Here is a 141446-nt window from a genome sequence, read left to right on the forward strand (position 1 = left end):
CGGGCGGACCAGTTGAAGTGGACGGCGATCAAATCAACACATTACCGAGAACAGTCAACGTCAGGCCATGCAGGAGACAGCTGACATGGTCAAAACATCCAAGTCAATAAAGTTATTGATGAAAATGAAAAAGTGTCTTTTATTGTACGTAAAAAGCGCACAAAGTTTTCGGCCGACCCTGTAACGGTGTCTCAGAAGTGCAGGTTGCGTTTGGCCCTGCCCGTGAAAGGAGGGCGTGGGCGGTCAGCAGGCAGGGACAAACCCACACGGCTCCGTAAAGCGCGAGGAGGCTCGGTCAGGTGAGATGACCGTGGAGCCTGAGGAGCTTGGGCTCCGGTCACACACTCAGCCGTGGAGACGTGCGGGTGACTCCGGGGTCCCCTGGTCAAGGCGGCTTAGGGATTCCCCCCGACCGCCCTCCATGTCGGCCTTCTGTGGGAGAACCAGACGCCTTAGCACAGCCCCAGGACGGCCGTGGGACCGGCCATGGGCTGTCACCACAAGGGCCGCATCAGGTCTCAGAGAGGAGAATTCCACGGCCGGTTTCAGCAGCTCACGGAGGCAAGGCCGTCTCTCTGCACTTCCCGTCGATGAGGAAAGCTCACCCTGGGGCCCTCGGGGCGACGGCTTTCAGGATGTCCGCCTGCAACGAGACTGNCAGACGCCTTAGCACAGCCCCAGGACGGCCATGGGACTGGCCATGGGCTGTCACCACAAGGGCCGCATCAGGTCTCAGAGAGGAGAATTCCACGGCCGGTTTCAGCAGCTCACGGAGGCAAGGCCGTCTCTCTGCACTTCCTGTCGATGAGGAAAGCTCACCCTGGAGCCCTCGGGGCGACGACTTTCGGGATGTCCGCCTGCAACGAGACTGTCCCCAAACAGCCGGAAGACTGCTGCCCCTGTGTCGGAACTCTGACGTCAGGAGGGGAAGGGATCCCAGACTCCTCCACGACTGACCCTGTAAGTTTGCCCACCGATGTTTTTGTTGTTTTTTATCAACCTTTTACACAGGCACATGGGTCTCGGTATTATTTTTATTTCCTGCACTGCTTGCAAATCTGCAACCATCTCAGGACGTGACAGAGGAGAAGGCGAAGCAAGCCCAGGGGACAGGGACCCTCATGGGACATCTCTCAGGGTCCTTGCCCGCGGGAGAGACCTCCACCTTCTCTCCACTGGGCGGGGCCAGCCATGAGCATGGGACTCAGCCTGAGCCCCATGGCTCTGAACAGGCCTCAGCTCGGGGCCCCCGGGTGGGGACGCTCGCAGAGGCCACTGTGGGGCAAAGAGCAGACCTCAGAGCAGAGGCCAGCATGCCCTCCCCACTGCACCCAGCTCCCCAGGCCTCAGGGAACACACCTGAGGGTCAGAGGCACCAGCACAGACACCGTCGTTTGCTGCCGGAACCGCGACTGGTTTTACACTAGGGCTGGTGTGGCCTGGGAATCGCAGGTTCCAGCCGATCGTGCTGTGCTCTGCAGGGACTAGCCAGCGTGTCCCCCTCTGCACCCCTCCCTGAAGCCTGGGGTTGCTGGGAGGAGACAAGGCCAGGTCAGGCTCCTTGAGGAAGGCAGGCGTTAGCGCAGTTTGGGGGTTAGCCCAGGGGGTGAGATGGGGAAGTGAAGTGGCCGCAGGCATCCACACGGCTTTACCTTTTGGGTCCCCTGCTCCTCTGGAGGAACCCCAGATGAAGCCCCATCAAACAGAATGACACACTCACAGAGCTGGCCGGCCGTGGGCTTGGTGTCTCCTGCCCCTCTATCCACACAGAGCCACCCGCAGCCACCAGGCAGGCTGTCCCAGAGACTCAGCAAGTCCCCGGGTTTCCGAGCGATCCTCGGAGAGGACATCCTCGGGGCCCAGCCCCATCTCACCCACCAAACTCCTGCACCACTGTTCTCACCCTGCTTCTCTTTTCTCAATTCAGTGTTCGTAGGGCTTGTTTTCCAAAACCTCTTATTATTACGGGAGAGCTCTGAGAGATGGTCTGAGCCATGAGAGGGGTTTCTCAGGTGACACTCAGTACCACCTCCCCAGGTGTCACACAGTGTCCCTGGTCCCTTCACACAGGCAGAGTGACACTATTCTCTTGCCCCACGGAAGCAGCCTTAGGAAATCGGCGTTTGATCCCTCTCTGCACACGTGGCTCCTGGGTGCGCACTCTCCAAACGGCGGACCCAGACGCGTGAATGCGCACACCTGTGAGAGGTCATTCACAGAACACCCTCTGTTCTTTCTGGGGTCGGGGCCCAGAGGGAGGGGCGTTCACTTCCTAGCGTTTATACAGAGCCAAGCCTGTCCTGGCCGAAGGCGCTCGACTTGCCACCTGCAGTTCACACAATAACCTCACAAGTGAGTCCATTTTGATCCCATTTTACAGAGAAACTGAGGATGGGGACCTGCTCAAGGTCCCACAACTCATACTTCTTTCTTCCCCTGACCCTGGGCCTGGGTGGCACCGTATCCTTTGATTGACAGGCAAATACACCAATAAGGCCCAGCGAGGACCACACATGGATAATAGTGTGGATTACTGTGTTGAAATCTGAAATTTTTAACATTATTTCAGATATGAGGCATCTCCTTCCACTTTGTGACCTTGATCTTTTCTAGAGAAACTGTGTGTGTGTCTTATTTTCTAAAATTGCTCTAAGTGAATGTTTGTTTGAGACCAGAAAACCAAGGAAGTAGGGGCTAAGCTGCTATTAGTTTTTAATCTTATATCTCTTAGTTTGGATTCCCAAACCAGCTGTATATTAGAATCACTTAAAGATGCCCCCCAAAATACCTGTCCTGGCAGCACCCCCAGACATGTTGATGCAGTAAAAAAAACAATGCAGTCATACATGAAATGCAAAGCCAAAGTCCTACTTAACACCCCCACTCACCGTGTCCCGTTACAATCAAAACAAAAGACACGCCCCCATGGCCCCCAGTTCGGTAGATCTTCCCAATCCATGTAGTGAAGCAGGAAAAGGAGATGCAGGTAAAAGAAGACTAACATTCGGCTGCCTTGCTCATACACCCACAGTGATAAACCAAACTGAGCCACCGGCTACGTGAGAGCACACGAGTTCGCATATCCAGCAAAGTGAAGACAGGAGAGGCAGGAATAAATGACCAACAATACAAGTGCCGAGGAATGGTGCTGATAGTAAATGCGCAACAGCTATAGTAAAGACATGTGAATTTTACTGACAGACATAAAATACAGACAAACGGAGCATTATGTTACAAGATGGCTCGATGCGGGTACACGCTCTTTTCCCCACCTGGATGAAAGTATTCCATAAAATCCCAATTGACACCCCAAGAGAGTTTAAAATAAATTAGTCGATTCCAAATTACAGCTACCAGAGGAAATTCATGAGGCAGCTCTTGGACCTGGAGGGGCCAAATACCAATTCTGCCCTGATCCTTGTCTGGCCGATTGGCGTGTGCACAGGAAAGCTCCAGGAAAGACCAGAGTTCAGAGGGGAGATTCTGGGTCTGGATTCGAGTCCATCCAGGTTAGCTGACCGCCGTAACGCTCTTCAAAGGAATATGGGAAAATGTTATGAGCTGCCCATCCACTCAAGTACCCCACCCAGAGTTCGCAGACAAGGGAGGGGGAACGTTAAAATGTGACCGTGGTCAAGGGCACACGCAGTCACTGAACGTCAGCGCCAAGGTGACCTGGACGTCTGCGCTAGCAAAAAACAATTTTAAATCAGATATTACAAATATGTTCACAGTCTGGAAGGAAAAATGGCCACCACGCGTGGGTCAAAAGGAGGAAACACAGCGGAGAAAGAGAAACCGTTCAAACAACCAAACGGAAATCACGGAACAAAAACCACAGTAACTGAAGCAAACATTGACCGAATATGGTTACAGAGCAGAGCGAGGTTTGGCTGAAAACGGTTGACGCAATGTCGAGACCTGAGTGACAGAAGGTGGGGGAGAGAGAGAGATCACCTCAAGGATGCGAAGGGGGACTTCACCTGGTCTAACACGCATGCAATTGGGGTCTCAGAAATAAAAAGCAAACAAACAAATAAATAAATAAGAAATAATGGGTGAAAAACTCCCAATTCAGTGAAAAATAACAACTTCATGACCCAAGAGTCTCTACTGCCTGCTGGTCCCGGTTTCTCGAGATCACCAACAGGACTAGTGTAAACACAAAAGGAAATTATGAAATATTTTCAAGTGAATGATAATAAAAGACACATATCACACCAAAAATGGTTAAATGAATGCAAACCAGTGCTTAGAGGAAAATTTCTGGATTTAACAGTTTTCCTTAGAAAAGAACAGAGGTTTAAAAATAAACGACCCGAGTTTCCACCTTAAGAAGCTATGAAAGGAGGAGTGAATTAGACATGAGAAGGATTCCATCCTGCTGTGAGCCTACAGCGGCTGTAAAAATAGTCTATTAAAAAAAGATCTCAAAGAGAAGAAAACCTTTATGCCAGGGGATCAGACACCCGCGATGGACAGAACGAGGCCCTGGACCAGCACATACGGCACACGCCACACACGCCACACACACCGCACACGCCACACATGCCGCACATGCAAACTGGCAGGGGTGGGACCGGGTACCTGGGAGACTGGCGGGTATGGGAGAGATGCAATTCATCACCAAACAGGAAGATCCCGCGCCCCTCTGGGGTCCTCCTCCTCCTCCTCTCCCCGTCACCAGGCCTCCGACACCCGGGCCGGGCGCCCTCAGCGAGCAGTTCCGTGACAGCAGCGGCGTGTGCTGTGTAGTAGTAACCCAGGTCGGCCGCCTCCCCCCACCCATTACATTAAAAATATATCCATTCCAGAAATAGACCCACAACTCATGTGATCGAGTAATTTTGAAAAAGACATTAGAGCAATTAAAGGGAGGAAAAAAGGCTTATTTTTAATGGTTCTGCAGGAATTGAATATACAGATGGAAAAAATTAGGACCCTCAACCTCTAGTCCCATGGCACAGAAATTATTTGCATGGCATGTGCCAAATCACGAAGGCCGGTCTATACCGTCTCAGAGAGCGGAGGGATCTGGGAGAGGGACACAATTTTCACACCGACCGCAGCCGTGTGAGCTCACGAATTCCCCGTCCCGAGATGACAGGGCACACTGATCACGCAGCACAGTTACCGGCGAAACGGACTTCTGTTGAAGCTAATGGTAAAGCCGGCTTATATTTTTCCAAAAAGAAGACCCCGGGTTCGCCGGAAGACAAAACCTTAAGCCGGAGTCAGTGCTCCATGGAGCGTCCCTGAACGCGCCCCACGTGCCCACGGGGGATTCAAGTGCAACCTGCTTCCTCAGACCACACAGTCTCCCGCTGAAAATCTCCTCGAGTCTCAGTATGTGAGTTCCGAATGTTACACATCGCGATGTTCTACCAATAAATGCTAGCAATTTGTTTTTAATTTGAACAAAGAGAAACCAAAGATTTATTCACCCTGAAAGACTGAGGTTACATAAAAGTGTAAACATTTTCTTAGCATGATTTTGGCTTTTGTCCTCCACCCAAAGTATCAGGAACCAGTGACCCGGCTTCCCCGAGCCCAAGACGCCGATTCCTCACCCACCTCGTGACGGCCAGTGTGGAGGCAGCGGGCTCCAGCCCCTCCGTGACTGCCCAGGAATCGAAATGCATGCAGACAGGGCAGCCGCGCCCACCCTGCAGACCACGGGTTGGCTCTCTCTCCCCGAGGACACGGGTCACTGGGGACGCACGCTGCCGTGGCCACTGCGTTTTTATCCGGACGTGTGGCTGAGGCCCGTCTCTGACAGCAGGAAGCAACGACACAAAGCTGCTTCTGTCCCTCTGAGCGTGACCACAGGCGGCACCTGACCCCCTTCCTTGCCTTCGCTGCAGCCCACCGGACCAAGAGGGAAGCGCAAGGTTGGACACGGGCCCCACAAGGAGTCCCGCTAACGTAAGTACCGTGCAGCGTGGTCTCGTTCTGTGTGCACTGACACGATAACAGAGCCAGTGAGCCCCGGGTTTGCTCTGATACCTGCTGTCTGCTCGACCGGCGTATGCTGGGACAGTTTTCAGCGGTCTCAGACCCAAACACTAAACGTCAAATAGATGGACGGGGAGAGGGTTTGTTTTATTCACATTTGGAAGGTTGTTTCTCATCTGGTTGATGAGAAACACAGGCAGCGAGAAAACCCCCTACATGCGCTCTGAAAGGCGGAGGCACTACAAGCCCTCTCCCAGGCGTGACGATGTCCCCACGACCCCAGAGCTGGGCAGCAGTGCCATCAGGTGGCCAGTCCCAGGGAGGGAACAGAGACCTTCAGGCCTGGCACCCACGCCTCTCTCTTGCTCCCACGGAAATCTGTGCTTCTCCGGGGATGGGGGACGCTGCTGCTTCAGGACACAGCCGGGCGGCCCGGCTCTGGTCACATACTGACAGGAAGGGCTGCACCTGCGACTCTTCCCTCCCGGCCCTTCCTGCCCTCCCGCAGGCCTCAGTCCACCACTGACCCCTAGAGGCCCGGAGGCCTGGCGTCATTGCCCATCACCGCCCCCAGCTCTGTCAGGGGCAGACCTGTGCCGAGGGAGACGGGCTTCAGGCCAGGAAACCATGGACGCGTCTCTAAACACAATAAAGGGGGCCGTTTGATCTCCAGAACGTTCTAACAAGCGCAGGCAGCTTACGGGGAACAGGGGGCTGGCCTGCAAAAGCATGCAGAGGTGTCACCTGCAGCAGGGCACACCCAGGGAAACTGAGGCAGGCAGCACAGGGGGTGTCCCAGAGAGAGGGAGGGACACCGCAGAGCTGGAAACACTGAAGCAGGGCCCTGGTGGAATTTGGAGAGGACTCCCAAAGTAGCATTCAAGGGGATGTAACTGGTAGAAGTCTGATTTAAAGTTTATTTAAAAAAAAAAACAAAACCTCCTGGCCAACTACCACGAGATCCTTTGTCAGAAACCTCCTCCCACGACCAGGCCCCGGGAGAGTCTCGGCCTTCAGTCCGGCGTGTGAGACCAAAGCAAGTTGCGGTCGGACGCTCTGAGCAGCAGCAAGCAAGCGGACCTTCCCTAACACGAGTTGAGATTACTGTGAGATTTAAAAAAAAAAAAAAGAATATGAAAAGCCCTGACTGGTGTGGCTCAGTTGGTTGGAACGTTGTCCTATAAAACAAAAGGTCATGGGTTCGATTCCCAGCCCGGGCATGTACAGGAGGCAACCAGTTGATATTCCTCTCTCCCAGCTGTGTTCTCCTCCCTCTCTCTCTCTCTAGCCCCACCCCCCAACCCACACCCCCTGCCCTAACTCCCCTTCCTCTCTCTCTAGAGGCGATGAAAAAAAATGCCCTCCGGTGAAGATTAAAAAAAAAAACAAAGAAAACATGAAAAGACACTTGCCCCTGGTGGGGAGGGGAGGGAGGCCTCCATTATTTACGCTGCTCTTTGATCCAGCTGAAATCTGGGAAAACACCAGAACTTTCTGTGCATGGAAAACAGTGTCTTGGCAGGGATTCTAAGCTGCTGAAACATCCGTCCTGTGAAGAGACACAGACCCGCCCGGCGAAAGGTCGTGGGCTGAGCCTGGGAGGTTTTATCAGCATTCCGAGAGATGCCGCCCCCGCCCCTGAGGAGAGCGGGCAGATTCCTGAGGAAATGAAACACTAACCCCACTGCGCTGCACGTGTGTGCTTCTCTCTCACTCGCCCCTGTGAGGGAGCCCCCCAAAATGAAAGGGGAGGAGTGTTTCCTGTGATGAATCCTCTCCTGGGAGCGAGCGGACACCAGGGAGACCTCCGTAGGGGAAGGTGTAACTAGCACTGGGGGGTGGGCTCCCCCCCCCCACTCATTACTGTCACCCATTTGAAAAGGGAAAAGGCAGAGGTCATTTATGAGGCTATTTTCCATGCAAAACACCCCGTGTTCACTGTCATTCACGAGGAGTCCGCCCACGTCCTCGCGCGTGTATTAACAGGGCCGCGGGTCATAACCTTTCGGGGCGTTTGGAATCCCAGAACCTCTGATTAGTGCAATATTTACATATCCTTCACAGAAGAGGCTCCCCGGCGCAATGCATGGAGTGGTGTTAATTTGTCTGGCCTTTAGTCTAGAGGCCACATGAAAGCGGAATTCAAAGCAGGGCCCTGCATTAAACTGTTATTTTCTCTCTCAAAGCAGGGCCCTGCCTTGTCTCCTGGCTGCTGCTTAACCCTTTACGATGGGCTGTCCCATCAGGGCCACCAGTCGAGGGAGGTCCTTCCAATAACATTAATGGCTGCCATTTCCCTGGCCCGTTGACCATCCAATCCCACTTTGCAAATCAGCCTCGATTTAATGGCCGCAGAAGGATTTGAAGCGGTGGAAATGTCCAGAAAGACACGGTGGAATCCCTGTGTCTTCACCTTCCGGGGAGGGGCCACCTGCCACGGGCTTTGACACCTCCCTCTTGCAGGAGAGCATCGCCGTTTTGCACTCCAGGCCGAGTATCTGCTCTCTCTTCCCCACTTGCTGCGTCCTGTTGTTCTGCTTCCTGAGGCGTCAGCAGGGGCCTCCCCGGGCCTGTTGCTTCAGCTGCTGGGCGGATGGTTCCAGACTGCCACACTTCAGCATCATTCCACGGGGCCCCACGGGTCGACCGGCCCGATGCCCGTGTGCAGAGTGTTTGCCAAGCACCATGAAGCTGGAAAGGGCCCCCGCAGCGATGGCTGGGATCTGCGGGAGAAGGGGCACGGGCCCCTCCCTGCCACTGCACCAGCACAGAGCCCGAGGGCACACTGTCGGCTCTCAGAGTCACGCTCTGCAATGTCCCCGAGGCCGGGGCCTGGGTGGCCCTGTGGCCCTGAAAACACAGGTGTCACCATCATCTTCTTGCACAGACGGCCTCCCCTGGGGAGCCGCACCTTTGACCGCTTTCAAAAGGGATTTCCCTCACACCTTCTCCTTCCCATGGGAAACTTCGGAGCGCCGTTTGAAACGGTTGCTGGAGAGGGGCTCACCAGAGAAACCACTGTTAACTTGATGGCCTTCGGCGATCCCTCGGCCTGAATCGTGGGCGTGGGGTCCGCCTTCCCCACAGCAAACAGGCACTCCCAAAGCAGACGCCAGTGGCCTGGGCATCGCCGGCCTCTGGGAATCACCCACCGAGTGTGCACCTTTATCACTGTGGGGGGTCCCTTCGTGGAGCGTTTTTCTGCAAGAAGAACAATAAGCATCCCATGGAGAAAGCTGACCAAGACCTGCCAACAGGCTGCTGCTCTCAGCGCCCGCTGCAGGCCTCGCCACACACAGTCCCGGCCCTGGATCCCCCTACCAGAGGCTCAGGAAAGCTCACAGGGTCTGCGAGCAGACCGAGAGAGAACCAGGGCCCCATGGTCCTCAAGGACCGCATGGCTCCCTGGAGACCAGCGAGCCCGCCGCACGTCGGAGCTGGGGACCGTCCACTGCCTGCACCATCACGAGTTGGGACCAGAGACCAGACCCAGGACTGGCCACCTAGAAAGGCAGGCGGAGACTCTGTCTGGCCCAGGCTCGTTCAGGGTGGCCGAGGGTCGGGTGTGACAGAGTGGGACGCACACTCGATGCGATGAACTAGGCAATGGCTGTGCTCTGCATGGTGTCTACGAGGCCAAGAGGGCGCCTGGCTGACTTAAACCAGGCCTTCTTAAAGACGTCATTATCTGGTGGTCCTCAGCTCGGAGCCCATCTCAACCACTATGGAAAGACCGCCCCCTTCGATTAGAAAAACGGCGACTTCCATTGCCTGAGAAACCTGAGTAAGCGCACCCCAACACTGTCAGGCACCCCCAGGGAACGGTTTCGGCCACGACGGTGCTCAGGGGAGGGTGAGGGGGCAGACAGGTCATCTGCTGTGCTCTGCCCTGTGAACAGGCTCCCCAAAACAGCTCCCAGTTGACTGGCTACTCTCTGCCTTCAAAACACCATGTTCAGAGACTTCACGAAAACCACTCGAGAGACGAAAACCTCCGAGGGGAATTCCTCTGCCGCTTCCGGTGTGGTTCAAGCCTTTTTCCTACCCTCTGCACTGAGTCCAAAGTGCTTGCGGGCATGGGCCCTGTGATGGCCGGGCCGTCCACACCAACCCAGGCTGATGTCACGTAGTGACACGTGGTGACATACGAGGGGTTTGCATGACACATTCGTCATCACTCCGCGTGCAACCGCTCTGCCTCTCGCTGCCAGGGGATTGTGAGCAAAAGCCTGCTGCTTCAAGCTCGTTCGGTTACACTAAAAACACAAAATTAAAGGAAAACGAGGAAAGTTTAATATTGCCAGGTTATGTGATTGATTGATTGTGTCCCATTACGAGGTTTAATATGGTGAACTGAGTTTTACGCAACTCTCTTCTCATAGCAGCACATTGAACACTTTAAGACTGGGTGTAATAATTTTATGGGGTGAAATGGATACTATTAGGTGATTATACTGTAGTACTTTGTCGAATTCCTGTTTATTAAATACGACCCCCCCCAACCTTACAATAGAAATAAGGGGAAACTCCGCCTCCAGCCACGGGAAGAAGGCGTCCTCGGCCGAGTCTGCTGGGGGCGGCCCGGGTCCTGCTCAGGGTCACAGCCATGGGGGTCGCTGCTGCGTCGGGCAGAATTGCAGCAAATTGCGTGCAAGGCTGTTCGACTGGGAAAGCGCTCGGAAGGGTGGGCCTGTGTGTGTCATCCTGTATCGTCCACACGGAGTCCCCTCCCTCACCTGTGTGGGATAAAGGTAAGGACCAGCCTCGGGGTCGCTGTGCTAACCCCAGTGTGCGACCAAGGCACCAAGACCCATTTGGGCTTAAACAGGAGTTTATTCGCGGCTGTTTTTTCAATAGATTAATTTTTTAAACTATTTTATTTATTTTATTTTTAAAAGGAGGGAGAAAGAAAGGGAGAGAAACATCAAAGTGCGGTTGCCTCTTTGCCGCCCCCTACTGGGGACCTGGCCTGCAACCCAGGCGTGTGCCCTGACTGGGAATCGAACAGGCAAGTCTTTGGTGCACAGGCCAGTGCTCAATCCACTGAGCCACACCCACCAGGGCCCACAGCTGTTCTTAAAGAAAACCCATCAACCTACCAAACAAAGGGGAAAAAAGTCTTGGAAGTCAGAGCCCTCCTCCTCCAGCATCTGCCCCTCCCTGCTCCCCAGCCTCCTCTTTGGAGGACACCATTTCAGACTGGACTGTGTCCCCTTAAATCAGTAGCTTGAGGCCGTAAGCCCTCCCAGTGTGACTGTTTGGAGGTGGGGCCCCCCACCTGAGCCCACCAAGCCGGCTCCGAGCCGCCGTGCTCTGTACGGGCGCGTCCCCTCCAGCCCCGGGCCCTCTGTGCTCCCGGCTCTCTGCCCTCAGCCTCCTGGTCAGGGGAGACAGCACACCAAGGCCCTGACCACAACAGGAAGTTCTCCCCTTCTCTGCTCACTACAGGTACTGCACCCTGAGGTTTCTGCATGCGTTTGTTCACCGGGGCCCCCCGTGCACCCCCAGGAGGACGTAACACCCTGAGAGACAGGAGGTCGCATCACACAGCATTTCTGTACCTGGAATCCAGGGGACACGGCAGGCAGGCATTCATTTTGAGGGAGGGGGATGCCGTAGCCCACCCCGTCCCCAGGGCTGCACGCCCTGCACCCCCACACGTCTTCACCTTGGTAGCCCCTGAGTAGGCAGCCAGCCCACATGACCCGGCACACAGTGGGTGCTCCATGCACGTTTGCTGAGCAAAGTAACGAAGGAAGCGAATGAACTCAAAATTGGCGACACTGTGCATTCATGTCTGACCACCATCCGCCATCTAGTGGTGGAAGAGGGCACATTCAGGGTGAGCAGGTTCTGGAGAAGGAGCCTGGGACCAGGGACCAGCTTACCAGGTGCTGGAAGGAGGGACAGCTGGCCCAGTTCCCTCTGAGGATGGCCGCTTCCTGAGGACGCTGCCACCCTGTGGCCAGACCTTGCCCTTCACTTGGGTGTAAAAGGTGGGGGCACAGGAAGAGGAAGCGCAGTGTGAAGTGTGAGGCCGCACTTTCGATGGGACGGTGAGCGCTCCGGGTCGCCTGCCAGCGGCCAGGGGACGGTCCTCACTGACCTCAACTCAAGGCACTTCAGTGAAGCAGGGGTGGCTGTCGAAGCTAGGCTGGGGGGGTGGCATGTGGCGGTGGCCACACTTTTTAGGAAGATTCACTGGGACACAGACAGGACACACAGGGGACAGGGGGACAGGCTTGTGCATGGTGGTGTTTGGGGCGGGGAGGTCTGCAGGGTGAAAGGAAGAGCCAGTCGGGAAGGAAAGGCTGAACCTGGAGAGGCAGGCTGAGGGCCGGAGAGCCCGAGAACCCTGGGAACTCACGCCAGGTGCTCGGGGGGCCCCCAGCCCCGTTTTCTCCCACAGATGCTGGTTCTTCGAGTGCAGAAGGTCACTGAGAGCCACGTGGGTCCCAGGAAACAAGAGCTTCAGGCTCCAAACCGTCTCGTTCTGGTGCACAGGTGGCTGCATCTGTCTCTCCAGTGAGGGGGGCGGCGGCACCAGTCTGCGCGCCCCTCCCCTTGCAGGTCACTGCCAGGGTCCTCGGGGTCATGGTGTCTAAGCGTTTTGGAAGCAGTGACACGCAGCACAGAGATGGCTGTCACGGCTGCCCAGTGGGCCCCTGTCCCCAAGCAAAGCAGGGGCATGGGAGCCAGCCGGCCTCCCCTCCTGCCTGTGCACACAGGCCTTGCAGGGGGCTGTCCAGCCCACCTCTCCCACCCCACCCCCGTCCCCCTGCCTCTGCCTATACAGGAGCCCGTGGCCTGCCCGGGGAGGGGGGTCGGGCTGTCCTTAGCTTCCTGTGCTTGTTCAGAACCCACCTTTCAGGCCCGGAAGCTGTGTCCTCTGCATGTGGAAGAAGCCAGCTCACTGCACAAGCTGCCCTCAGAGCCAACCTTCCCAGCCTTGGTCTCTCAGCCCAAAAGTTTGCCTCTTTGTGTCTCACATCCAAGCGTCCCCTCGAGCATTGGACTGTCCCCTCTGACTTGTCTCTGGCCCTCTAACTGGGGACAGAGGCTCCCTGCGGCTCAGGGAGGTGCCCGCCCCTCTGCACAAGGCAGCCCCTGGCCACCACGGGCTCATCACAGGCTCATGGCCTCGCTGCCCGAAGCCTCACTTTGAGTTAATGTCACCAAAGAATTAATTGACAATGACCTCAGTCCCTTTCCTCGGTCAGATCTGATGACTTGAAATCCATGCTAAGTGTCCCGTGGGGCTTTCCCAAAGCACATGGCCTCAGGCTTCTCCTGGCCGAGACCCACAGCTCACTCTGCCCTCCCCACTCACGGTCTCCTCACAGACTCTCCAGGTCGGCCAGGGTCGGACGCCAGGTGCCAGCTTCATTTCAAGTCCAAGTTAGTGCCCAGATCGTGCTATAAAACTGTCTCAGAAGTTTCAGGCAGGTGGCGCCTGGCCCCAGGGACATGGGGCACCTGGGGGATGTGGTTAGACCCCCCACCCCTGCCCAGCCATGTCCATCTGAATCAGAACTGGGTCTGACATCTGCCCTTATCGCCAGGGGTGCGCCAAACACAGGTCCCGGGGTGTCTGTCCCTTTCCTGTCCCAGTGCCCAGGGCTGTACTGAGCAGTGGTGGGCACCCCATGTTTGTTGAGTGAATTCATGTCAAAAACTTTCTGTACATTTCCCACAATTCCGGAGAAGCCTGAGACCTCTGATCAGACGAGACCTGCCTGTCCCTCTGGGTCCGCAGACCTCCGTCCGTCCACAGGGCATGGACACTCGTTTCCTCAAAAAACCAACTTGACCTCCTTGGGGTCAGGGGTCAGTGCACCTGGGCCTGGGACTCGGGTTGGCCACGCCGCCCACCCGCGAGCCAACGAACGTTCCGCGAGGTCTCTGCAGTTCTGACGTGCTCCTTTGGACAGGAGCTGGCCTGCAAATGCCGCGCCACCACCCGCTGTCCTGGGCGGAGCCTCTCTCCCCAGAACGGGTCCCCTTCCCACCCCTGGGTCCTTGTTCCGGGAACATTCTCATCTGTTCTCGTCCCTCGTCAAATGCAGTCCCAGGATGTGACCAGACGGTGAGACACCTAGTTGTGGCCTCAACAGCAATAAACCTGGTGCCAAAGCACAGGGTCCCCCACCCCCCCGGGCGGGGGCTCATCCGCACGCCCGACTGCCAGAAGAGCCCTGCCCTCGGAGCACACGCTCGGGTCGGGCTCCCCACTGTGTCGTCCTCCGTGGCAAAGGGACAGGCCCGAGAGTCTGGCTTCACCCCAACCTGCACTTCACTGTGTCTCCTCTTCCCTGAGGGACAGTGTGCGGAACTCCCGTCCCTGCAGGGGTCCCCCAGCCTCAGGGGCTCTCCGGTCTGGGTGTCTGTGGACCGTGAGCCACCCAAGAGGACCAGGGGGCCCACAGAGGAGAACGGCTTCATTGGGGGCTGGGGCGCAGGGACCCCAGACAGGAAAGGGGTCTGTCCGGGACCTGAACTTGTGACCGTCACAGGCCCACGCTGACAGGAACCCCCCACATCAGGTGACACTCAGAGATCCAAGCCGGGGACTCACCCCCAAGTGCTACCAGCATTTCTACCAAAGGGCTTGGTGTCTCCCCTCACTCGCCAGGATCAGCCCCACCCGAGACTAGGTTCTCACTGCATGGGTCGCAGCTCCACCACCACCACCACCACCACCCCACCCCCTGCCCATGACATCAGGATAGGAGGCCCACACAGCGACCAGCCTTCAAATGACGCCTCTGTGGAGGCTTGGGGACCCCGTGGGCCTGTTAGCCGTGAGCAGACCAGCTGCGTGCCCAGCTTGCAGGCCTCCTCCCTGAAGCTGCTGGAAGGCCCCGTTCCAGGACTCTCCTCGTCCCCTTTTCCCTGCCAGTTGAGACAGGGCGATAACTTTGCACCACACTTTATCTGTTCAAGATAAAACCGTGAGCTCCTCTGAGGCCTCCAGGCCTGTTTCTGTCTGCCGGCTGGTCGGTGAGCTGTGGCAACCACAGCCCCTTCCCCTCAGCGTCCCCAGGCTGGGGTGCGGTTTGTCGCCGGATGTCGTGTGTGGATGTGCTGTGGGAAATGCAAGATGGGCTGGGGGGGGTGGCAGAGTCACCCTCCGAAATAACTTTCTCTGAGGGTGTGCCTATCCCGGATTCCAAAAAACACCTGGGAAAAAGGCTCCGGCCCCTTGCCATCCTTCTAGATGGACCGTCCTGTGAATCACCCTAAAAACGCTCCTGCTTCACCAAATACAGACCCTTCCCGTGGGTTTGTGTTGTCGCAGAAATAAGGAACCTGGACCAGAACGGGCTGTCCGAGCATTTAAAGCGCCTCCAGAAACAGGGAAAAGGTCTCACGAAAATCTCAAGAACTCCAAGATGTTTTTATTGATTTCAAATTCCAATAGAGTGATTATGTTTATCTAAATATTTTATCACACAACTGAACCATTGAATTATTTTTTCAGAAATAGAGTTAAATACATCAATCTAGTTACAAATTCTAATATAAAGAGTACAAAATATAATGTTATAAATTGTATTTTAAAAAAGAAATACAAATTCTATGGTTTTTGCATTTTCCTGCCTTAAAGTGGAATTAGCAAAACTGACGAAGACAGAACATCCTCCCGCGTCCCCGCACGTGGCAGGCAGGCGTGGCCTGCCGGGAGCCGCCCCCGGAGCCCTGGCCTGTCCCCTCCCTCCCTCTGCTCAGTGGAGCTGAAAGCAGCCACGCGCCCCGTGTGCTCCCGACTGGTGGGCACTTCCGGAGTGGACGCTGAAGTGGCAGAGATGGGGCTCCTCCCTGCATGTGTTCCTGACACCTCTCGGGGGGTGGGGACGGAGATCTGTTTTCAAGAAGGAATGTCAGTCACAAAGCAGCCCTGAGGGTGTGGGATGTCACTTCCTGTGACGCAGAGAAGACACTTGTCCCCTGAGCTGCACTCCAGAGCCAGCTGCCCGGAGAGACGAACCCCACCCCCTGCCGCACCCAGCAGCCAGCCCCAAGGAGGGCCGAGTCCCGGGGTCCAGGCGTGTGTGCGCCTGTGCGTACTGCTCGAGTGTCGGGGACGCCGCGGCAGGGAGGCCACGCTGCGCAAAATGAGCGTCAGCCCCCTTTCTCACACCAGGTGGCCACAGGTGAGGCCTCCATGCAGGGTCCAGGTGCCCGTCTCTCAGGAGCCCAGTGTGCCTCCTGGTCTCAAATGTAACTAACTATGGGAGCACCCCTTAAAGCATCTAATACTTTTCAAAACCAAAAAGGCAAAACCCACTTGGCTTTAAAATCCATCTTGTGTTTGCAGCAAGCTGCACTCTCTCCACCGAAGCCCGCCCACGCCCTCCCAGGAAGCAGGGTCCACTCCCCAGGGAAGACGCCCAACAGCCGGCTTTCCGGAAAGTGTCACTTCATCCTTCACATCAGGAGGAGGCGCGGGGACCCGAAAGCCCGCTGGGAGCGTGGCGTTCTGTGTCATCTGACTCGCACAGTGAAGAGGAGGCGTGAGCGGAACAGCGGGCACGGCCAGCAGCACAGCCTCGCCGGGCGTGGCAGCGGGGCCGGGACACACACGGAGAAGCTGCATGAGGACAACAAACCCTTTATTGTCTGAGTTACAGGAGACCGCAGCACCGTGAAGGCCCCGGGAAGCAGGAGGAAACAGCAGATGGCAGAGGTAGTAGCGAGTCTGGGAGAGGGAGAGGCGGCTGACGGGAGACCACACGGCAGTCATCAGAAAAGAGCGATCGAACACGTCGGCTAAATAAATAAGAAGACACAAACCATATTAAATACGAGGCAGAACGGACAGAAAGGCATCGCGGTCCAGTCCAACACTGGTGGTCCCAGAGAGAAGGGGACCACGGGCTGGCTCGGAGGCTGCGCGTCCTGCAGGGGGGCGTCCTGGAGGCCCCGCCTGTCCCTTCAGTGACGTGGGAGCCCAGTGTCTGCTCTCCACGCTGCTCCCCACCACTCGCACTGGCTCAGGGTGCGCGTTCCGCCCAGGGGCCTGGGCGCCGCCCCTCCATCCACCAGGCTCCCCGGGCAGGAGTCTCGGAAGGCCCACAGGTGCCTGCGTGCTGCTCCGGAACAGTGAGGACGGACGTGACACCCCGTGTCACTTGGAGTGCAGAGTTCCTTTCAATGACCGACACACAGAGAGACGGACAGGATGGCGTCGCCAGCCCCTGGGCCTTCCTCAGCTGCCGCCGAGAGACGAAGAGCCAGAGAAGGCAGGTATTCGGTGTTGGGGGAGCATCGCAACGACCGAACGTGAGTCAGCAGAGGCGCTGAGACTGCTGAGGTGAGCAGAGTGGTGTCTGCAACTCCGCTCCAGGTGACTCTGCAGGAACAGCTGCATGTCACCCGCCCCGTCTGCGGGGACACTCCCGATCATGCCAGCGAGACGGGCCGTCTGGTGCACATTGGGCATGAGGGTGTCGGGAAAACACGTGAAGACCTGGGCGTGCACACACACACACACACGTGTGTGTGGATGCTCGAGCCAGTCCAGTCCCACTGTCTCTGAGTGTTACCGAGCTGAACTGTCAAGTAACTTCAGCTCAGGGACAAGAAGCGCCCAGAACCAAACACTAGCTAACAACAACAGTAATAACATAATAACTCAACAAACCATTAGAACAAGAAAACCACACTTGGGAGGGGTGGGTGTGTGTGTGTTTAAATACGTCTTTGTATCAGAAGCCCATTTTCTACAAAAACTGCACCAACCCATTGCGGTATGAAGTAAACTGTCGCTCTTACCAGCATCAAAGGTTAAGGATAATTTCTGTACATGTAAAATTATTGCTTTTTTGAAAAATATATTCAGCATGCCCGTTTTAACCCATTTCCTGCCTTTACAAAATTTCACAATTAAAAAAAAACTAGTAAAGCTTTTGCAAAAAATTTCACAGAACATTTCCATTCAAGGCAGCAGTAACTTTTGATAATGCATAAAATCCCATGTGCAAAACTCTGAGACGTTCAGAAATATTGCCATCACACAGAGGGTCGCGGTCCCAGGAAAAGCAACTGTTTCTATCTGTGGGATACAATTCTCGCTGCGGTGCCGCAAGGTCTAAGATCCTTTGCTCCGGGCCGTAACCCCACCACAGAAACTTGCGTCTACGTGACCCGGGAAGAGGTATATAGAGCCAGGGCCTCCATGCCAGGGCCTGGGGCCTCCCCCTCCAGAGGGAAGGTGCCCCTCCTGTGGAGAGCGCCCGGCCCACAAGGAACACACACCAACTCGCAGGGAGCAGGGGGGGGGGGAGGGGGGGGCTGGGAGAGGGAGAGGGCAGGAGGCCCCGCAGCACCAGCGCCCTGGCGATCAGGCCCCCGAGCCCGCCCAGGAGTCGCCCCTTGGGATGCAAAGGGCCTGGCCCGCGGGGCACAGTGGCCAGCCCACGGGTCAGGACGGGCAGCCTTCCTGTGTGAGCGGTGTGCCGAACGCAGCCCTGCTACAAAAGGCCCTGAGAAGAAACAAAGGATCCCGCTTCGCCTAGTGTCCGACTAGCTTTGCTGCTGAGGCTGGACGGCCCCCCGGCCTTGCCCCCGCAGCCCAGAGACCTGGGGAGAGCCTCCGGGGTGCATGGCCGAGCCGGGGAACAGCCAGAACCCCTCATCTGCACGCCCCCCAAGCCCAGCTGCGGGCCACCTCCGTCTCACTCAAGCACGACTTAAATACCCACGGAGGTGAGGGGCTGCAGTGGTCCCAGGGTGTCAAGCTCACACCCCCCCCTCCCTCCCAACAGCCCCGCCTGTAAGCCTTCGGTTGGTCCGACACGGGTCCAAAGCCCATTTCCAGTGGCTCCGACGTGGCTCCGACGTGGCTCCGACTGCACTGGAGCCTGCGCCCTCCCTGGGCCCACTGACGCCCCAACCGGCAAAGGAAGCCTGGGCGAAGTGCAGGTGCATGTGGGCGGAGTGGCTGGTGGGACTTCCAGGGTGGCGTCTGGGCTGCGGCCCCGCGTCCCTGCAGGGCAGCCTCGGCCCTGGGCTTCCACGCCAGCACAGGGGTCCAGGGCGGAGGTGTCCAACGGAGGCAAGGGCTCCGCCCCTCTTCCTCGAAAGGGTGAGCCAGGGTCACTGCAGGGAGGCTGTTGGGACGTCGGGGTGCCGCTGATGGCTGTCACAGGGCCCGCGGGTCCGCTGGCAGCGCGTCTTTAGGTTCCCTTTCGGAGAGGCACTGTCGGAGCGGCGTCTGGGCTCGAAGGGTCTCTCCCCTGCACAAGAAAAGGAGACAGCAGAAACGCTCACTTCCGCCTCGGGCCTCTGAGCACATCTGCTGCGGCGTTTCTCACCCACACCCAGGAACACAGACCACGGCCAGCAAGGAGCCGCCCTGGGCCAAGACCGAGCCGCCTCGGCTCCCCGCCCAGGTGCAGGACAGGCGGTGAGTGCCCCTGCCACCTCCAGCAGCGGCCGAGATGGTCAGTCCTGGGACCAAGGGGATGGCCAGGACACTCTCTCGGGGCCACGATGAGAACGGCAAAGGAGGCCTCTGAGCAGCTCTGCAGGAAAGGCCGAGGGCAGCGAGGACGGCGGGGAGGGGCCAGAAAAGCAGGCCTCTGGGTGCACAGTGGGTGCACAGTGGGTGCGCGCGCAGACGGCAGTCCCAGATGAGCCTGGGTCCAGGGGCTGAACTGGAGAAGCCTACAGCTCCCACCCAGCCCAAAAAAAACCATGCAATGCACCCAATTTCTGCCACCAGCCGCCACATCGCAGAAATGGAAGGGGTCCCTTCCCGAGTCAAGTCAACCACAGGAAAAGAGAATAGAGGCCAGCCCATAGCACCTGCAGGAGGCTCACAGACCGCACGGGACACACGCGGCTGGAACGCCAGCGTTTACGACCCAAGGACGGGACAGCAGGTGTGACCCACCAACCAGCACAGTGCTCACCCTCAGCTAAGGCTGGGAGCACTACGCCGACCACTCAAAACACGCTTGCACACCAAACAGCACCCTCATGGAAAGTTCTAGCCGGGTTCAACTCTGTCTGTGGGGGCCCCAAAATGGAGGGACGACGTCTGGTGGATGTAACAGATTGAGTGCTTCTCTCCAGTCAGCAGTGTCAGAAAACGCCTCTTTCCAAGGGCCCTGCATTCATGGCAGGTACAGAACGTCCACGTGGACGGGTAGCAGCCGCCAGCATGCCGGCCCGCTGCGCAGAGGGGGCTGCAGGGGCACGGTGCGCAGAGCAGTGTGTGGGGGGCGCAGGAGGCAGGGACCAGAGGAGGCGTGAGGGCACTTCTGCAGAGGGACGTCACACCTTGGGGAAACGGATCAGAGACGAGGCCCACTGAGGACTGGTCTGGATTCATTCGGGGACAGGGAGACAGCCTTCGTGTTTTCTCAGAAAAATACAGAAACAGAAACAAAACCAGGAGCTCCCGCTGGCTGTCAGATGAGCAACCTGGAACACCCCTGAGAAGTAACCACCGGGCAGAGGAAAGCGGGTGTGCAGCCACCACCGTTCACAGTCAGCAGCACAAGAGTGAACGATGTGTGTTGCGTGCCTGCAACTGCACACCTGCTCTTGCCCCACCGTGCATGCGTGACGCTAAGAGGTGGGCACGGGACACAGGTGAACACACGGGTTGTGTGTGTGTCGATTCTGTGTGCACAGATCACCCCCAGCCACCCACTGGGGTCCCCTTCACTAGGCTGAGAGAGATCGTGCGCACGCACGCAGGCCCCTCCCCATGGAGAGCAGACGCTGTGCACCACAGGGCTCGGGGAGGGTGCACACGTTTGCTTTAAGGGGGGGAGGGACACCTGGCGACCGAGCAGGCGGGCTGTCAATCAATCCCCAGACCTGGGTGCGCAGGTTCTGTCTCTCTTTAGAATTGAGAATTGCATTCAAATAGCATCGTGTGTGTTCAGAGTCACTTTCACAGGTCAGTCCACTGCAACCAACAATTTTACTGCTGAACACGGGCCCTGGGCATTTAAGAAACGGATGGTATTCACCGGAGAAACCCGGGACAAGGAAGGGACAATGCAGGCCGGAGGTGAAGGGGCCTCGGACACAGGGCACTCTCAGCACGCATGGTGTTGTTTTCCTGGTCCTCTGTGGTCCCCAGACAACTCAGAGAGCACTTTCACAGTCTGGCTTCTCTTTTTCTCAGCTGCGCAACTGGCGGGCTTTGCAGCATTGCTGAGAGAAACCATCCCTTCCTCCAAGGCACTTCCACGGTCCAGGACGGCCCAAGCCCTTCCATGAGAAAAGCAAAGGAAAGAGGCGCCCAGGGAGAGAGCGTGTGACCACCGAGTCCCCCCAGGAACCCTGCTTCTCACCCCTCAGCCTGCACCTGCGTCTCAGAGACCTCTTTGCGCGGCCCGTCACAGGGGAGCGTGGTGAAGATGCGGGGACACCTGGGAGCCCCGTGGTGGACGGGCTGGACCAGGGCACACATGCACAGAGACCACCAGCACCAGTGCATCAGAGAAAGTCACTTCACAGCTCCTCAGGGCTCGGGCCCAGGCCGACCTGGCCTCCTATGCGGGTGTCCCCCATTTGCCAGGACCGCACGCCTGCGAGCCACTTCCCTGAGGTGCACAGTGTGACCACCAGTGACAATCACCCAACACAACGGCTCCAACGTGAATACGGCGAGGCAAGGGTGGGGGTCCACCCGCCCACGGGAGGTCTGCGTGCACAGACTGGGGCGTGAGGCTGCGGCCGTGAGGCCGACAGCACTGTTCCCAAACAGGCATTTCCCCGAGTGCTCCCTGGAAGAGCAAGCAGCCGGCCAACCGACAGTTGCACAGGACGAGGCCCCACGAGCGTCTGCGACCGAGCACACCGCCTCCGGCCGTGGCATCTGAGGGGGACTCCGGCAGAATGGACCTGCCAAGGACGAACGGGGTGTGTTCCCGGAGGCTCCGGGACGCTGGAGCTGCCTGCCGGTGCCGCCTCTGCAAATGCTCCCAGAAACGCCGTATCTCAGGTGGACATAAAGGGTCACCTGGGTGCAGGGGACCCTGGCACTGACTCGTAGCAGCGTCTCAGTATATAAATTCTCCAGAGACGGCACAGCCTGGCAGGTCCCACAGACAGGGGGTCACCCCTGTCACAGGGTGACCCCCACCACAGAGGAGAGGGCTGTTTACCTCGAGGGGGGCCGCTGGTGCCCGGGGGCTGTCGGTGCAGTCCTACACATCTGATGAGCTGTGCAGAACGACCCCACCTTCTAAAACTTGGGTTTTCCGACCAAGAGAGGGCACTACCCACGAAAAACCAGTTATGCCCAGCAAGGCGTGTGACCAATGACATATGAGGCTCTGAACAATAAAGGAATTCTAAAAGTTCAACACACACAAAAAGGAGACCCCTGACCAGGCACTGTCCATGCAAGTGGAGGGTCGGCCGCAAATTGGCAGGAGGCCCTCTGCGTGGCCGCTGTCTCCCAGCGTGCGCGCTCTGGGAGGCCCCTGACCTCCCGGGCACCCTCGTCCCCTCATCGTCAACCACCACGACCCCTCCCAGGGGCTAAGTGCACGGGGACAGGCACCCTTGCTGCATCTCAGCCCCCATGGGGCATGGTGACACCCCTCTGTTCACAACAAGGGTGTCTTTGGTCACATAGAAAACGTGTGGGATGAGAGGGTAGCCAAGACAGACAAAAAGGAAGGCACTCTACACCGAGGCTGTCGGCCGGGACCAGCGAGGACAGTGTGCGCGTGCCGGCTGCAGAACGGTGCCCCTGGGCCCACCGCCCCCCACCGCCCCCCACCGCCCCGCACTGGCCCCAGGGGCCTGCCACGCTGCCCCGGGGAGAGTTGTCTGCATACGAAGGCCACACACACACACAGGTGTCCAGACATGCATGGATGTACAGTGGAGTATGTGACGTGCAGGACACAGACACGCAACACGGCACTCGGCGGGCATTTCCTACACTGTAACACGAGAACCGGGACTGAAGGAGACTGAGGGCGGTTTCTTCCGGAGCAGAGATTTACACGCAAAACCACCTTCGATGGGAGCACCTGAAAGTCCGGGTTCCCATCCCCACAGCCCCCACCGGCGCAGAGGTGGCGGAAGCGGCCCTCTGGGTTGCACAGCCCGAGGCCGAGTGCCCTGCAGGTCTGGGCCCCACGTCCAAGCCTGGGGGGCGTCTGCACGTCTGTCCAGGGAGAGAGGGGTTGCTCCAGGACGACCACCCTGGCTCCCGTCCCCAAGACCTCACCGCCACCCAGACCTGTGACCACAGCCATCGGGAAACCTACTTGTTTGGGGGCGTCCGCGGAGGCGGCGAGCAGTTCAGCACCTCGGAGGCCGTCGGAGTCAAACACCACTGCAGGGACAAGGGACACGTCAGTGGCCCGAGAATCAGGGCTGTCACAGATGGAGCACTTTCACACCGGGAAGGAGGGAGGGAGGGAAGAGGGAGGGAGGGAGGGAGGAGACAGCAGCACCTGACACTGGCACCCTCACTGCCCCACTGCTCCCCCCGCCGCCCTGGGGCCTCTGCCCTCTCTGGCCCAGCCGATCCACAGGAGGGAGTGGCCCTGAGGACACTGATTAGAGGCCCCTCCCCAGCCCAACTTGCCATTTGGCCCCTGCGGTTTGTCCTCTCCCATCAGACTGGCTCCAGGGTGATCCTTCAAGCACAGGGTCCTCCAGCTCTGCCCTCACCCCTCCCTGGGGTGACACACGGCCCGGGGCCTGGCTGGGTCTCAGGGCAGCAAGTCCCTGAGAGTCTGGGCCCTCCCCCCTCACGGACAGCTCTGAGGGGCCCAGCTACCACATAGGGCGGGGGGGGGGGCTGCAGAGCTCATTAGCATATTCATTTCACAGACCTCTACACTCTAATTAAAACGGGACATTTGCACACAGGCTTATCTCAAATTAAACTGCAGGGCACTTGGGTGCAAAGAAAAAACCGTTTCAGGTGCTGCATTTCCGGGGAGGGGCGGTCTGGCATGTCCTTAGGGAAGGGGTGGCGTTATCATCCCCCACAGGGACAGGGACAGGGACAGGGACAGTGAGGGCAGAGGGACGGGGTGAGTGTACCTGAGTGAGCCCGCGTGTGCGCCCGCAGGTGGCTGGGCTGGTGGAAGCACTTCCCGCACTCCACGCACACGAAGTCTCCTTGGCGGGCCTGCGTCCGGAGCGTCCCTGGGTGGGGGTGGACGAGGGGGGTGGGGGTGGTGGAGAGGAAACCATCATTAGTCCTCTGATTCGTCCTGATGGGAGGTGCCCAGGCCCCCGGGATGGCTGCCAGCCTCCTCCAGGCTCTGCTGACAGCCTGGTGCACGCAGGGCAGCGAGTGTACGTCACAACGAATTAAGCCCCACTCCCAGGATGCGCCCGCACAGGCGGCTGTCAGGAGGGTGGGGTTCCGAGCAGCCGGACCTGCCCCTGGCCGCATGCAGGCCACACACCGGGCCAGTCGCAGTGACGCTGCCTGGCCCGACTGGGCATGGGGACCCAGAGCAGCAGGGCCCAGTCCCTGACCCGTCGCTATGCGGGGCCATGTGCCAGGGGCCCAGCCATGCACACCCCGCCCACGGGCCCTTACCTGGGAGCCCTGTGCTGTCCCCACAGAGCCCACGGGGGCACCTGGGAATCCAGGCCTGGTGTCCCTTTGATCCTAATAGACGCTCCGCTTTGGCGGGAAAGGGCAGGCAACCCTCCCTGCGAAGGTGTCTCCCCGAAGAAAAGGCTGGTTTTCAGGGGACAGCAGCCCCACAGGGAACCCCCTGCTCCGAGCTCACCAGTGACGCAGCTCAGCGGGAAAACCAAACGCGAGAACACCAACCGGGGAGAGTCGCCCCCGACACAGCCCGCTGGAAACAGCGCCCTGCGAACTGCGTGTCTGTGGGTTGAAAGCCGACTGAACGCACAGGGTCCCGGTGGGCCCGGCTGAGGCCCAGGTGGCCTCGACAGACGCGGAGGGAAAGGGCCTGCACACGCCAGACTTGTGTGTACAGTCGCACAGCAACACGCAGACCCTCAGGGCCTGGCCTGGTCTCTCAGGCGACCTCACGACCACGCACCCCAGGGGGCGGCAGAGCCTGCCCACAGCATCCTTGCTGCTCCGTCACCACCACGCACCATGTTGCCGAGGGGCCCCTCTGCCGACTTGGCGGTTCCGTGACAGCCAGGGGCCCCTCGTCAGAGTCTTCACCAAGCGCGTCAGTGCAGGGAGAGCTCAGAGAGTGGCCCGTCTGGGGGTGCATCCCAGGCCCCCGAGTGGGCCTGCGGGCTCCCTTGGGCATCCCCGTCCCCCCGCAGTCTGAGTGCACACATCCAATAGCTCTCTGTCCACTGCACACTCAGCGTGTCTCCCAGGAACACCCTTCCTTCCCCAGGTGGGTCCCGGAAACGCTTGGCTGCGAGAGCACCTGGTCCCCACTCCTTCTCGCCGCCCAACCACGCGGGTAGCTGCCTGGCTCCCGAATGCACAGCCTGTGCCTGCATGGGCGCCTGCCCGTGGCATGACGGGCAGCACGGCCCCCGTGTCTGAAACTCGCCTGCAAACCCCAAGCCAGATTGGTGCTGGTGCGCCAAAGCCACCGTCCAGCTGGCTGTCTCCACCCCACTGGCCCCCCACTCACCGCTCTCGTTTCCTTAACTAAGCACACACCGGCGTGCACACACACATGTCCCGGGGCGTCCCACCCTATCATCCTCTCTTCACTCTTCAAAAAAGGACCCTTGCCCTGCGTGGTCACTGACTGTGTGCCCGAGCTACGGCAAACTTCTGAGTTAATCTCAAAGGCCGTGGACTTCGTTTGAATTGAAGACAGCCTGGTGAGCCACAGCGTCACGGTCTGGCCCAGAGACCCAAGGTGAGCATGCGGAGGGGGCTCGGAGGCCAGGAGGGGCCTGACCCACCTCCAGGGCACACCAGTCCCCCCTCCCAGAGAAGCCCCCGCATGGAGTCCGAGGGGCTCAGACCAGGGAAGGTCACTCCGAACATCGCATGGGGCAGCCCTGGTGTGACCCTGTTTTCACGTCCGGGTCAGAAGGACCTTCCGTGGTGTCTATCCAGCGTCACTTCACTCTGTCACTGTCCACCTTCCACTCTGTCACCTGGGGTATGGGACACTGCAGCCTGGCTCTGGGAGCACAGGTGACTCGCTACTTTGTTACTATTTTACCAACGAACCATTTACATCAGTTCACGTGCTTTCAGAGTCCGCAGAACGATTACAGAAAATCTTCCTCCTCCTTCATTCCGGAGGGTTCACTGCCACGTGCCTCCTTCCTCCCCCCACCCCTGCAGGCCCTCCAGGCTACGCATTGCTAGACAAATGTCACTCAGTGGCAATACGTGGGGGGAGGTCTGAGAACCATTGCCGACAAAACCTCCGCCTCCCAGACAGACCCGCCTGTGAGCCAAGCCCTCACCTGCACTGTGGACACAACAGGTGTGTCCCTCCTCCCCTTCTGGAAGGTTCCCTCCTGCACACCTCTTCCTCCCCAACTGCAAGGCAAGGCTACATGCTTCCCCGGCGGCCAGCAGTGAAGGCCAGCCTTCCCTCCTCCGACGCTACCCCACAGGCAGACGCAGCGAACGCGTCAGAGGACGATGTGAGACAGCAACAGGGCGGACAGACTCCGAGCATGAAGTCCGAATGATGACAGGGGCTCGAGGTGAATCGGGGAAGAGTCCAGATTCGTGAGGCAAAGACCAACCGCCCCCAGGCCCAGGAACTACAGGCAGCGGAGGGAGCGCGGAGACGGGAGCGTGCAGCGCCCTGCGGGGACGTGCACCGCTGCCTGGGCTGTGGCGGACGTGGCAGGGTCTGCATAGCAGGGACTTTCACATCCCGGCCGCACCGCTGCCTGGGCTGTGGCGGACGTGGCAGGGTCTGCATAGCAGGGACTTTCACATCCCGGCCGCCTCCCCAACAGCCAGCCCACCCCGGCGCAGGTCTGTGCCCTGCCCCAACACCCCGGAGCCTCCTACACAAACCTGCAGGAGAGAAAACGACCGGTGGGAACCTGTACAGATGCGGTGTGGGGGGCTGCCCGTCTCCGGGAGGAGTGCCGGGGGGCTCTGAACAGCCCAAGTCCAGCCCAGGACCCACACGGAGTCCAGCCGAGGAAAGGGAAGCCCCGAGTGGGGTCCCCCTTCGCCAGGCAATCGTTCTCACTGCATGGCCGTGGCGCAGGGACGTGGATGAGGTCCCTAGACAAGCGGGTCCGGCCCCTCCCTGAGCCCAGGAGGCTATGCCTCTACCAAGGCCCCCCAGCAGCCCCATCGGAGCGGAAACCCCCACCCCCACAGTCTGCAGAGCCCCAACTGCTCGGGTGTGCATGGCAGGGAACAAGCATCCAGGCAGAGTGTGCGCTGTGTGGAGAGCAAGCGTTTCTCACACTCAAAAAACAAACGCTAAGCCTCTCTCTAAACAAAAACCCTTACAACCAATTCAGTTCTCTAAATGTTACGGAGAAGGAACCTGCACCAGGCTACTTTGTAGTTCTGCTTCTGCTGTCTGACGTTCTCAAGCCCGTAACTTCAAACTCGCTTCTCCTGGGGGAAGACAATGAACGCCACGAGCTGGCCACAGGGCGGCTGGGGGGACGTGTGTGCCCTTGGAGAGCGGGTGTGGCGCTCACGAGGAGTAAGGTGCAGCCACCAGGGCGTGACCCACAAGCACAAGCTCTGGTCACGAGGTAGGGGTCCCCGAACACGGAGCGAGCGTGGGGCGCCCCTGCCAGGAGGGGTCCGGCACCAGGAGGCCTGGGCCCTGTCCTGCCACCTCACTTCCAAGGAAACCCTCGTCCAGAGTGAGGTCGGCATCGGACGCAGAGGGCCAACCAACACAGCACTTCCCCCCATTCCACAGCAAGCAACCCGCAGGGCTGGGGACCGCGGCTGACGCGAGAGAGCAGGCGTCGGAGAACATGAACACGAAGCCATGTGGCAGCTGTGGTTCGCCGCCCACCAACATGTGTGTGTCCGGTCACGTCGGTGCACAGAGCACCTTGCCGGGAGAAGGGCCCACTGGGTCCCCCAGCCTCTCAACATCCCCGGGCATCCAGGCCCTCAGCTTCCCTCCAGAAAGTCCTCAGGAAGTGCCAGCTGTGAGCGGGATCCACAGGACTCAGCTCCCTTCAGAGGAGTCCCGACAGCTCCCAAGATGGCCCAACACCAGAGCCTGAGGTTCCCTCCCAGGGCGACTCACCTGCCCCAAAGGCATCGCTCCTCAGCCTGGCTGGCCCGGGTGCCCCTGGGTCAGGGCCGGTTCCAAAGCCTCAGGAGAAAAGCTGGACCTGAGACCCGCACTTGTCCACCCAGTCCCCTTCCACAGTGGATTCGGGGTGCCCCTCTGCTGGCACAACTTCCCCCAACCATGAAGCACATACCCCTGCAAGTGCTCCCAGCTTCCTGCTTGGAGAGGAACCGACCTCCGAGGCCAGTCAACAGGGACCCTCTCTGAGAAAGTGCGCAGCATGCAGGCTGCCCAGGCGTGGACTCCCAGGCACGGCTCCCTGGGGGCTGGGCGGCTGCTGGTGGGAAACACTGGGGCTTTGCCGGGTGCTTGGGGACCTGCCGGCACTCCTGCTTCTCAGCACCGTCGGTATCAGGACCCTGGCTCTGGCGGGAGCGGGCACCAGCAGGGGGGTGTGTTTTTTCAAGAAGGAGCGGGAGTCGGTCCCCTAAGCTTTGAGTGGCCCGTTCATGGCCTACGAGGCTTAGCTTATTAATGCTGGATAGCTGACATATATTTATACACTTATACAAATATGTATGTATATATTCTTTAATTACATAACGTGCAAAATAAAACTTAACAAAGGACAACGAATATCTATCAAAACTTTGTCTAGAACGACAGAGAACTGCAGTGCCACGCAGGCCGCTGTGCGGCTCCCACCAGTGTCGGCGTGGCCTTCCACTCGGGCGTCACGGGAGGGCAGCCCTGTGGACACGGGTCGGACAGCCCCGTCGGTGGGCCGTGCTCCCAACAGCGGGGCCCCACCAGGGCGGGCAGGTGGGAGGGCCCACGCAGCTTACCTCTGTGCTCCGGCGCAGGGCCCTCGGCGCCCCAGCTCTGGTAGAGGGTGGCGAGGTCCTTTGGAATGTAGGTCTTGAAGATGCTGAGGATGTCCAGGCGCTTCTCAGGGCCCTCAGAGGCTGGCTCCTGCCTGGTGGCTTGCAGGATGGGCGGCACCGGCAGGGCTGCGTTCCCCCTGGGGCCCGGGCTGGCCTTGGAGGGGGGTTCGCGGGGAGGTAGAGGGGGGCCCCCATCGCCTTTCCTGTTCAGCGGACCCTGCGGCTGAGGGCTTGGTTTGGCTTTCTGTGGGTCCGGGGCACTGTGCTTGCTGGGGGTGCCCAGGCCCACCCCCGCCACGGGGGTGATACACTTGTCCCCCAGCCTGCTGCTGGCCGGGGACTGGGAACCGGCCCGGGCGGTGACAGTGGGGGTGGGGGTGGTACTTCTGCTGAAGCCGCCACCTGCCACAGGTGCGGGTCTGGGGCCGCCGGCCTCGTGCTTGGGCCTTGGGGGGGGTGTCGGGGCCAGGGCACCATGCTGCTCAGGGCCGGGGCCGGGTTTGGTCTGCCGAGGGCCCTCAGAGCCAGCCGCCCAGAGCGCGCAGGGGCCCCCGGGCGGGCCCTCCCTGCTCTTCGACAAGCCGGTGGCCTTGGTGGTCCCACCCAGGGACAAGGAGCTGCCTTTGGGCCCTGGTGCGCCGCCTGGCACCTGGGTGCGTGTGAACCGCGCGATGGGCAGGGGCTGGCAGTCTTTGCCCCCGAGGGCGGGCGGGGGGCCCGTGCGCCCACTGCGGACGAGGAACACCAGGCTGTCCCGGACGCCTCTGTGCCCGTTGGGCCGCGTCCACTGGGGGGCGCTGCAGCTGACGCGGTGCCAGAGGCGCTTGTGCATCCACAGGACCTCGGGGTAGTAGGACTTGTGGCTGCAGTAGGGGCAGGGGTGGGCGGCCAGCGTGGCCGGTGGCGAGGAGGCTGGCCCCGAGCGGCCACGGTCCTCGCGGGTCGAGTGCTCACTGAGGTCCAGCGGGGCTGGGTCGGGGGCCAGCGACCTCGTGCCCCGCCCGGGACGTTCCCTGTTGTGCACACCACACGGCTGCTCCTTCAGGCGGCTGGCCAGGCTCTCGGGCCAGCGCTGCCGGGACGCCCCGTCCGCACAAGTCGGATCCGCACCTGAAGGGACGTCCGCAGTGTCCCCGGCACCGAGGACCTCCTGTTTGGGGCAACACGCTGGCGTCTTCGAGTCCACAGAACATCGCGGGGGCTCCAGCCTCCTGGCCGACTCCCTGCCGTGGTCCTCCCGGGCGCACCCGGAGGCAGCGACTTCCGTGCAGAGCCTGCCGGGGCCGTGCTCCGCCAAGAGGGTATCGCTGAGGCCGTGGCCACCGTCGGAGAGCACAGAAGCCGTGTCTTCAGAAAAGCAGAAGCCGCGCGGCCTTGCCCCTAAGGATCAAACGTGAAACGTGAGGTTACCATTTCCCATCAGGACAGAACAAAGTTGAGAAGCAGCCGGGCACGGGGCGCGCGTGGGCACCCGTCTGGGGGCAACACCGTGCTGAGTGTGGCCGGCTCCCGGTGCAGCCCTGGGAGGAGCCGGCCAGACTGGAGGCAGCGTGGGCACCGGGGTGGGGCCTTTTCTTCTCTCAGTGGGTCTCAGCGACTTGGGAGGCTGCGAGGAAAACGGGGTGCCACCTATCTACTTGCCTGTGACCACAGTCACCAGGTAACAGAGGTGACCTGCTCAGCAAGCGCCAGGAAGAGCGCTTCCCACAGGGACAGGGGGCCTCTCGGGGCTCGAGGAACTCTCTGACGCAGGCACCCACCATGGGGGCTCCCAGAGAGCTGCACCGTCACCCCGCTACCCAAGGCAAGATGCGCAGAGAGGCCAAGACGCGCCCGTGGCCACACCAGGCAGGGCTGGCTAACAGCCTGCTCTGCCCCGGGGACGCCGACTGGCGCCCTGCGGAGTTCAAGTCCAAAACCCCAACACCGAAAGTGTACTGTGGAGGAAGGAAGGGAGGGGGGAGCCATGCTACTCACCCCCACCTTTCTGGGGAGATGCCCTGGACACACCCCCAGCTCTCTGGACCCGCAAGGCCCGGCCAGAGCACACGAGGGGCTTGGCCTCCCCTCTGCCCAGGGGGACGCTATGTGGTATCCACAGGCCACGGCTGTGACGAGCCACTTCCCCAGTGGCCCCGAGGGGACAGGACTCCAAACCTCTGCTCCCAGTCTGTCAGGGCTGCTTCCAGTGTTCTCCATCGGCCACCTCACCTGCCAGGTGCACTTCTCACAGAACCACGTGCCGCCACGCCCACCGCCAGGACACAGGCCTGGCCGCCACCCTGGCCTCGGCCAACAGTCCGCCCAGAACGTCCCCTCACGGTCTGGCCGCTCCGGTAGGTGACCCAGCTCCACACGGAGCTGCCTCAGGAGCGGCACGTGGCAAACGTGTCATCAGACGTGGAGGGAAGGGCAGCCGAGCGTTCGGAGCACAGCCATGCACTTCAGGTGGAGCCTGCGCTGGGCCCTGACCAGAAGCTGCAGGGCTCAGAAAGGCCTGCCCGTCACGGCGGCCGCGGGGCACCTGCGCAGGCGTCTGGGCGCCGCCCGGGTGTTGAGGCACACAACGTGTGTGTGCCCACTCACCCAGGCTTCTTCCCAGGCTTGCTCTCTACTCGGCCCACGATCGCTTGTGTGACCCACACACGCATTACATTCCTCCGCTTCTGTCTCCGGGGCCTTCCTGGACGCGGCTTTAACCTCTGGCCCTGACCAGACACGCGGCCCCAGGGCTGGGGGTGCCAGGCTCACCCTGCACAAGCACACCTCCCATAGGCCCCCGCCGGCCCAGGAGTTCGGGCGCGAGCTGGGGGCCGTCCCCAGGGCAGCAGCTCACACCCGCCAGCTGCCCCCGGCCCCCACAGCACGGAGGCGGCCGGTACGGGCACTCGACAGAAGAAACACCACTCCCCTCTCATCTTCCTTTAGGAGTTTTTACTGTAGCGGCACCCTGGTCAGGGCTCCCCATGTCACGCCTTCAGGGGTGACCCCTGGAGGCGGCGCACTCAGGGCCCACAGCGAGCCCCCTGTGCAGGCACTCGGCCCTCCAGCCTGAGCAGAGGAAGCTGAGGACATCGTCATCCTGCCCCCGCCTGCTACTCAAGAAAGAGCCACCGAACGAATCCCAGGCAGGCAGGCGGAGATGGAGACAGAAACAGCCTCAACCCGAGTCCCCAGGGGCCGGGCCACTCGTGGCCCTCACCGCACCCGACCCAGCCCCCAACCCACAGACGGGAGCCTGGCACGGCCCACCTGGAAACCCCCCGTCCTCGGGGACTGCGAGACGAGAAAGAATCCTCGGAGGCCAGCAGATGCTTTTGGCATTTGTGACCTTCCCGTCCGCAAAGCAAGAGCGAGCAGTTTTAAATACTGTTTTCCAGAAGAGCCTTCCTGCCATTTACCTGTCTTAAAAGGGGACACCTGGGAACCAGGAAGACACAGGACGGGAGAAGGGTGGGACGCTGGGAGAGAAACGAGAATGACAGGCACCAAGACACTGCTCAAGCTTGGGGGTCCCAGCCACTGAAGTACACACAACCCAGAGACACGCCGGGGTGTCTGGGCAAGAGTCCCCGGGGAAAGGTCTCAGGGACAGGACACCTGCCCCCAGGGACACGTGACGCAGCGCAGTCACTGAGGGCAGAAGCGAGGCACAGGAGCGGCCCTTGCAGGACGTGCTTTGGGCGCCAAGCAGAAGACACTCGGATACAGCGTTGGCAGCAGTGAACCCAAGGGTTCTCGATGAGCCTCCGGGCACAGGAGACGAAGGGCACGTCAAAGAGCATGGCCGGGGGCGGGCCACCCAGGCCGAGCGCCCTCGGGACCTCGCGCACCGGCTTCATGGCCCTCGGGGTCCCAGCAGACAAAGGGCGTCCCTAGGTTCCCGGGACCAGGGCCCCTGCCCCAAATAAAGCATGGCCACACTCCCTGCTTCCTCGTGCCCTGGGCTGTAAAAACGTGTCACCCTGGGGCAGTGGCCGCATTCTCAAACCTAACCCACGCTGAAGTGAAGGGGTGCAGGCCTCCGCTCAACACTGCTGTATGGTGTGTACACCCCGCTCACCCCCAAATCTCACAGCAAGTCCCTTCGGGAAAAATCGCACAGAAACATAACAATGAAGAGAAATCACCAACAGGTCGCACACCACACTCTGTCGGTGCGCATGTCCACCTCGCCCAGTGGACAGGGCGGGAAGGGGGCCCTACAAGCGGCTGTCCGGTCGGTGCTGAAAGGCAGGCTCTGTCGGCGCTGGGGGTTAGATGTGGACAGGGCGGCACACAGGGGGAGCAGGGAGGAGGGCTCGCACGGCCCCCTCCTCACAGCAAAGGGAGCCGGGAGTCGCCCTGGGGCCCGCCCCAGAGTGCCCTGAACTCACAGCATCTGCGCTCCTTCCCCGTCCTTCCCTGCCCAGGGAACATCTCGCTCGGGGGGAGCAGAGAAAGACTCTGGACCAGATGAAACCCCGTAACTCTCCAAGGGAACCGCGACCTCAAGTTCTGCCGCCGCTTCACTGTCCAAAGACACCAGACCCAAACCCTGTCTGTTTACATGGAAATTATAACGATCCTTTAAAAAAACAAGGTGCTTTACTAGTGGAGTCTCCTGAGGTGAAGTCAGGCACCTGTCACCTGCAGAACAAAGGCCATTGCAGAAGGACCTTCTGTGCCCCAGGGGCCAGCGGACTGCGCAGCACCAGCGCCATGTGCGGGCTCCGCCACTAGGTGGCGCCGGCGCCCAAGGCAGAACCGCTCCGCCCCGCGCTGTGTGGGTGGTCCCCGGATCCCAGGAAGGGGACTCTGCTTGTCAACAGCAGGTAGTTATTAGCGAGAGACAGGCACCAAGAACTCGCTTTTCAACCCAGTGATACAATCGTGCTGTTTTCTGAAACACAGCTTCAGGCCTCGCATGATCTGATGACGGCGCACCAAAGGCTCTTAACAGAGCTTTTTCCGGGTCCTGCTCCTTCCTCGATATTTTCGGGGCTTTAACTTAATGACACTCTGGAAGTAGTTGGCAGAACTCAATGTAGATGAAACAACACGTCTCCTCCATGCATTCGACTCGGGGGCCTTCCCACGTCCGACCCTTCGTAAACGTGTTCAACTGAGTAAGCTAGCAACGGTCGTGAAGTATTGAACTGGTTCAGTGACTGACTTAGGTGTTTTCCAGTCTTTTCACACTGGCTCCAAAGTAGTTGCTCTCAAAGTTGAAACACAGGAATGTTCCGGGGGGTGTGGGCACTGAGTCCAGTGTAAGAAGGTGGCCCGTTGCCTCTGGGCCCAGGTCTGAGTCCCTGGACCCAGGGCGCCTGCCGATACCACGTGGGAACCCCACCCCCACCCCGCAAGTTTGCCCCAGCTGGGGCACGGCCCTTTGTTCAGCAAGCAAGGTCTGCGCTATGCGCCCACCCCTCCGCCCTGCACTGGAGACGCCCGTCACAACCCCCCCCCACCCCCCACCCCCACCGACCCTGGGGCTTTGCATCGGGCACCCAGGAGAGGCAGGACTGTGTGAGGGGCAGGGAGGAGAGTGGAAACCACTTCTGTGGCTCACTCCTCCCACTGGTCGTTACAGGAACGAGGGCGGTCTGCACAGGGGGCGCGTGACACTCCGTGCCTCTGCACAGACAGAACTGCGTCAAGACAGAGATTATTTTCATTCCTCCAGTGCTGTCACGAGTGTCCTCTATCAGGAGGACTGAACAGGCTGGGCACAGCCATTCCTGGGCACACAAAGTTGACGGGTGACTACTTCACCGAGCTCACTAGATCCAACGAACGCCCCACCTTGCCTCACCCTACGGCCCGTCTTAGGGCTCCGGGGATGCAGAGCCTGGGTGGTCCTGACCCCGCCCTGAGGTACGTGGGGGGTCACAAAGCCATCAATGCTGTCAGCAGAGAGGTACCGGCGGGCACGCTGACCCAGGTGGGCCACGCTTGTCTGGCTGGCAATCTCACCCCCCCTCGAATGCTGGGCACAGGGACTGTAGAGCCTTTTCTGGGTGTAAACATGTAAATGAGTATGAAACATGTAGATTTTCTGCCTCTCCGACATGACAAACTCAAGCCATTACACAAATACCATAAACGCTCTACCCTGGGAGTTCCACGCCGGCAGAGACACTCCGGGAAAGAAGAGCTTTGCATGCGGCTCAGCCACCCAAGCCGCTCTCCCCAGACCCACCTCGGAGCATCTGCGACCCCAGGCAGGCTGGCTGGGCCGCCCTACACGCTGAAACAGGGCTGTAACCACGGTCTTCTTCATCGAATGCAAAAAATAAATAAAACCCAGAGCATGGACATTCTCCTCTGTGAGTGTCCTTGTCGCGTCCGGCGCTCTCTCCTTTCTGTCTGGAGAGATGAACAGACGGCCCCTTTGTTGTACATCTTTGGTTTTGCTCCTGATGACGGCTTGCTCAGCCCCAGCTCCTGCAGATGTGGGAGGTCAGGGAGGTGGTGCCGAGCCGGGGAGAGGCCGCTGGGAGGCCCCGGGCACAGGCCTGCTCCGGAAGGCCTGTTTTCTCAATCACTGAGTCACAGTTCTATTTTGGGATGGAGTTGCGAAATCTGGTTTCTGGGACGGTTTTCCAGGAGCCCTTGGCTAAGCCAGAGCCTCGAATCCATGAAGTAGAGGTTTTCAGAGCTCAGTGGAGGGCTCCTTCCCACCAAATCTTCTTAGCTGCCCCACCAGGAAGTGCGTTCGGCCCGGCCCCTGACTCTCCCCAGGCCTGGTGGCCCTCCCCAGGCCATCTAGGAAGGCCCCACGGCCCAAAATAAATAACCGGGGATGGGAGCTATCTGGGGCAAAGGTGAGGAGCACAGGGCCAGGACACAGCGGGTCACCCGGCTACTCGCTCAGCCTTTCTCCCCAGGTAAGAACCCGGCTGGCTGACGAGGGACGCAGAAGAGCAGCGTTTCTGAGTGCAGGCTGTGTGGCGATTTCTACACGGCGAGGACCACACACGCCCGGGAGGGGGTGGGCGGCTGTCCTGGGAGGCGGGGACAGCTCTCCAAGGGCACACACGGTGGCCAAGATTTCTGGCCTTTTTTTTTTCCTGTAAAAGGGCTCTAGTGGCGCTCAGTTGTCTTTAACTTCATTCCAAACAGTTTTGTTAGATTGTATGGTGACAAATGTCGTATCAGTGTGCACCTTTTTTTAAAAAAGCAGAATTTTGGTGAATTTTGTGCAGCCATTTTTTAATACTGAAAATGGAAGAAAACATGCAACATCTTCAGCACACTATGCTTTATTGTTTTGAGAGGTACAAACGCAACTGAAATGCAAAGAAAGATTTGCACAATGTAGGGAGAAGCTGTGACTGATCAGAAGTGTCACAAGTGGTTTCTAAGGTTTCCTGCGGGAGAGTCCTCGCTGGACGATGCCCCACAGTCGGGTGGACCAGCTGAAGCTGACGGCGATTAAACCGAGACATGAACTGAGAACTAGCAATGTGCTACCACGTGGTAGACAGCCGACACACTCAGAATATCCAAATCAACAGTGTGGCTGTTGAAAATGAAAAGTGAACTTTACTTCACAGAAAAACCTAAATGGACTTTGTGGCCGCCCCGGTGTTCTGAGGACGTAAGTGGCCCCGTGCCTCCTACTCGCTCAGGGCTGGGAAGGGCTGCGGGATGCGGGGGCCGAGTGGCAGTCCAGGGCGAGAGCCACCCACACCCGACACAGGCTGTGCTGCCGGCCAGCCCTCAGGATCCACAGGGCCACTGAGTGCCCTCTGCCTCTCCTCCACGGTCACCGCCAGAAACACAGCATGCTCCTTCTGGGCCAGCCGGCTGCATCTCACTCATCCACTCACTTCCGTCTGCACCTGCTCTCCTCACATGTGCACATGGTCCCACAGGTGCCATCTCAATGCAGTCGCACATGGGAAGCCATGTGTATACACACATGCAGTGCACATGCAGCCCTGTACACACACAAGCAATTTCCCACAGGACAACCACGGGATGGGGGCTGGGGGGACCGCAGGGGTCAGTGCTGTCCAGCCAGTTAACTGCACACGTGACCCCGAGTCCTGAGGACGTGTTCGCTCCTGCACCGCTCTTCAGAGGGGCAGAATGCGTGTCTAAAAGCCGAGCACACTGCCCATGCCACTGAAGACTGAAAAGGGCCCCATCTCCTGAGACAGCAAGAACCACGCTGCGGAAACACCAGGGCCCTCCTTCCCCGTGTTCCCGGGCTCCCAGCGCCGGGACCTCTCTCTTCTCAGCGAAGCTGGTGACATTCCCCCAAATCCATTCCGGGTGGCGCTGTGTGCGTGGGCACAGCTGGTGGGGAAGTGTGGGGTGTGCCTCCCACAGTGTCAGCCCCAGTGAACCTTCTCATGAAGAACCGGAGACAGAGTCCGCACGGGATCAAAACACACCGCTTTGGGCTTTTGGGTTTTTAGTCGGATGTTTCATCCAGTTTCAAATCCTAAAACTTGATCCAAGCCCGACGACCAGCTCGGGACACCACACTCCGCACCCCTCCAAGGTCGATGGTTCCCACAGCCCGACGGTCCAACTCCGCCAGGGCGTCTCCGAGTGGCACGCAGACGGCCCCAGTCCCAAGTGCGAGCCCCGCCCTGAGCCTCTGCAGTCTCTCAGACCAGGGAGTGGAACCCTGAGCACTGGCAAAATGCATGTGCACACCGTAGTTTGTCCTGTGTAATGCATGCTTTTTTTGCCTGAATTTTTGAGAGAAAAATAAGGATGCACACTATACATGGGTAGTACTAATTCTGTACCTATACAATGAAGATTCCACAAGATATTTACGCTTATGTGTTAAAAGCATAATTTCAGAAATGAGTAACAATATCCGTATGTTCACAAATAAACGCTAACATTCCTTCATAATACAAAAAACCAATATCTAAATATAAGTAAAGAAATAACAGAATAAAAAAATTAAAATGAAAGATACTTTGCCTGAAAATTTGGGCCAAAAACACAGGTGCACATTACACACAGCAAACACAGTATAATTTGGAAATGCGCCCGTCCCCACGTCTCATACACGGCCTCGCCCTGAGCTGATTCTGGAGAAAAGCACCAGCGCTCCCTCATCTTTCCACCCTCCTCCCCCGACGTGAAGGGTGGGCAGCATCAGCCCGAGCCTCTGCTGTTGTGAGTGGCCAAACCAGGAGGAGAGAAAGGCAGGGGCCTGGAGCCCTCCTCCTGCTCGGGGATCGGGGTCAGAGCAGCTCCCTGCATCAGGTGGAGAGCACAGGGCCGGCCGGCGGGGAAGGCTGTGAGCACACAGATTCATTTCCACCGAGCTCTCAGCTCCCGGCCCTCTGATGGCCGCCGAGGTGTCCCGAGCGGAAACTTGGCAGGGGCGCGCCAGGACAGGCTTTGAACTCAGAGGCTTCCCCTCCCCATAACCACTGACGGCTCCTCCAGTGGGACTTCAAAGGGTGGGCTCTCCCCCCCGGGCGGGTGGACACCTGGGAGCCCCCATTCAGCCTTGGCCTCCTCGACATTTTATTCGCCCGGGGAAAACGTGGAAACCGAAGCCCGAAGTGCGAGTCCAGGAGCCCTGAGAAACTTGCAGAATCTGAAAACAAGCCTGCCTTCGCCCACCTGGAAGGCGTGCACGACTTCTTGTCTAGGTCCGGGGTGTCTGCAGGCGACGCATCCATTCCTCGCACGTCCGCTTCCGTCAAGAATTCAGGCAGATGGGGGGAGGCTCCCAGGTTTCGTCCTTTAGCCTATGACGTCGGCAGCCTCCGTAAAAGCCTGTCTCAGAATTAGTGGTAAAACTTTGCTACTTAAAACCAAGAAGTAGTAACACCAGAAAGGGTTTTTTCTCCCTTTTTTGATGTAATTGTTATATTAACTTAGTAATTTTTAATTACAGAAAATACTGCATTGAAGATTTTATTATTCCTAGAAACAAAAACCCATAGTTTTTTTGTTGGTTTTTTTTTTAATGGAATTACCACTATCATCTGAGATTCTGGGCACCTTCCTGAAATTCCTACATCAGAAGTCATTTACATCACCTTGACCGTGAAGAGCGTAATGGCCACAGAAAAGGAGGGCAGTCACCTGTCAAGTGTGACATCCCGTGATTCTGCTAGTGGCCAAGTTTCGGAGGTCTCTCTGCCCGGCGGTCAAATACAAACGTGAATTTTTTCAATCAAACGATGAGCAGTTTGTTGGTAAAGTAAGGGTCTACAGAACACTGTCTCTTTTTGCTTCTCTCTCCCAATGCTTTCGGCGTGCCCGTCACTGCAGGGGCCGCACCTGTCACCGACCGCCCGTCATCCAGACTGCTGCCTGAAATACACTGACCTGAGATAGTGCTTTTTTCATTAAAGGACACGGAAGCATGTTTCTTAGAGGAGCCCTCCATGTGGCCACAGAATGATGGAGCGAAGCTCCACTCTCCCTCGAGAGCCCCAACACAGGCCACGGCACAGGAAAACAAACCGTCACTGTGAAACACGGGGCGGGACACACTCGGCTCTCTGGCTGTGCACATGGAGAGCGCCGATAATCAGTAAGTAACGGGACGAGAATACACGCTGTTCCGCGTACGCACACCCACACCCGCCGTCGCCCCAGCCTGCCTATGAAGAACTCGGGGGAAGCCACAGCTGAGTGTCGCAGACCCGACCTGCCAGCGAGTGAGGAGAGCAGCCTCTTCCTCCACAACCTCGGACGGGAGACTCGGCAGGAAAGCAGGGGCCGCAGACGGGGGGTCGGAGGGGCCGAGCTCCCCCGTCCGATTACCTCGGTTCCCGGGTGAGGAACGACGGACACAGAGCCTCTATGGGGAGCAACCCTGGTTGGGGCCGGGCTCCATGTGGACGTCCCCCCCGTGCAGAGCAGACACGCAGTCTCAGCCCCTGCTGGCCGGCAGCTCCGGGCCAGAAGCAGGCTCCTTCTCCACGTCCGGGCCCCCGAGCACCTGCCAGCCGAGAACTGCATGCCAGGCCACGCAGAAACGCTCGCGACGCAGAAGCTGATAAAACCCCTGAAGACCCACTGTCTCCCAGGTGTGTGCAGGGTGTGCAAACACACGCAGACTAGACACAAGCGTGTTAAACACCAGCCCTGTCCTTCACCCCCATTGCATGTCACTGCGCTCACTCCCGTGAAATCCGTGGTGGGCGGGAGATGCGGGCGCCAGCGCGAGTCAGGAGCAGCCGCGTCCAACCACAAAAGCTCGTCCCTCCGAATCTCCACGGCCCCACTGTCTGCCCAACCTTCCCTGTCCACCCTGGCTCTGGCAGGGTGCAACCTCCCACCCGGTGCCACAGAGGTGAGCTGCCCAGCCACTGAAACAGCAGAACGCCAGACACGGGAGAAGACGCGCAGAGGGGACACCGGGTCACAAGCACTTCTCACTTGGAGGGCAGAACCATAGTTTGGGGACCTGTCTCGGTGTGGGTGCCGAGGGTGACACCGTTTCATGGAAAATGGTGCACGCCTAAATGATTTCCCAACCTGAGAGCTCGGGGGCAAAAGCAGTTCCCGGGGCAGAAACGCCTGTGCGTCCTGGGCCTTGCCTGCACCTTGAAACACTGGGGCGGCAGCTCCCGACACGCCAGGCTCCGAACACAGTCTCCACGAGCTGCTCGTTGAGAGCGAAACACGCACTTTCATCGGAACATCATGCCCTGGGAGTTTCGTTCCCAGACAGCCCACGAACGGGCACCTGACCTGCAGCACCACGGAGGGTCGCTGGCCTTCCCCTGCCACGGCCATCTTCAGTGACAGACTGGGTATGGCTTGCCTGACAAGTCTTGAGTTCAGGAGACTGCTGAAGGAGGTAACAGACGGGGAGGAGGCCAGGACCCCGGCGGCGGCAGCGAGCGCCAGCACGTGGTGAGGACCCACACCCGCACGGACCCTAACACGACCTACACCGCGGTCTGGCCGAGGGCGGCCCCGGGTGCGAGCCTGCAGGCGTCCGTACCAGGCAGGGCAGGGAAGGTTCCAAGACCGAGCCTGGGCTTCCCTGGGCCCCCGGAGAGCGGGGCCACCCGGTCCTTCCTGCGCGTCCGCATGGACGCCTACCTGACGCAACTCCACTGAACTGCTCTCTATGGAGCGACAGAACTGGACAAGCCGGACCTTGGCGGAGGCCACACTCAGCCCGAACCACACTCAGGTGCAGCCAGGACCTTCCACTGACTCGCCGAGACCTCATCTCAAGCAATGGCAGGTTCCAGAACCTTCTACTTCAATTTCAGAACCACCTACAAAAGCCAACTTGAGGTCTCTTTGTACACGGGGAGGCTGCAGGGCCCGCTGCTTTTCTGACGCCTCTGTTCCTGGTGGGACTCTCCACCCCGCCACGGGGGAGGGGCGGGCAGCCCCGTGTCTGGGCAGCCGCGTCTCACCCCGGGTCCTGGGACTCTGCTGACTTTGGGTTGAAGGGAGAGGGGCACACGGTGACAGAGTCTCCGTGGCCAGGCCTGGGCTCTCACCCTCACCTTCGCTCTTGCGGGACCCTGCGGAGCGCTACCCAGGGTCCCACCTATCGGGGACACGCTGCGGCCCCTACGCCACACCGGGGACACTGGAACTCCACCACGAACAGCGTCAAGGTGAGAAGGGAAGCCAACACTCGAAAACCCACCCTTGGAACCCCGAACAAGGCGGACCTCTCCAAAGCGGTCCCCTTTACGTACTTGTCACAACACTACTGACCACGTCCAGACGCTGAGCTGCGCATCCCCGTGACTACGCGGCAGCCAACGTAAAATAACAGTGAAGGTCAACTGCAGTTGAGTAACGTTTAACATCAATGAAAAATAGTATTTGTGTTGGTCACAACGATCCCACACAGCATCTCAAACATCAAAACTGACACAATTATACTCATTCAGCAAGTTTAAGTTACTCAATAAAACTGCTAAAACCATTGGAAAAAAGACAGAACTTCCCCTCGGGGCACTGACGTCTGGGTCAGGGAGGCCAGGCCCCGCAGCCTGGCCCTCGGCCCCGGGTCCAGGCTGAACAGGCCCGTCCGAGGCCCAGCCCCTTGCACCGCACGGTGAACGCAGGAAGACCTGTCCTCAGGGTACCTGTCCTGGTACCCTGGTCACAGCCGGGCTAGAAAACGCCTGGTTACGCCCCTGTCAACTAACAGACTGAGCATCCTTCCTGTTCCTTCTGACTTTCTCCGCTGCACCGTACTGACCCTCGGCAGAGCCTGTACCCGGGCTTAAAGTGTTAGCAAATAAAACCAGAAAAAGAGCAAACTCCACCAGAAGTTGCCTCCTTTTCTTCCTCAGCTAATTGTTCCCACGACACTCGCTGTGTGAGGGAATGAGCACCTCCTGTCCATCCGTCCACCTGTCTGTCCATGAAAGGCTGCCCAGTGGGCTTCCATCAGCCGCCATCTAGACTGACATCAGCAATGAGACTGGACCGCCCAGGACACAAAGTGACAAGTGACGTGACCTCCTCAGAGACCGGCCACAGAGACGCACCACCGAAAGCACAGGGCAGCCAGGTCATCTGAGTTTCGGACGTACAACAAACCTGCTCTGGCCTCAGCTCCCCTCAGACAGCCCGGGGGACATGGCCACACAACCCAGTGACAGGGTTCTCTTTTCCTGGACGCCCCCTGCGGACAGGCATCCTGCATCCCCAGCGGCTGACTCCGGTGACACTCTCCTGCCCTCCCGCCAATGACATCAGACACCAGGGCTGAGAAGTGACGAGTCACACAGGACCAGGCAGAGGGGCCCTGAGGTGACAATGGTAAGGCCCAGGCAACCCCTCTGGGGGCTCCTGTGTCCAGCAGCCTCATCTGGGGCTGTCGGTGGCCTGGGGACAGATGACAGGAAGACACCACCAGGTCCTCACAATGCGCCCAGATGGCTCACAAGTGCAGCTCTGCAAACTTCCACAAACACCTACAGAGACGCCCCAACTGTCAGCTGGAAATCCAAAGACAAAGAGCTTTAACTTAGAAGGAAACTGACACTCCGACCGGGCACGGACCGGGCAGCCCTGCCCAGTGATCCCCTCCCTCCTCGGGCACAGCCCGGTCCTCACTGGGGCTGTTCCACACCATCACGGCGGGAACCTGGCGCTCAGGGCTGTGTGGGCTGTCGCCATGGCAACCTCCCCGCTCTCTCCTCTGATGCAGCACAGCCTGTCCTGGAGCTTCCTGTGTGGCTCCTGAGTCAGGACTTCGAGACTGCCCGGCTCCCCCAACTCCTGGAACGTGCTGAGTCACCTGCAGGGGACACGGTGACCTGCGTTTTGAGGAGATGCTGACCTTCTCCACCAGGCCACTGTAAAGGGCTTGTGCCCGCTCTTCAACCCCCCCAGCTCCGACCAAATCTCGCCAGTTCTGGAAGGACAGGGCCCAGGGACACTTCTCACAGACGGGACACTCCCAGCCGGCCCTGCCACCGCCCTCTCCAGCCTCACACCACGCAGCCCGTCAGTCACATCTCGTGAACCGTGCAGTAAGCGAGCTCGCACCACTGAGGTCCGGGCGAGTGCTCGATGAAGGGACCTGCAGTAACCAGGCAGCACACTGGCGACCTGGCCGTCCTTCAGTACCGAAAGTGATGTTCTCCCACAGTCTAGTCCCACGAAGGAGCTGTCCCCGAAACGCTCACGTCGGCATCGACTGCTGGACCGGGCGGTGGTCTGGGGGGACGCCACCACTCACCAGCGGATTTCAGGTATTAAGAGTCAGGCAGGTGGGGAACTTTCTGGGGGTGGCCAGGTCGTCAGGGTTAGCACTAAATCACCATTTTTAATGACGTCTCGCAACAACCAATCAGCGCTGCTAGACAGAACCGTCACCCCAGGAAGTTGGGGACACTTTATTCGCCGTGCGGAAAGTGGTTTGTCGCTACTCCACAGTCAGAAGAAAGAACACGAGTGAGACTCCAATCTGGCACATTTTCACGGGAACAGGTTTGGCAGCTCGAAGCCCAAGTCTTCCGACTGTGAAAACGCCTCCCTCAAGTCAACGGTGGCGGTGTGAGGGGACCAGGAGGTAGGCGTCCTTTGAGGGACACCGCTATGCTGACCGGGAGGAACCAGGCAGCAACAAAAGGGTGACCTTCTCACCTCTAACCTGGACAGTGCCCCAGCCTTTCTAAGGCCAGGAAAACCTGAATGTAAAACCACAATCCACTTCACTGGGCAATGGATTATGCAGATGTGTATGCAGATGTGATTATGCAGATGTGTATGCAAATATCGGCTCCAGGGAGCAGCCTGCGTGTTCCCGGCCAAACTGGCCTCCGATCGGGTCCAACACACGGGACGTTAAGAGCCAAAAAAGAAAATAAACCTAAACTCACACGTGAAAGATTAAAAACCTGCCAGAGACGCACGCACAACAGAACCACTCAGCTAACACGACCGAAGTGGTGCTCGGGAAGAGTCTAAACTCCCTGAATAATTCAGTGTGCACCCCAGGCGCACAGAGACCAGACGGACGCAAACGGAATGGTGGCCCACTGAGCAGAGGGCTCCTGACAGGCTGACCCGGCCTGCGCGGCACCCCACAGGGGACCTGGCCTCCTGAGAGGAGGCTCCTACATCAGCGGCGCGGGCAGGGGGGCTGCTGCCGAGCTCCCGGGCTGCAAGCCAGCCCTTCTGCTCCCAGTGGGCTCAGCCCAGGCAGGGACAGGAGGGCCTGCTTCTCCTGGAGGTGGGCGGTCGCCAGCTCTGGCAGGGTCTCTGCAGCCCCTCCCCCTGCTCAGGAAGTGCCCCCCTCCCAGGAGAGGACAGCGGACAGGCCTCAGTAATTCCCCCAGGGCCCTCACAGGCCCTGGGACACCCCTCGGCCACCACAGGTATCAGCACCGGTGCACCAAAGTGACACCTGCCACCAGCTGCCCTGACAGCACAGCCGCCCGGGCACCACGTGGGTCCTGCTCTGTGGGCCCTGCGCTCAGTGGGGGTCAAGTCCAGAACCCACCATTTCCACTGTCTGTCCACAGGACTGAGACTCCGGGTCAGGCACCTCTGAGGACGGGAGGGGTCAGAAGCCACAGGAAAGACACCTTCCCTGACCCGAAGTCTGACAACTTCGCAGAAGTGACTAAAAAATGTAGCCAAGCCCTGCCCATCCCAAGAGGCCAGGGTACTGGTTCACACTCACACGACATACGAAGGTTTGCGGTCAACACTCTGAATGGAGCCATCGCTGCTGTGACCAGGCGCTGCTGCTGTGACCGACGAGGCAGCATTACAGTCACTAACTAGGCTTCACTACTGTTACAGGCGATGCAGCCTCTAGAGAGCCAACAGAAACACTCCTATACAAAGTGACCCCTCCTGGAGGTGACCCCTGTCGGCACAGCTCCCTGCAAGCTTTGGTGACGAACCTAGTCCAGCTGCGTGGGGCTGCCAGCCACCGCTCATGTCGTGGACACGCCAGGCTGACCCCAGCCGTCAACAAGGTCACAGTCGCCTGAGAGACAAGGGAAGTCGGCACAGCAGATGGAGGTCTGGAAATGGAGCTGATGCCCACATTCCAGAACAGGGAGGGTCGCTGCCGGGCACCACAGGTGCAGGCTCCAGGGGGCACCAGCCAAGGGGCAGGGATGGGCGTCCAGCACGCACGCCGTTGCAACAGGCCGTGCAGGCCGCACAGAGGGCAAGTGGAGCGATCCACCCGGACAGTGAGGGACAGCGACGATGCAGCGGGGTGGGGGGGCAGGGCGGGGCCCGGCAGTGGTCCCAGGAAGCCCAAGTTACGAGCCCCAACGCCTCCTTGTGCCACCGGACAGCCTCTGGGCTTCCCCAACACTGGCAATGACCTGAAACAGCACGTGCAGCCACATGCCACATCCCAGGCACACAGGGACAGCCAGGTCGCTGGCACCGGCAGCTGTGGAAATGCTGTTGACAGCGACATGTGTCCCAGACAGCTTTGAGACCAGGCAGCACCTTTGGGGTGAGGCACCCGGGGGGCCCTGGCCACAGTTCATCAGGAGAGAACCTGCTTCCACTGTGAGGGGCTTTCCTCCTGCAGGGCTGACCCTCAGCCCCGCCCCCACACCCCGCTGGTCTGCAGCCCAGGGTTCAGATGCCAGAGCAGAGCAACGGGCCCTGCGGTGCTGCCTGACCTGGTGCCACCTACTCCCTCTTCCTGTGTAAGGTCATGTCTCTGGGGACTGGGCCGAAGACCCCAATCCAGCTGTTGCTCCTCAGTACTGAGAGATCAAACGCACAGTCTTCTCTGTACGTTCTGAGTCCGTGAAGTATCACGACTCAAAGTTCAAGTGACCTGGAGAAGGTCAAGAGCTGCGAGTGGTGACTTGCAACCAAATAGCAATGGTGACTTTGAAACCCCAGGGAAGGAGCCGGCGGTCGCAGCCAGCACCACCCAGACCGCAGGCTGGGCACAGCTGTGCCTAGCAGGGCACAGAGGACGATGCAAAGTCAGGATGGGGGCAGAGGCGGCGCAGTTGTCACGTCAAACACGACTCTGCAAACGCAGCACATGCATTGCTCCGGAACCGAGGAAAACTGTTAATGGCACCGTTAGAGAAGGGCCACTCGGTGTTTCCCACAAGCAGCCTCCTGTGGTGACAGGGTGACACCAGCACCCACTGGGCAGAACACTGAGCTCCATCTCGTCCCACCCACAGCGACGGTGTAAGTGCAGGCGGGGCCCCTGGACCCTGGACAGCCGGAGCTGGCCTGCAGCCATGTGTCGCTGCCCCTGGAGTGACACACCAGGACAGGAGCCCGGCCCTCGGCCGGGAACTGCACCCTGCGGCCCCCAGTCCTGGTTCTGACTGGAGCGTCGGGAAGTGCTGTGTGTATGCAACACCTAGGATGCCAGACACACGGGAACATGCCGACAACACCCCCTTCCGTGGGCATCATGGCCCCTCACTGTCACCATGGAAACTGAAGAACTTCTGGAAGATACACTGACACTTGGTGCAAAAGAAAAAACACAATCTAGGCACCCAGGCTCACAGGCCTTCCACCCCCCACCCATCCTTGGGCGACAGACACTCCACTGGGCTTTGGGCAGATTATAAGACTTCCCTGTGCCTCGGTTTCCCCACTGATGAATCGGAGCCAGGGGGGCACAACCAACATCTCTGAGCTCCCATCCCCCAGCTTGAAATCCTGTGATTCTATTGTACGTCAACAAAAAATTGAGAAAGAAAATAGGTCAAGCACTTGGATTTTGCTAGCAAACCAAAACATCTGCGTGGCGTCTGCACCACACACTGACCACGGAGATCCCATACGTGTGTCTCAGCGACGGGAAGGAAGCCCCGGAGCGCAGCCCCTAGTGCCGTCGTTCCCAGACTGATGAACTCGCCCCAGAGGGCAGGGGACGGGGTGCTCTGCTCAGGCCGACACGAGCCACACACAGGTGACCGCCGGGAGGGTCGGAGTCAGGGACTCGGCATTCCTCCGGTCAGCGCGCCGGGTGCGGCAGCAGCACATACACTGGCGTCTCGGGGCCCGGGTGCGTGCGGCACTGACGGAGAGCCCTTTCTGGCTGCTAGGACGCGGACGAGCCCACAGGGTGCTCTGCGCTCCACGGCCAAGTGCACCCAAGTGCTTTTCTTAAGGATTTCACGTGTTTTACGACCAGTGAGTAAACACCAGGAATTTCTACTCTCGGTTTTCTACTCTCGGTTTATCTGCTCCCAACCGGCCGGCACCTCCGTCTTGGAGTGGGGAGGAGAGGAGCCTTCAGGGCCACTGTCCCCGTCTCTGGAGCACTTTGAGGGGGCTCTTCTGTGACCAGGAACCCACCGGCCCTCTGCCCCACACCCTGGACTCCGCTGCCCAGAGCATCCTCGCCATCAGCCCAGCCCATACCCTCCACCCGACCTCTTCAGCTGGGCTTCCCCTAAACCCAAGTGCAACGGGTAGACACAGAGGAATGCACCCCTGAGCTGTTCCCATGAACGCTCCGACTCCAGAGACACAGCGACGGTGGTCCGGCCTCTGTGCTGGCCACGTGGCCGAGCCCAGCCCTCCCCGCCAGCCAGCGTGCGCTCAGGGACGCATGGCCAGGTGCAAGGCATGCGCCCAGCGAAGAACATCTGAGAACCAGAGACTGTGGACCTTCCATCCACTGTGCCGGGGCAGTGGCCGGAGGCAGGGAGCAGAGACTGGCTGCAGTGACCCTGTCTCCCCCTCCAATCCCCCTCCCTCCCAGCCCACGCTGTCTCTCTCTGACACGCGCCCCTTCACCCCTCCAGCGGCACAGGTGCTGCGGCCCTGGTTCCGAGCTCTTTGCTCCATCAGGCCGCGCCGCCCAGTCCACCACCCTCCTCACAGTCATGTGCTCGCAATGTCACACACAGTCATGTGCTTGCAATGTCACACGCCGTCAGTGACAACGGGGGTCTCACCAGTTAAGGCACAGTGGTCACCCCAAGTGAGTATGGAAGGTGAGCTCGGTGGTCTGCGGATGTGCTGGGACAGGAGTTGGAACCACAGGAAATGGCCCAAACCTGGGGCAGTCACATACACTTGAGCAGAAACGATATGCTGATGACTCGCAGAGACGAGCTCGTGGGAGCTCTGCATCAGGCAGGTCCCACCCCTGGGATGGCCCCACGCTCCAGGCAGGGCTGTGGCAAGGGGCTCCTCACAAAGGCACCAGCTCTAAGGGCACCCACCATGGGAGGCAGGGCCTTCCAGGTGTGCTTGGGGGCCTCCCACCGTCCCCAAGTTGTCCCCAGGCTCTCTGAGCAGATGCTGCTTGGGCCTGCTGGCTGGAAGCCACAGCTCCCATCCCAGTGCTGGGCCCTAAGGGCCTGGACTCAGCTCTGTGTTTGGAGATGTTGACTTTTGGGCCCCTCAGGGGCAGGCCCTCTGGGGCCCCTGCCCCGATGAACAGAATTAACTGTTGGGAACTTTCTGCTTGGGCCTGGCCGCTTCCCCAATGGAAGACTGAAACCGAACATAGTAGCACATTTTGGGTGATGGAACTTCACCCCCAGCTCTGTTCTTGTCAGGGCTCAGTGATGGGAGTTGCCAGGGCCCATCGGCTATGGACACAGACGCAAGGGGACAGTTGGAGCCAGAGGCGGGGTGGGCAGCAGCCCTCAGAGAACATCGCGCGAACAGAGCCGTGTCCCCCGGTGACTCCAACAGTGCAAGTCCTCTCTAGATGCAGAAGCAACGTGTGAACCCATCCACGGATGGCACACCCACCCACGCACCCAACCTGGGTGAAGGGACGGCACAGGGTGCACCGGAAGGCCACAAAGCTCTGCACTTCGCAGTCGAGTCTGCGGCCGGATCCACGATCATGCGACCACTGTGACCGCCCGTCCGTCCCTGGCTATGCACTGGCTCCCACACTTTCAACCAGTCACCCCTCCAAGTTCTCGGAGAACTTCGAGTCACTCAGACGTTTAAAACTCCAAGCCACCCTCTAGTCGCAGCAAACAAGAGCACCTTTCAAAGCTACGTGCATTTTGTGAGAAAAGAAAGGCGCACCAAGCACCTGGGAGAGTAACCAAACCCCCATCTCCTTTTCCACGGCAGCCGCCAGTGAGGGTGTCCGCTGGGGATTCATCCACGTTCGCGCTTCTCTCTCCTCGAGGGGCACGCATGACTCAGCAACTCAAGGCTGCACTGGGCCGTTACGAGCCACCAGGACTGAGAAGGGTGTGGTTTTAGGAGGAAAGAGACTGTCCCCAGGGTGACTGCAGGCAGAGTGACCCATGCAGACTGACGATGCTCAACATGTTGTTGCCACGGTTGCGCCACGGATCTCTTTTTGAGCTTCTGCATAAGTGGCAACATTCTGTCCATTCTACTGTCCGCAGGTTAAATTCAACTACCTGCTAGAATCTTGTTATGCAGCCAACTGAGGTATCCAATGTCTCAAAAAGCAGGGTACGTATAGAGAACCTACATATAATCTTAAGAAGTGATAACCTTCAAAACTTAGTGACCTTGAGAGAAAGAATGATTTCTAACTAATAGTGAAAGTAACCGGAGCTCCTCGACACCCTGCCTTTAAGGTGCCACAGAATCGGCTCATGGCTGCTCCTTTCTGACCTGTCGCAATGGCGGGGGCAGGTCCAAGAGCTCATTCAAGTATTAAAAATACCCGTCTTCAAAGTACAAAACGAATGAGATTTAGAACCAACCTAATACTTTATCCCTGTCCCCAAAGTGGTCAGAGTGTCACTGGCAAGTGAACAAAGAAAACGTCTGGCTGTTAAAATGTAAACACCAGAACTCAGAGCACCGCCCACAGGCAGCAACTGGGCATGCCAGCTGGCATGACAAGCTGTAATAATAATAATAATAATGATAATGATAATTGCCCTGGCTGGTGTAGCTCAGTGGATTGAGCGCAGGCCTGTAAACCGAAGGATCGCGGTTCGATTCCCAGTCAGGGCACATGCCTGGGTTGCAGGCCAGTTCCCGGCAGGGGACTCACGAGAAGCAACCATACACTGATATTTCTCTCCCTCTCTCCTTCCCTTCCCCTCTAAAGATAAATAAAATCTTTAAAAATAATAATAATAATAACAATAAAGCTCGGGGAACAGGCATCGCACATTCAGAACACAGTAACTTCTCCTGCTTCTTTCCGCTGACTGCTGAGCAGCGATGGTGAGTGTGGGGCAGCAGTGTGTGGCGGGTTCTCACCCACCGACGTGTGCAAACACCTACAAGTGGGCTTCCCTCCCCGCAAAGCAGCAGTGGTCTCACTGAAGTGGCGGCTTCCATCCCCCCAACCTTTCCAATAAAACCAACATCCATGACCCCGTGTTCAGGGAGAAGGGGAAAAAAAAACCCTTCCGGGCTATATGGAGAAACTTACAAGTTCTGTGCCTTGCAAGGGTCCCTCAAAACACAAAACAATGAAGAAAGTACCAAAAAGTTAAAAATCTGTAACAAGTAGGAGAACAATGCACACAAAGTTGGCCAAGTGTTTGAGGTGTTTACACGGCTGCTATTTGGAAAGTCACCCTTGCCAATTAGCTGTCTCCAAACCCACAGGGTTCCGGGTCCAGGGAGACTAATTATAACTGTGCGGATTCGAAGTTACTCTGACTGGGCTGCCTGGTGCGGGGGGCGGGCAGAGCAAAGGGCACGTGCGCACAGTGTGGGAGAGAACTGAGTATGAGCCTGCAAAGGAAGAACAGCGCACGCCCCGTGGGGGGGTCATCCCCTGTGGTCCATCAAATGACTGACACCCCAGGGTCCGTCAACCCAACGGGTCAAACGTGTTCATTTGCACAAACGTGCCTGGGCAATGAGCGAAAAGGAGCCTCAAGGGGAGCAACAGGCACTGCGGCCGCACCCACCAGCCCGCATTCCAGGCCACCCAGGGGCAGGCCTACCTGACCCACACCACCTGGGCAAGGGTCATGTGGTGCAGGACACTGAGCCAGCTGGCCATGGGGCTGCTGGGCCTGGGACAGCAGGATTTGGGGCTAGCTGAGCCCCGACAACCTTGGCATGGGTGCCTGGGCTCCTCCCCTACCTGAGTCCAAGCCGCCCAGCTGCAGGACCACCAGGCCCAGACCTTCGGGCTCAGAAGCACCTTGGAAAGGGCTCCTGGGGCACAGGCCCACCTGGTACAAGACTCTGAGCCAGGCACACCTAGGCTCAGTGGTATCAGGGCACAGGGCCACTCGGACATGGGATACCTGGCAAAGGGCTACCTGGGCAAGGGGCCACCTGGATACAGAGCCACCTGGGTATGAGGTTACCTGAGCTGGGAATTCTTGGGCCTAGGCTACCTGGGTTCAGGGCTACCTGAGCCCAGGCTACCTGGGCATGGGATGCTTGGGAACCAGAATTATCTAGGCCTGAGCCACCTGGGTGCCAACCACCAGCAACCTGGTAGCACGGGGCATAGGCACATGAGCTCACCTGGTGCATTGTCGGCTACGCCCTCCTCTCCACTCTCATCTGCAGCCTCCTCAGCCAGGCCTGAGCCTGGGGAATCGGTGGCGGCGCAGGCTGAGCCAGGGCTACTGGGCTGCGAGGCTGAGTCGCCCTCACTGAGGGAGCTTGAGCGGACACGGGGCACACGGTCCCCGGGGCCATCCTGGTCTCGGCGTGCGCGGCGGTGCACCCGGGAGTGAAGCACCATCTGGTGATAAGTGCGGAAGATCTTGCCGCACTCAAAACACTCGGAGGACTTGCCGTGGCCTGCGGGGGTGGCGGCGCGGCGGCTGGGGCGTGTGGAGGTGGGCCGGGAGTCGGGGGGCCCGGCCATGGGGTCTCCAGGTGCGCCAGTCCTCTTGCGCGGGTGGCCCTGCACACCCGGCTCCAGCTCGCGTTTGCGCTTCTCCTGACTCACCAGGATATACTCGCGCCGTTCCTTGTCAAAGGCCACATCCCCGCCCAATGCCTCGTCCCACGGCCCATACTTGAGGTACTCCGCCAGCTCGACCACCCTGCCCCTGGTGGCCAGCTGCCAGGCTTGGTAGCTGTTGACCGGGTCCAGCTCAGCCACACGCTGCCCAGCCTGTGCGTGGGCAGGCGCATCGGTCCCGACGGGGCGCAGGTTCAGGCACCGGAGGAAGAGCTGCTGGGCGTCCGCGGGGCCGAGCGCACCCTCACCAGCCGGAGCCCGCGTCCAGCCCGCCTCCACCCTGCGGTGGACGGCGTTGTGGGCATTCAAGCTGTCCAGGTTTGTAAACAGGTTCCCGCACTTGGTGCAGATCTCGTAGAGGGCCAGGCCAGCCACGATGGCCTCCTCCTGCACCACGTTGTTGATGGTGGCGATGGGGTCCAGCTCGCTCCTGAGCCTGTTCTTGCTGGCCGCCCTAGGGCCGTGGGCCTTCATGTGGTTTTTCAGGAACCACGGCTCTTTGAATCTCCGGCCGCAGATGTGGCAGCCGTGGTCGAAGGAGCCCCTGTGCTTCTTCATGTGCGCCTTCAGGAACCAGGTCTGGCTGAAGGCCTGGCCGCACACCTCGCACGGGAACTCCCCGAGCGGCAGGTCCGGCTTGCCGTTCTCCGCGCAGGCCTCGCCGCTCGGCACCTGCGCGGTGATGTGGTCCTTCTCGATGTGGCTCAGCAGCGACTCCTCCCGGAGCGTCACGTAGCTGCACAGCCGGCACTTGAAGGGCTTGTGCGCCCGGTGCACGTGGCGCTGCAGCTCCTTCTTGCGCTGGAACTTGCTTTTGCAGAAGGAGCACTGGGCCACAGCCCGGCCGTCCTCCGCGGCGCACGGGGACCCCTCCGCCTCCTTGCGGCAGCTCCGCAGCAGGATCTTGCTGCTGTCCAGCGAGGCGGCGCCGTTCAGGATCCTGTTGCAGGCCGAAGTGCTCTTGGTGGGGCTGGTGCAGCCATCCAGGCCCTCAGACACGCGCGTCTCACCGGCCTCGGGTTCATGGCCCTGGATCAGCGTCCCCGTGCGGTGGCTGCGGATGTGGATCTTGAGGTTGCCCTTCTGAGAAGCCCTGTGGTCGCAGTAGGGGCACTTGTAGGGCTTCTCGCCGGTGTGCTTGCGCATGTGCTGCGACAAGGAGCTCTGGAAGGGAAAGCTCTTGCCGCAGATGCAGCAGCTGTGGCTCGTGGCCCTGTCGCCCCCCACCTCGGGGCCCCTCCGCAGCTCCACCTCAGCCTCCCGGCTGCGATCCATCTCCAGGACACGGGCTCACCCAGCCCGGCGGGTACGGCTCTCAGTCAGGCCTGCAGGGCCAGGTCTTATCTCTCCATGTTCAGAGGGGCCCCCTGCCACTCGGCTGCAGACACGCACCTGCCACAGCCACGTTCATGTCCTACCTGGAGAGCATGGCAGAGGGCAGCAGGCACCTGGAACAGAAGAGACAAAAGGAGAGCTTAGAAGGGAGGTTTGCTGGGGATGGGGACCCACTCCATCCACCACCAGTGGTCCATGTGATTCTACCCTAGTTGAAGACAGGAGGCACCAGTGAACACCCAGAGATGTACGAAAGTACCTCCCTTTCAAAGATCAATACGCAAGCAATCTTCCATAATGATTGTGTTAAATAATTTAAATAAGCCGGTGTAAATGCTTGTGCACTAAAATAACTTCATCAAAAGGATATAAAATCTTTAAAGGCTGGAGAGCGCCGTGGGTGTGAGGAGCGGAGAGGCACCACGCGGGGGTGATGGCAAACACTGGGAGGCAGAGCTCCTGCTGATGGCATGAGCCGCAGGCGGGGCAGGTGTGCCCGGCACTTCCGGAGGTGCGCAGGGGGCACAAAAACGAGTCTTCGGTTAAGAACGAGGGTAACTCAGTGAAAGGGAGGCAACGAGGTGCAGCAAGGGGACCCTCAGATGCTTCCAGCTCGGTGCCCTGAACCAGCGGCCCCACCAACACTCCCCCAGGTGTGGCCACGAGGCGGACTGAGAGCGGGTCTGGGCCTCACCCTCTTAGATGAAGTCCAAAGGTTGGCATGCCTCACGACGCCGTGCACCCCAGTCCTGTCCCTTTTCTCCTGCACCCCACCTCCGTCCTGCCCCCGAGAGCCACAGAAGCTCTGGCCGCGGGGCAGAGTCCCAGGCACAGAAAACCCTGCGGGGCCGGGAGGCCTTGCCACCCCTCCCCAGGCCAGATCCTGCAGTGGCCTCCCAGGGAGGCCAGGTCCCCTCTCCCTGGTGGCAGTGCGTGCCACACTGTGTCATCTCCGTCACTTTCAGGACAGCCCTGGTCTGAGCTGCTCCCCCGAGCAACGGGGCATGTCCCGCACCCCGTGCACAGGCCAAGGTGACAGAAACCAGAGCGTCCAGGGCTGCACCCGGCACTGGCAGGCAGCCTCTGTGCTGTGGTCAGCCCCAGCCAAACACCTGTTAACCACCAAATGGGCCCAGACAGTGCACGCCAAAGCAACCAGGTACAGTGAAAACAGAGACTTCCATCTGACAGGTGGAATATAAACGAATGAGCCCATCAGAACACACGTGAGAGGAACGGCATCTTTCAGGACCGTGCTGGGACGCACTGAGACGGGAGGGAGTGCCCTGTGCTACCCTGGGACACCGCTGTTTACCTTCCTCTCTCAACAGAAGTCTCGGAGTCACTGGTGCAGAGGGTGCCCGCACTTTCACAAAGAGGCACCCAGGTTACCCCTTCTTAGAAAGCTGTAACCTGTAGGAAGGACGCTGTGTTTTTACAAACTTACAACCTCCTATGCACACCCCTCGGGTTTGGGGATGTGCGAAGCGTGAAGAAGCCAAACGCATCTGGTTTTGAAGTGGACGGTGCACGGATGCAGCTTTCGAGTGTGAAGACCAAAGGTTCTCTCCCGAGAGAACCTGGGCCGTGGCTCCCTTCCCGCGCTGGCAGGTCCATCCCGCCACACCGCCATGGGGGCGGATGCGGAAGGGAAAGCTGACGACAGGATGGAGGGGCGCAGGGCGTACCGCCCACATGCCACCAGGGAGCAGAGATTCGGGGCTCCGTTCTGTTTCTCCACTTTCCCCCGAGGCCATCCGTGCACACCATCCAGGAGAGAGGCCTCCTGCTCTCTCCAAACGCCTCTGCCCACCAACCCGCATGGCAGGACAAGTCTCCGTTGGAACTGTGTGTTCTGAGACAGCGTTCAGCAAAGCTCCGTGCTTGAGAGCGGCTGGGCACGTCGGGGACCGGTGCGGTCCTCAAAAGCGACTCTAGAAGGAGGCAGGAAGCGACACTGAGCTCCGCGGTTGAGTGTTAGGGCCAGCAGGTGCGAGTGATCCTCCTGATGGACAGGGGGCCTGAGCCAGACTCCGCCCATGCAGATCCACAGAAACACTCCCTAAAATCGAATGCACACACATGCCAACTGGAACACCTCTCCATGGCACTTCAAGTTCGTTCCAATTATTTTCCCAAGCGGTTTCCGTCTCCGCCCGTTTTGAGTGGCTGTGTATCATTTGTGATTTCATAAGGCAGATGATGTGCCTTCTATCCCAGGGCCTATTTCAGCCCCCAAAACACTGAACATGAGGTAACACCCAAAACTGGGCATGAAACACAGTTTGTATTTCACTTGGTGACCTCATCTGGGTACAAAAACCCTGGGAGTTGAAGGAACATACAGAAGTGAGTTCACAGAAGAAAAACCAGCTGGGACCCTAGGAAGCGGTGGCTCTGAAGTGATTTTAGGCTCCCCCCAACCTCCCAGCCTGTCCATCGAGGCAGAGAGATGGAGACTCGGCCCGTTCTGCCACCTAGGGGGTCTTGTCAAAGCTGGTGGCAGCTCTGGATGAAACCGCCTCTGCGCCGTCCGGATGTAGCGGGTCCCAGGTCACGGCCAGCACCAAGTGGTGTGCCTGTGGGCCCTGGGAACCCTGGTCCCCACACCAGCCATGTGGCTCTCAGGGAGCATCCTTTACACCCCAAGGGCATCTCCACATGTCAGGTGCTGAGAGTCGAGATATCTGAACCGAGGCAGCCGTGTGTCACCGAAGCCCACTGTAGCGCCTCCTCCGAGCCCCTCCTCCAAGCACCACGCAGACCCGTCCCTGGGGCAGCGAACTGTCCAGAACACCTGCACCCTGCCCTCCAGGCCGTCCCTCTAGGACCAGGCGGCACCCTGCCCGCCAGGGCGGAGCAAAGGGGCAGGTAGACGGGAGCACGGCCCACCACTGCAGACGTCCCCAGCACCCAGGCCCACTGGGTCCCGCAGGGTGTCACGTGGCAGCACCGTCCCCCTCCTTTCTGGGGGAGCGCAGCATCTCCTGCACATCTGGAAAGCATTCACGCTGCCCCGCTGGCTCCCCAAGAATGCACACGTCCTCACAACAGCCTGAGCACCACCCCGACCCTCAAAGGAGCCCGGACAGAGAATGCAGACTGGGAATTCGGCTTCCATTGCTTCTGCAGTGCCCTCCAACCCCAGGCTCTGTCCAAGCCAGTTGGGAACATCCTGGAAGGAAGGGCAGGAGGGCCCGCAGCAGTCCTGCCCCTCCCCGCCCCCTGCATCTTCCAAACCTGAGCCCTGCAGTCGGCACCCTGGAGAACCACACTGTGTGGGACTCTACAGACTGAACAACGCCCTGAAGGGATCAACATTGAGCCCAGAAATGGGATCAACGCTGTCACAGCAGGAAGTACTTCCGCCGCGAACGCCGTCATCTTTGGGAAATTGCAGCCACGGCAACACGGCCCCGAGGAGGCCCACAGCTCCCAATGAGGCTCCTGAGAACCTAGTGAGAGATGGCTGGTCAGGAGCTTAGTTCCCCACCTGCCCCAGCTCTGCCTGGCAGCCGAATCAGCAGACCTGTGACCATTCCATGTAGCTGCGGGCAAAACCTGCTCTTTAACACAGTCATCCCTCCTTTCCCCAAAAGGAACAAGAATGGTGTCATCAGAATTTGCAACTAAAAAATGTGCCCCGGGCAGCCACCCTGCTGACGGGATACAGGGATGTTAATCTCAGGCACTGCGGGTTTTGCTGCCCTTTCTTTAAAAAGCCCCCAGTCTCTGTGAGCTGGGAGGGTCGCAGACAGTTTCGCCCCACTTCCTGCGGCCCCTGTGGGCAGCGCGCCACCCCGAGTGCCACGGTGTGACAGCGTCACACTTCTAGGTTCTAGCACGTGGTGTGTCAGTCCTGAGCGTCCTCACGGGGCCAGGCCCCAGCTCTCCCTAAGACACACCAACCTGCAGCTGGACCGCAGTGTCCAACATGCACAGGACCAGGTGCTGGCTTCCCCCACCAAGGCCCTGAAGGGCGTCTTCTGGCAACACGGACGTGGGGCACGGAGGGACACAGACACGAGGCAACACGGCACCGCAGACGTAGGCAAAGCCCAGCCCTGGGAACGTGGACGTCGCTCACAGTGAGTCAGGGCTTCGCTGTTAACATGTCCAGAACCTTCTCCAAAGTGGGCGGTGGGAGTGTGCCAGATGAGACCATCCCTGAATTGTCTAGGCATGAAAATGGCTTGCTGACGAGGGTTTTCAGCGGATTTCCAGTGGACGTCTCACTGTGTGTGTGCACACGTGTTTCTTGGGAGATGAAGGGTCTGAAGGTGCTTTTTAAAAGCGTCTTCTATAGTTCACAAAACAAGTTTTAGCCCTGGCTGGTGTAGCTCAGTGGATTGAGCACAGGCCTGCAAACCAAAGGGTTTCTGGTTCGATTCCCAGTCAGGGCACATTCCTGGGTTGCAGGCCAAGTCCTCAGTAGGGGGTGTGCAAGAGGCAACCACACATTGATGTTTCTCTCCCTCTTTCTCCTTCCCTTCCCCTCTCTCTAAAACTAAATAAATAAAACCTTAAAAAAAACCACAAGTTTTATTTGGGAAGAGGTAATTAATGCGTAGAGAAGTAAGGAAACTCAAATGCCGACCGAGGGGACCGAACTGCGGATTCGGGATACTGGGTCGCATCCCAGGGATACAGGCGCTATGCACACGCAGGCGCGGCCTGTGAAGCCCCCCGGCCCCAGAGACCACAGGGGCCACCGCGGCGGGGTGTGGGCAGGAAGGCGTGGCCGGCTGTGCCCAGAGAGTCTCCCTCCCCGCCCCAACACCCAGTGGGGGCAGAGTGACGCCCGAGACGGCCTGCGCTCTCTGAGCATGGGGCACACTCACTCCACGGGCGAACCGTCCCCTCAAGAGGACCCTGGGGACTGCACCTTGGACCTGTTGCAGGCAGAGAAGTCACTCCTGCAGCACCTAGGTGGCCCACTGCGCAGAGACAGGGCTCACACCACCCTTGGCAGGGGTGACAGTGAGTCCCACAAAGCTAATATCCAGACACACGTGAGTGGGATGGCACGCGAATGTCGCTAAAGGGTTGACAAAGAACCATCAGGAGACTATGTCTCCACCAACCCCCATGCCCACAGGGACGGAAGCCCCAGTGACTGCACTTTGTCACAATCCCAAGGGCCACCGGGCGCCAGGCAGCACCTGGGAACCGAACAATCGAGGGTGACTAAGAAACAGGCTTTGCTCTGAGGAACCTAGGAGTTGGCAAAGGAAACACTGTGGAAACACACAGTGGAGAAAAGCACAGCAGGGCCGGTGGAAGTTTCTGGAAGGAGGAAGGGAAGGGAGGACCTGCGTTGGCAAGGTCCAGCTAGGTCCTCCCAGGAGCGTCCGGGTCCACCCGGGAAATGGCAGATGCCCTGGGCCAAACTGGACCAGTGAGAGGCCTCCCCGGCCCCGAACACCATGGGTGTGCCAGGACCCGACGCCCTCTGCCCCCTGCCGGCACACACCGGGAACCCCCGTCCTGCTGGCTGTCTCTCCAGCTCAGCCCACACTCCCACCGCACCCTCACCTCTAGCCAAGATTGCAGCTGCTGAACACATGCCCGGGCACCGCACAGGTCCCCATGCCCTTCAGACTCCCTGCCTGCGTGTTAAGGGCCCCACCCCACACCCGGGATGCATGGCCCCCAGCCCCTCCATCCCCGACCGCGTGGCCCGAGCACACCCCAGTGGGACACACACCCAGAGTTACCTCCGGGCCCCCCGAGCCTGAGCCCATCAGCCTGAGACCGAGTGGGCCGAGAGTGCCCCCACCCGCACTCTGCACTACCGGCCCCACCCCAGCACGCACCTGGACACACTACTATTACTGCCTCTTAAATCCATCATCGCACACCTGTGTGGTAGACTGCATACTTTGTGTGGGCAGGCTCACAAAATACACAGCTCTCTCCCGGCTGAGCCCCCAACCCTGGCCCAGGGCCAATCACACAGGGGGTATCACAGAGCTGGGAGAGGCAGTCTCCACCTCGAGCTTCCAGGTTAGATGGTGTGAGGTTGAACCCAGCTCCGCCTTGCTCACTTGGCCCAGCTGTGTAACCCTGAGCCAGTGTCTCACTCTCTCTGTTCCCCAGACCATTTGTTCATGCTTAAAATATAAATAACGATAATGATACCGAAGTTACAGTGTTTTGTGAAGCTTAAATTAGTGCAAGCAAAGCAGAGTGTCTGGCGCACAGTGCATGGTTGGGTGTGTTGGGCACTACAGTCAATCAGTAACTGCAGAACGTCAGTGCAGCGCCCAACAACGCCTTGTCACTGGCACTGACAGTACTCGGTCCTATCCACGCAAAAGGACCCAGTCACAAGGGCTGGGACACTCAGCCAGAATGCGCTCCATCAGACCACCTGTGTGCTTGCTGGGCCGCAGCGCCACCACCACGGGTCACCTACACACGACCGAGCCTCCCCAGCTCCAGGCCTGCGTGAAAACGGGCTCCCAGGCACCACGGGCAGAAAATGCCGAGAACGCCGTGACTCCCTCAGGCCACTGCTGTCAGGTGCGGCCTGGGGCTTGGGGACCAGGGTGGAGCACTCCAGCAGTGGATGGCAAAACAGAGAGCAGGCAAGTTGCTGGGCCTGCGTGTCGGTGTGTGTACGCTCATCAGTTACTCTTTCTGTTTGTATGGGCCTTTTCAAAGTTTTTCACCAGAAAAAAAAGTTAAAAGAAGGAAAAATGACCACCACTTGCAACCTGGGAACACAATTAAAAGCAGAGCTACTCTGGGGGAACCTGCAGGCCCCCTCCCCCCCAGGAAGTGCAGGGGTCTCTAAGCAATGCAGTTAGGGAAGTTCACTTCCTTAGTGCTAACTAGTGAAATTCAAAGAAAGTAAAAGCAAATGAGTACTATGTAACCATTTAAGGAAAAGGCAGTATTGTAAGAGGATCCAGGCTGCTGCTGTCTCCTAGGCTCGTCCAGACACACCCAGGAAGCCACCCCACGCTGTGCAGCCCTATGGGGTGCAGTGTGACCATCTCCAGCCAAGCCCCATCACTGGGGGGTGGGTAGCAAGGATCCTCCCCACAGATTCCCAAGGCAAAAAGCAGTCCTGCTCTTGGGGGTTTCTTCCATACTTTAAAAACAACCATTTTCCGGTCACTGCCTTGGCTGGTGTAGCTCAGTGGATTGAGCACAGGCTGTGAACCAAAGGGTCACTGGTTCGATTCCCAGTCAGGGCACGTGCCTGGGGTGCAGGCCAGGTCACCAGCAGGGGGCGTGCAAGAGGCAACCAACCACACACTGACGTTTTTCTCCCTCTCTTCCGCTCTCTCTAAAAATGAATAAATAAAATCTTTAAAAAAATTAAGTGAATAAACGAACAGTCAGCCTACTTCCGAATCCACAGAAAATGTTGCCACTTTCTGCTCTATGGACTAAACCCACACAAAGCAAAAGCCAGCCAGTCTTGTACTCATTTCCCCAAAGCTATCAAAGCTTAATTCTATCAAAACATTATCCTGAAAAAGGAATCAGAAGGCTGATTTTCAAACTCTAACATTTAGAGTAATTGTCATAACTAAGCAACTCTGCAAGTGTCTTTGAAAGCGACCCTAGGGGCCCTAGCAGGCGCAGGGGAGGCCGGGAGGGGCAGTGGGCCCGCGGACGTGGACGGGGCAAGTCCTGAAGCAGGTGCACTGCCTGTCCGATTAGGAAAGCAGAACCTGAAGCACGAGCTGTTTTCAAAGACTCTCTGGGTTGGTATTTTTTTAAGGTCCCATTCGCCAATTAACCACAGCACGCTAACTAAGAGCTCGCTTTGGTTTCCTCAACGTCCGGTCACCCATCCTTCCCTTCACCTTCTGGGGATGGTGGGCAGCAGGAGCAGGGTCCAAGCCGAGCCAGTGGCCTGTGGTCTCAGAGGTGTGCCACAGTGGGGGCCCTGGTCACAGGAGGACCCTGGAGGTGTGGGGTATCGGGAGTGTGGACAGTGTGCGGCACAGCATATGGACCGCTTACTGGGGATGTGGACCGGGCGTGAAGGCTCCAAACGCAAGGGGCAGAGAGAGAGAAGTCCCAGCAGGGGGGGGGGGGCAGTTTCTGAAGGGGACTCAGCCCGGGGCATGCCCAGTGCTGCAGGGCAGGATACTGGGCGCCTGTCCTCTGCAGACAATGACCGCGCTTTGCTGGCCACACTGTAGTATTATGAGCCATGAATTAAAATACATCATTAACATCCCACCCAGGCTTATCGACTGGGAGGACAAAAGGCCTATTCTTGGAACAAATGGGGAGAAATTCCAGAGCAACAATGAGGAGTTCCTCTCCCCACACACCAATCTGCCCGAGGTTAACAATTCCGGGCTTATAGTCCCCAGACCGGGGTCCCAGTGGCTCCATGAAGCGATGCTTTCACTGCTCGGGGCCTAAGGGCCCTAATGACCAGGCCTGAGGCCGCCTCGCCCAGGCCAATCAATAATCCATTATGAGCAAACTGCATTTCCACTCTAATAAGGAGAAATGAATAAAGGCAACCAGAATCGGCTGCATTCACAAGAAGCCCCACCCCACCTCCCCCACCAAAGAAAAAAGGGCCACAAACCCACTCTCCCAGGGGCAGAAGGACACGCACCCCTCTCACTGGCCCCCTTCCCCGCAGTCGGGGAACAGTGCGCCCGCACCTCTCTGCCGAAAACATCTTAAAGGAAGTCCCGCGTGAACCACCTGCAGGAGAGGGCAAGTTCCATTTCCTAAAACAGAGGCCTCCTTTAAATTATTTAACGGGGCCTACTGAATCACAGCAAACGCCAGCACGCTGTTTGCCAAAGGCAACTGTGTGACTGCTGTCCACCCTCGGTTTGACTGACAAACCCTGATCCTCCAGCAAGGCGGCCCGATTTCGCCCCTCCTCCGAGACCGCAGCCTGACATCGGCGCACACCGACGGCTCGAGCACCGTGGGACAGCGGCAGGTTGTCCAGCAAGCAGGCGACCGTGGATGAAGTTGTTTGCCACAATCTGTCAAGAGCCCAAAGAAATTTCTGGTTCAGAAGAGAAAGGGCCCATCTGCACCTCCAGACAGCAGGTAGGAACAGAAGCACATTTCCGGGCAGTGAGGAAGGGGAACCAGTCTAGCTCCGCAGGAAAGCGAAAACTGATACAGGGCCGTGGACAGAGCCGCGGGCCGAGTGCCCTGGACTCCAACACGAAGTCAGTCAAATCTGCCCTCATGGGGCACAAAACACACAACAGACGGTGATTCCCAAACACGTTCGGGCAGCCCACGAATACAGGAGCCAGATGTGGGAACTCGCTCTCCCCGTCATTAATGGTGTCCTGGAAAATCCGAAGTTATGGAATTATAGAGACTTTAATAAAGAGACGTCCATGGGGAAATAACGGGAGAATTTTTATATCAAGAGAAGTGTTCTTTTACTTGTTTTTCTTTTGCTCTCCAAAATTAATGCCGTCGTGATAACTTTTTTTTCCACGATTTCCCAAGTCTTAAGTAGTAACTTTAAATACTTATTTGTCCTTTAAAAAGTAAACTTTACAAAGCCAAAAGAAGAAAAACCACCAAACAAAAAACCGAGGGCTGCCGGGCTTTGCACACTGACACAGAACAGGACGCTCACTGGCCACGGGGGCGTGAACCACAGACGCAGGGAGTACACTGGTGGGTTCCACGGTCACGCCCCACACCACGATGAGAACGCCGTCCTGAGTAACTCAGAGACACTGAGGCACGGGGAACACCAGAGAAAACAAGACTCGTGAATGTCTATTTTTAAAACGAACAGGGAAGGCCAGAGGCTCAGGTAAACGACGAGGGGGGAATCCCATGGGCAAGCGGCCCCCACGCTTTCTTCCTGACCCTGAACTCAGAGTGCAGAAACCACCACCAATTCAATACCTAACAAAATTTTGTAAGTTTTAAATTATTGGCAGTGAAGACAATCAATCATACACAGAGAAACTCACTGTATTTTCTTTCTATGTGAAACCTCGTATACTGGACAAGTCCTTATGAAATTTCCATTATCTGATTGCAAAACAAAAATTTATTTCCATGAGTGAGCTTTTATGCCACGGAAACCAGTGGGAAAGGCAGGATTTCCCCCCAGCACACGCACGCTGCCCTCTTTTCCAGCCCCTTCAGTCGATCTGGGATGGATGCCCGTCTGGCCCCAACCTCCCTTCTGGTGCGAGGGCCCGGAAGCCCAGCTGTCAGCTGAAAGGAAGACCCTGCCCGAGAGCCCAGAGGCGACAATTGCCTGCAGGGCACCGTAGACCGTTCCACCAAACGCTGCCTTCCCAGGACGGCCATTGGGCATGGAAGTCGGCCCCCAAACCCCCTGAATGAGGGGCGCATGGGGGCAAAAAGCAAGCACCCCAATAATCGATTCTGCTGGACTCCAACCAACCACCTACAAACGCGGCCTGTGAAGATGGCCTGAACTGAGTCTGCTCTCGGGGAATAGCCCACGGGCACCCCATGCAAGACACCAGTCAGGATTTCGTGTGCCGCTGTGCAAACACCAAGCAATTTCTTAAAGGACCCAGCTCATCGCCAGCGCGCCGGCACTTCGGGAGCAGCGGGGCCGTGCAGCCTCGGCCGGAGCGCGCTCTCAGGGAGTCCGGCCGCAGCTCCCGACACGAACGTGATGTGCCCCCCGCGCCGGGCTTGTCCAGCCGGCGAAAGTGTCTAAAGCACACTTTCGGGCACCTGGGTGGCACACGCTGCGGGTTCCGACTCTCAGAGATAAAAGGCCGTCCACACGTCCCTGCAAAGGAACAGAAAAGCACCAACGAGCAGAGCTCCACTTTGATTCCCCACGATCCCATTCTGGTGTTGCTCCATCACGGAAGGTAAGGAGACGCCACAGCTGGCCTTGCAGAAACGAGAAGGGATTTTTTCCTCCACAAAAGCATCTTACCCGGCCACAGCTTCTGGTAAGAAGTAAAGATCAAATACAATGAGGCATGTTTTTCCACATTTCAAAGCTCCTAGCCACGCCCCCACCCATCCCCAGAGAGAACAAATATCTATCGGCCTTGAAGCCTGTCCATCCAGCCTGGATGTTTGAGGACACAGTCTGTGCTTGAGTGAGCACCGCCTGGTCCTGCGGACACAGAGCGGAGACGGCTGTCCCACCATCGCTGCCAACGGTCTCCGAGGACCTGAAGACCATGACGGGGCTCCAGTGGCTACTCCTGAGTCGCCCGTTCGGGGCCTGTGAGGCCCACGCTCACCCTCAGCACACACAGGCCCGGCAGGCCATCCTCCGGGAGACCCGCTCCAGAGTCCTCCGGTGTCGTGACAGGCACCAGACGGCACGAACGCCTCTTTGGTGACAGGGCCCCTTCTCGTGGACGTGCTGTGCAGCCCACACGGCACACTACAGCCCAGGCCGTCCCACAGGACCCCACTTTTTGACCTGCCGGCGATACGCCAGACGGGCCCCTCGTGAGCACAGACGCCTGCGGGGAGAAAACGGCCCAACACGGCAGCAGCACATCCTCCACCAGGACCCACCAGGTACTGGGAAATAAAACACAGGGGCTCCCAAGTACGCTTCCCACTCCCCACCCAGATGACCTGCTACTACAGCCGTAACAGCCAAGAGGGGCGACAGAGGCCAGGGCAACTGCCCTGCATGGCCTCACTCTGGTCCTCGCGTCTGAGGAAGCACAAAAGCCCGCTCCATCCTGAGAGACGGGCTGCATCACCCCACAGGTCCCCGGTGGGACCCCACTCCCCTCGCTGGGCCTAGCTCACTGGGCTGCACCCCCTCCACGGCTCGGGCAGAGCCCTGCCCCAGTCGGAGCCCGGGGGCCATCACGGGCAGCCTGTCTCCAGGACAGGAAGTCCACCCGGGGCCTGTTCTGAACACCACACCCCCTTTTGCCCATGAACGACTTAGAGCAAGCCGGTCATCCACAAAATCCAAGTGTGAGACGCCCAGGGCTGAGCCACATGAACTGTCCCCCGAAAATGCAACCACGTCCACATCTTCTCCATCCAAGGCCACCAACGTCAGACGAGGGCTGCGCCTGCCTGCAACTGCAGGTCAGTGCTGCTCAGACCCTCTGCCCTGAGAGCTTCTGGCAGGTCCCACTGGCCGTGAACCTGAACACAACCCCCAGCAGCAAATGGAACTCCTTGTGCAGATGGTGAAGGACACTGAACCTCAGTTCAAATGTTACAGGGTGAGCAGCAACCTCCCAGCGAGAGATCTGCACCCCAAACCCATAATCACACCTGGCCACACGTGCGAACAGAGCGAGGCCATCAGCCACTCGGGGCAGGGGCTGGGGGCACCATCACCCTCCAAGAGCCCAACCCCCATCCCGAAACCACGAGGCAGGTATCAGGCAGCTAGCCAGGGGCAAACACCAGCCGGGTTTTTGTCATCAGCCAGAGGCAAGACTGGGGCGCAATCCTACAGACCCCAATTTTCCGACTTTTCGAGCAAGCCCAGCAGCACAGGAAACAGAGCACAAAGTACTTGGCTCCTCTTATAGTCAGGGTGAGTTTCTAGATTTGCATAATCAGCATCTACTGCATCCCAGCACCTTCCAGGAAATCAATCACTAAAAAAAAAAAAAAAAAAAAGCAGCAGTGAAAGGAAGGGACACACATCCCAGACCACCAAGCCCATGTGGCATTACTGTCCCCTTGTTCACCATGACTGTTTATTCCCATGTTTTCCTCCAAGGAAGAGAAGCGCAGGAATTGATTTCACAGCCAACAGAACTTGACTCGCCAGGAACAGTGTGTGACGACCACAGAACCAGGCGGAGGCCCGGTGTCTCAGGGCACAGCGATCACAGCCACACTCCGAGTGTGAATCCCCAGGCCACCCTATCTAACGCAGCCGGTCACCAGCAGCCTCACGGGCATCCGTACCCAAGGGCAGGGGGCTCTACCCCTGGCTCCTCTGGCCCTCAAGGCCACTGTTAGTGTCAAATGTCCCATTTTCCTCTAGGCACCTGCACTCCTTTGAAGGAGTTTCTGTCCCAGAGGGCTCTCCCAGCTGCCTGGGAGCCCGCAGCCCATGGCCCACGCCTACCATGGCCGCCCAGCCCAGGGACAACTCAGGGACTCCTTCCTCCAGATTCACATCAAACCACGTCACGGCTTTCGTCAAATGAGAATGCCCACACCCCTGGGGCAGGAGGAAGACACGCCACCCTCCTTAGAAGGAGCTGCATGCCCACCACGGAAGCTTCCAGAGTGGCCCCTGGTCTCACACACAGAAACAGCCTGCGAGTCCATGCGTGTCCCTGCCGCACGGGGCGCAGACTAATGTCCCCCGCTCCCGGGAGACCCGCCCACCAAACACCAAACCTCTCCCTCCACACAGACAGACACACCCCACACGCAGGAGGACGGGAACACCAGGAGCGATGGGACTCCGGGACCCCCTCCCTGCCCGAGGCGGGCAGTGGCAGTTTCACTCCCAGGCAAACTGACCCCCTCCCGCCAAGCCCGCCCAGATAATGAAAGGAAAGTACAGCCCTCCCCAGCCTCAGGCTCGGACCTGCTGACGCCGCCCTCCCCTCCGGGGGAGGCTCTTCTAAGATCCTGATCAGGAAAAGGCTGGACAAGCTGTGCTTGTTTCGTTACTTTCTGTTACCATCCAAGGCCACGTGACCAAGGGAAAAGTGTTTCTGCTTCCATGCCTCGGCCCCGGGTCTGCACACTCAACAGGAAGCGTTCCCTGGGAACCTGACCCGGGTTTCCGGGGGACGAGTAAATGAGTAACGGGACCCTCCAGTGCACCCCGGGGGTCGCCCCCACCCGCCCCCGTTAAAGCTGCTGCCGTGGGGACCAGAAACTATGAACTCCACCGGCCCCCTAGTCCGAAATGAGCAACTTCTCCTATTAGAGTAATCGCGTTTTAAGAAAAGTTGGCTAACTGCTTTTCCTTAAAGAGAAAGTACGCGGATGCGAATGGACAAAGCCTTCCTGGGGCTGCAGTGAGGTTTTCAGAAACGGTCCCCTGGAGGGCAGCCAGGAGCCAGGTCAGCGCCTGCAGTGGCTTCCTGTGCCACCTGAGTGCCAGCCACACTCGGGACAGAGCCGGCCCTGAGACCACCCACGTGCTCCCTAACCGCCTCAGTGCTCCTCCTCTGGGCCAGCTGTCCTCTTGGGACACAAGGCCAATGCCGACCCGCCCTTCCAACAGGCCTGCCCTACACCAGTCCCCAGAAGTGCCCGCAAAAGCCTCAGGACCACAGACCCGTCCACAGTACCTGCCCCGCATGTGTCTGAACTCACAGGGCAGCTGGGGGCCGACTCACCGCCACGCTGACCCAGGGAGCCCGCAGTGCCTCCACCAGAGAGCGGTGTTTCCCCTAATCCCAGTGCCCGCGTGCCCCCGCTCAGCCCCACGGAAGGTTCCACGCAGACGCCACATTGAGCTGCCCAAATGACACTTGCAAACATCTTTTAAAGCCCGAAGTCAAATACTGCAGCCGTCTGAGCCCTAAGCGGGGCGTGAAGGTGTCTGCTCAATTCTCAATTACACACCTCTTTTTTAAAACCGGGAGAGCAGTAGGAGCCACTGAGCTAAGACCTCGTGGGAATACTCCCTTCTCTATACAACGGGGCGTCCTCAGGCCCAGGCCCGGGAGCCGGACCCACAGCTCATGGGAAACCTGTGTCCCTGGCCCCCGCGCTCCTGGAGCCTCCGTCCGGAGGCCGGGCGTCTGGGAGGACCGTGGGGAAGTGCCCACCCCCACGTCTGGATGCTCCACTCACAGAGCAGTTGAGAAATCGCCCTTTAATTTTCCCACTTTTGGCAGCTTTTTAGTCAGGTACTCTTCAGACCCAAACAGGTCTCCGCGGGCCCTTGGGAGGCTGGGAGGGGTGGACAGGTGCGAGGTCTGAGCACCAGGGGTGACTCGGAGAACCTGCCTTGGAAGGTCAAGGTCGCATGGGGTTTCTGGGGTGTGTTCTGAGGGGTGTCTGCCCCACCGCCGCCGCCCTCGAGGACAGCCCCATGGACGCCTCCAGCTGCCCGCGTCCCGCGTCCGTGACGCACCAGCTGCTGGACAATTTGCTTCGATGCTTCCACAGCTGGGATCCCAAACAAGGCATGCCCTTCTCTCTGACTCAGTTTTTCCTGGGCTGTGACGAGCCGTGGGGGCTGAGGGACAACGTCCTGCGTCCAGCCCTCCACAGACCAGGGAAGAAAACCATGGCCCAGGGCAGCCACTCTGAACCCCCTCAAACTCCCACGGAGCGAGAGGAGCCTTCGAGACAACTTTGCCGCCTTTACCCCCCTTGGCCCCCTCTCACCTCCCCGACCCCCTTTCCCTGTGGCCGGTACCTGGCTGTTCCCTGTGTCTGTTTTGTTTGTTGCTTAATCCCTCCAGGAGACTGGACTGGGTGGCACCACATGACGCAGCGTGCAGGTGATGTTACACGTGTGAACATGTGACACCCATAAACTCACCTTAAAAAGCCCTCCACTGGCCATCTCCCTGGGACCTCGGCGCCGGCCTGCGTCTGGGAGAGACTCGGATTCACCACTGTCCCAGCAGGCCCCAGAGGCCAACCAGCAGGAAGAGGAGCCAGGGTCCCCAACCAGGTCCAGCTACTTCTGACTGTGACCTCGCTGGGGACAACGCGTCTCCAGTCACTCAGTGTCTGAGCCCCAACTGCACAGAAGCTGCCTCCTACCCTTGAAGACATGGCCACACACGGGGCCGCATGGCCCTGGACACTCCCGTGCCTGGCACACCCACCCTCACGAACAGCAGCCCATCCACACGGCCTCCAGGGGCAGCGACATCCAAGCACAAGGTCATGGAGGAAGCGCAGGACCCGGCCTTCTCCTCGGCTGTCGTCCCCCCAGAGTCTTCAGCCCACACGCCTGTGTGGTGCCGAGACACCTGCAGTGACGCGGAACTCCACCTGCACACAGGCCTGCGGTGCCCACAGACCCCTGGTGTCCCCCAAGGAGGAGCAGGTCCCTGGGGTGCACAGGACAGCAGGACACAAGGCGTGTGGAGCTCACGCCGACAAACACAAAGGCCGGGAGACAGGGACCCCACCTCCCACTTCCAGATGAACTTCACCTGAAATGAGAGACCCCAGGATGAAAGCAGCAGCATCCTTCCCCGCTGCTGATCCTGGCAGAAAAACCTCACACGAACCATTTCCAAGGCAAAGGCTTTCGCTCCGGGCAGGCACAGACGCAGAGGCCAACGGAGCTCCTGTTAGTTCTGCGGCTTTGCCCTGGAAGAAAGGGGGTCCTGGGTATCCGGACTGTGTCCGCACCCCTTCACGTATCCGACCATCTCCAAACCACAGACGTGTGATACTGATGGAGAAAAAAAAACACATTGGGAGGGGACTTCCGGTCTGCTGTGTGGTCATGCCCTCAACGTCCCAGGCGGCTTTCAAAGGCACTTAAAATCTATTCTTGTTTTTTTATATTTATAGATTTTAGAGATAGAAAAGAAGGAAGGAAGAAAGAAAGAAGAAGGTCAGGGGAGGAGAAAAGACAGAGAGAGAGAGACAACAATTTGCTGTTCCACTTACTGATGCATTCACTGGCTGCTCCTTGCACGTGCCCTGACTGGGGATCAAACCCACAACCTGGGCGCATGGGGACAATGCCCTAACCAACTGGCTACCCCACCAAGGCCCTTTTCGGTTTAATGAAGTTATAGTGTCTCCACATGTTTAGCTCTGTATGCCTGAATATAAATAACTGATGTCAAATTAGAGTGTGCTAACGTTTCCCCGGCTGGAGGACAGCTTTCTCCTTCTCCCAGCACAACATAAAATTAGCAACCGCCATGCAGGGCTGGCTGGGGCTGAAGTCACCAACCCAAAATTACACCCAAACATATTATTATTAAGGACCTCCTGCTCTTTTTTTTAAATATTACTAAGAAAGCTACCCTCATTACAGCTCTATTTTTAGTGGGCTTTTTAAAAATAAGCTGTAGAAGAGGTCTATGGACGTGTGTTATGCAGGGTGGGCAGTCCGAGGAAACTGCTGTGAAGTCAGCTGACATCTCCTCCCTTTTAGGGTGAAAGCCCCCAAATCCTTGTCACCGTTTCCACAGCTGCACTGTGGGGAGACTTCTCGAGACGGACCAGGAATTAAGTGAAACCACAGGGCTGGACCAAGGGCGGAGATCCCCATGTTCAATAAAGGAGAGTATGGTAACGTCAGTCTCCTGGCCAGAAACGTCAATATTCTTAAAAATTAAATTTCACGCTGGGATGGAACAGAGGCGTCACTCGCTGTTTTCCTCTTCTGAAAGGCGAAGCCACCCTGCACCGGGAACATCAGACGGCAGCCTGGGTCTCTCTCAACTCACACTCCTTCAGTGGAGAAGGCAGCGCCGGCACTGACCGGCCCCACTTAGCAACTGTTGAAACGGCAAATTTCATGCTGTATGTTTTATCACAACAAAAAATTCAAAGTAAAACTATCTGGGTTTTAAATGCTTACGATCACTTCAGATACTTTAATGTCCCCTTCCCTTAAAAGTGGTAACACAAAGAATAAACAAATACTTCATGGAGTCCTCTCCTTAGGGAAGCAATGCACCGTGAAAAGCCTGTGGAACAGACTGGTGGAAAGCAGCGTAGTTCCGCGCGCCTCGGGCCACCACTAGAACCAGAGTGTTCGGTGAAAGATGTTTTTCTAGACGAAGCAGCCAGTGTTCTGGTTCCCATCCACACAGCCCACTGGCGGGTGACCCTGCTCCACTCCGTGTCCTCTGCTGTGAGCTCTCTGGGCGGAAACACACAGAAAAGCATCCCCTGTCCCCCCACCCCACACACCTTCCCCTCCCGCTGGAGCAAAGCAGAAGTTGTCAGGACCCGATGCCAACGCAGGGCTCTAAGGACGAGCCCCGGGAAGGGTGTGTTTCCACCCAGCATGAATCTGCTCTCACGGCCGGCTCCGCCATGGATCCTGAGTCCACACCATCAGAGTGGCCACGTTGAATGGCCCAGCGGCGGGGCCCATGGAGCCCGTTCCCAGAAGCTCTGGAAGGAATGCCTGCGTCTTCCTGGCTGGCAGGCCCACGTGGCCCTGCTCTGCGCTGCCTCGCTTACTTGAGAACTTGAATCTGCTTCAGCTTTTGTCACGCACACCGCAAAACCACACGGGCCGACGGCAGGGCCGCTCCTCCTGAATCCACGCGAAGGTCTTCGTAAACCCTGCCTGTGTGCAGGAGTCCGTCCAGAGCAGGGAAACTGGTTTTTAAGACCCTCCCGTACGCTTTTCTGCTGCTAAGCAGTCTCCTTTTCCTGAAAACGCCTCCGTAAGCTGAGCAGACACTGCACAGGCGGTTTAACCCACGCACACCACAGGTACAGATGCCCACGGTCCCTCGCCAACCCACAGGGCAGAAGGAGCAGGAGTCGCTCAAGATGCAGGCCCACGAGGAACCTTGGGAGCATGGTTTCGGCAGTGTGGAAGCCGCACGTCCGTTCCCAGCAAACCCTTCACCTGCTGCGCCCAGGGGCTCGGCCACTCCAGCCCCGGGACAGGGGACAGAGGACGGCTGAGCTGCAACCTGCCTCACCCTGCCACCCATCGGGGCTCCGGCCGCCCGGTCCTCTCCCCCGGGCTGGGCCAGGGCCTCCGCCACTGAATCTTCGCCCCTGATGCTTCCCAGTGAGACCTGAGCACACACACTGGGTGGACAGGAGGGGTCAACCCCAGCCTCGGCCACCAGCCCCAGGGGCCACATACACCAGGCGTCTCTGGGGCCTGGGGGCCGCGGCCACCACAGCCAGAACAAGCCACGCAGGGCGCCCAGGCCTCTTTGCGGACGAGTGGACGGTCCTGCTGGACTGTGTGACATCACCTGACAGAAGACGCCCACGCCCTGCAGACACCCCAACAGCCCAGCCCAGGCGACAATGGGAGCCGGTGGGGGGGCACCTCCGCCTGGAGGCCCAACACGCACCACACCCCCCGGCGCGCGCCCTCAGCCTTTGGCTCTGTCCTGCCGTATCCAGGACGTCGCCTCTCCTGTGTCACAACCGCTCGTGCAATGGGAAGCACGACCCTCCTGGGAACCCACAGGGTGCCCCACATCCGGGCCCCAGGGACAGGACACCCCATCCCAAGTCTCACCACATCCAGTCCTGACCTCCGACCCCAATAGCACCAGAGACATCAGCCCGGGGCCACGCTTGCCTGCCTGCTGCACCTCAGACATGCATGCATGCACACACACACTCAGCCTCATGCACAAATGTGCACACGTGGTGCAAACACATGGGCGAGAACACGTGGCTGTGAACACACGTGCACACAAATGCACACGTGCACACCCACGCATGGGACCACTGCCCACACTGGGCTCTCATAGGTACCCCCCTCCATTCAGGGAGGTGACTGAGCGCAGGACCGGTGTCCCCACCAGCCAGCTGTCCTTCCCGAGCCTCCTGAGAAGGTCCCCTGGTCCCACCTGAGGGGACTCGGGCCTCGGCAAAAAGTAACAGCGCAAGAGTCTGGCCAGCATCGCCGACCCCAGGGAGCCAAGGAACAGAAGTAGATCCAGACACCCGCCGTCTGCACGTGGGCGCAACGTGAGATTAAATACACATAACGTGAAATAGTAAGTGAGCCACAGTGGACCCAGACAACACCCAAAAAAGGAACTGCTGTGGGACGGGGCCGAGGAGACCAGAGGAAGGCAGGGAGGGGCAGCAGGAGGGCCGGTTGCTCCATCTCCCCGAAGAGGAAACCGGCCTAGTTACCGAGGTCCATAAACTGAGAAACACAGTTTAAGCAAAAGTTATAAATTACAACCGCAAGTGGAACTGAAAACATTAGCCTTTCTGTGTGTCTTCTGATTTCAAAAATTAAAGGGAACAATTCAGAGACCAATGAACGGAAACTGAAGGAAAAAGGGAGACACATGAAAGTTTCTTTTCATTGGGAGAGAAAACAAAGTAAGTGTTTTAGCATTAATATAAGTGGATAAAACTGTTATTATTAAAAAATATTCTGTGATTGGATAAAAATCTCAGCCCAGTATATGTTTTCTGTGGCAACACCTAAAACCAAAAAAAAAAAAAAGAGACACAGGCACAAAATACACCAGAAAAATGTGAAAACAATAGTGAGAGGGAAAATATCAGTAAAAGTTTAATTTGCGGTTTTTTTAAAAAGGTACTAAGACTGCACAAAAGCCACAGTGTTATTATTAAGAGTAAAAAAGAGAAATCACAAAGAGAGTAACTGTCCTAAAACTTTAAGTCAAACAGCACAGAGTCAAATCCAGAGCAAACGCCTCAGTGAACACCTGGCAAGACCCCCATGGCAAGACCCCCAAGAAGAAGTGGCCGGAGAAATAACGGCTCTCCCCACGCCCGGTGGATCAGAGACCATCGTAAGGGTAGAGGACTCAAATCAAAAAGGAAGGTTTACGTAACCCGTGAATGCCGAGCCCCACACTTGCCACCTTGCTAATGGGTGTCAGAGGAGCGGGCCCTCTCCCCTGACCCCAAAGATGTTCTCTCACGGCTGCAACCCAGGACGGGCGCAGGCCTCGGGGGCTCCGGGGGTAGGAGCGGGACGCCAAACCGACACGCAGAAACAGCACCAACCAAAGTTCAGCCGTCTGGAAAACGTCAGACCCTCCATAAGGACTCGGAGGGAGAGGAAGGCAAAGCACAACCGAAACCTCTCCTGAAACTCTGTGTCGAAACAGGAGCACTCCAGCCGTTAGAGGCAGTGGGTGTAAACCAAACAGGTGGGTCAAAGACTAACAAAAAGGGTAAAATCCCTCACATTTCAATTTTAAAAACTAATGGGGAAAAAAGTAAAACTGATAAATCAATTGCTTCTTTGATAATCCAATGAGAAAAATGATTAGCTGACCTAATGAAATAAAGCAGGCCCTGGCTGGTGTGGCTCAGTGGGTTGGGTGCCAGGCCTGCGAACCTACAGGCCGCCAGTTCGATTCCCAGTCAGGGCACAAGCCTGGGTTGTGGGCCAGGTCCCCAGAAGGGGATGTGCAGCACCCAATAAGTGGATGTTTCTCTTCCTTTCTCTCTCTCCCCCTTCCCCTCCAACAAATGAAAAAATAAAATCTGTTTTAACCAAAGAAAAAGTCACGCATTGGGAGGAATTGGGGTTACCGACCACCAACAGAAGGAATTTAAAAGGGTATGTTTTTCAAAAATCTGGGTTAATACACTGGATAATATGGATGAATGAATGATTTTCTACTAAAATACAAATGTCCACAGTTTACTCAGGAATCAACAGAAAAAGTAAGCAGACCAATAACCGTGTAAGAAATGAAGAGAACTGTTGCATACACCTCCACCCCCACAAATGCAAAAACACCCCCTAAAGTCAGACGTGCTGAAAAACGGTTTGGACGCAGGCTGTCTGCAAGTTTCCAGAGCAAACAGAACTTACATGTGGAGTAACTGACAAAAGGATAAACAAAAGGCAACAAACACAAAGCACAAGGTGATTATCCTAATAACCCAACTGTTTTAAAAGAGCAACAATTCAAGAAACACTCATGGAAAAACTGACCAAGTGAATGAACAGGCCATTCACAAGGAAAAGAGAATGGTCAGGAAACCTACAAAATGATCGACACCACTTCAAGTTTTTGGCATTCGGTGACATATTTCCCCTATCACATTGGCCAAGACTTAAGGGACTAACGACACCCCCTGGGGACGAGTACCGGCCATTGCTCACACTGTCACCGGAGCTGGCTTTGCGAAGGCATTTCGATGCCTGGAATTGGAGAGTGTGGCAAGACCCATCAGTTAAAGTGCCCCTTCACCCCAAACACTGCGTTTGTGCTAAAGAACTCTGCCCACAAGAACACAACACTGTGCACTGGAGAGTTTCTCTGCATGCCAGGACAAACCCCCACCAGGGTGGAGTAAATACTGGGCAGCTTCCTGGGGTGGACGTCCAGCTCCTAGGGGCTGGGCCAGCTGCACCTAAAGGCTGCTCACAGCCACCATCTGTCCGATGGGTGTGAGCAAGCAAGTGCCCCCTGCACATCCCTTGAAGAGGGAAGTTGTGAAAATGTTAGTGGTCATGAAGCTCGTGTATTTAAAATCCCGGTGCAGTGATTATTAGCACACGGCAGGCACGCAGTACAGTCATTTCCATGAAATAAAATCCCAACCGTGCTGGGAAATGTCCAACTCGTTCTTTTGTTCCCCAATGTGATTTCCGCTTTAGGTTATAAGGATCTGGATGGCAAAGGTGACGACTGGAGTCCAGGAACCGTGCCTTTCGTGTCATTCTCTGAAAAGAAAACCTCCAACTCGGGCAGGGGCCGTGAGTGCATGACTCCGACAAGTGTGGGCGCAAAAGGCGTGTCACCCACTGTGACGTCACACCCTCCCCAAGCCCCCTTTGCAATACCTTCAGACCACTTGCAAATTTCCATGAAACTTGCTTTCGAAAACCTCTGGATGTCTTCAAAGTGATGCACTCACTGCCTCTTTATTCCCTTGTGCAAGAGACGCAGACAACGCAAGATCCCAGGTACCTACTTGTCCACATTCGGTTCCGGTGCAATCTTGACATTTGGTAGCTTCACAGAGTTCCCTGCAATAATGGTTCAACTCACTGCCAGCAGAGACATTCCACAGGAGAGACAGTCGGCATCACACGGTCCGGGGAAGGAGCAGCGGGTTCTCAGCACCGAGACCCCTGTATTTTAAGAGCCAAACGTGGCCCATACGCTTGGTGCCAACTCCGGGCGTCTTCAGGTGAGTGAAGCAAAGTGAACTTTCACATGAACATGAACAAACTCTGACCTGAGGGACTCAACGTCAGCCTCCAGTCCCCCGTCCAATGTCCATGGACCCCGTCGCCCAGTCGTGGTCGGTCTGAGAAAGTCATTTGCATTGGAGTGCTCCAATGGGCCACCCAGCAGACCCACGGGCAACTGATCGCCTGTAAATTCACTGGCCTGGGCAGAATCCGCCTAAGCTCTAGACGCCACCTGGATGGATGAATGGCTAAGAGGCAGGTGACCGGCGATGGACGCTTCAGTGATTTTCACGACAGAGGCCTGCTTACGAAATGTAACTCGTTGAGAGGCATGCGGATTTGCAAAAGTCCAGAGAGGTTCAGGTTGGACACAAACTGAGATCCCAGCTCAGAAGCTCACCTGCTTCAGGCAGACACCGGCACTGGCCCAGGCTGCACACGCCCACAGCACGCTCTTGCTGACCCGCAGAAACACAGGAACACTCACGGATAAGCCGTGCTCTTTATCATGGCTGAACAATGTCGGTTTGGACTTTGTTACTCCCCCTGAACCCTGGTCACCCTTATTAAACAATAAAGAGCTGGTAAACCTTCTGAACATTGATCCGGTGACTCCGCAGGCAAGAGCGAACAGGATTCGTCTGGCTTCCCACAAGGAAAGCACTAGGTGATTGATAGGGGAAGAGATGGAGCCTGACCCTCAGTCAAAACAATAAACTGTGGCTGACCCTCAGTCAGGTGAGCTGAACACCTGACTTACCGGCAGGAAGAGCAGGTGAGCCACGGCGCTGTCGCCAAGAACAGGGCCAGCCCAGAACGAGGAAGCGATTTAACTGTCTCACCTTGAAAATGGGGCAGAAGGGAACCGCCAAACAGGTCAGCGGTGTCCAGTCACATGGGGGGGACTAGGTGCGCAGCCCACCTCGAGGCACTGACTAAATGCACCAACACGACGTGATTCCCTCCGTTTTACACGGGTGTAACTGTTCCCTCTGCCTCGCTCCCAGGCTGCCCCAAACACGCCCCAAACACACCCCCGGCACCCACAAAACGGCCCCTTGTTCTGCCCTCGAGGCAGGACTGTCACACACCCCTCTGCTCGTCTCCACATGGCTCTTGGGAGCCCAGGGTCACGCAGGCTCACACTCAGAAAGCACTGCGGGCGGGGACACATTCAGCCCTCGGGCCCTTGGCTCCTTCAAAGCAGTTCCCTCTTGAAGGGGACAGGTTTCCTCTGACAAACTCACTCACTTCTCTTCCTCTAAGAAGAGCTTTTCTGAGCCACTACTGCTACCTACTGAAGAGGAGAAACCTTCATCTTTGCTATTATTAATATTATGATACTAAACGACCCACTCAAAAGGCCCAATGAAGCTCATCTATCCCAGAGCCACCGTGAGGATGGAAGTTCTGCCCTCCACACCGCCCTGCTGAGCGGACACCCCGACTGCAAGCCCTTCCCAAGCTCCGCTCAGAGCCGGGAGCAAACTCAAATCTCCAGCACCTGGGGCCCCACATGGTCCATGGGGATGCAGGAGGAGGGCTGGGGGCCGTTGCCTCCCTCCTGTCTTCTGTTCCTCGACAGAGCGAGCGAGCACGGGGCGGGCATTCTATTACTGCTCTGACCCCCGGGTGCAGACAGGAAGTCAGGCCCGCCGGGCTCTCGCAGCAGGTGCAGCCGGCACCCAGGCCCAGGGACCGGCATCTCCGTTCCACATTTCTGCTTCCAGTGTCTCGAGGTGAGCCAACCTCTACGTGCCTCCCCTCATTTGATGACACCACACTCCTTGCCTCTCCTCAAATAAACAGGCAAGGTTTACAACACGCAACACGTAGAAGTGACCAAACCACTCACAGGGGCTTCACGCTGGTTCTGAAGTGGCCGGTAGGTAAGGAGGAGAATGAGGTCAGGCCACCGTGATGGTCCCTCTATGGTCCCACACCCTCAGGCTACGCACTGCTGAATTCCTCCCGGGCCCTCGGGGCACCTGGCTCGGGCCCTCGGGCAGGCCAGGCCTCGCCCACTTGGCACAAGAAGGGGTGGAGGTCACAGGCTCCGTGCCAGGCCCAGAGCCACACACCTGCAGGTGGGTTCCACATGGAGGCTGTGCCTGACCCCTCTCGGTTCCCCGCTCCCTACAACCCAGACAGAGTTACCACATCTCAGGCACTGGGCACCGTCTCAGAGGCGGGTCTGCTGTGGGGACACTTAGACAGGGTGGGGGGGGCTCTGACCCAGGAGCACCCTCAGGACTCACCCGGGACTCGGGGGCAGATGCGCTGCAGTTCTCATTCTCCTGCCCCAGGCCCCACGGGGCCCCGGGGGCTCCTGGCGCACACTCCTGGTGGTCAAAGGCACCTTTTCCCTGTAACAGCTAGGATCTGGCTGAGACAGCTCCCAAGTAACACACGTTCCCTCAAGGTCCTTGTTTAAAAATAGCTGAACTTGCAGAGTGGAGATTCCTGACTCACCCTCAGCACCTGGCCATGGGGCATGGAAGGGGCTTCCTCACCTCACCCCCTACAGCTGCCTCGCCCTCCATGGAGGCCAGTGGGGCAAAGTCCGAACAGGGATGGGCTGTGAGTGTGACACACACGCCAGATTTCAGAGACTTAGTGTAAAAAAGAAAAATCCAAGTATCTCAGTAACAATCTGTGTATCACTGGACAGGACCAAGTAGCATTTTGGATCTCAGGGGTTAAGTGGCACATATCTGCATGACTTTACCCACTTCTTTAACCCTTTCTCACGTCATCACTAGAAAAACCCACAACAGCTGCGCTGTCCTTCCATCAGGCAGCGTGGTCCCCGCGGGTCGGCCAACTGCAGCCGGCGGGCAAACCCGGCCCGACACCTGTTTCTGCAGAGCCTGTGAGCTACAAATGGTTTTTATGTTCTTAGAGTGGCTGGATCAAAATCAGAAGAATACTGTGTTGTGACACGAGAAATAACAGGAAATCCAAATCTGGGTCCACTGTGGCATGCGTCTCCTGGCCGGTGTGCCATCTCTGGCTGGCCCCAAGCTCCCGGCCTCGGTTGGGTCGTGCCAATGGAGAGGTGGGCCCAAAACACTTAGGATCTGCCCCCACACCCGCCCCACCCCCCGCTGGAAAAGTCCGTGACCCCTGCCCTGGAGTTTGAGAAATGCAGGCCCCGATTTCCAGAGCTTAGCGAGCGGACCGTCCCTACGCCGACCTGGAGAACAGGGGAGACAGGCAGGCGGCCAGCGTGGAGCCCACTCCCTCCTGCCAGATGGAACGGGGACAGTTCCCTGTGTCGAACCCGCAGACCCCTGACATTTCTCTTTCTTGATGGATTACTCAAGACCTCTGCTTGTCTTCAGAGCACACAGGGCCATGAACGGGTCGGGTCCCAGCTCAGGGGACACCACACAGCAGCTCCCACTCCTCCTGGGTGATTCCCCGGTGACCCCAGCCACCTAGGAAGGAGGAGGGGGCAGGAGGGGAGACCCTGGTCCTCTGGCAAGGTCATCTTGAGTCTGTAGTGAGGTGTCAGTAAGGAAACTGAACTTGTACTCTTAATGGGGAAACTGTCACACCCGGCAACATGGGCCACATGGTCATGGAGATTCAAACCAGCCATGACACCTCGCATTTGCTCATGTGCCCTTGGTCCTTGGTGTCAGAACTGCCACCTCTGGAAAGGGTGTGGTGGCACTGGACTTAAGAACGCTGTTCAAGGCCCTCGCCTGCATAAAATTACACACATAAACAGCCAGAGTGACATCAGGTAGAAAGTCTCCTTCTGGTTGAGGCTGAAAAAGGCTTTTCTTTCATGGGAGATGAATGACTTTCTCAACTATTCGATGTACGAATGGCCATGTCTCACCCTGGCTTTGGTTGAAGAAAGTCAGATGCCGAGCTGTGGTTCAAGTACACAGAGCTCCGGAGGGGACGTCGTGATTTGGTCACGAAGCATTATCCCTTCTTTGTGGCCTGCCTTCCGCCTTCTGCTCGGGTGGCATGTCTCTTTCTCTGTGTATTTCACGTGTGACTCCAAAGGCACCGCGTGCCCTTGATGGCTGCGACTCACGTGGACATCACAGGATGTCAGCCACCAGCGCCTGAGGCCTGCGAACGCTCTCAGACAGGTCACCGTCACACAGGACGATGGCCAGGAAGACTTGCGCACGGCACAGAGACTGGGGCACCTCTTGGTTTACACTGGTCATCAAAGATTCTGAGAAGTTTCTAGAAAGGCAGCCAACTACCTGGAATCTCATCTGAGGGAAATAATTTTGAAAGTTCTCAGTCCTGTCTTCTTCGGAAAAGGGAAAACACATTCGCACTGGGGTCTCAACTCACTAACTCTTCCTCCTCGGAGGAGGACGGCTACAGTGCAGAAGGAGGAGGGTTTCCACGCGACTCCTGGCCCCGCTCGGGTCCCTGCAGCTGGCTGAGGGGAGGGGGACCCCCTGCACGCTGGCAGGGCAGCCAGAGTCTGCAAGGCAACCGGCCGTCCGGGTGGCTGTGCGTGGCGCGTGTCTGCACCACCACCGGGGCGGAGAGAGGGCAGCGCACGTTCAGGGCGACCTGCTCCCCGCTCGGCGGCTGTGCCCCCCCCTCCCCCCCCGCCTGCAGCCGGGATGCCCTGGCGGCTCCTCCTCCAGCCCCGGCCCGTCGGGGCCCTGAGGCTGGCCTCTGCCACAGGGAGACCCGACCCCTGCAGACACCCGCCCCCCAGCCCTGGTCCCCCTGTGCCGGAATGCTCAGGACAGGCCCCCAGGATGGGCTGGACTGTCCCCACCACCACCTGTCTTCTCTGGTCCCTCTCCCCAGAAGTCTTTGGTGCTTTTTTCATTCCGGGACTTTTCTCTCCCACGCTGGTCACATTTGCTCTGTATATTTACTCTCGCGACAAATGATTTCGTGGGGGTATTGCCATTGGGTTTCCCAAGAAACTGTGTGTTCTGGCCCCACGCCCAGTGGGAAATCCGTGTGCACAGCTGCGGGGCCTCCAGAGACTGGGGCACCCAGATTCTTGGCTCTGCCCCGCTGCTGTCCCTCTGAACAGGGCCGTGTCCCATTCTCACCCTGACACGACACCTCCATGGAGAGACACAAAGATCTGGCCAACATCTCTTCTCTCTGGAGCTCCAGCTCGGCACCAGAAGTGGAACAGGTATGGGGACGGCACGCGCCCACACCACGTCCCCGGCCGCTGGCCGGGTCTGCACCAGGCAGCGTGACTGCTCTGGGCAAGCTCGCTCACAAGGGGCCTGTTCCCCACCTGACCTTGTGTGTTCAGCCGGGTCTGAACCGTGAGTCACGAAATCCGGCCTGGAGCCCACCTGCCACCCTTCCCCTGGTCCCGTCTCTGTGTCCTTCTGAGCTTTGTGCCCCGAAAACATCAGACTTCCCCCCAAAAGATCCTCCATTCCCTGTGGTTGCGACACATGTTCAACTCCCAACATTAACCTTCCAGAACAAGTGCAGACAGAAAGCCCCAAAGACGGGTAAATAATGGTGAAAGTCGGTGTTTCTTCCCTCAAGGTCACGCCGCTGAATGGACCTACCACTCTGAACCAAGGGAAACCCACACTGTGGAGAAGAGCCCCACACACTCAGCTCCAGCAGGGGCGGTGGAGGAAACCACAGCCTGGACACAGCCATCTGCTGCCCTGGGGGTCCAGGGCGCACTCCAAGGTGGCATCCAGGGGCAGTGGGTGGACCCACCACCATGCAGACCGCCTGAGGCCCGGCTGCTTTTGGCCCCTTCACGACAAACACGGATCGTCTCCCACGTGCTTGTGAGACTTCGAACACCACCCACAGCAAATTCTTATGTTAACCAATTCCTGCAGGTGCTGAAGACAGCATAGCTATTAGGAAAATTAACTTTTCCTTCTCAAGTTCAAGCTCAAAGCAGGTCACCATTTTCCTCTGGAAAATAACGGATAAGCAATCTTCTTGTAAAACCAGGAACAGATTCTGCTTTTCTGCCACCAAGGTAATTTACGGAGGGCCACTTTAATCCCACGCCCCCCAAGCACCTTTAAATTCTCCATTCACTCACTAACGGTAATATTGTCTAGGCTGGCTTCAGACACGAAACTCTCTTCCTTGTGTCTTATTTTGAAAAGTAAAAGGCCATTTTTGAGACGAGGAAGCCACTTGAGTGGGGGGCCTTGTGACTCACCAGCATCGCGTGAACCTCCACGGTGCCTGGCATTGCAAAGTGGCAGATCATCGTCATTATGCTGATGGTCACACTAAAGACACCAACAGCTCTGGCGAGATGAGCCTCAGTCTGAGGGGGTGTGATTAACAATGTGAATGATATTTTCTCAGACGGCATAAAAGTGTTCTCTCCGAGCAGCTGATAATGTCAACATAAATTATGCATCAGCCCAAATGAGTCCCCGCCCATAGCTGCCACTCACCGAGAGGCTGCCAGGCCCACCTTCCTGTGCACAGTGGCCCCACTGCGGGTGCCCACAGCCACGGGGACAGGCGTGTCGGCTTTCTCCCCTAAGAAAGGAAAAACAGTTTCATGGAAGCTGATGAGATGGATTCAACCAGGAACAGGGGCCAAGCGATGAAGCGTTGCCACGGCTGCACAGGCCATTAAAAACGGGGGTGAATCTTCTGTGATGCGGCACATCCGTCCGTTCCCCAGATGCGGCTGCAGGACACGCCTTGCGAACTCCATGCAAGTCGACCCCCGTGGACGGCCTGTGTAAACAGACCCAACCCTCAGGAGGGAACATCACAGAACCACCTCTAGGTGACAGAGTCACCTGAGGTGATGGAGCACCACGCCACAAAGGCTCCCACGGGAAGATGGTGGTCACAGACCAGTCACGGGGATGCGGCGCACAGCGCAGGGAACGTCGTGGGCAATGACGCGACGCCTATGCACGGTGCCAGGGGTACGAGACGCAGCGGGATAAGCACTCAGTACGTTCTTTTGGGTCGGCCAAAAACTCCGTTTGGTTTTTTTTTCCCATAAAATAAAAGATGCACTTTTCACGTTCACCAATAACTTTATTGATTTGGGTATTTTGAGTATGTCAGCTATCTCTCACAGAGTAGAAGGCTGACTGTTCTCAATTCCTCGTTCACGTCTCGATTTGATCGCCGTCCACTTCACCCGGTCCGCCCACCCGCGGAGCATCGCCCCGCTGAAATCTCTGGCACGAACCCCCCAAACCGCCTCTGACACGTTCGACCAGTCCCGGCACCTCTGTACACCCTGCGCGGGTCTTCTTTTGCATCTCAGGTGCGTTTTTACCTTCGTTAAAACAATAAAGCTCAATAGGCCGAAAATGTTGCACGTCTTCTTCCATCTTCAATATTAAAATGGCTACCCAAAAATTCACCCATTTTGGTAAGATTTTTTTAACGCACGCTAATAGGACAGCTGTCACAACAGAATCTAAGAAAACTGTCTCGAATGAAGTTCAAGACAACTAAGCGCTACCAGAGCCATCTTTCGGACTGGGTTGTACACCTGCAACTAACAGAATCTTGCAGGTTACCTTTCATTGAAAAAAAGTTATTTAAAGAAATGAAAGTAAAAAACTATGAAACAGGACCTATTCACTCATCCACCCACCCATAAAATAAACAAACAAATAAATAAAAGGCACACTGCTCAGAGGAGCCGGTTTTTAGCTCCCGGCCAAAGTCACTGGAGTCGGCAGCACAGGTCCCCGCACACCAGCCCCGCCTCGGCCTGCCCACAAGTGGCAGCGTCTACCACCCATGTGGGGCCTGCGTTTCCTGAGTTAACTCCAACCGTCAACACGTGAAGTCGAACGCTTTCCCACACAAGTCACTCCAGGAACAATCCCAAGGACCTGGGCCCACTACCCGACACACTGGCTGCCCCCTAAGCTGCTCAAGCCGGGCACAAGTCTCTCACGCAACTCTCGACACGCCCAGCACCTAGCAAAAGCTCAAAGAACGTTCTCGAACGCTGAAATAAACCGGGGCGAACGCAGCGCTCAGGCGGCTCCAGCAATACAGGTTAAATGGAGCCATATGGCAGAGGCAGACGCACGGTGCCCTTTTCTAAGACAAAGGAAAAAATTCCTAAACAAACCCTTTGCTTTCACATGGGAAGAGCCGAAGGGGAAACAGTTTGTCGAATAAGGTTTACTAAATAAGGCTGAAAAAATATTTTTTTAATTCTCAGCCATGAAGAAAAAACTACAGAGTTTTAACACAGAACCTCAATTTTTAAGTCTTCCCTTCACGGTCCCTGAAAGCCAACGCCACATGTCGCCTGGGCTCCCTCGCCCCTCCGTGAGCAAGGGGATGGGGAGACAGCTGTCTCCCAGGGCTGTGCTGACGTCAGCCACTCCCTGGGGGGCCACGTCTACCTGCTTCTGAACGAGTCAAACACCAGGCGAGTTCTGTCTCCGAAGGAAATGCATTAGCGTTTCTCCCTGTTCTCACCGCCCCTCGGAGGAGCTGCCTACACCCCACCGAAATTCGGGAGGGGGAAGGCGGGCTTCCCGTTAGTTATTCATGGGGAAGACAATACGATAATGAATAAATAACAACACAAGAAGAAACTGTGTTTTGCACACACACACAACAGTAAACACACTTTTCCCCATCCCGTATACTACCCTTTTCTTAAAGTGAGTTTGAGAATTTGACTGGATTAAATTCCTGACCCCCCCACACACAGAGACCCAAAACAGAAATAGGACTGACCAGAAAGACAGCACCATCCGAAGTAAACAGCACAATGTATCACAAATGTATCACAAATGTATCTGCACCGGGGCAGTTGCTTCCTTTTTAAAGGATTTGCTTTTGCTCCCCATTTACTTTACAGATATTTACACGACCGTATGCTAACAACAGCTGCATTTTTAATCGCTGCTGCTTTGTCCTTCCCAGCGCCATTGGAAACCCCATCTCCTCCGGGAACCTACTTTTAAGGAAAGTGGTGAGCCGTGGTACCACCCTCCTTTCCCCCTTCGAACGCACAGCGCTGGAAAACATCTCCTTCTGGACATAAATCTGACAGCCGGGCAAGCTTCGCAAAGAAAAGCTTCAGCTGCTCAAATCACGTGCAGCCAGATTCGGGGGACAAAGAATACACACACGGACAGTTACAAGAGCTCATTTCCCCAGGCCACTCAAACGTGCTTGGAGACCTCGGCAGCTCGCAGATCTCAGGCACAAACGGTGCGTTCACGGCGCCGCGGACGCCCCCTTACAGCTCAGTCGTGCCCCTGAAGCAGCCCTCTGTGGAGGAAACTTAGTTTTAAATAAAGATGCTTTTTAAAGAAGTGGATGAGACATTTTAAGTTTATAAAGTTGTTCTTAGTTGTCTCCCAACTAAGCTGATTTAATTTAACAAATTCTTCACAACCATTTGATGTGATTCCTTTCTTAAAATGGGTTTGTGACAATTTGCCACTATTCCTGAACACCGTAAGAGCGGTGGTAGAGAGGACCCACCCCCAGAAACCGCTCCCCTACCTCTGGTGAGAGTAGGGACGGGGTGTGACCTCGCCTCACTCAGCACAGAGGTCACCTCTCCTTCAAAGAGAAGTGCCCACCTCCAGCCCCCCAAAACGCACTGGTTCCTGGGGACAAAAAGGACCAAGGCCAAGGCTTGACGCTGGAAAATGCTATCCGTCTCAAGGCCCCAAGACACATTCAAACCCTTAACCGACTGCTACGAGCACACCCCTGGCCATGGGAGAGGAAGGTTGGGCGTGAGAGGCCAGGGAGGCCGGGAGGGAGCAGAGGGCCACGGTCACAGGGCCACACTCGCACTCCATGCAGCGCCAAGCCGAAAGAGCCGGACCATTGCTGCTCCCTCAACTCCCAGGCCGAGGGCACGTGCCTGCGGCCGAGAATCGGCACCCACACTCCCATCTGCCTCCTGCCATCATCCACCTGCAGGACACACGCCGTCTCCACCTGCCACAGGGTCAGGCTGCAGAGCACACCTGCATCCCCACTGCAAACGCACAGCAGGCGGAGCCTCCACCAACAGGGTGGGGTCTGGCAGCTAAAGACAGTAAGGCCATTAATTCCTCAAGTTTGGACATTAATAATCCTGGAAGCGAAGGTCAAAGCTGCCACACGGTAAGTCAGCCCAGGCGGCTCTAGGTGCCCTGATGCTCGCCGGGCAGCAGCTGGGCCCACACTGAAGGAGGAGCAATCTTCAGGGCCAGCCTGAGCTGCTGGGCACCCTGGTGCACCTGGGGGCCCACAGCTATGCCTGGACTATGTTCAGGAGGACGAGGGCTCATCGGACTCTCCCCTCGGCCTCCGGAACTTTGGACGTGTGGTGGCTGGGACAGCCAAGGGATGCATGTTTGAAAGAAGGAACTGATTGTGTCAGAAGAGCTGTATCCACACGCCTGTGGATACAAAGTGTCAACATCCACAGCATGTAAGATGTCTGCTTCTGAAGGAGGGTTTACAATGCAGCAGCCCCCTGAATATACCTAACATTCTCCTGCTTTCACCCATCAGCTGGTCACCGATCCTTAAATCCACACTATCGCCTAGCGTAGATGTCTCCACCTAAACCGGCCATCAAATGCCAATGAGAACATACAAATCTGTCCCCTTGACGTGTGACCAAGAAGCCCGGTTCGCTCAGAAACCTGGTTACGTGATACGCAAAATGCCATTTTTAATGATGTAATTAACGGGCTCCCTTTTCTCCAACGAAAAGGGAGTGACGGCCAAGCCAGAGCCCGGCCTCGGACCTTTAAAAGGGGCAGGTCACACCCAGAGGGCACTCAAGTCTGGGCAAGCTCCTCCACGTCGCACGTCAGCAGGTTCTCTCCCAGTTTCCTGTTGCTCCAGCATTAAGGTGCAATGCCCTTGAAACACGACACGCAGCCAGCCAGCCAGCCACTCCCTCAAGATTTCAAAAAGATTCCTTCTGGTAAATTATGAATAAGAGCAATACAGACCCTGAGAGCAAACAAGTAAAAGTCCCACAACAACCCATAAACTGAGCCCTGGCTTCTGGAGAAGAGATCCCGGGCTAAACTCTACCGAAGTCTCCAGGTCACATTAGCACTGGTCCCTGGTGGGTAAGACGAAAAACCGTCTGCGAGAGCAGACCTGCTTTGGCCACGTCCTTTCCAGGAGTCGCCTCTCCTTGGTGGGTCAATCGCAACAATCACACGCTACCCCACCCCAGCCTCAAACACCCCCATGGAGAGACAAGGTGAATAAAGGTGAGTTTGCCTTGTGGAGGTACAACAGGCTTTCCGCGCGGACCTCTTTCCACAGCCACCTCTTCCTGGGTCCCTGCAGGCCGTTTCGGGGACAACATCCCGATAAGTCAGAAACCTGGGCCTTCGGGCTGATTAAACTCTAAATGGCTCGGGCCACTTGAAAGGCTGTTTACAAACACACGGGATTAACTCTGGTCCTGGACAGTATTCCCAGGTCAGCAGGTACGCATCCCAAAGCCAAAGTGCTTGAGCTGGTCCATTTTGGAACAGCCAGCCTCTGGGGGAGAGAGACTCTGAAAACACGAAAAGCAGCAAAAACTCCTGTCTTCCCTTGGTTGAGTTTGGTCCCCAGCAACAATCCTGCACGGAGTTGTCTGGTTTCACTTTGGAGAGACCTTCCCAGGCCTCTAGGTTAGCTGTATCACACACACACATATCCTGGGATCGTTATTTGTTTAGAACATTAACGTGCCCTGAATGTTTCAGGACGTTCACATCAGCAAGGTTACAAAAACGAAGTCCTACGAATAGGGGAAGAAAAGTATTAGACGCGCTGTGTTTGCATCTGAGCACGTTCAAACTGTAATTCCATTACCAAAATACTTGAGCCGAGGCACTCGGAGCTGGGTTTCTCAGGGGCCCATTCAAGATGGCATGGCCGGCTCTCCGGTGAAACCCAAGACATCCTGCCTGCAACCCTACCCTCAGGCCCCCCCGCCCCCGCACCCCCCAGCCCCGCTCAGCTTGCTCCAGTTTTACCAAAGGGGGAAGGGACAACCGTCCATTCACACGCAGCACAGGCGTGTGGCATGTTTAATCCTGGCCGGTCTGCGTAAATATAATAACGCAGCGATTCTGACGCCACCACCAAAGAACGCAAGAGAAAATGCGGGAGGAACAAACAAATGATAACACGAGCTGCTGACTCGGCAGGAGAAAGCAGCCTATGAAACAGCACGAACGCCTCCTTCCTCAAAGTAGCACTCACATTCCTCAACCAAAATGCCCCAATCACGTCCCCGGGCCCGCCTGGAAAATCACCCGGAGAAGGTCCTGCGCGGGGGAGACCGCCATCCCTGCTTCCGCGCCGGTCGGTTCCCTACGGGTATTTATTTACCACCCAGCACAGCGGGGAGGTGCATCCATTTTCAAGTCGCTTTTAATCAGGATTGGAGACTTAATGGCAGGTTCCCAAGGGAACTACTGTCTCACTACGACCACCGTCCGAAGTTCCTTTTGTGACTTGCTGGTCAGCGCGGTCGAGGGTCCCGCAGCCCTGCCCTTTGTTACGCAGCGGGCCCCGCCGGCAGGCCCGGCCCACGCCCACGGGCACCTCTGGGCTTCCGAGGCGGCCCCCAGCCCACCCAGCTCCTGCCGCCGAGCCAGGGCAGGTGGCCCGGCAGGACACACACCCACACGCGGGAGCCCCTCCCTGGGCACCTGGGGCCGGGGCGCCCCAATCCGCGCGGAACCCCCGGCGCAGGACGGAATCAGGTGTGAACAGTTACGTAATCGCTCTGGGGGCCACGCCTTTCCCCCCGCCCCACCTCCGCCAGAACAAAGTGAAGTTTAAAATAGAAACCAATTACCTGGCCTCCGCCACCCCTGGGCCTCCGGAGCGCGGTCCCTGCCACGGCGCAGACCCTCGGGCCCGGCGCAGACCCCCGCCCCCCGACGGACCCCGGGCCAGGCCCGGCCCCCGCTCCCCGCCCCACTCAGAGCCCCCCAGCCCGGGCCAGGCCCCCACCTCCAGGCCGCCCCACCCCCCTACTGCCGCCCCCACCCCTCCCCCCCCAACGTGTGCCCCTCCGGCCCGCACGGACCCCCGCCTTTGTTACGGTGCGAAGTTGGGCCGTGGGTCCCGGTCTCTTTCACTTCTAGGGTTACAGTGCAGGCGTGTGACGTCCGCTCCACATGACGGGGGCGGGGGGCGGGCGCCGGGGGGCGGGGGCGCGGGCCGGGCCCTCCCCCGCCTCGATCCCCGCCGCCCCGCCCACGGACCGCCCCCAGGAAGCCCAGCAACCAAAGGCCGTCGCCCCCGCCCCCGGGGCGGGCAGGTAAGTGACCCCCGCCCCCAGCCCGCCCCGGGATGCCCCCGGGCGCCCCAGGCCCGGCGCCCAAGGGCCGGGAGATTCAGAAATAGGAATGATTTAATCCAGCGACACCTCCCCGAGCTGCCCGTTCCTCAACCGGCGAGCTCACTTGGGAGGGCGCGAGGCAGAATCCTATCCAACTCCGCCTTGGGGGCGGAAATGCCCGAATTGAAGGCACGGGACTCGACCTCGCTTGACAACCGAGTTAGGGCGACGAAGGGTCCAAGGGCCCTCTAGATGACCTAGGTCCCGCCCCGCGGCCCGGGCGCGGGTCCCTCCCAGGGTCTCCCAGCAGGGGTCTCCGGGGAGGGAGAGGGCACACGGGGGTCCTTAACCCGCACACTGCAGCATCGCCATCCGTCCCGCCGTGTGGCAGCCCGGCAACCGAGGCAGTGACCAGAGATGCTACACGGCCAGGTCTGGTCCACACGTTCCCACACACACCGCTCCCAACCTTTCCAGGGAGGCTGGTGCCAGGTCAAGCCAGCAGCCAGCTCGGAGCGGCCCAGGCCGCTCTCCGCCCGTGAATATGCCCATTGTGTAGGCGAAGTCAGTGGGCCACATAACTTCCACTGACCATGAGTAGGTCACGCTGTAGAGGGGCCGAGTATCAACTTCCAGAGACAAAATAAAATTGGAAGCCGGAAGGTGCACACTGCCTTTACTTTGTGCGGAGTTAACACCAGTTCCAACAATTCTCCACCTCGGTGCGTTCTGAGCCGGGCAAGTAGACTCCCCCACCCGGGCCCCGAGCACGCTGGGGCGCGCCTGCCGCGTGGGAACGAGACGGAAGGAGCCAATTCCCCAGCTGTTGAAAAGCATAATCACATTACTCCTCTTTTCTTCCCTTCTGCAGGTTTCCACTCGAATCCGAAAGCGCCTCTTGCGTCCATTCTGTACAGTAGGACACTCGGAGGTCGCAGGGTCTCCATTTGGACTGCCGAGTGCCCACCTAGCTGCCCGGACTCGGACAAACGCGTGTCCACGTCTACATGTACCACACAGCTGTGCAAATCAGGAGCCTACGGATGCGCAGGGCTGGTGGGCTGAACAGTGTACAGTGTACAGACACATGGGCGCGTGCACGCACGCGCGCGGGCGCGCACACACACACACACACATTCTCTCTCACATCCCAAATTACCTCCGGGATGGAGAGTCGCTACGGATTGGCCGGCAGAGCCGTCACTCTCACTCAGGGGGCAGGGAAACTTTGCAAGGCTGTTTCCTTCCCCACCCCACCACCACCACCCGCCCCCACGGATTCATTTAATGGTAAAAGAACATCTGAAAGTTAGCCATCTGCGAGGAGAGTTTTCCTTCTTTAACCCGGGGGGGGGGCGGGGGGAGGGGAGGGGTCAAACATTATCCATTTAAGTATATTTTGTACTCCCACAATGGATGAAAAGGAAAACTAGCAATCCCGGGAGGGGATGAAGAGAGAGAGCCCAGAATAAGGAGAAGGGGGGCTTCTGCGAAGGGTGGAGAGTCCTTCTCAACACCCAAAAGGAGTTTTGACCTTCCATTTATTCTGAAATTAAAAAATATTCTTTCACAGGTCAGATTAAAAAAAAAACCTCCAGTCCTAATTTATGAACTCATTATTTTAATTTTATTTAAGCATGAGCCAGTAGCAATCATGTTTCCTTAAGAACTGACCTATTTTTGGCTGGAGATAAACGATCATGTTAACAGATGTTAATCTTGTAATCTGTTTTTCCTGTAAGCACTTTACATACCCAGGGTTCAGACCTTAAAAATATCTTTTCCAAAAAGACCTGACGTCACAATTCTCTCCCTGAAAAATGACTCTCCCGGTTGTGTGTGTGTGTGTGTGTGTGTGTGTGTGGTGGTGGTGGTTTTTTGGTGGGGGTTTTTTTGTTTTGTTTTTGCCTCTGCAATGATTTCAAAGACATTGAATCTTTTTTTTTTTCACTTTATAAACGCCGATTTGTTCTGCCTCAACCCCCACAGGCTTTTATTTGCATTTCAAATTCCACAGGTTACACCAGTCGCCTTTTCAAAAAACGTAAACCAACAATGAAGCAGCAAATGGCTTTTTTGTGCATCTGGATTAAATAAGGCACAGGATGAATGTATTTTAACAGGGGGCCGAGCAAGCTGATCTCTGCACACCCGGAGACCACGTAGTTCTTTATCAACAAGCCCAGCGGAATGAGGAGCAGACGGACGCTCGAACAGAAGCTCCCAGCCTGCTGCGCGGTGCTTATTAAGGCTGATAATTAGTGGGGCTGACTTACAGACCCACATTTTCGGGTGAAAGGCTGGGTCTCTCCGGTCCCTAACGGCAGGGCCCAATGGCTTCCCGGCCCACCAGAGCTGATTATCACCGCACCCACCTTGCCCCCTACACTGCGGTGTGAAACACTCCACTCGCTGGCTCTTAGTGAACTTATCCACACACGTTTCTTTCAACACGGCGAGGCGGCTTAATCCAAACACCGGGCGTAACTATGCAGTGTGTTAGTTATCCCTGGAAATGGCAGACAAGGCGCTTTTCCAACCCCCGCCCCCCCCCCCAACTCACAGCCCAAGCATTCTTTTCTTGTACGTGTACCCGGATACATACTGACATCAATACCTCCCCCTTCCCTACCACCCACCCCCCCGCACGGCCCCTTGCCCCAGTCTGGCTGGGTGCACCTCTGAGGAGTCCCTGCCACCCGGACCCCCTCTCCCCTCCGGTGTCCGAGTCATTGGACCCTCGCCCCCACCCCACCCCCACCCTTGCCCTAACTTCCTTTCCAGGATCTCACTTCTTTAATGTAAGGGTCACTTTTAGGCTCCAAGCTGTGGGGTAAGCAAGGAAAGGAGGGGGGAGGACAAACAACCCCCGGCCCCACTCAAACGCGTCCCCGAGGCAGCAGCGCTCGGTGCCCACCGCATCGATCCCGTCAACCAAACCCTTAATAACCGAAGCGGCTCTCCGGGCCCGCAGCCCCATCACTCACCTTCATTAGCCAGAGCGTTTTACTTTAAAGTAAGGCAATTTGCTCTTTGTCTCCTAATGGATGGAGAGCGCACCCGAGCTCCCCTCCTCCCGCGTCGCCTTTGACGAAGTGTACAAAGCCAGAGGCTCTTCCTTGCTCCCACCCCGGCCCCCACCCCGCCCCTCCACTGCGGTAAAAGCCACCTCCCGGTGCTCGCTTCGCCGCCTGAAGTTGCATCTTCCCTCTCCTGGAATTGCGGAGCCCAGCAACTACCAGCAGGGAAAGCCCAGCCTCCCTCCCCGAGCCCAGGAGCCCCTCCCCGGCGCCCCCAACCCGCGGCGCACAACGCGGTCCCTGGCACATCCAGGCCCGGGCCTCGCGCCCCCCCCCGGCCCCCGCGGGCCCGCGGCGCCCCCCCACCGCGGCCCCTACCTTAGCGGGGAGGCGGCGGCGGGGGGAGGAGGATGCGCACGCCCCGCGCCTCTGAAGGTGAAGCCGAGCGCCCGAGGCGCGGAGCCGAGCGCTGCACTAGACCGACCGCGCCAGCTGCGCCCGGGCGCGGGGGACGCGCGAGGGCGCGCGGGCCCCGCCACGCGCCCGGCCCCCTCCCCGCGCCTCCCGTGCACGCCTCGAACGCACCCGCCTCGCGGGGACCCCGGCGCCGGCCGGGCTCGGGGGTCTGCGCTGCGCGGGGAGGGGCCTGGGCCACCGCGGCCCGACGCAGGCCCGAGGCTTCCCCCAGCCCCAGAATGGTCTGCCCTGTAGGAAACGCACACTCTCCACTATTGTCTCATCAGCACAAAGTTCTGCCACACTGCGGGGAAAGTCTGGAGGCTCGCGATGACTCAGACGCAGCTCATTCTTCTCCTAATAGCCCTGAATCACGGTCCCAACGGCTGGTTGTTACCCCTTCCTCCCCAGGACTCGGCCGCCGCAGCCCCAATTCTGGGGAAGCTGTTTAAGCGCGCGCACAGGGATCCGCACACACGCACGCATCCATACGTGCAGACGTGTTGGGGATGCATCTCAGCCGACTTGGGCACCTGAGCACTGAGCCTCGAGTCCAGAGCGTTTTGTAGGGGTCCTGGTGGTCCCGAGCGCGTGTGCGTTACGAACGGCCTGGATGGGGGTGCGTTTACTCTACTTCCCGGAAATGTGTTTAGGGTATTCAGACGCGGAGTATCAACGCAGTAAGTGCTCAACCGAGATCAAAGGGTCCCTCCGGAAAGACTTCAGGACATGGATCCTGCTGCACGGCAATGTTTGATTTGTTTTTATGTTTATCTTTGAAAAGTTCAACTCTAATTTTCCTGTGTTTTAAACTCCATTCCTTCACCCCCACTACTCCCCGTGGGCGGTACTTAGTTGAAGTAAGTTGAGTCTGGGAACAAAATTCCCAGTCTGACTCCCCAAACCACTACTGGAACAGGATAGGGGGTGGCGGCGAGGACAGGGGAGGGTGAGCGGAGCGCCCCCACCTCGGCGCGCGGCCCGGAGCTGTGGCCCATGGAGGGGGGGCGGGGAGAAGGGCCCTCTCCCGTTGCTCCTGGCCATATTGTTCCCTCCTCGAGATAACTCCGCCGCGGAGATGGATTCTGTCCAAGGCACCGACGTCGCGGCGCCCTGGCAGCAGCGCTGCGGTCCAGGCATTACCTTCCGCGGTGGCACTTCTCCGTCCCTGACGCTCGCTGCCACTTGCGGGCAGCGGCTCGGGGCCTCTCCAACTTAGAGCGCTTACAACCGAAACTACTGCAAGACAGCTCGCTGGGAGGGAGGAGCTCCTGCCTGCAAAGCCGGACTCAGACAGGAGGGGCCATGCTGCGCGTGTGCCCGGCGTGCGCGTGCCCGTGTGCGATGTGTGTGTTTCCATGGCGGGGGGGGGGGCGGGGCGGGGGCAACAGGGAGGAGAACCCGGGAGAGAAGGACCCCGAATCCTCACGCGGGAGGTGCGGGGAGGTCAGCGACCTGCGCTGGCCTGGAGAGCAGGCGTGGTGAGGGAGGGTGCAATTGCTTCAGGTTCCAGCGAGAACACCTCGGGTGGGTGCACCCTGGAACAACCGATTCACAGGGAAGTGTTCGAGGGCCCGCAGTCGTTACAGAACACCATACAAACACACAAATAACAGCCCCCCCCCCCCGCTCACCGGACGACGAGGACCGAAATGGCACATACAGATACGGATACATTGTCACATATATGGTATCTCCCACTAAGAGATTCAGATTTGAATACTCGACATTTTAATAGTTTCGTCGGTTTTTGAGTGGATTTGAGTTGAAGCCAAAAATCTACAGCCGTCTGTGTACTCGGGTCTACTGAAAACGACAGTATTGCACTAACAACTTCCATGTGTCAAGAATTGACAAGTTAGATCCACAAGAGATGACAACGACCTCCACACGGGTCCGCAGAAAATGGTGACTCCCCCGACCTGTGTCCCTTCCCCAGTCTGCCACCCCCCACACGTGGTTTCACTCGGGGCTCAGGATGTTCTTTGGTGAGATCCTGCTTTTAAGAGATTCTCTTTCTTCCAGGCTTCTCTACCGCGCACACAGAATCTGAGAAGGTAATTTGAGAGATGGGCAAGAGTTACATTCTGGAACAGGGCAGCTGGAGGGCCGGCCAATTTTGTTACTGGGGAGAGCGCCGCTCGTCCTGGGTGAAATGTGCCTAAAGTTCCTTGTGCACAGAGCTGCCCACCACCCATTTCCCAGCACACCCCAGCAGCTCCTTCCAGAGAGACTCGGCCCAAAACAAATTATGTAACGAGAGTCCCCACACTATTTCTGTGACATACTGGACATTATTTGTTTAATGTCTTCGAACATTTCCAGTAGCCATTCAAGATTAAGGATCATTGCTGTACAAATGACAAGTTCCTGAAAACCCCCAGTGGTCTTCCTGTTTTGAAATGTTTAGGTGAATTACAGTATTTGGGTGGAGAAAAGTCAGCAATATGAATGGATTAATGGTTGAATACATAAATATATCAAGTTTTGATTTTGCGATGAACCTGGTCCACCAATCAGATGGAGAGGAAAACGCTTGTTTTCCCCCATTGTTGTCAAGTGAATTCTTTGTTCAGGATCAGAGCCTCGGCTGTTCAAGCCACGGGAAATGGTCTTGCAGTGACAGGGGGTTTTTGGTGGCTTGTCTGTGTGGTGTAGGCGGTGGCAGGACTGGTGGCCATTTAGAGGAGAAGGTGTCTTGATGAGTTCCATTAAAGACTAGAAGACAGAAAAAAGCAAACAAGAATCTCCTCCCCTCGCCCCCTCCCGAAAAAGGCCCGTCCTGTCTGAAAGCTGGAAACGAAACTCTCTGAACTATAGTATGAAACCCAAGATGAAGTAAAGCATATCTATTAAATATGCATGCTCAAAAATTTAAGTGCACTACTTATTAGTAAATATTTAATGTTCATCCTTTCTCCAGATGAATTTATTAGGACTTTCTAAATGATATCTGAGGAAGGAGAATGACATTCTGCACCTAAGTTGAGGAGTAGTCCGTAGCTCTCTGGAGTGACTTAAATTTGCAGATTCCAGAGTGGGTGAGAGGTGAATTCGGTTTAAATGCGCAGCCCGTTCCCCCAGAGTCTACCAGGAGCAGGGCAGCTGCTGACTGCTGTCTGTTGTTTGGAGTAGTGGCCATGGTACCGGTATTTCATCCCCAACGGTTTCAAAATTATTACCCTGGTCCCGACTTGTTGCCCTCCTCCGACGTCGTCCCTTTTCACAGAACTTGGAAACTCAGAGGCTGTGCTGCATTGAGGTGATGGAGGAACGGGCCTCTGAGTGTGTCTGTGAGTGACTCAGCATCGAAACCCCCTGCAAGGACCGGGACTAGGCAGCGGTTCTGTTCTGAGTGTCCTCGGAAAGCAGCTCCGAAACTGCTGGAACTCAGGACGGGAGGCTCTCTGCCTCCACGTCGGAAACTCTTTGTCTGTTTCTTAAATTCTGACTCTGCTGAAGGCGATGAGCACGCCAGTCGTGAAATAGGTAATTCACATTTCCCTGTGAGCACGCACAGGAAGCCCCAGCGGGACCCATGCCCAGGCTTTCCTGTGTTGGCCCAAGGGTAACTCTGCACCCCGCAGCGTTCGGCTGCACGGGGCAAGTCAAGGTCACACCAGCGGAGCGCTAGGCCTGCTCAGTTGCAGTGGGCACCTGTGTGTTGTTCGAAATACTTTCATGAACATTTCTTCTCTTCTTGGTGTCCAAGGCTAAAGATGCTTCAACAGGTAGTCGTACCTGAATTTTCAGACATTTTAATAAACAGCAAAGTGTCTTAGATCATTGCAAAATGTACCCACGAGTGGGACGCAGAGAAGGCACTGCTCATTTTTCCTCGTGGCCAAAAGCCGAGCCGCTTTCCCAGGCAACCAGCACGCTCAGCACCCACTTTCTTCTCAAAGGCCGCCTCCACGGTGGCCCGCGGATCTGCTCTCCCCACAGCATGGGTTTTCTTTTGCTGAGGCCCAGCGTCTACTCTGGTCAGTAGCAAAGACGAGGGGATGCGCAGGTGTGCCGCTGAGGAGACCGCAGGGACAGGCCGTGTCGGCTCGACCTTCACCACTGAGGCTGCAACTCCATCAGCCCTTCCCATCAGGCAGAGGGCCCTCGGGTCTGTTCTCCGTCTCCACCTGAGCCTGAGCGACAGCTGGTGTGGAGTCACCCAGCCGCATCCCACGGGTGGGCGCGTTCTGGGAGGCAGAGCAAAGGCCGGAGGCCAAAGAGCAGAATTCACTTCTGGAGAAACACGCTGGACAAGGAGTCCTGTTCAAAAATCTCCGCCTGGCAGGGAAGAGGGGGCCTGCTTCCCTTCCCGCCTGTCCTCACAACCCTACCGTGCGCCAACCTCATAACCAGCTGGTGGGGACCCATAACACCCCGTGTTCTCCCAGCAGCAGACCACAGACTCTTCCTGCCCCCAGCCTCGTTCTGTCTGACCACGCGTAACCGGCTGCCACGTGCGGGTGCTGCCAACTTGTCGGAGGGAACAGAAGTCCGAATTGGGGAACCAGTGTGACCTCCTTCCCTGTGTGTGGGGGGCCCGCTCCTAGTGAAACTGGTGCGGGGGGGGGGGCGCTCAAAGACCTATGCTGGGGGGGACGTGTGAACACCGCTCCATGCCCTCGGAAGAGAAGGAAAGCCTGCACTGAGGCCGTGCGATGGTGTTGCAAATGGAGCGACCCGGAGCCAAAGGCACAGTCAGGGTTCTGCTGAGCAGTTGTCATCGTCAAGAGTCAAAGTGCCTTGTTGATGACAGAGACTAGGTACTCTTTTTCCGTGACTTTTTTTTATCGTGGTAAAATATAGGTAACATAAAACTTACTGTTTTAACCATTCCAAGCATGCGGGTCTGTAGCACTCAGTACAGTCTCCGTGTTGTAAACCATGGTCTTCCCCGTCTCCGAAGTCTGGCAGTCTTCCGGAACTGAAACTCACACCTGTGAAACTCCCCTCCCTCTCCCCACCCCCGGCCACCACCCTCTGCCTTAGGTCTTCGTGAACCTGACCACTCCGGGGGCCTCGTCTCAGGGGTCAGTGACTGTTCCTGTGTCTCCTTCTTTCACTCAGCTTGATGTCCAAGTTCATCCTTGCCTTGAGCTTATAAATAATGGAGGCAACACTTTGCCAACCAGATTGATTAAGGAAGTGACTAATCTCAACAGAAACACTCCTTAGGAGTTTTTCTTCCTTTACCTACAGTGATCTCGTGCCCTGGCTGGGTCGCTCAGTTGGTTTGAGTGTCGTGGGTTCCATCTCAGCTGGGGGAATCAGCCAATGAATGTACAAGTAAGTGGGACAAAAAAATTGATGCTTCTCTCTCTCCCTCCCCCCTGCCTCCCCTCCTCTCTCTCTAAAAAGCAATAAATAAAAATATAAATGCATAAATGCATACATAAAATGAGCTTGTTACCCAGCTGTCTTTTCTTGTCTTTGCCTATTTCAAAAGAAATGGAGGAAGGCCCTGGCTGGTGTAGCTCAGCAGACTGAGGGCCGGCCTGCAAACCAAGGGGTCACTGGTTTGATTCCCAGTCAGGGCACATGCCTGGGTTGTAAGCACAAAACACAACCACACGCTGATGTTTCTCTCCCTCTCTTTCTCTCTCCTTTCCTCTCTCTCTAAAAATAAATAAACACAATTTAAAAAAAGAAATAGGGAGAAAGCCCATCAGTCTCCCAAACAGACCAGGGCAGCGGAGTGCAGAGACCTGACCGGAAGCTGGGTCTGTGTTAAGTACTCTCTGGCCGGTGTTTTCCCAGCTTATTCACGACTTATAACCAGACCGTCTCCCCCAACAATGGGAAAAGCATGTTTAAAAAATCAGAAAATTAAAACTTTAAATCCATGAAAAGGAAATGGGAGTTGGACACGTGAGGATGCATGATTCCTTTAGGACGGGCCCAAGGTGACCCCAACCTTCTGACCCCAGGAAAAGCCTTGGTAGAGAGAATTCGCTTTCTGCGGAGGAAACTAGCCTAGGACACCTGCGCCCCGGGGACTCCCTGCCGGGCTGCCCCCAGAACTCCTACTTCAGAAGGGGGATGGAGGGGCCTTGTAGGAGTCAAGCCAGTCATCTCCTCCCAAGACCCCGTGGGGGGGCCACGCGTGGTGGCGTGACCAGCGGAAAACGTGGGGAGGGGTCTTAGATGGCCACCACATTCAACAGGGCGGAACAGCGTTTGACGTCTCGCAGGAGCAGTGACCCCTTAAAGTGCACGTTGATGGACGTTAACCGAATTTTAAAATTCTGATGTGGCGCGTCTGCGCCCCGTGGATCATCCGTCTCGCACCTGCTGCCCCAGGCCAGGCCCTGGGTTAAGGGCTAATAGTGCTTCTTACACGCTTACCACGTGGGAAGCCTTCCTACGGGCTTACACGTCAGGTCCTTTCATCTTCACGACCGAAGGAGGAGGTCCGCCACCCTCCGGGCTGCTGATGCCCGGAGCAGATGCCAGCCGCCCGCCGAGCCCACGACCCGGTGAGAAACCAGCCCCCCCAGTGCAGCCCCTGGGCCGCAGCAGCGCCAGCCCCGAGTGCTTTGAAGATCCTTTTGCAGCGGGGCAAAGCCGGATCTGAGTTTCCCCCTAACTGTCCCAGGAGCGTGTTGGGAAGTCGAGCAGCCAGTTCCGGGCCACGTGCCTGGCCTGGGCACTGAGCACAGTCTCCCACGGCCCCCCACCCCCTACCCCGGTCACCTCCAGGGAGCTCTGTAGACTTCGGTCCCTCTGAAGGGGTTACACACGTGGGCGAGAACCCCTCCTGCCTGGTGGACCAAGAGTCTCTATGAAACCCTGTTTGCATTTGCTCAAAGGGTTTGCACTGGCTTTTAAAAATGGATCAAACACAAGAGGATCGCACAAGCCTTGGGAGGAACCAGCCAGGAAGAGTAAGAAAGAGGAGAAAAGGCGAGTGGTCGGGGCCGCCGTGAGGTTGAGCTGCTGCGCCCCTGAGGGGGGACACTGTCCGCCAGGGACTAGCTGTGTCTGCAGGACGGGAGGTGCGTTCTTCCACAGAAAACCACCGCGCCCAGGCCTCGCTCCGCCCATGAGATTCCTCCTGCCCTTGCTCAGAGTGAGCAGACTGAAAGGCGGTGGACTGTGTTCCCAGCGATATTTTTACCAAATGAAGGGGTTCCGACAGGGTTCCCCTTGGCGGTTTAGAGGCCAACTATCAACCTACAACTTAGTAAGAACGTACATCACTTACCTTGTCTACAAAGTGGGTAAGAGTTATTGTGAACAAGAAAAAGGAAAAGGCAAAATTACCTAAAATTGCTTATATTGTATATTTGTACAGACAAATGTAGGGTTTTCTTTTTTAACTTACTGATTTGAGGGGGGTGGGGAGAAACATCCATTTGTTGTTCTGCTGATCGATGCATTCATTAGTTGACTCCTATATATGCCCTCACTGGGGATCGAACCCACAACCTGGGCACATCAGGACAATGCTCTAACCAGCTGAAGTACCCGGCTGGGCCTGGTGAGTTCTTAGTATGCAGGTTCTCCCTTGCCATACCATTGCTAATGTGATCAACATTGTAAAATTATATGTTTATTTAATACGCTTTTAAAATATGCGAAGGCATCAGAAATGTTTTCCCAAATCATATCTCAAAGTGAGGGTCATTTCTGGAACTGTTTGTTTACTTCTCGTCAGTTAAAAAATGCTTTGTTTTGTTTTTAATAGGATGTCATCGGTGCAATCCGGCCTTGCCACATCGAGGCGTCACACCCCAGATCACAGACATCAGAGCTGTTTCCATGGAAGATCTGAGCTATGTCCCTGGCGCTGACGTTTCAGGGACCGCGATTCTGCTCCATCACGGGGCCACCAGCACCGGTCAGCACCTGCTTCCCCGAGAAACCCCAAAGCTCCCCAGCCTCCTGCAGGCAGGGAGATCGCTGACCACCTGGGTTGGCAGGAACTCCGGGCCGTGGGCAGACTGGCCTCTGGGAGGGCCACACGGAAGGGACGTGGCACGCTGGGAGTAACGGTGCCACGCGGTCGTCCTGCTGAGCACCAAACTGCTGAAACAGAGTGCGCAGACGGCCCGGCGTGGGTTCGGAAGCAGGCAAGTTCAAAGGGGGGGGGCTGCCGCTCCCCCTGGGGTGCCCATGGAGCCGGCGGGGGGACGGCCTGGGCCGACGGCGGGGGGAGCTGCATGGGGTTTGTCTCTCCCCTCTAGTTTGCTTCCGAGTAGCTCACTGTACTTCAGTGAATGGAAGGCATCGGTACAGATAAAAGAATCCTCAAAATGAAGTCATTTCCTGCATGTGTCTTTTTTCCTCACGATAAATACCTCAAACTTACAGGAGGGAGAAGCCCTGCTCCACTTTCCAGCCTCTCCCCCACCTGTGATTTATTTATGTTTCAAATTTCAGTTGAGTTAATCCAGTTGCTTATTTTGGAACTTGCCCTAAGGAGCAGAGAAGTGACTTCTAGGTAAACCGATCATAAACTTTAATTCTAGGCCTTGTATTCTTTAAGAAATATTTTACTAATATTTGTAATAGCAGAGAGCATTTCTTTGAACACCATGAACGCCCAATTTTTAAAAAGCCCCCTTTGCGAGGTATGGCATCGACGACTGGGAAACCACGGTGACCTTGTCAAAGCCAGAAAAGGTCCTTTTCAAAGGCAATGACGGGCAGGTGCTCACAGCCCCCCATAGTGGAACTGTAGGTGGACCGTTCACTCCATCGGTGAGGACAGTGCACCCAGGGTTTCGGCAGCGGAACTCTGCTCGGGAGGGGCTGTGACGGAGTCGCTTTCTGGGGGGACTGCCCCTGCCCAGTGCACGTGACAGTGTGGAGCTGCTGCGGCCCCCACGCTGAGCAGCAGTCTCACAGGGGAGTTAATGGGGCAGACATCCTCCTCACCCAGGGCCACTTGGGGGGATGCGCCAAATGGAGTGAGTGCTGACGTCTGTGTAAGGGGCCTGGGCAGCTAATGCTCGGGGGGCGGGGGGGGGGGCGCACNCTGTTCACTCCATCGGTGAGGACAGTGCACCCAGGGTTTCGGCAGCGGAACTCTGCTCGGGAGGGGCTGTGACGGAGTCGCTTTCTGGGGGGACTGCCCCTGCCCAGTACACATGACAGTGTGGAGCTGCTGCGGCCCCCACGCTGAGCAGCAGTCTCACAGGGGAGTTAATGGGGCAGACATCCTCCTCACCCAGGGCCACTCGGGGGGATGCGCCAAATGGAGTGAGTGCTGACGTCTGTGTAAGGGGCCTGGGCAGCTAATGCTCGGGGGGCGGGGGGGGGGACACAGAGAAACCAGGTGAAACACAAATCTGCTCTGTGGCTGCTCCACCAAACAGTCCCCTCCACGCAGTGATGGGGCGTCGATGGATTAGTCACGTTGCGTGTGGTGGCGCCAGAAAGGAGCCACCCGACCGCTCCCCTCTTTTGTCTGAGCCCAGGGGAGCACAGAGAGGCCGCAGACCTGAAGGCGGGACAAAGCACTGCAGGTGGGAGCTACGCCTCAAAAGACCCCCTCGAACGGGCGCATTCATGGTCAGCCGTCAAACCTTCCAGTGGCCCTGGCAGGGCAGTTTGGGTCTGAGTGTCCCCACCCCAGCTGTGATCGGGGCAGGGGACTGCACTCCTTCTGGAACGGGGGCAGGGGGACTGTCCTACGGAATTGCTGTGACCCCACATGCTCCACTTCCGAGGGCTCTCCATTTATTTCCCAGAGGCACTGCTCCCAACACAAAGTGCTGGCTCCCGGTCAGTCACCCGCTCGACAATTTCAGGCCCAGATCGAAGCTGCTCCGTCTGCCGGGTGGTGGTCAGTGGGTGGCAGAGTCGCTCCAAATTCGTGCCGTGTTTTTAAGAGCTGGGTGTCTAAGACTCAGGTTCTCGATGACCCCTCTGCCCCTCACCCTGCGAGGAGTTTGCCTCTGGCTGTGTGTGACTCCCATACTGCTCCCGGACAGCCTGGGAGTCTTCCTCTCCTCGCAGTCTGTTCGAAGGTGGAGAGATGGGAGCATGTTTCCCATGGAGGCAGAGGTTCTGACCAAACGGAGAAGACTATGGGTTCTGGCAGCATCAGGCAGACCTCTGGGACCCCACCCTGGGCCCCTCCTCCTCACCTACAAGCCTGTTTCCGCCCAGGCTGCTCGTTGTGGGCACCTGGGGGGCAGCAGCCACAGCCCCATCTGGACTGGGCTGGCGGTCACACCACCTACTCAGCGCTCTGGAAGTCCAGTGTCGATGGGACCCGTCCCGCCACTGCCCTCCTGCCCCTGGGCTGGGCCCAGTCCTCATGCGAATACCTGGTGTTAGGGCTGTTTTAGGTCAGCTGCCTGCGTGAAACTGCCCTCTAAATGTAGCCTAGGAACCTTACATTTTCTTCCAAGTTTCACCAGCCTCAGGGCCTGGAATTCTTTTAAACCTCAGACTAAAGGAACGTAGAGCTAAAGGGTACATTTAAAAAGAAAAGGGGTGGGCCCTGGCTGGTGTAGCTCAGGGGATTGAGCACGGGCCTGCGAACCACACGATCGCGGTTCGATTCCCAGTCAGGGCACATGCCTGGGTTGCAGGCCAGTTCCCAGCAGGGGACACACCGGAGGCGACCATACATTGATATTTCTCTCTCTCTCTCTCCTTCCTTTCCCCTCTAAAAATAAATAAATAGAATCTTAAAAAGGAGAAATGGAGGTGACTATAGAAACCAGGAGAATGCATTGCTGTATTTTAATAAGTGTTGGGTGTACAAAATTGAACAACTCTCATGCCTCCAGATCTCATGGAGGGAGACTGAACAAGCCTGGTCAGATTTCTGTGGTCCTGGGTGAAGGGGGAGGAGCTTGCTACCACTGGGTATTGATGGAATATGTTGGAATATGTGTGTTCAAAATGCACGATTAACAACTAGAAAAGAAATCACAAAGAGAAAAATTTGTAACAAGCTAACAAGAATATATCCTGGGGTGAAGATGTTGAAAAAAGAAAAGGTTAGAGTCACAGACGTGGGCAGACTCGACACGATTACGATCGATAGCTTTAAGCCATGCAAAACAAGCTGTAATCAACACCCAGGCAAGGGGCAAGTCCCCTGTCTTACTTGGGGATATAACACGCACCGAACCGAAATCTCGGGTTAAGCCCACAAAAATAATTGCGAATCGCACACTCCTGAAGGCTGAGCTAATAAAAACTATAGCTAATGAAGACAGTGTATAAGCTCTGCAGACAGGCGTGAAACTGTCATTGTAAAAAAAAAAAAAAAAGCCCCGGGAACCACCAATAAAATTCCCAAGAACAGGAATCAGGGAAGCATTACTCTGAACCGCACACAAACAGCCAGGTTTGAGCGGCACCGCCCAGCACTCGCCAACCACCTGCTGGAAAAAAGGAACAGGATGCTGAACGGAAGGCATCTCTCGTGTAACTAGATATTTGAAGGCTTTAAGAGGAAAACCAGCCAGAAGTGACTATTTAGAGAAAAAAAGAAGTGAGGGCCCTGCCCGGCCAAGGGAAGGGGTGTTCTCAGAGTGATGAGCTCCCCCGGGGGGAAGGGGGATGTAGCGTGGGACGTGTTTGCTACCAGCTGCACAGATGAAGGTGTTAGCTCAGGAAGTCATCAAGGGAAAAAATGAAGTAAAGTCAATCCTGAGAAAGAAGGAAGACACTTGGGGCAGTGAAACATAATTTAATGGAATGGGTAAAAAATAATAATCATCGTAGCCCTGGCTGGTGTAGCTCAGTGGATTGAGCACAGGCCTGCGACTCAGACAATCACGGTTCGATTCTCAGTCAGGGCACATGCCTGGGTTGCAGGCCAACTCCCAGCAGGGGACGCACGAAAGGCAACCATACATTGATGTTTCTCTCCCTCTCTCCTTCCCTTCCCCTCTAAAGATAAATAAATAAAATCTTTAAAAAAAATAATAATCATTGGGTCAAACAATCCAGGTAAAAAAATGAATAATCAGGTAAACTTGGCCGAGACCCATCAAGTCACAAAGAGAATACACATAACTAACCACCACGAACAAATGATGTGAAAACATTTCTTAAGTTATAAAAGAATAATATATTTATATCAATAAATTTAACAATTCAAAAGAAATAAAGTTTTCTAAAAATGTCAAAGAATATAAATCACCAATATGAACTTAAAGAATAAATAGTGACTATAAGCAGACAAATAGAAAAATGTGAAAATAAACTTACATCTTTGATTTTAAAAGGCATCGTATTAAGTGGTTTTATGGAATTGGGTGATTTAGAAATTTTTTTAGTTTTCTGTTAGAGAGGCAGTACATGCTCATTTTAAAGAACGTATTCAAACATTTATAAGTATACACATTAAAAGGGCATCTCCCCACCCCCTTCTTTATCTAAACCCCGATACCTGGGAGCGAGCTCACTAACTACACACCCTTACTACAGATGGGCAAATGCAAGTGCTTACACAATCCACGAGAAACACGCTCATGTTGCTCTACAACTCACTTTTTGAACCAAGCACACATCGCAACACCACTCCATGTAAAAAAGTGTCAGGCACCCAGTCTCCCACTGTCTGGCTGCACCGGGAGACACGGCAGGACAGCAAGGTCCCCTGTCCCTGGCTCCAAAGAAATAGACGTTGGCAGACAACATTCTACCCACCTGGGGAAACACCTCCTGCCACACCGCGTGGGAAAAGTCCTCGAAGGAGACGCGAGGACAAGGGACTTCCACTAGGTGCTACCCATACACCCATGAGGATTCGGAGTTGGGGTGACCTCCCCAGTCCCAGATTAGCCTGGCCATTTAAAAGCATACGAATATGAAAGAAGAAAAGGACCCTCTCTTCTGTATGGTGGGTCCTGTTGCTCCTCGGGGTGGGGGTCCCACACTTCCCATGGAGGGGACTCAGGCGGTCCGTTCCCCCAAGTGTCCACCACGGTATACCGAGTTCCGATATTGACAGGCATTCATTTAGTTCTTCTAGGGGTTCCCGTTTCCCCAAAATAATTCATTGAAGCAAAAATGCCTACGGGGCCTTAGTCGGAGCCTGATTAGCCAGGTTCCCTCTGTGAGGTTAGAGAGAGGGAGCAGTTTTGGGGAAGAATGTAACATGGGAATAAAGGACCGCAAAACTGGGACGTGAGGCTGAACCCCAAACTGCCCTCCGCACCCCGGGTGGGTTCTGCGGGCCTGCCAGGGGCAGGTGTGGAAGGGCCAAGTGATGGTGGCCGGAGAAGGTGATGTGAAGACCAATTAAGAGACTGATACATTACTGCAAGGTTTTTGACCTTGTTTTCACAGCACCCCAAGTTTCTGACAAGAGAAAGAGCATGTGGCAGCTATAGTGTCATTCCCACTTCTGATCCACATTCTCTCCCTTTAACGTTTTATTAAAATTGTCTAAAAGTCCCACTACGAATGACAAGGTCTTTCCAACAAATGGTGTTGGGACAGTCGGACGTGCACGTTCAAAGGGTGCCCTTGAACCCCTTCCTCAAAACATGCCCCAGACTCACTGCGAACAGGCCACAGGCCTAAGTGTAAGCACCCAGACACAAAACTCCTGGGAGAAACTAAGTAGCAACTCATCATGAACTCGAGTTGGGCAAAGCACAGAAGGAAACATAAACTTGACCCAGTCTAAATGGAAAACTTCGGGGCTTCAGAGCACGCTGTCCAGTAAGTAGAAAGAACTCACAGAATGGGGGAAAATAGTGGCAAAGCTTGTGCCGTATCTGGTAAGGGACCTGCATCTGGTCTATAGAAATAAGTCTCCCATGCTCACGGGTGATTTAAAACCGGTAACCCGCTTTAAAAATGGGCGAAGGATCTCTCCCCAGAAGAAATGCCAGTGGCCTGTAAGCACGTGAAAAGATGCCCAACGTCCGTAGTCATTAGCGAGATGCACATCGAGATATAAACTCCAGCGAGCTGCTGTGCCACGCCCACCGGGACGACTGGAATCAAAGGACAGGTAACAGGTGTTGGCGAGGGGGCGGTGAAGCCCTTATTTCGGCTGGTGGGTGTGTCGGACGACGTGGCCACTTTGGAAAACAGGCAGGCAGCTCCTCCAAAGGCTAGGCATGGAGTTTCCACGTGACCGGAAATTCCACTGCTGGGTAAACACCCCGGAGAAGTGAAAACACGTGTCCACACGCAAACCTGTACTCAGATGGCCAACCCCGACCAATGGACTGTGTCCGCCATGGAGCCCCGTCCAGCCCGAGAGAGGGGCGAAGGTCTCGTGCAGGAGACCGGGTGGACACGCTGCTGAGGCCAGTGTGCCACTCAAAGGCCACAGGTCGTGTGACCACACTGACAGGATGTGTCCAGAACAGGCAGAGATGCAGGGGAGACTCGCGGTTGCCGGGGGCTGTGGAACTTGGGGAGAGGGTGGGGGCGCCTGTTCACGGACACGGGTAACGAAAACGTTTCGGCCGTGGACACAGGTAGTGGTTTCGCACTATCGCACAACAACGCTGAACACCATTTTATTTCACAGTTCAGCGAGGCAGGTTGTACAGTATGCAAATCATACCTCGATAAAGCTGTTGTTTAAAAAAATGGCAGGGCTGTGCGGACCAGCAGGTGTGTGTTCCTCGGTGGCTGGGTGATGTCCTGCAAGGATCACCAGTTAGGTTCCTGGTCAGGGCACATGCCTGGGTCACAGACCAGGTCCCTGGGTGGGTGTGAGCCAGAGGCAACCAATCGATGTATCTNGGGGAGAGGGTGGGGGCGCCTGCTCACGGACATGGGTGACGAAAACGTTTCGGCCGTGGACACAGGTAGTGGTTTCGCACTATCGCACAACAACGCTGAACACCATTTTATTTCACAGTTCGGCGAGGCAGGTTGTACAGTATGCAAATCATACCTCGATAAAGCTGTTGTTTAAAAAAATGGCAGGGCTTCGCGGACCGGCAGGTGTGCGTTCCTCGGTGGCTGGGTGATGTCCTGCAAGGATCACCAGTTAGGTTCCTGGTCAGGGCACATGCCTGGGTCACAGACCAGGTCCCTGGGTGGGTGTGAGCCAGAGGCAACCAATCGATGTATCTCACGTATCAATATTTCTCTCCCTCTGTTTCCCCCTCCCTTCCCCTCTCTCTGAAAATAAATACATCCATAAAATATATTTTTTTAAGAATGGCTGGGTCATGACCAAAGGTCTTTGTCTGTTATGCACAAAAGGCAGTTCAATGGCCTGAAAGACCTTGCTTATTCCTGGATATTAAATTATATCACAAGTCATTTTTTCTCAAGTCTGCCGGACTCGCCAGGTCTCCTGGCCACTTCAAAAGGGCTGGTGTCCCCATTGTGAAGAGGGACAGCTCGGTGTCTGGAGGGCAGAAGTGGGAGGAATGGCTTCTCGCCCAGCCGCCAGGACCGGCTGGGTGACCCAGGACCGGCTGGGTGACCCAGGACCGGCTGGGTGGCTTTGACAAGTAACTCAGCTCCTCAAGCACCAGGCGGCTCCTCTGAAGTCAGAGGCCGGCGCTAAATGCCCTCCCGCGTTAGAACTGTGTGATTCTGATTTGAAATATCATATGTACGTACATACAAACATAAGTATGAAAACAAAACAGATTGTGTTTACTTATTTTTTAAAACACAGAACAAAATGTGAATCGCGGCTGTCTTGTATGATGGGTGATTAGTGTTTTATTTTTATCCCTGTATATTTCTCAAGTCTTCCATAACACAAGCATATTCAATCTCATACATCAAAAACTCGTTTTTAAAAAAGTGTGGTACTGCATAGGCCACGAGCTGGTGATTTGATGGAAATACTTCTGTTAAATCCATAAACACAGATGTAAGACATTTGTAGCCTTCCTGCGGGGAGGGGCGATACCTGAAACCCCGTGTTTTTAAAGTCGGGACTCTTCTGTACAGGATAAGTTCTCCGGATGTCAGCGTGCTCTGGGTTTCCAGACTGAATGTGGTCCTTGGCACCCAGCATGGATTCTTGTCAGGGGTGTGCACGGGCCGAGGTCAGTCGCACAGACAGGGAGGGGCAGGGGGCCTGGGGGCTGTTTCCCAGGAACGGGCAGGAGTCTGAAAAGTCCTCACGCTCCAGTTCCTGACTCAACACTCGGGCACTTGCGCTCATCCCCACAGCGAGGGCGGTGACACGCTATCTGTCGCCTGCACAGTCCTGCCCTCTGAAGGAGGCAGTGGAAGAGGGCCGGTCCCCTCCTGGCTCAGATTTCCACACTCGCAGGTGCAGGCTGGGAGCTCATTCACGCAGTGGGAAGGGTTTTCCTGAAACAGAGTCAGGTTTTTTAGTGTGAACATTTGAAATGATGTCATACGGCTGTGAGCTTGAAACGTACATCCCGTGCTTTGAGAAGTGAACGAAAATGGGATTGAGGGTCTAAAAACTGTTCAATATGTCAAGCATCATGGTGGATTCAGTGAGAGGGGCATCAGACCTCTGCCCACACGTGGCTGCAGGTGTTTGCTCATGATGACTGGGAAGCTGATCTGGGGTTCATAGGGGACCTCGGACCCCGCAAGCCAAGGTGCCATAGCGGCTTTTCCTCTGGGAGACAGGCAGCCCCTGGCCCCACGCGGAGGCCCCGGAGAAGAAACCTGGGTCCCTTGCCTATTATGGGCGCGGTTCTGGGCAGTCAGTGCCCAGAAAGACCCTGGGTGTGCTAATTATTTCTGTCCCCCGGTGCCCGCCAAGGATAGGAGTAAGAGATGAGGAATCACACCCCCAAAGTCAGGAGCAGCCCCCTTTGTTAGGGGGCTCCTCGGCTGTCGCCTGTTATTTAAATATCCTGTTGTGTAAGCTGGAGCACAGGAAGTGAGTTGTGCAATGCTCACTTGGCGGTGTGGAGGTCCCGATAAACAGATGAGCCCAGCACTCGGGATGTGGAGATAAATTTAGTTTTCTGAAAACTTGAGACAGTCCTGCCTCTTCTCTGGGAGCCACGTTTTCTGGATGCCCACCGGAGCTTGGACGGGGCTGCGCACAGAGTCCCCACTGACCCTTGCCTCACGCGGGCCTGCAGCAGCAGACTGGGGTTATTTAGCCGGTGCTTTATTTGTGTTTCTTTCAAAACATTAAAATCGTGTCTTCGATGGTGAGGCAGGAGGTGGAGGAGGCATGAAGGGCATTGTGGGGAAGCCCTGCTGGGCTCCATGCTGACGGGACTCTCCAGGCAGACCAGGGACAAGCAGGGTCTCTTTACTGGGTTCCCCTGCCACCCGGGCTCTCCCGCCCAAGGGCCTGGCCGGAGCTTCCTCTTCTGCGGGCGCCCGGCACGCAGCCTTGCAGAGAAAAACCTCCTTCCTCTTTTCAAGTCCAAGCCAGGGGAGCGCCGTCCGAGCCTCCTCCCATTTCTTAACACACACCGGCTCGGGTTTGGGACTGTGGGTTTGGAGATCGACATACTTTCCAAAACCAAGCGGGTGAGGGGATCCTGGCTCAGAGCGCCAGTTAGTGACGCCCCGAATTTCGCTGCTCCACACCTGTGCACACGTCACGGAAGCCAGAGGAAAGGCGTGTCCCGTCACCCACAACTGAAGGGACCCCTCTTCCTGGGGTCCCACGCGAGACCCCCCACTGCAACAGAGGACATGGAGTTGCCAGGGTTTCTGGCAGCCCCGAAGGGAGAAGGAGGAATGGGCCTGGCCTCGTCCTCCCCAACGGGCCAGGACGAGGGCTCCATTTGCTGCCGGGAGCCGGAGCTGCAGCCCGCAGCCCACCAGGCTTCTTCTCCGTAACCCCCATGATGACCAGCCGTGTCCGTTTTCCACCCACGCGGGGAGCTGGAACCTCAGCATTGGAACACATTTCTTTCAAGTTTCTCTTGAAAAGATCCCCAAATTCTGATGAAATTTGAAAGAATACAAAATCAAATGCGCTGGGGGGATTCGCTGCATTTTGGGGTGGTGTTCTCAGGAAGGCAGCACGCTGAGCTCCCTGGGGGCCTGTTAACGACCTTTCTGGGAGACCGAGTGCACTTTAAAAGCCATCTGAAGAGTCGAGAGAGAGAGAGAGAGAGAGAGAGAGAGAGAGAGGGAGGGAGATACAAACATACCACTTCCACACAACCTCGACAACCTAGTTTCTGGTCACTGGTTCCGCTTTGTTTCCCTCCGCTTCTTTTTGCTACACTGTTGGGGGACTGCTGTTTTGAAAGCCGGTGCACACTCTGAGCCAAGGGTTCAAACAGCTATTTGTATGAAACTTAAACTGAAGACGCGGAAGGGGGCTGGGGGTGGCAAGCTGCCCGCCCTTTCCAATCCCAGCTCTACGCACTTAATTCCCAGTCGGTGCTCTCAGTAGAAATGGCGGCTCGGTCCCAAAGATGGAGATGGCCCTTTTATCTGTTTGATTGGCCGATTTCTCTGAATTAGGCAAACTGCCGCTGGTCGTACTGATTTGTGGCAGAGTCCCTTGAAATTTCACATCATTCGAAGGCTGTTTAAGTCCCTTAGCCTGGCCCCTGTCCATGGGTTTTCTCAGACACTGAAAAAGAAGCAAACACAAAACAAACAAATGAAAAACAAAGCGATGGCCCTTGGCCACCAGAAGACTTCTGTTGATTTCCCTTCAGTGACACGAAGCTAAAGACATGCACGGCAAGCANGGGAGGGAGATACAAACATACCACTTCCACACAACCTCGACAACCTAGTTTCTGGTCACTGGTTCTGCTTTGTTTCCCTCCGCTTCTTTTTGCTACACTGTTGGGGGACTGCTGTTTTGAAAGCCGGTGCACACTCTGAGCCAAGGGTTCGAACAGCTATTTGTATGAAACTTAAACTGAAGACGCGGAAGGGGGCTGGGGGTGGCAGGCTGCCCGCCCTTTCCAATCCCAGCTCTACGCACTTAATTCCCAGTCGGTGCTCTCAGTAGAAACGGCAGCTCGGTCCCAAAGATGGCCCTTTTATCTGTTTGATTGGCTGATTTCTCTGAATTAGGCAAACTGCCGCTGGTCGTACTGATTTGTGGCAGAGTCCCTTGAAATTTCACATCATTCGAAGGCTGTTTTAGGTCCCTTAGCCTGGCCCCTGTCCATGGGTTTTCTCAGACACTGAAAAAGAAGCAAACACAAAACAAACAAATGAAAAACAAAGCGATGGCCCTTGGCCACCAGAAGACTTCTGTTGATTTCCCTTCAGTGACACGAAGCTAAAGACATGCACGGCAAGCATACCATGTATGTGTCTGCGTGTACATGGACAGACGTTGTCCCTGTAACTGGGTTTTTATGACATCTCTCGGCCAGGAGTTCACTTTGGTTCCAGTTTGTTCTAGGGTTCGCACCCGTAGTTTCAATCTGAGAACACACTGGTTCTTGGAGCATGATGTAATACCCCCACGTTGGACACAGAAATTATCTGCCCGTCCATTCGCTCAGACCCGGGACGGGGCAGGTCCTGACGTGTGTGGGGTTGCCACGCAGGGGGAACGATCAGCGTTAGTGTGCAATGAAGTACTCACCTCCCCTTGATCCCACTTATTCAACCCAAATTCTCCCTTATTTAACCCAAGTAAGAGGTGCAGGTCGGGACTCCGGTCCCATTAGAATGGCGCTTCTCTTTAGATTTGGGGGAAACGGCAAGTGATGAGGAGGACGCCGCGGAGAGGTGGCATGTTCAGCGCCCCACTGCAGGGCCGTCAGGGCTCAGAGCAGTAAGCGGTCAACCCAAAAGCGGCCAGGCCCGAGCCTCAGCCGAAAAGTGTGGAAGTGGACACCCGGCCCAGCAGGGCCCCGCCGCCCAGAACCGAGTGCAGAAAAGCCCAGGGCCTCCATGTCCTGGAAAAGGGAAGGCCACCCGCACCTGGTCCAGGTAGAACCGGGAGAGACGCCTTTCCCCGGAGACGTCAGCCTCACTGCCCTTGTTCTGGACGCCTGATAACACTCCTCACAGAGCGGGACGACTATGTGATAGTTCCACGCAAGGCAACCTGCCAAGGGGCTCCTGAGGTCTGCCGAATTATACGGCGGACACTAGCGTGTTCTTTGCGATGGGAAAAGGGGTTTTAAACTCTGGTGCTGGAAGGAGCTGGGTGCTGTCTCCGCCCCACGCGGGGACATTTATTTCGCAAACGGTGCCTGCGCTGTGACAGCACGTGTCACGGCCGACATTTTCCCACTGGAGAAAGTCCCTCTCTTTCTCACAAGATGCTGCCGTTTTCAAACAGCCTCCTTCCCTCCAGGTGGGCGGGGTTCGGGTCCCTCCCCTTACTCATGGCCACGCACACTGCTGCTTCGTGAGGTTTGCTTTTAACTGCTGAAGAGTGATTTCTTCCGTCTTCGTTCCTGCATTTCCTGGTCGCCACCACCATCGCAGAAAGGGGAGTGCCCCCCGGGACTCTGTGAAAGGCACCCCCCTGCACGCACACACCTGTCACCCCTGCCCGGGGGCAGCCTCCCGGAAGTGCCCACTGTCCCGTCTGCAGCCAGCAAAGCCAGGCCATGCTTCCAGCTGGGTCAGCAGGCAGACAGGGCGAGTAGGGTGCCAAGGCTGGGCACTTCGGTGCTCGGGAACTGCCGCTACGGGCTCTTGTCCTTCCAATGGCAACCCCCACTCAAACGGACACCGCGGATTTCGGAGAATCCCCAGCCTTGCTGTCAGTAGCCTTCGAGAGACCTAGGCGGCAGATACATTAACCTCAGGGGTCCTCTCTGTGGGGCCACGGGAGGCAGGGGGTTCATGGGATCACGTTTCCAAACTAACACGGCATTCCCTAAGAGCGACAGGAGATGACCTTCACTGAGACACACCTGTGAGACCCTTCTGTGGCTGTCCAGCGGTGTTGTCTGCGTGTGGACTCGGGAGGGGGGGGCGTGGATGGGGATGGGAGTGCGTGAGCCCCATGGCCCACAGAGGCCCCTCCCTTCTCAGCGTTCGGCGCCTGGGCCTTCCCTGCGGAATGGGGTGAGTTTCCGCTCACAGACCTGCTCCTGCCCAGGTGGGCCCCGCGCCCAGGTGGGCCCTGTGCTCAGGTGCAGCACAGCTGGGGGCTCCTGGTGTGTCCGAGGTGGTCCATGTGCACCACCTGCTGCTTGTTCGAAAGTGGCAGAACACGCCACTCCTAGGTCTGTGAACACCAATCAGAGAGGCCACAGCCCTGGTGAGACCCTTCCCAGAGGCTCTCGCTCTGTCCTTGAGAGCGCTTAAACATGGTCTCAGCGATGGTAAGGCCAGCAATCCCTTCTCAGGACCCGGAGGACAGGCAATGCTTCTGGCCCACCTGTCTCCTAACTCTATCTTCTATTCCTCTGTCTACCTGCCTGAAACGGGGAGGCCGGGGGGAGGCGGGGCTTTCCTAGTTGCTGGGAAACAGGTGTGATGAGTATTTGTCCAATATCAGCAATTTCAGTGACCCTTCCTGTCTCTCTCCCAGCACAGATAGGACAGACCGCGTAGACCACACAGGGACATTTATGCTCAGGGTTCCTTTCTTTTACAAACACGTCTCCAGGCGTGTCTGCTTTGCACCCTCAAAAGCCCTGATGTGGTTTGGAGGAAGTCAGTATTTTAAAAGCCCATTCCCCAGAGAGTCTCCAGGCTGGACCTCTGGGCTCAGCACCCTGGTGAGGACACACCTGCAGCTTCCATGTGGAGAGGGAGCCGCTCACCTGCAAGAGTGAGCTGACTGTTGGATTCAGAAAAGGGAAATGAAGCCGACGCCAGTGGGGTTTCTTCTCCGGTTGCTTTTGTTGACTGGGAGTTCTGTTTCCTGGAAACAACTTGAGGGAAGTTAAATAGCTGTGGAAATGGGGCCAAAACCAGTTTTTAGGCACGAGGTGAACTGCTGTCAAAACGCCCTCCAACACCTAGAGCGCTGTTGGCTACATTCCACAAAGTGCTTTCTGGTGGTCAAGGTTAAGTGGCCAATTAGTATTATTTTAAAATGTCACTGGAAGTCGCCCGAACCCTCTGTGCCAGGGCTGTGCTGATCTAAGATGCCTGGGGAGGGGGGGGTCGTTCCAACCTCAAACCGAGCAGGGTTGAAAGTTGGTGAGGACGCAGCAGCGTGCACACCCCTGACACGAAAGTGACCATTCATACAGGACCCAGTTCCTTTCTGCAGGAGAAGTAGCCGGGACCTGTCACAAAAACTGCCCAAAGGATGAACAGTTGTGAGTCAACTAATGCTGTCCTTCATGTCAGATGACGGTCAGCTTATATTTGCCGAAGTAACAAAAAAAAAAAAAAAGATTACCCTGGCTGGCGTAGCTCAGTGGATTGAGCGCGGGCCTGGGAACCAGACAATCGCGGTTCGATTCCCAGTCAGGGCACATGCCTGGGTTGCAGGCTGGTTCCCTGCAGGCCAACTCCCAGCAGGGGATGCACAAAAGGCAACCATACATTGATGCTTCTCTCCCTCTCTCCTTCCCCTCTAAAGATAAATAAATAAATAAATAAAATCTAAAATAAAAAAAAAGATTAATACATCGGTGTTACCATATAAGTTTTGCATTTAGAAAATCTTTGTGAAAGATTGCATCTAAAAAAACCACCGATTTCTTTAAATCAAAAGGTCCGTTTATTTCCTCACCAAATGTCCATGTGTCCATTTTTAATGTCCCTCAGAGACCGACCCAGCTTCCTTTAGCCAAAATCAAATATATCACACTAAGGAAATACAAATAAAAGACAATAATATTGAGAAGCCTGTTCATCTGCTTCTCACAGGCTGCATGGGCATTTCTGTGATTTTAGGAACCATGAACAGAGCCGTGCATTAATTAATAGTTCTTGAGAGACTGCCCTGCGAGTGGCTGTCTTAGCGTGTTCCCAAAATCTGGTCACTGTGTGTCCCCTGCAGGACGGTGGGGATGGCTCCCCAGATAAGCCCCGCCCCAGTCCTCACCAGGCAGGGGCTCTGCCTGCGGGTCTGCTGTTCTTTCTTCACTGAGGCCCAGAGGGTGGGGCCGGGCGGCCGGGCCTCCTGACGGAGCACCAGCCCTTGCAGGTACCCAGGCCCACCACCCACGGTTGGATCCGTCCGACCCACAGGCTGGGCGGCTGAGGAGTCCCACGTGGCCTGGGCCTTTAAAAGAGCCACGTTGCCCACGCCCCTGCGGTCTTCACCCTGCACCTGTGACCTGTGGGCAGAGGACAAGTTCGGGACCCCCCCTGGCACTCCGAGGCCAGGCTCGTTCGTTCAGTTAGTAATTCTACCTAGCAGGGAGGGACTTCCTCCTGGCTGGGTCGCTGTGCCCTGTGGCAGGCTGCGTCTCCATGGCAATGGGAAAACAGGCCGCTGGAGAGGGCCGGGCACAGGCCCAGAGCGCCCACCCCGAGGCCCGCTGAGGTCCCGGCTGATGTTGGTGCCTGGGGAGGGATGTCGGAACTGAGACCACCCGAGGTCACAGAGGCCTGTCGGAATGGAAGCCATTTATTGTGCTTCATGTGAACACAAACGCACCTAAGAGGAGAAACCGGAAACCTGAACAGCAAACAGGTTTCGGTTAGTAAGTACAAATATATCTGAAGAAGGGGCAGACTGCTAAAACCGGCTGGCACGTGCAAAAGCCCTGTTAACCTCCACAGGGATAAACGAATCTCCATCGAAACTGGGGGGGAAAGAATCAGTGTGAAACATGGATTCCGATTTCTTACTGTGGTTCGGAAGGGCTTCGGGTGCCTCCTGGCCCCCACGCCGGTGGTCCTGTGTGCGTGGGGATCCCTGGCCACGTTCCTCGCTGCACGGTGGCCAGTTAGGAAGAGCGTGGGTTTCCTGGGTTAACACTGCAGTTAACACTGTGCCTGGTAAGCAGCATTAATTTGACAAATCGTGGGGTGGGGACAAGAGCGCTGGTTCAGAAAGGGGCTTTGTGTTTGGGGGTTCCGTGGGAGACACCATAAATACGCCTCTGGAAGGAGTGATATGGTGGGAGGTGGCTCCCATTCAGTGAACCGGATTATTACTGCTAAGTGGGGCCAGGTGAGGCATGGATCATTGAAATTCTCAGATAATCCAAAAACCTCTCTTTAGCCTATCTTCAAACTTCTTCCCCAACAAACCCATGACCAGGGGAGCTAACAATAGAAATAAATGAATGAAATTGAATTTTACCTCCCCCAAGATTTCCGGTGATGATGTGCTTTCATTGAGAAATTCAGAACAAGCACCAAAGATGGACCGACATACAGCAGCCCTCAACACTCACAAAGATTGCACCCAAAGTGTGTTTGCCCGTCAGCGTGTGGGTGCTCAGGGTGAAGAGGTCGCACCCCACACTGGCCAGAGGGGTTGACTGCTGACCTAATGCCACAGGAAGTATATTTTGGGGGTATGTTTTGCTTTTTCACTGTTTCGTTGCTTTCCCCAGTGTGTCAAAATTGAAACAGGTGTGTCTGCCTTTGCGCAGACAGACTGGAGAGAAGCACTCCTCACGGCGAGGACCCGCCTCCTCTGGTCCAGAGTCTCGTCAGAGGGAAGGCCCCAGAGACAGTGCGCCTGCCCCTCCAGTGGGAGGAGACAGGGTCTCCATTGTCAGCAGGACAGGGCCAAGGGGCACCCAGGGGAGAGAAGGCTCTTCCGTGTCCCCGGGGACAAAGTGACGTCCTCTTCTGTTTGTTTGACACGATCCCATTACTTCAAGGCGTGTGTGTGTTGACAGGTGTAACTCAGTGTGGATACTGCATTGCCCTGCACATTTCGGCAGGTGTCCGAGTTACCACAGGGCGTGTGACAGTGTGGGGCCCGGGCCCTGGCGTCCGATCGGCAGACCTGGGGCTGCCAGGGAATGTCCTTTTCTACCAAGCTCCCAGTGGTGCCAGAGCCCCGAGCCGCGCCGGGTCACAGCCCCAGACGGCTGGTCTGCTGGTCTGGAGGAGAGGCTGCCGGGTTGCCCGGAGGGAGAACTGGCCTGGCCTCTGAGGCATGAATGGGGGGCAGGGTGGGGGCAGAAAGCTCCGACTTAGGACTTAATAGATGTCTGCATTTGAGATCTCTTATCAGACTTACAATAGCTTTCTTCTGTATTTGAACTTTTTACGAGAACATAATGCTTGGGAAATGATATCTTACCTATAATTTTTTCCAAAAACCCCACTAATATTCCTACCTTCAAGGAGATTAGTGACCCTCTCTGGGCTCTGAGCAATGTTCTCTTCTTTCCATTTCTTAGGTCCCAGTGGGTGACCTAGCCACATAGCTGAGAAATTATAGATGATAACCACATACGAACTTGTCTTTAATTCATCAAATAAAAATGTTTAAGAATAAGAAAAAGATTTAAGAGCACCAAGGCAGTCTGGTGCATCTTTGATGGCAGCGGGGTTGTCGCTGCTCTGCCCTGCAGTCAGGCCGTGCTCAGCCCGGGTCTCGAACAGCCCCCTTCCCCCTTGTCTTCCTGGGCGGACAGTGCTCCGCAGAGTCTCGGCGACGAGACTACTGCTGCTGGTCACCCACCGACCCTACAAAACGCACGTGGGGCCGACGTGGTGGGGCCTCTCCAGACCTGACCTTCCCTCTCTCAGAGTGCCCTGCCCTGCTCTCAGAACTATGTCTGCCCTTCTGGGCTTTCCTGACAGATGGGGGTGTTGATGACCTTGACAGTGACAATGAGGAAGACCGGGAAGGGCTAGAGAGGATGGTGATGAGCTCCTCTGCGTGGGTCACTTCTCAGCACTGGCCACTGCTCTGGGTCCTCCTGACACCTCATCTTATTTAGTTTTTTTGCTCACCACCCCCTGCCAGCCAGTCTGGTCACCCCCATTTTGTAGATGAAGATGTAGCCACTTGCTCAGTGCCCAACACCTGGATTGAAGGGTAGGATTGGAAGCCAAATTTCTCATTCTCCAGAGCAAAAGTCCTCTTTCCTTGAGGTGACTCCCACCCTAGCTGCGCCCAGCTCTCGCTGGACCCAAGTGCTGGTGGCAGGAGTGGCCATGCCTCAGACAGTCTGGACCTTATGCCCGGACAGCCTGCCCACCCACCCTCATCCCCACGTGTCCAAGTCCGGTCCCAACGCCCACACCTCCTTCGAGCCCTTCCGGAGGGCAGGTCTTTCTGCCGGCCACATCCACATGCATAGCCACACCGAGTCATGCCAGAGCAGTTACAAATGTGGTGGCAAAACGTTCCCTCAGAACACAATAATGCTTTAGCCCTGGCTGGTGTGGATCAGTGGATTGAGTGCGGGCCTGTGAACCAAAGGGTCGCCGGTTCGATTCCTAGTCAGGGCACATGCCTGGGTTATGGGCCAGATCCCCAATAGAGGGCACTTGAGAGGTGACCACACACTGATGTTTCTTTCCCTGTCTTTCTCCCTCCCTTCCCCTCTCTCTAAAAATGAATAAATAAAATATTTAAAATAAACAAACAAAAAATAATGCTTTAATGCACACTGCATACAAAACTACATGCAGTTGTATGTAGACCCCTGCCAAAGAGGTAACATTAGGTTGTACCACGTGAAATTGCCATTTGTGTAAGTCAAAAATGATCGATTATCAGCAATTTCGTGTGGCGCAGCTGAACATTTTTCTCAAACAATGTGTCAGTTGGTGGTTGTATTCCCTTTTAAAAACTGGCATCCAATAAATAAGTGCGTGACTAACGCGCTGTCATACAAGCAAAGCTGTGGTAATTATTGATGTCAACACTAATTTTAAAAAGCCAAATTATGCTCCATGTCATTGCGTTTTAGAGCTGAAAACTACTTAGAGGTCATCAATCTAACACCATTTTTAAGCCACGGAAACTGAGCCCCAAAGAGGTTAATCACACTCCCAGGACCAGACCTCCGACGTCCTGATTCCCGGTCCAGTCCTTCCCGCCTCGCACTGCGCAGAGCGCAGCCTGCGCACTCGGAGGCGGCGTCTGCTCGGATGTGCGTGCGGGAAGATGAGCAGGCACAGCTGTGCTGCGGTGTCAGTAAGTCCTGGACGAAAACACTAGCTGAGAAAAAATGAGACGCTCGCTGCTGCTGCTCCTGCACTTAGGGCGGATCTCGCTCCCACATGGACTCACGGACGGGCCCGTCGCTGTCTGGCCCCTGAAGTCACTCCAAGTCTAAGCAACCTACACAGCAGTGCAGGGGGCGCGGGGGCGCGGGGGGCGCGGGGGGCACACGCAGGTGCCTGTGTAGGGGAGTCACTGCGGATTGTGCTACTGAAGTATCTAGGGACGTGATCAGTACTGAGACAATGGTTCTGAACGGTGAGGCGTGAAAACCACCTAAGGAAGAAATAAACGGGTCACGACACCCCTGAATTAAAGAGCCCGGTGTGTGGGAACAAAGGCAGGACAGGCCTGTTCTTCTCCGGGGGCAGCCGTGTGAGCATCAAACCTGGGGCGTGACCCTAACACACCCTGGGGACCCCATCCTGGGCGCGCCCTGTCTGAATGCCTGGGCCACCTGAGTCATACTGGGGACGGTGTGCTTGCTGTCCAATGCCTTCACCCATCCCCCTTGAGTCCCACAACACATCACCCCTGTGGCACAGCACGCCACCCCCAGTGACTTCAGACCCCAAACTGTGGAACAAGCTGGGATTTGCCCTGCACGTGTCCCATGGAAGGCTCTGCCCACCACTGCTCCCCCTGCCCCGTGAGCTCGCAGACCCGGTCTCCGCAGCGTTCACCCTACACGTGTCCCCATAAAAGGTCTCGCTCCTCCCCCCAGGGGCGCGAGCACCTCTGTGCCCGGTGGGGTTTGGGCAGACACGTGTGACTTGGGGTCTGTTTCCCTCCCACAAGCTGGCATCCACAGTCTTGTGTAACAAGTGGTGTCTTCCGTGGGACACGGGGAAGAGAAGTGGGGTAAGTGGGTACCGTGTGGCCATGCTGGGGCCTGTGTGCTTTGCAGTCTTGCTCACCTCAGAGGAGGGACCACAGAGCACTGGTCTTCGGTGCGGGACCCCCAAGCACCTGGGTCCCCCCTCAGAGTGACATACATTTTCTCCATGTCTCAGGTCCAGGTGCTGCCCTGAACGAGTGACCATTCTGCCATCCCAGACCACAACAGGTTGCCACTTCAGGGCAGAAGAGACCGGCCCCGTAGTCCCTTCTCCCTCATCACAAACCCCAAAAGGGACAGGAGGCGAGGCTGGGTCCCTCCCAAAGAACTGCGTAAGGAGAATACATTTCTCGAGGGACACCCTCTGTTTCCTTTTCCCAGCCTCAAGTGGAAACACTTCCCAAGAAGCAGTGCCTGGAAGGAAGAGGCAGGTCTCTTGTTTTAAAATGTGTCTGGAGTCAGGGACCCCGAGCCCCGCCTCAAGAGCATCTTGCAGGTGGAAATGGCCGAGGTGCTGTCCTCACAGTGGTCCCTGCTGCTGCCTGGGCTCTTCCTCGTTGGACCAAGTGGGGATACCCAGGTGTGTCCCTCCAAGTTTGTCCCCTTTACTGCCAAGGTTAACCGGGCAGAAACAGGAAGGTTCAAAAGTGAGCCTTGTTCAGGGAAGGTGGGGACGGTCGAGGTGCTGGTTTTGTTTCCTTAAGGCTTCAGCTGTAAGTCTGACTGTCCCCTGAGTTTTTGGTGAGTGAGGTTTTGCGAGGGCTTCGGCTCGGTCGTGGTTAGCGCATCCTGCCCTTGGGACAAGGGACCGGGGAGGAAGACCAGGAAGGAGGAGGTTTGCTGGAAATAATTACGGGGCTGCTGCAGGAATCAGGAGACCGAGTCGTCACAGAGCTCTATTGTATTCTGCGTCCCCGCACTCGAGTCTCAAGTACGTCCTGTGTAGCTGCAGTTAATCTTGCCACACGTAAAGATGGGCCAGAATTCTAGACCTTGGGAAGATGCAGCTGAGAGGCCTGCAGGATGTTATCGTAGAAATCGCAAGGGAATTTAGGTTACGAGAGCGGCTGCCGTGTGTCTCTACTGCTTCCGTGCATGTGCGTGTACTGAGGCTCCTTCCCTCTTGGCCCTGGAGAGAGAAGAGTCTAGAAAACAGTGTCTGCTCGGGGGTTGGTTCCACCTTTTCCTCCACCGTCCTGTCCGTCAGGCCCTTCCGAGAATGGTTCCCACAGTCTCCTCCAGGAAGCCACTCCGAGGCCTTGCTGCCTCTGTGCTAGGAAATGCCTCCTCGCAGCTTCCTAGAAATTTCTGAAGCTGTTTACTCTTCTGTTCTGACCTCTTTGGAATGACATTTCTCCAAGAGTGAGGCCCCCTCGTTTGCCAGGGAAGCCCGCCCCGCATTGACTCAAGCACCTCCTCTCTTGCTAGGTGCTGACTGAAAAGGCCTTAACCCTCCACCCCTCCTGTGCCCCTGAGACCTCGGGAGCTGGGGAGCCAGAGCTTCACGAACTCGCAGTGACGGGACGGAGGGAGACGGGCGGACCCGTTGCGAGTTTGTGGAAAGCTACCTGCAGGGAAGAGGTGGCCCAGCGTGTGTGCGCAGAGGGCACGAATGTCAGTCTGTGTCTCAGTGGCAGTTGTGAAGCTCGTGGGGCCACCCAGACGCTCAGGGGCTGTGGTGGGGGACACGGGGAGCACGAGGCAACCCCCCGCCCCGTTTTGTAAGCGCTGTCACAGCCACAGGGTGGGGGAGGTGCTTCTTGGACAACACACAGCACCTTTTCTTCAGCTGCTCCGCTCTAACGGGCAAGTAGTCCTGACAGCTGCGCGGACAACGTCTGAGGGCGAACTGATCCTGTTCACAATGTGCTAAAGCCCCTTGGAGCCATGAATGGTCTAAAGCCGTAAACGTGTCGCTTGTTCAGTGCCCAGACCCTCCCTGGCCTGCCCCAGGGGCACATGGCTGGTTCGGTCCTTGGTGTGTCTCACATCGAAACGAGCAGGGGAGAGTACCCTCACATTTGCGTACGAGGGACACTGAGGTGCAGGGATGGAGTGTTTGACCTCAGACATGGAGGCTGAGTTCGTACTTTCTTTCTCTGTTAGTGGCACAGGGCCACCGCCGGGCTGGGCCAGACCCGCCGCCACCTGTACGTCGTTAGCAGATGACCCTGTTTCATTATTCCCACTTATTCTTGCCCCACCCCTGACCTCCCCCCACCACCTGACACAGTTGCCAACCACGTGAACACGTTTAATGTGACTTCCCCTGTTTTCTTGAAGACCGGGTCACTTTGTGTTGGGATGTTTTTCAGAAAGGTCAGTGGCATCGTGCTACCCAGTCGATTCCACTTTTGCTCACTTGGGGCGGGGCCTTCACTGTCCCCACACCGAGGACTGACACAGCGCCCGGAGCAGCTTGCCGCCAGAAGTGCCCGGGCACCAGGTCCTTCCAGAGCCGCCTGCCCCTCCTCCCGGCAATCTCCCAGACTGCACGCCACCTCCTGCTACTGAAACGGCACCCAGGTAGGTGTCCCCGTGCACAGGGAGCATTCTTGTGGGGGTGCCCCTGTGGGAATGGGGGACATTTTTGCAGCGCAGTGGGGAAGTTGGGGCCCCTCCCGCCCACACGAGAGACATTGCCCTCGTCTCTGAATTCGGGCAGCGAGGCTCAGCTGAGGCGCCGCGTTCCCCAGACGCTTCTCAGGGCAGCGGGCACAGCAGGTGGGAGGCAGGGGCCTCAGGAGATACTCGCGTCCCGTGGCAGACGGGCATGTCTGTCCCGATACACGGTTTTCTCCCTTTAGTTTGCTCCCCCCTGAGCAGCGCCCGGCGTGCAGGAGTGCTCCGTGAGGACACATGGCCTGTGTCAGCTGGTTGATGCCAGTGGGCTCCAGGTTCCGTTCCTCCCGCCTCCGGTGAGGCGGGCCCTTTGGCTGTGTAAACCCAGGTCTCCTCTGGTGCAGCGTGAGCACCCGGCCCCCACCTGGACGCACAGTCCAGAGGACAGGCCGGTGAGGGGGCTGCGCGCGAGGGTCAGCCCTGGCGAGAGACGGGTGCACGGGCGCAGCTGGCCCTCCGCTCTGCGGGGAGCGGTAAGGCAGGCCTGGGTTTGTGTCTGCTGTCCTTCATTCTTTCCCCAAAGTGAACATCACGATGGCAGTTTATTTCACAAGTAGCGACGGAGCAGTTTGTCGTTCACTTAGTGTTCGGAAGGAGGCTGTCCGTCTGGTTGTTGACCTGAGAGACGGAGCCATGGGGGAGGATTCGGCTGCACCCCGATTGCCGGCTCTGTCACCATGGGCAGAGCACGCAGCCTCTCTGGGCCCCGCGTGCTGCTAGACCTCTTTGGCAGGTTCCGGGGTGGGGGGGGGGGGGGGGGACANGCGACGGAGCAGTTTGTCGTTCACTTAGTGTTCGGAAGGAGGCTGTCCGTCTGGTTGTTGACCTGAGAGACGGAGCCATGGGGGAGGATTCGGCTGCACCCCGCTTGCCGGCTCTGTCACCGTGGGCAGAGCACGCAGCCTCTCTCTGGGCCCCGCCTACTGCTGGACCTCTTTGGCAGGTTCGGGGTGGGGGGGGGGGACAGCAGGTGTGGATGAGGGCCCTGGCCTGGCCCCTTCCGCCGCTCCCAGTGGCTGGCTCACCCCAGCCCTTCACTGAGCCTCCCTACAGTTACGTGTCAGGGAGGCGTCGGTCTTTCCGAGCTGGAATCCGGCCTTCTAAGTTTTTCTTTAGGTATTTTTGTTTTGAATTATATTTTATTGGTTTTGCTATTGCAGTTATCCCGATTTTTCCCCCTTTTGCCCCCCCTCTACCCAGGAATCCCAACGCCCTCAGGCAGTCCCCACGCCATCGTTCTCGTCCCTGTGTCATGCGTGTAAGTCCTTTGGCTGCTCCACTTCCTATTCTGTGCATGACAGCCCCGGGGCTATTCTGTAACTACCTGTAAGATGTATCGGTACTTCTCGACCCCCTCACATCTTCACCCCTCCCCTGCCCCGCCCCTCCATCTCTCTGCGACCATCAAAACGCTCTCCATGATTCTGTCTGTCCTTGTTTGCTGAGTTTTAGACGCAATTGTTGATAGATATGTGTTTACTGCCATTTTGTCGTTCCTAGTTTTGATCTTTTTCTTAAGTAAGTCCCTTTGACATTTCATATAATAAGGGTTTGGTGAGGATGAACTCCTTTAATTTTTTTCCTGTCTGGGAAGCTCTTGATCTGCCCTTTGATTCTAAATGATAGCTTTGCTGGATACAGCAATCTTGGCTGTAGGTGCCTGCTTTTCATGACTTGGAATATTTCTTGCCAATCCCTTCTAGGCTGCAAAGTTTTTTTTTGAGAACTCAAGTGTTGGCAGGGTTAGGAAACCAAAGATATGTTTTAGCTAGAATGATAGGTTCATTCCCCTGACCTTGAAGGCTTGAAGAAGCAGTTTGCTGACTCATCCTGTTTGCAGAATACACACATCTCAATTTTGTGTTAGAGGACTTCTATTAAAGAAAGTGTCCACAGTCCTGTGGACAGACAGAGGGTCTGTCCCTCCGTCTTCCTGTACCTTCTCTATGGTTCCTTATTTGGGGCAGGGTGGGTGGGGAGTGGGGGGCTGCTGTGTGCAGGCCACATTTCTGAGATGTTTTTCACTTGGAGTTTGACTTGAGGATGTTTATGCCCCGGACTCAGGTTTCAGCTACTGGGAGGAGAGGTGGGCCGGCCAATTGGGAGGCGGGCCTGCTGAGGTCATTTGCATCTCCCCGCCCACTCGCCCGGGCGTGGATGGTGCTGGCTGCCTGGGGCTGTCACCGCAGTAGCCAAAGGGCTTTCTTTCCTCCCGAGCTGCTCCCGGGGACTTGGCTGTAGCTGCTACTCCTGTGTGGCGCTGGGTCATACAGAGCCGCCAGGACGTGGAAAAATCCTGCCGATCGCAGGATCGTGCCTGAGCAAGACGAGCAATGACAATGTGTCCTGTGCAGTGGGATTATTCTGCTCGTGAATACGCTGATTTATGGCTGCTTGTTTTTCTTTGGCTCAGTGTGACCTTAGTACCCACAGAAAGGCACACGTGTAGGAGAGTGCTTCTAAAGCAAAATCCATTTTTGCAAAGGTAATGATGTTGTGAAATGGGAAAGCGTGCAACTCAGGCGAGTAGAAAGAAACCCAACAATGACAAAACTCCTTTGCAGCTTCTCTGGGTATTTAGTTTTTCTCAGTGTGGTGTCAGATTGGTTCCGTGGTGTAAAAATATTTTTAACACAGGAAAAAGTTAACGAGCCTCGTGTTCCGTGTTTCGCAATGCTATCATTGGATCATCTTCCGCTGTTCCAGATGTTGGCTGGCTTGGTGCAGGCAGGCTGATGGTTTAAAATGGAGCCTGTCATAGGATTCACTGCAAACCCCCGAAAATGCCCGCCCAGCCAGGGGCTGGTGCGTTACACAGGAAGGCTGTGCGCAGTGTGCCTGGGCCTGAACCCACGGAGCTCACAGTGAGTCCAGCTGGAAATGGCAGTGAGATGGAGACTTTTTACACAGCACCTTGGCATTTGTATAAATGAAGCTCTTTTGGGACAAACTAGCAGAAAGCGTGGGAATATAGTCCTGGTTTCTGCCTGAGCGCCCCAGCAGGCAGGAGAAGCTGCCAGGGTCACCTCTCTGCCTCCAACAATGGCATTTCTGTGAAAATGCCGGGAAGAAAAACCCATGATTCTGCCTCCGGCGTGAACAAATTCTGAACAGGTCGGGACCTGAGCGTCTGAGGTCGAGTGGGCAGGGCTGGTGCCTCTGGAGGCTGTGGGGAGGTGGGGCAGGGCCTGTCTCCTGGTTCGGTGGGCGCTGGTGTTGTGTGGTGCTCCTGGGTGCCAGATTCCTCCCCCTGCCCCCTGTCTCCATCTTCACAGGGCCTTCTCCAAGTCTGTCTGTGTCCAGCCTTCTCTTGTAAGGCCATGGTCATACTGCATTAGGGACCACCCTGATGGCTTCATCTCAACTCTGCAAAGATCCTGTTTCCAAATGAGGCCCATTCGCAGGTCCTGGGGGTAGAGGACTTCAACATCTTCTGGGGGTCCCCAGGGTGCCTGCTCTGGGCCTGGCCCACCGGGGACTTTGCCACACGGGCTGTGCGTGGAACAGGAATGAAGGCGCCGTGGCGGATGCTTCCCAGAGCAGGTCCATGATCTTCGGAGTGGAGGGGCTGAGCACGGCACACGTGTGTTCACTACATGATAGGACGGCCCGCAGTTTCTCCCCAGAACGGAAGGCCTTTGAAAGTCTCTGGGGGGGCAGGGGACGGAAACGGAGCCCCGAGGATGGGCCCAACCGCGCACACCTTACTTACTCTGGGCGGAGTTTGGGTTGCCTCTTCACGCAGGCCCCCGCCCCCCATCCAAGCAGGTGAAACGTGTGTCCGATGCCTGAGCAGCAGGCCGGGCGCCTCAGCGGAAGAGGAGAGGGCTTCGGGCTTTGGGAGGGGCGCAGACATCTGCGAGCTCCACTAGCTCAACTGAGCGCAGCGGCCGCAGGCCATGGGGCCGCATGTGGGGTGAGAGCCCAGGGGCAGGTACCGGAGTCCGCAGTGTGGCTGCAGCAGGCGGCGAGTTCCCGGTGGCATCTGGCCCCCAGCCTCACTCTCCAGTTGGAAATACTGAAAACGAAGAAACCGCCCTTATATCCAAGCATGGCACAAAATGGGGTGTAACTATAGACACAAAAGACAAGCGGAGCGCTGTGACACACAGGCGAGGCAAGACCCTGTGACTCCAGGCTCAGCCAAGACCGGAGGGGGTCCAGTGACACGGGCCTGCGTGTGACCACCCGCTTTCCATGGGAAATAGGGTGGCAGGCCCGGGAAGCAGCGCTTGGCTCCTAACAAGGTTTCCTCCAGCCTGTCCCTGAGGGCGGTGGCCCCCTCTCAGCTAGAGAGCCGTGCAGCTCTCCTCATCCACGGCCGTGGGCTTGGTGGGCTGGGGCCACCGCTTCCTGCTTTCCCATGGATTCCCACGCCTGTCCTCGCACCTGGGGTTTGTCAGGGCTTGTCGCAGCCCGTCCCTTGGGGAAAACCCAGGACTGCCCTGGTGCTCTTAGGAATGACACAGCATTTTAGCTCCGGCGGCAGGTTAGTAAAGGGGAAACCCGAAGACAGACACAGGGCACACACACGCAGCACTGAAGTTTTTGTTTATGTTTTGGCTGAAGAACATACTGGAAGCACAGACTCAGCATTCTACAGTACATGTTCTGTGCTAATGGGGATCATGAAAAAAGAGGAGGGGTTTGGGGTGACCACCTTCTCCAGGCTCTTTCCTGTTGGGTCACTTGGTCTACACCGACCTTCCAGTGAGAGCGAGGCTGTGGGTCGGACAGAGGCCTCTGGCTGCTGCCACCTCCAAGGTGACCCAGGTCACACAGGTGGCAGGTGACGGCAGGAAAGCCCTTCCAGCAGGATCAGCATCAGTCCCTTCTGGGGGGCCAGCGAGGGCAGCTTCCCATGTGGCAAGGCCTTGGTCTGGGGGTAGAGGGGCAAGGTGAGCGGGTCTCGAGACATCTGTGCGACAGTGGGGCGAGGGTCTCCCTGCCCACACGGGGGCTGTTCTGTTCCCAGTCCCCATCCCTGTGCTCACAGTCCCCCGGCTGCCACACCAGGTAGAACACCAGAGAAGGGGCCTCGCTGTAGAGACCAGAGCCCACGGTCAGGGTGCCAGCAGGACCGGGCTCCAGTAAGAGTCCGTTTCCTGGTTCCCAGGTGGTCTCTGGGTCCGCACCTGGAGAACCGAGAGGCAGCGCTGGCCCCTCCCCCGATCCAGGTGTGCGGGCCCCGCCCTCTGGGCTGGTCACCTCCAGATTCTGTCACACAGGGGCTAGGCCTGCAGCACGTGGGTTTGGGGGGTGCAGTGTGGAGCCAAAGTCACGGGACCTTCGTGAGTCGGCGGCAGCCGGGGTGGCGTGTGCCCGAGGGCCAGCGTGTGATGTGTCACCACTCTGGGCTCAGCACCTGAGCCTCGAGTGGGAGGAATTTCTGCCACCTTTGCCTGTGATGTGGACGGCTGTGGGGCACAATGAGGCAGAGTGAGAGGACAGACATGTGAGTAGGGTCTAAGATAGATGCCCCCCACCCCCCACACGGGTACTGGGGGTTGAGAGCCCGTGCCCTTAGGGGACACCCAGGCTGTGGGGAGTCACGGGGCAATGGGGAGTCCAGTTGAAAGGCAGTTGCAGCCGAGGCCTCTGCCGGTGGTTCCTTGGGGGGGCCTGGACCTGGACATGGAGCCGAGGGTCGGGGCTGCCCCCCACGTACGGCTGTCCAGGGAAGAGAGGGGGCGTCTCCCTTGGGAGCAGTGAGGCCACAGGTGTGCGTGGGTCTGCGCAAATAAAACCGTACCTCACAGAGACTGGGGGCTTCGCAAGTCACAGAAAGCGACCTCAGGGACCGTCTCTGGCCACGCCCACGCCTGCGCAGCCAGCGGTGGCAGGGGCCTTTCGGGGAGAGGAAGCAGCCCCCCAGCGGTTCCGCCAGGCTGGCCTTTCTGGGACGGGCCCTGCAGTGCCCTGCTTGGTTGGAGAAAGCCGGCCAGGAAAGCCGTCATACAGGAAGCATTTGCTTAGAGAGTCTAATGGTTGTTGCACCATTGTAATTACAGCTTACATCTTGCATGAGATAAATCCAAATAGTTTTCATTATGTAATCTGGTTTCATCTGTTTCAAAACAAAAAAATTGACTTTTTTTTTACTGTGGCACTTTTTTTCTGTGACACTTTCAGTCTCTTAAGTGGCTGCTCTCAGCTTGGCCTTTTCCGGGGAACAGTGTCCTCAAGTGACGTGGGTCTCCAGCCTCAGAGGACGGCTACAGATGGGATCGAGATAAGAATGTGGGGCACGCCAGGACGTGTTCCTTGTGGTGTCCTGTCGTAATTGGTGATGTCTAGGTAGGCGGAATGTCTCGGGGCACCGAGGATGGGGTATCGACTGTCCGTCAGCAGGGGGTCAGGGGCGGTGGCCGCAGAGCCAGCAGCTTCTGTGGGGGAAATCAGGCCTACAAAGGTCAAAGGGGGAGAGGGCAGACTTGGATTAACCTAAAGTCTTAGAATTTTAACCCTGGCTTTGACTTTCATAAATTTCCTCTGCTGTTCTCTCAAAGAGACAGGGGATGTGCCAACCTAAGATTTCCTCTCGTTACAAATAGTGCATAGATTTAGCACACCTGCCAAGTGGTTTCTGAAAAATAAGATTCTAAACAGAAACTTAAGGCCCCGAGAAAGGGGCGGGAGAGGTCCCACTTGCCGGGGAGGAAACCAGGGTCCCCGGCGGTGCTCAGAGGGTGGGGACAGCACCCACGTCTGCACGGTGCTCGGCCTGTGGTCCGTTACCCTGCACACCTGCTGTGTCTGCTTTTGGGGCCGGGGACTGCAAGGTGCGCAGTGGCAACATGGGCATGATGGATGGTGACACTCCCCAGGGACACAAGGGACAATGTCAGGGTGAAATTTGGGGAGCTTCTAGGACCACGTGTTTCGGCAGAAGTAACGTGAGACCACCTTTCTCGGTTCTGGGTCGGTTGACGAATGAGCATCAGCTTCCTGGAGTTGCTGTCCGCCCAGACTCGCTCCCCCACCCTGAGCAGGGGCTCGAGACATTCATACATTTTGTTTTGTGGGTTTAAAGGCTGTGAATAACCAGAAGAGGAGAGGGTTTGTCTGTCAGCCACGGTGCTTTCTGAAGGGGCCATCCATTCACATTTGGGGCCGACACCTTCTCTGCGGACGCTTCACACCCAACGGACGAGTCCGGGAACTGACTGGTTTTAGGGTGGTTTACGCGGCTCGCCCTTCCACCCTGGAGGGTGGTTTTCTGCTCCCCTGTGGTGGGTGCCTGCTTCCTTCCTCAGATTCCAGCGCTTTGCTCGTATTCTCCACGTTCTACGTTGCCCGGAGTCTGGCAGGAAGGCCTTAGCCATCACCACTCCGCGGGACAGAAAGAAATAAATACGGGCTGCCACAGGTTGAAGAATTTTGGAGCAAAATTGAGACCAAATAACCTTCCTTGCAGGCAAACCGAGTAGCTGTGCCACAGAGGTGACTGCGGCCTGCGGCCCTCCTGAGTGACTCAGCGAATCTCGTCACCTTCTGTCGCACGCCGAGAGCTGGCAGGTCTCCCGGTGACCCCCCGGGGTAACGCTCCTACCATGGGGCCGTCGGCACACCTTGTTCTGTGGGTGCAGCCTCCGGCCCATAACGCCCTGGGCGGCCCTTTGGAGGGGCAGTGGGCATCATGCTGGCTCGGACCATGGCACCGGGTCGGCCTCCCCTTCCTCTGACCCTGGAGGACCCAGCGCCCTCATCTAACAACCCGAAATGCACCTCCCTGTTGACGCCGGGGGGAGGCAGGGGGCATGTTCACCCGTTTGTATCCAGTCAGGTGCCCCTGGGCTGAGAGGACACTTACAGCAGGTCCTGCTGCGTCCCCTCCCTGTCACTGAGCAGTGGGTGCCACCAGGCTGGGTCTGCAGGGAGGATGCTGCCCTGAGTGTGGAGAGGGGGCCTGCACTGACTCCCCTGCCCCCACCTGTGCTGCCTGGACGCCCTCAGCTGGCCCTCCCTGTCCTGCTCTCCCTGTCCTGCCCTGCCTGTCCCACCCTAGAACAGTGGTGGGGGCACTAGAGCCAGCTCCTGAGGTGCCCTCCAGCCAGGTGACCCGACCCCATGGTGCAGAGGTCAACCAACAGCGGAGAAGCACCCAGAAATGGGAGCTGGTGCTGCGGCTGGGGAGCCACGGGGGTAGGAGGGCCGCTGGCCGGCAGGAGCGGGCCATGGTGGTGCCCAGGAAGCCAGACCGCTCTCGGGGTGGGCGGCGGGGGCTGTTCCGACGCCAGCCCTCACGGGGGCACACAGAGCCCCTTCCAGGGATGTGAGGGGCTCCCCTGGATGCTTTTCTGCCGTTGGGGTCACGTCACCTTATCTCCAGAACGGTGGGTAGTGGTGACAGCATCACCAAGTGCGCTGGCTCTGGGATTTAGAGAGGAGCTTGCTTTGCCCGAGGTCATCCCCCCACCGAGCCCAGGTGTGTGCACCCCTGGGAGCAGCTGTCTCGGAGCCCCAGACGGACGGGCTGCCAGTGCAAGTGTTTCAGCTCCCGTCTCCCATACTACTGTCCTCGAACTGGGCGGAGGGGACGAAAGCAGGACACAGGGACTGTTCTGCAGCCCACAGGGGGACCCCAGAGGGCGGAGGCACCCCGCTGCCCCAGAGGGGCGCGCTTCACGTCCAGGTGTGCAAGTTGAAAACGTGCGGCCCCGGAAACCTGGGATGTGCGTGTCGATCGGCACCACCTGGGGGCGGATTTGGTGTCACCGGAATGGACAAGGGTGGTTTTGTCACGAGGCATCGTCCCGTAGGTCTGTCTGAAAAGCAGTTTTATGACGAGTAGCATGTCTGTTTTTGCCAGTGAGATGCTGGTCTGTCTGTGCGTGTTTCCACAGAATCCCTGTCTGCTAAGGGTATCCAGTACTCGCCAGCATGTCTGGCCTTTGAAGGAAAGCGAACACACAAGACCCAGAGCATCTGCTGGAGGCCACGGGCACCCCGTGACGATCGGGAGGTGCAGCCTCGGCCTCCTGTCCCCACGGTGCCACCGCTGCGTTTCTCAGAAAGTGTGATCTGCCACTTCCTCCTGTTCGGCCATCAGACCTCCGTGAGCTGCTCTGCTTTTGAGAGTTTTCAGTTAAATTAATGATTTTTTAAAAAACTTTATTATGTTTATTGATTTTAGGGGGGCGGGTGGGTGAGAGAGAAACACGGATGTGAGAGAAAAGCATCAGTCAGGTGCCTCCCGTACACGCCCCAACGGGGAATCGAGCCCACAGCTGAGGCACGTGTCCTGATCGGAGGTGGAGCCCCCAGCTTTTTGGGGTGATGCTCCGGCCAACTGGGCCACACCAGCCAGGGCACTCGCCACGGTGGTCAGACACCCCGTTTCTGCGTTTGGTCGCTGTGCCGAGGAGACTCACCCTCTCGTTGGAAGGGCCTCTTCATCTCAAGGCAGCTCCCTGTATTTTTTGTCCCCAAAGAAAAAACAGTCACATTGTGGTTACGTGAACCCATGGCAGTCTGTTTAACCTGAGTCACCGCAGTTTCGTTAGGGGTACAGGTGGAAGTCGTACACGGGGTCACAGCATGAGGCAGGTGGCGGCCACATTAGAGCTGGGGGTGAGAGCCTCGCAGTCTCCTGCTTTCCTCGGGCGCAGCGGAGCACCGTGCGCGGGCGGACGCGTGATGAATAATGGATTGCGCCATCACTAATACATGACCCTGCCCAGAAGAGGCACAAACCCCACCTCCTGCCCCCAAAAGGCCAGGCTGCTTTTAGACAATTATCAAAACCAAACCTGACAACCCCCAAACCAAAAACCTTCCAAATATACAAAAATATTTCATCCGTAAAATTGTGCCAAAGCATAAAACCAGCTGATGCTAAGACCCCAGCTGACCCCTTGGAGCGGTCCTGGGGGCCTCATGAGTGTTGGGGGAGCTCAGCGAGGAGCTCCGCCTGGGAGGCCGGTCCCCGGTGCTCCTGGGGCCTGCGGGATCAGGGCCCCGCCAGGCAGCCAGACTGGGCTGTGCGGCTCAGTGTCAGAACCCAGCCCTCCCTGCAGACACACCAGGCTTGCCCCGGGGGAGCCCCCACTTTTCCCTTGGAGGCGAGGGGCCATGGGGCAATGCTAGGCCCCTTCGCCGGCCCGGGAAGGGGCTCTGAGAAGGATTCTCGGTCTTGAACCAGAGCGAGTGTGGTGGTGGCAGAGGCCCCAGGCCAGAATGACTGTCTTCCAGCTGGAGTGTGGCCCCACGACAGAAGTCCTTCCGTTGCTCTGGGGAGAAGAGGCAGCCTGAGCACAGGCAGCCTGGGGTGTCCAAGGCTCCTTGCAGGGACCCCACCCCAGGCCGGAGTGAGTCCCAGTCCTCATTCCCCGGACCCCGCAGAAAACCTGAGACGACAAATCACTGAGAGGAGGAGCCAGAGACTGCGAGAATCAACTTCTTCCCTCTATGACGTGACCCGGGCTCCAGGTTCTTCATTACGTCTCTGAGGGACCTGCCCCCTGGCCCCGTGGAAGTCCCAGCCATGGCTGCGGGGCTGGCTGGCTTTTCTGAAGTCAAGTTGCACCTGGGCTTTCCCCCTCTCTCCACCCCTCTGCGGCCCTCCTCTGAACATGGAGAAGGGCCCTGGCCTCCTGTCCCTGAGCCTGCCTGCCCTGCTTTTCGAACCCCAGTCTGTGTCCTCCTTGGCCGTCTCCGTGTTGGGTGTCGTGTAGAGAAGAGGAAAGTGTGGGGCATTATGAACACAGTTTACAGTATATTCTCCCCCACCCAGCCAGCACTGCCCTGGGATTAACCTGAGTGCCTGGTCAAGGGGTGGGGTTCGCTTCAAAGAGCCCGAGGCCCCTCCCTGAGAACCTGGCTCTGTGTCTGCCTTTCATGAGGAACTCAGGATTCAGAGTGCGAGGAATGTTCTGGAAGATCCGGCTCCTGCCTCTTGTCTCCCCCAGGTGGACACTGTGTCTTTGCATTGTTGGAGGTATTGATGAGCACGATACCTCGAGGACAGAAACCGCGTTGACGAGGCCCCTCTCACGGCGATAGAGTGTGCATACTGAACACTGCAGATGAAAAGGCTGAAGGATCTGAGCTTGTTTCTCCCTTCTGATAGCCCTGGTGCCTGACGCCAAATTGCTTCCAAACATGCAGGGCCGTCCTGCTCCGCCCGAGTCCCACATGAGTCCCGTCTCTCCAGGCCCCTCGGGAAGCCGCCCTCCGGGGCTGGAGGCTCAGAAGGGGCGGGCAGCTCTGGACCGGCCGGGCGCGCCTCTCCACCTGTGGACGGTCCAGATTCTTCTCGACTCTGACTGCTGCCTCCTGGTGCTGGTGTTGACATCTGACCTTCAGCCACTACATTGAGACTCCAGCTGGTCATTTTGCTCTCTACTGGGGCCCCTGGTGATAGGTTTGGTGACAGAAGGGTAGACGTGAATGACTGCCATTGACTGAGGGACATCTGAAACGACCTTGGGTTTCAGTTGGTCACAGAATCTCCTGCCTATGGGCCCCCGGGTTCCCGCAGCCCCTCAATGGGCCCCGAGGCCACACCTGCGCCCCCACTGCCCTGGCTCCTCCTCTGTGTGCTTCTCACGCCTCGTCTAACACCGTACAGTTGACTCGATCTTTACGTGTGTCGCCTAGTGTCCGTGACCCCCTGTTAGAATGTGGGCCCCAAAGCCCAGACGTGTGTCTGTGCCGTTCACAGACATGCTCCAGTGGCTGCAGTGTGCCTGGCGCACAGTAGGTGCTTGGTCACTGTTGGGTGATTGAGCAGTGACTTTCACCCCCACGGGAAGGTGGCCAATGTCTAACAGCCTTTTCGAATGGCCACGGACGAGTGAACACACCAGTTTCGGCGGATGACAGGGCTGCAGCTCGGGGTCCCCGTCCAAAAGATTAGCGTCTCTGAGTGCAGAGTCCCAGGGTCTCAACATCGGGAGCCAGGGTCCAAACAGACATCAGAGGCCTGCCCGCTCCCCCGCCTCCCCTTGGCACCCCCGAGCACTCCCCGGCCTGCGCATAATCAAGTCCGGCCAAGCTCTGTAGCCCACAGCAAATGCGCCGTGACTTAAAAGACTTCCTTTCTTCACATCCGAGCTTACATTAATCCAGAATCTACCTCACCGTGACTTCTACTTCTACCAAATCCTGCCCCCCCAGCCCCCAGCCCCCGCCCCAGAGCCTTGTAAAACAATCCCACTTCCTTCCTATGTGGCGAGTGGACTTGAACCTGCCATCCTGATGTCCAGAACCTTGACTTCTCCTGGCTGATCAGGACCGGTCCCCAGACTGTGTGCCGTGTGCCAGCATTTCCAGATTCCTCTCTTAGTTTCTCCCTTTCAGAAAGAGTCTGGTTTGCCAGTGGCCAGGTCCCATCGAGGCGGCTGCGTCCCAGCAGCTCACCTCTGTAACTGTGGCCTCAGGTGGTGTGCGTGCTTCATTGAGGTCCACCTGCCATTGGTGTGCTGGCGATGGGATGCTCTTCGCTCACCTTAAATGTGAAAAGAAGCTATTGTCACAGGGGCAAGGACATGAGAGTCAGCTTGGAAAGACTTCTTGCTCCACTCGTTTGATGCCAGAGAAAGCCTCAGCGGAGAAGGCGGACCCGATGCTGGAAGAGGAAGAGGACCTCGGTCGCGCCGTGATGTTGTTGAGGCCTCGGAAGTCCGTGGGCGGCGCTGACAGTGGCCGGAGCGTGGGCGGGGGAGGGGCGAGCCTAGGCCCACACCCACCTGGCTGCTGCTGAGGCGCGGGAACCCGATTCCCACGGACTCGTCTCGTAAGCTGAGTTCCTTGGACACAATGATATCATTTAAGGACAGATATCGCATGTGACCTCCAATGTATTAGACAAAGTCTCCTTCAATCATTAAGGGTTACAATCTCATTTTATTTGAACCCTTGTGTGAAATAGGCACATTCAGAGGTGTAACTGCTCGTCAGGAACCAGAGTGGACAGAGCATATGGCGAATGAGGCAGCAGGCTGGCCAGGCGGGCAGTGACCAGGCCCAGAAACAGGTGTGGTTGCCAATGGCAGTGGGCACTGACTCGGAGGGTACTCCCTGAAACAAAGGTTTTTATGTGTTTGGAACGTGAGACGGGTTGAGTGTGTGGGGAGGGTGCGTCCCATCCGCGTGGTGGGGGTTTGGGCTGCGGGTGTGCAGACTCATCGCCCACCTGCACCATCTCTGAGTCTTTCACAAGCTGTAGTGCAGTCTCTCTCTCAGTACAGGCTCTGAGGGGGAGCGTCGCATTTTTTATATACGTGTGTCCCATCCAGTCTGCCGCGACATCACATCTGACCCTTCAGGGTGTCACTGCTGACGCGCTCTCTCAGCAGGGTGGGACCCAGCCCTGGGGCTGAGCCAGAGGAGGTGAAGACAGTGTGTGTATGTGTGTGTGTGGGGGGGGGGTTCACGAATGCCTCCTGACACAGTGCTTGTCTCTTGGAGGAGGACCCAGAGTCAGGACAGAGAATGGATTGTGCATCGTGAGTGTCCGGGGGACAAATGTCAGAACTGCAGCCTGAATCGCAAATGCTGGCGTTAGAGTCGTCAGCTTCAGGGAGTTTGTTTCTCAAATGCACAGGGTCCAGAAGCTGCCCCGTGATTCTGGCCATTGGCACTGACCCAGACCTATACCAGTTTCCAGTGTGAAGGCACGCAAGGCGCCGAGCCCCTCGGCATTTGTAAAGAAGTACACTTCCGATCCCCTGACGTGCGTGCCCCGCCCCCCACCTAAGAGTTCACTGGCCCTGCTGCTACCGATGGGGACAGATTGCGATATTTCTGTGTAGTTTCCACCCCCACTGTATTAAAATGTCCAAGATGCATTTTTTCCTGAAGACAGTATCACTTCATAACCCTACTCGCTATTCCCCCCATGTGGAGAGGCGGATGCTGCTCGCATAACCCTCGGGCTATTTATTCTGCCGTGTGTCTGGGCTCACAGGTGTTCCCGAGTTAGTCGTGTGCGTGCTGGGTCTGGCCACCCTTGAGTAACCACTCGAGTTTGCTTTCACTCCATGGGTGACAGGGTCATTCCTAACGAGAGGTGTTGTTCCCTTTCCCCCTTCTCTTCACTTTTGTGTAGGCACAGAGATTAAAGAAGAAAATAAAAATGTGGAAGACGCCTCTTTTCCTTGACTTTATAACACCCGCTCTGAGTGACCCTCAGCTGCACGTGGAGAACTAATGAGCGGTTCTGACCGGGATGGTCCCCAGAGGAGGAGCCCAGAGGTCGTCGGGTGTGACAAAGGCCACGTGCAGGCCACACCGAGGAGAATATGGCCGATGCACTGATGGTGCTAACACGGCTGTTTCAGTGTGCGTGTGCTGTCTGTGGTTAAGGCGCCACACGTAACCTGAGCCAGAGGAGGTGAAGACAGTGTGTGTATGTGTGTGTGTGTGGGGGGGGGGGTTCACGAATGCCTCCTGACACAGTGCTCCTCTTCCAGACTGCCCCTGGGCATCTGTCCCCTCGCCTGTCTACCCGTCCACGCACCTGTCTGTCCATCTATCCACCCATATGTCCAGCCATCATCTGTTCATATTTTACCAGTTTTTAAGGGTCATGTGAATCTTGGGGTTTAGAATAAGAGACAGTCCTTGTCTTGACGGGGGTCAAAGGCTTAGTGATTCGTTTTGATCCATCTTCTCTATCACAGACACTGTCCATGCTCTGGTTTAAACAAGGAACAAAAAAAGTAAAATGTTTTCAAGTTTATTGGAAAGATTTATCATTACTTCCATCCATGATGTTCTGAATGATTAACACAGAGGAGTTACGTGGAATTGTCATGAACCTAAGATCTTGGGGGACTGTTAGCGGAGGCTGCCCCCCTCCCGTGGTGCAGCGGTGGGCACGTTAACTCCGTGGAAACCGCCCACACTCTGCATCCGATTCATCTGGAGTCGAACGGTGGGCGTTGTGAGTGGCCTGGAGGGCTGGGACTTCCCCACTGGGGCCAGGAGGCCCCCAGGGTCCAGCGATGCTTTCACGCAACATCTCACTTCCAATCACGTTTTTTCTTCTCCGGAGCAGACACATTTTCTCTGGCAAGGAGATGGATTGCGTAGAGTACCAATTTTAATGTTAAAGTTTAGTGTGTGCATTTTTTGCATGTGGATAAAGGAGAATATATCTTTTAATGAGGGAAAATAAAGCCTAAACTATTTTTAAAACAAGAAGGAGAAGCCTGGGTCCATTCATGCTTCAAAAAGCCACACTACATGGGAATTCATTTGTGTCTAATACAATTTCACTTGTATCATTTGCATAATAACTTTATTCTTGAAGGTAATTTCTCGTATTTAATTGCTATAAGAGCATGTAAAAGATTAAAGTGTATTCAGATGAATGTGTGATTTCTAAGGAAGTATAAAATCTAAATTTTCTACCAACTCAGGAGTTTAAATGAGGTCCACTGCAAAAGATGATTCTAATTGTAATTTTGTAAAATTTTACCTTCTTTAGACTTTGCTTGTAGCAAGTTCTCCCGAACCACAGCACATCAGCAAGTGCTGTAGACACTTCCCGACGGTTCGGGGGGAGTGCGCAAAGCGGAGTTTATTCTTGTGCTATTATTAATTATTGTATTTTCCTTGCGAACAACTGTAAGCCTACTTTTCCCCGCCCCACATATATGCACCAGTTTTTCCCACTGTTATCCAGGTATCTGATACCGACTAATTATTGTAAACTTTAAAAAAGTGAAACATGGCCTATTTTAAAAACTGAAAACAAAAGTATGCCCCTTTAACAGCTCAGCATCTACCACACTGTCCCTGTGTATCCGTCTATCCATCCTTCCATCTCTCCTTCTATTCATCCATTCGTCTTCCTCCACTCATATTGTTAGCCATTTTTAACAGCTTGAAACACCAAGACAGATGTTCGTGGCCCATGAAACACCCTTCTGGCCCTGAGCGGTGTTGGTGTCAAGCTGCCACCTGAGAGCAAAGGCTGGGTCCCTTCACGCCGCTGGGGACCGGCCCTGCGCAGAGCAGTGGTGCAGCATGCCAGCGAGCCAGGGCGGTTTTGTTCTTCCAGCAGAAGCTGAGTTTCTCCTCTCCTTGTGCAAACACTCGGTGGAAGTATCATCGGCCACCCTTTGGTGGTTTTGGTGACATCGCACACCCACATGCCAGTCACATGGGTGAGGTGCAGCTTTGACGTGGACACGTAGAGAGAGCCACTGTCAGAGCCCCCAGGGAGGTGATGGACAGCGTGGTGACTCACGCATTCCTCTCTCTTCTGTTTGGTGTTCATCTCTACTTTCTCTACTGGAAACGGGGCCTCGCCAGTGTCTACACAAAGTGTTGTGGTAACTGCCTTGTAAACACATTTAGCAAACTGTTTTTTTTCTTGTTCTCCTCTTTTGGAAGAGAGATGGTGGAAACACTGAAAACAGATCTCTGATATTCTACCCAGATCACAGAGCCACAGTTTAGGGTGTACGAGTCGTCTCTCAGTCACCCCCTCTGCGGGTGTCAAAGGCCCCCCTCTGCCCTAGTATCCACCCCTGTCATCCCTGGAGCCTTCTGAGCAGTGCTGACCAGGTTCAGGTAAAACCAGCCTGCAGGTAACACGGATGCTGTCCCCCCAGCGCTGCGCTTGCTGCCCAGGTGACGGGGAAGTGGCAGAGGTGCCCAGGGACTGGAACCAAACACCTGACACCGTGCGAATCCCCACCCCCGGGTGTCTCGGTGACAGAGCCTGCACACCTGAAGCCACAGCGTGAGGAAGGTGACGCTTCACCAGGCAGATGCCTCCTGTTCCAACCATGGGCCTCAGAGGGTGGGGTTTTTTATTTTACTTTTTTTAAGTAAAGCAATTCATTGTACCCGTGAATTGTTGTAGAAAAAGGTGACCTCTGTTACGTGCACTTAACAAACTAACTACCCAGAGCCATTTTGATTTCTTTGCCTCTATTTATTAGGTAAACTGAAAAATACATTTTCTTAGATTTCTTAGTAGGCAACTACATTGCCTACTTAAAATGCTTTTCTAGTGACACACACACCACATTCTGTGACCACCTATCAGAACGCAGCTCAGTGACTTTGTTGTCCTGATATTGTGTGGCCATTGCCACTATTCATCCCCAGAGCTTCCCTGTCACCTCAGAGGCCCCGACACCAGTCCTGGATTTGCTCAGAGGGAGGGCAGAGCAGCTCAGCAAGCCATCTCAGGTGACCAGGGGCTGCGCTCCCCGTGACCGTGACACACGGTTCAAATGGAGGGGCAGGCCTGCAGCTCTCAGCAAAGCCCAGAACTGAGCTCAGCTTTCCCATCTGTGTTCACAGAACTCCCCAGCTCCCGTTTCTGAAAGCCGGCTCGTCCCTGGGTCACGGCTCTGGGTGCCTCGGGAATGCCCTTGGGCTGCATCCCAGCCCGTCTCCACTTGCCCGGGTTTCCTGTTTTGCTTTGTTCTGCGATTACTTTGCTCCCAACAGCAACACGGCAGGGCAACATTCCAGCCACCTGGTGCGTCACTCCAGACCTTAAATACCTCAGTGGTCTTTTCCTCTTTTGACCCCTAAGAGAGGACCTGTTCCCTGGGGCAGATCAGAGGTGGGGACATGTCCCTGTCTCCAGGGCCAGTGGGCAGACAGGCTTGAGTTCCAAGTTCGGGCCAATTCCTCCGGGCCTGTGCTGCCTTTGCCAGTCTCCTGACACCCAGCCATCACCCCCTGCAAAAGCAAAGCGAGCAGGATGGCAGGCCGTGGCCCTGCGTGTCCCCTTTGCACACACCCTTCCCTCCCTGACGTGGTCCCGGGCTGATGGGGCGGGTTTCTGAGAAGGACTCTGCTGTTGTTGGGGACAGAGGTGCCCGCTGAAAGCTTATGAGGACAGTACCTGGCACAGAGGGACTGCTCACCAAATTCTAGCTGCTGCTGTTCCAGCAAATTCCGAGGGGGTGTGGGCGCTCCTTTGCAGGGTACACTTGCTTTCCCAAGAGCATCCGAGTCTCTGCTTTGCAGTGGGGAGCCCTTCCCCTCTTCCCGGGGAGCCAACACCACCTGCACTTGACTTCTGTCTGCCGAGCCCGCGGGGGTCCCACCCTGCCCGCCCTGACTTCAAAGCCATGTTGAGCGCTGCCC

At 56.9% G+C, this 141446-nt stretch overlaps 1 protein-coding gene and 2 long non-coding RNA genes across 6 annotated transcripts; 1 reads left to right on the forward strand and 2 right to left on the reverse strand.

The window, feature by feature from the left end:
- Positions 1–15331: 15331 nt before the first annotated feature.
- Positions 15332–93109, reverse strand: ZNF516 (zinc finger protein 516). Of its 4 annotated transcripts, none has more exons than XM_037035934.1 (6): positions 92992–93109; positions 51824–53719; positions 28952–30370; positions 23992–24096; positions 23205–23272; positions 15332–19193 (listed from the first exon to the last, which is right to left on the reverse strand). In XM_037035934.1, exons 2-6 carry the CDS (start codon positions 53544–53546, stop codon positions 19134–19136), a joined length of 3375 nt encoding a protein of 1124 aa, XP_036891829.1. In that variant the 5' UTR covers positions 53547–53719; positions 92992–93109; the 3' UTR covers positions 15332–19133. The 4 variants fall into 4 exon arrangements, with proteins under 4 accessions (XP_036891829.1, XP_036891837.1, XP_036891820.1 ...); XM_037035942.1 differs by lacking the exon at positions 92992–93109 and adding an exon at positions 92581–92682; XM_037035925.1 differs by lacking the exon at positions 92992–93109 and adding an exon at positions 89339–89448.
- Positions 93110–111735: 18626 nt separating this feature from the next.
- LOC118980497 (uncharacterized) lies at positions 111736–114719 on the reverse strand. The gene is made up of 2 exons (XR_005065110.1): positions 114639–114719; positions 111736–112082 (listed from the first exon to the last, which is right to left on the reverse strand). It is a non-coding gene; the product is annotated as an uncharacterized LOC118980497 (long non-coding RNA).
- Positions 114720–116315: 1596 nt separating this feature from the next.
- LOC118980504 (uncharacterized) lies at positions 116316–120030 on the forward strand. Its single transcript, XR_005065112.1, has 3 exons — positions 116316–116476; positions 117096–117302; positions 119667–120030. It is a non-coding gene; the product is annotated as an uncharacterized LOC118980504 (long non-coding RNA).
- The last annotated feature ends 21416 nt before the right edge of the window (positions 120031–141446 follow it).

The sequence above is a fragment of the Sturnira hondurensis genome, unplaced genomic scaffold (assembly GCF_014824575.4).
Source record: "Sturnira hondurensis isolate 20B ecotype Veracruz unplaced genomic scaffold, ASM1482457v3 Scaffold0001872, whole genome shotgun sequence".
Taxonomy (NCBI): domain Eukaryota; kingdom Metazoa; phylum Chordata; class Mammalia; order Chiroptera; family Phyllostomidae; genus Sturnira; species Sturnira hondurensis.

Bases quoted from the DNA above. Each gene is read 5' to 3' on its own strand.
- ZNF516 (XM_037035934.1), bottom strand. From the start codon at position 53,546: ATGGATCGCAGCCGGGAGGCTGAGGTGGAGCTGCGGAGGGGCCCCGAG. The intron at 24,097-28,951 runs GTAAGCTGCGTG...ACCCCCACCCAG, and splicing joins CCCTGCGCCGGAGCACAGAG to GGACGCTCCGGACGCAGGCC. The intron at 23,273-23,991 runs GTACACTCACCC...TTGTCCCTGCAG, and splicing joins GCACACGCGGGCTCACTCAG to TGGTGTTTGACTCCGACGGC.